At 44.9% G+C, this 121,221-nt stretch overlaps 6 protein-coding genes across 18 annotated transcripts in view; 1 reads left to right on the top strand and 5 right to left on the bottom strand.

Annotated features, from left to right (window-relative positions):
* The first annotated feature begins 17,222 nt into the window (after positions 1-17,222).
* On the top strand, positions 17,223-35,984 carry tmtops2a (teleost multiple tissue opsin 2a). The gene is made up of 4 exons (XM_062446300.1): positions 17,223-17,808; positions 29,338-29,663; positions 30,844-31,077; positions 35,144-35,984. The coding sequence occupies exons 1-4, from the start codon at positions 17,439-17,441 to the stop codon at positions 35,381-35,383; spliced, it is 1,170 nt and encodes a 389-aa protein (XP_062302284.1). The 5' UTR covers positions 17,223-17,438; the 3' UTR covers positions 35,384-35,984.
* Positions 31,169-60,214, bottom strand: st6gal2b (ST6 beta-galactosamide alpha-2,6-sialyltranferase 2b). Of its 2 annotated transcripts, none has more exons than XM_062446299.1 (6): positions 60,081-60,214; positions 42,814-43,767; positions 41,886-41,983; positions 40,897-40,998; positions 39,136-39,310; positions 31,169-33,728 (listed from the first exon to the last, which is right to left on the bottom strand). In XM_062446299.1, the coding sequence occupies exons 2-6, from the start codon at positions 43,694-43,696 to the stop codon at positions 33,481-33,483; spliced, it is 1,506 nt and encodes a 501-aa protein (XP_062302283.1). In that variant the 5' UTR covers positions 43,697-43,767; positions 60,081-60,214; the 3' UTR covers positions 31,169-33,480. The 2 variants fall into 2 exon arrangements, with proteins under 2 accessions (XP_062302283.1, XP_062302282.1); XM_062446298.1 differs by lacking the exon at positions 60,081-60,214 and adding an exon at positions 50,112-50,311.
* Positions 60,215-63,391: 3,177 nt separating this feature from the next.
* lrrfip1b (leucine rich repeat (in FLII) interacting protein 1b) lies at positions 63,392-85,268 on the bottom strand. Of its 10 annotated transcripts, XM_062446566.1 has the most exons (22): positions 84,538-85,268; positions 77,601-77,687; positions 76,564-76,581; positions 76,213-76,260; positions 75,207-75,251; positions 74,971-75,021; positions 73,290-73,373; positions 72,805-72,849; positions 71,566-71,631; positions 70,907-70,984; positions 70,173-70,208; positions 69,791-69,916; positions 69,334-69,504; positions 68,923-69,015; positions 68,578-68,670; positions 68,257-68,349; positions 67,980-68,124; positions 64,987-65,036; positions 64,691-64,799; positions 64,288-64,367; positions 63,988-64,092; positions 63,392-63,717 (listed from the first exon to the last, which is right to left on the bottom strand). In XM_062446566.1, exons 1-22 carry the CDS (start codon positions 84,625-84,627, stop codon positions 63,607-63,609), a joined length of 1,824 nt encoding a protein of 607 aa, XP_062302550.1. In that variant the 5' UTR covers positions 84,628-85,268; the 3' UTR covers positions 63,392-63,606. The 10 variants fall into 10 exon arrangements, with proteins under 10 accessions (XP_062302550.1, XP_062302552.1, XP_062302553.1 ...); XM_062446568.1 differs by lacking the exon at positions 71,566-71,631 and having other exon boundaries at positions 84,538-85,267; XM_062446569.1 differs by lacking the exon at positions 73,290-73,373 and having other exon boundaries at positions 84,538-85,267.
* An 811-nt stretch (positions 85,269-86,079) lies between these two features.
* Positions 86,080-95,409, bottom strand: mlpha (melanophilin a). Of its 3 annotated transcripts, XM_062447513.1 has the most exons (16): positions 95,262-95,409; positions 94,425-94,580; positions 93,256-93,477; positions 93,006-93,118; positions 92,214-92,255; positions 91,914-91,972; positions 90,997-91,092; positions 90,707-90,815; positions 90,236-90,429; positions 89,387-89,470; positions 88,857-89,081; positions 87,921-88,091; positions 87,417-87,578; positions 87,175-87,240; positions 87,000-87,048; positions 86,080-86,774 (listed from the first exon to the last, which is right to left on the bottom strand). In XM_062447513.1, the coding sequence occupies exons 2-16, from the start codon at positions 94,532-94,534 to the stop codon at positions 86,740-86,742; spliced, it is 1,737 nt and encodes a 578-aa protein (XP_062303497.1). In that variant the 5' UTR covers positions 94,535-94,580; positions 95,262-95,409; the 3' UTR covers positions 86,080-86,739. The 3 variants fall into 3 exon arrangements, with proteins under 3 accessions (XP_062303497.1, XP_062303498.1, XP_062303499.1); XM_062447514.1 differs by lacking the exon at positions 87,921-88,091 and having other exon boundaries at positions 95,262-95,408; XM_062447515.1 differs by lacking the exons at positions 86,080-86,774; positions 87,000-87,048; positions 87,175-87,240; positions 87,921-88,091 and having other exon boundaries at positions 87,569-87,676; positions 95,262-95,408.
* A 3,916-nt stretch (positions 95,410-99,325) lies between these two features.
* trim63a (tripartite motif containing 63a) lies at positions 99,326-100,611 on the bottom strand. Its single transcript, XM_062447391.1, has one exon. It carries the CDS (start codon positions 100,428-100,430, stop codon positions 99,399-99,401), a length of 1,032 nt encoding a protein of 343 aa, XP_062303375.1. The 5' UTR covers positions 100,431-100,611; the 3' UTR covers positions 99,326-99,398.
* Positions 100,612-119,458: 18,847 nt separating this feature from the next.
* ackr3b (atypical chemokine receptor 3b) overlaps positions 119,459-121,221 on the bottom strand; it is a 3,787-nt gene continuing 2,024 nt past the window's right edge. The window contains exon 1 of the mRNA XM_062446890.1: positions 119,459-121,221. This exon is cut by the window's right edge and continues 2,024 nt beyond it. Coding sequence (XP_062302874.1) covers positions 120,979-121,221 — 243 coding nt within the window. The 3' untranslated portion in view covers positions 119,459-120,978.

Genomic DNA, 121,221 nt, shown 5'->3' with positions numbered 1-121,221 from the left:
GACTCTTGTGCCGAGAATTCAATAATCTGTTGCAGTATGCTGAAAGATGTGACTATGTTACACAACAAATCCAATTTCAAACATCCGAAATTGTAAACTATAGTAATAGTCAATATCAAATTATATCAAAAGACTGGGACACTTAACACTTAACTGCACTGGCGACATGGCACTACATATCAGTTTATTAAAAAAGGGTATCTCTCATGAGGGTATCATCTATGTTCATTGAATCTGCCTGCCAGTGTAAAACAGATCTGCAGGAATCTGGTGACTGGTGAATATCCCAGTGTTTCTATAATCCAGTGTTATCCCAGTAGAGTTCTTTTGTGCCCGCCGTCCACTAAATACTGTTAAATCTCCCATGTATCATTAATCCACAATGTGCTCAGAGGCCAGTACAGAGTATGGCTAATGGAAGACATGTCATGTACAGAAGACTTGTCCCTACTAATCAAAACATCTCTATAACAAAGCTGCCAAGACAATAGACTGGAAAAGAGAATGTCCAGATGTGCAGCACATTCTCCTGGGAAATCTACACCCCTGCCCTTTAAAGGAGGGCTAATACATTCTGTAAAAAAAACAAATGGACACGGAGGTCCAGTTGATTTACGCTCAGTTCCAACCAGTAGTTCACCCGCCTGCTCTCGTGAAAGGGATAGTTTGACAAACGTGTCAAATGTACTCCCTGGCTGTAATGACTTAAGCCAGGTTTCATCATTGCTGGAGTCATAGTCATAGTTCAGGTTGCATGTTCGGTACTGTACAGCTGATGCCAGAGCAGCTCTCTATTCAGAGCACCTCCTCTCTCCAGACCACCTCCTCTCTCCAGAGCACCTCCTCTCTCCAGAACACCTCCTCTCTCCAGAGCACCTCCTCTCTCCAGAGCACCTCCCTATTCAGAGCACCTCCTCTCTCCAGAGCACCTCCTCTCTCCAGAGCACCTCCTCTCTCCAGAACACCTCCTCTCTCCAGAGCACCTCCTCTCTCCAGAACACCTCCTCTCTCCAGAACACCTCCTCTCTCCAGAGCACCTCCTCTCTCCAGAACACCTCCTCTCTCCAGAGCACCTCCTCTCTCCAGAACACCTCCTCTCTCCAGAACACCTCCTCTCTCCAGAGCACCTCCTCTGTCCAGAACACCTCCTCTCTCCAGAGCACCTCCTCTCTCCAGAACACCTCCTTTCTCCAGAGCACCTCCTTATACAGAGCACCTCCTTATACAGAACTCTTCCTTATACAGCATTCCTCCTGCGCCAATCACAACTATGTGTGCACTGATTACATCGCTCCTCTGGAAATGTGCACACAGTAAGACTGCATTACTGTATGACCCACTGATTTAGAACTATTCAACTAGAGCTGACTTCATTAACATAATCCCATTAATTCATGTGGTGTATTGAGCCAGAAACAGAACTTGTGAATCTCACCATTTTGCCCCTAAATGAATAAAGATTGAATCAGTCATTTTGACAAGAATCATAGTTCCACCTTTTTTTCTGATTGTAGAGAGAAATTAATGCACTTCTTAATGTTAAAATACAATTTATGCAGCTGCTGGAATTTCTGGAAGTGCCTCTCCCTGCATTACGATTGTGGATGTACCTTAGAATTGACTGCTGTGTTAAAAAGAGAGAAACGAGAGAGGGAGAGAGAGAGGAAGAGGGAGATGAAGAAGGAGAAAAAGATCCCTATCACATTCAAAAGCAGCTGTCAAATGTACAAATACCAGTTCATCACTAAGTTTGGCACAAATGTTCTTCAATGTTCTATTCAAAATGTCTCACTTATCCCTTGAAACCCTGATGTAAGTTGAAATTCAATAGGATTGAAGCAGATAATTCACCCACTTGTCATAACATCAGTGGAGTCATTTTGACAAGGAACACGAGTTATTATGCTTTTGATGAGCCAAGCAAGGTCCTTTAGAATAATAATATTTTCTTGTATACTTTCACGAAAACCTTTAATGGTCACTTGCTGTCTACCTCTGCCTCTCGAAACACCTTAGACTGCCGAGCGATCAAAACACATCAAGACAAATTGTAGACACCCTCGGTTCATCTGAGAAACTTTTATCTCAAGATAATTGGCTCCCTCCATGTTCACACATCCTATTGTCACAGATGACACAATGCGCAGCCATTTACTGGCACTGCAGGTGAAACTACAGATCGTTGGGCTTTCCACAGAGAAATGTTTGTCCATGCGAAAGATGGGAAACCTGATCGTGGAAACGGAGGCAGAGGAGTGGTATTGATTTCGTTTTTTTTGTGGAAGCCAGGGCCTCTAACTGTGAAATCCAATGTCACCTAAACACTTACACTGTATATACAGTACATGCGCACAACATTCAAGATATACTGGGCAAGAACATCTTGTGGCCCCCGATTGGTGGCATATCTTGAAAGACGGAATGTCTGGACTCGCACCTGTCCACATTACAGTAACACTGAAGTCAACGCACAACGTAGGAAACGAGGCGAGTTTCACAAGGTGCGACACTTCAACTGCTGTTTGTCATCTGTTGAAGTGTCAATGTCAGATGAGGAACAGACGCTGTTGTCCTGCCTCTGTTCACATCCAGGGTACTTTGGACTCAATGAATGGTCATCTCCTTAGACCACCCATGCAATGACATGATCTTGCATCCTGCCTCTTGCAATTGATCAAGTGGGCCCCAATTAACTAGGGTAGTCAGGTGGCTGAAGCGGTTAGGGAAGCGGGCTAGTAATCTGAAGGTTGGCAGTTCGATTCCCGGCCGTGCCAAATGACGTTGTGTCCTTGGGCAAGGCACTTCACCCTACTTGCCTCGGGGGGAATGTCCCTGTACTTACTGTAAGTCGCTCTGGATAAGAGCGTCTGCTAAATGACTAAATGTAAATGTAATGTAAATGTAACCAGAAGTGTTGCATGAGTGGCATTGTGTGAAGCCACCCATTCTTCTTGTAGTGTTTAATTGACATAGTTCTGATGAACAAAGACTGGAAGAAGTTCCAGGGACACCCCGGTAGCTTATTGGGGAAGTGTGCGCACCATGCAGGCTAAGGCCTCACCACACGGGCCCCTGCTTTTTCTTGCACATTCTCCCCTCTCTCTTTCTCTTCTGTCGCTCTTCACAATCTCTGTCCAAATCAAGCAGAAATGACCTGTGTCCAAAAAAAGAGCAGTTTCAAAAAATATATATCACGTTTCAGCCCGGGGATCTGAATGTTTGAGTGCATAATGTCACTTTTTCTCAAATCGAAGACAACTTCTTTTCAGCATCATGTTGTCTATTATCAAGCTTTTTTCAAAGGAACAATGGACTTTGTTCCTTTCCTCTATGGTGATTTCAGGACTGGTCTTGTTTGTCTGCTGTCTGACAATAGAGTCAGAAAGAAGAAGCTCTTTCTGCTTCAACGTTAGTAAAAAAAAAAATTTTTACTCACATTGTGACATTGCACCGTTATAAATTCAGGGAGGCGTTTTCTTTTCCTCTTATTACGAATGCTGTAAATGGTTTGTGATTATGGTGTTTGCAATTTCTGTCACTTTAATTCCAGAGGAAATGGTTGGACATTTACATTTAGTCATTTAGCAGACGCTCTTATCTAGAGCGACTTACAGTAAGTACAGGGACATTCTCCCCGAGGCAAATAGGGTGATGCGTCTTGCCCAAGGACACAACGTCATTTTGCACGGCCGGGAATCGAACCAACAACCTTCCGATTAATAGCCCGACTCCCTCACCGCTCAGCCACCTGACCCCTAGGACATGACACATTTATACATAGTTTGATAACCCCAATCTGTCTGGGAGTTAGCTAAAGAGATCTTTAAGATGTCACGATGATGGAAGCATCCTCCAGCACTCATCCAATACTTAATACAATGGATAGACACATTTGAAATCCTGTGCCATGTCAACTTAGTTGCTGATTTCCTTTATCTCCTCTACTTTTTGAACGTATTTACCTAAATTCAAACTAAATAAGAGCTTTAAAATTATATCTCACATTTATCCTCTCACAATATCCTTTATATCATATTACATCTGGTTAATCACTGTGGAAGACACACTGAAGCCCACAAGAAAGTCTCCTTAACCAGCTCATGGGATTAAACCAATGTTCTCACAAACTGCCTTTCATCCAGGATTAACAAGTGTTAATTCATAATTTGTGTTTCTGAATCTGAAGCACCTCATTAGAGAATCTCTAATAAAGAGTTTTGTGAATGGGCTTCTTCCGAACAATGAACTTAACCACTGCCATTCGTGTTCTCAAGGGGCCTCTAAGCATGGGCCCTGGGAACTCAGGCCAACAGGGAGACAAGACAGTAAGCACTCAGTAGGTTTCTCTGTTATCCCATTAGTGATTAGCAACTCATTGTAAATGCAGAGAGCCATTCCACTCACGTCCCCAAGGTGCAGGGTGAACCATCATGAGGCCTTACCTTGTTTCACCCTGAACTGTTTTGTCAAACAACTTTTTTCAACCCTAAAAGAACACTTTGAATTCCCCCATATTTTCAATATGTCAAAAGCTTCTTAGTCCATCTAAGTCGTCCTGACTCGACTTGCAAAGCAGTGGTTAACCTTCAAAAACGACCTTGCTTTAATGTCGTCTCCTGCCTGCGTTCTGTGTTTCTTGTCACTTTGACTAATGTTTTCTCATCAACATGTCCTGACAAGCTAAATATTTTTTTGTGTAATGGACCAAAAGACACAAGACAAGGTCAATACATTGCCAGGTGGTGTGTTGCAGCAAACAGAAGTTCCAGATCTGCCAATGTCCAATCGGCTGAAACTCAGTTGGTTGTTGAATGGCCAGCCAATGGGCTCTGAGTCATGATGGTCCCTGAAGACTGAATAACATGTAGCCAGCTAGAAGTAGAATCTGCACCAAAGAAGAGGACTGAGTCACACAACATGCCACAACATTTTTGGCTGTGAACAACAGCTAGGTCGATGGCCCTGCCAGCCATCACAGTTATCACATTTACATTTAGCAGACGCTCTTATCCAGAGCGACTTACAGTAAGTACAGGGACATTCTCCCCAAGGCAAGTAGGGTGAAGTGCCTTGCCCAAGGACACAATGTCATTTGGCACAGTCAGGAATCAAACCTGCAACCTTCTGATTAATAGCCCAACTCCCTAACCGCTCAGCCATCTGACCCATTATTCAGCCATTATTGGACAGCCACTGTGTCACAGTACCATCATCTGTACACTTGACTGTCTCTCTATCTTAAGATGTAAATCAGTGCAAAGTGTGACTGAGATACAATCCACACAGTGGAGATAATACTTCGGCTTCATTTCCGACGCCCTTTGTCATTCAGTTGAAAAGGGATTCTCCCTCCCTTTGTATCGGTGACAACACTGCTTTGCAACAGTAAAATGTCTTTCTCCATGACTCACCCGAACTCTGGCCTGGCTAACACCTTGCTCTATGGTCTGCAAACACTCATCTGAAATGGTTAAGACTTGCACAGAGCAAGTGCTTGTGTTGGAAATGGAACCAAGGATGATTTTCTTGCTGTTATTTGAAAGTAAATGACTGTTGCCACTTGTTGTAGATTAAAGACTAAATCCAATATTTTAGTGAATGAATATAAAATATTGAGTGAATAGGAATGCGTTGTCCACCCAATCCTAGGCAGGAATTGTCGCACCACCCTTGACTAACGCCTTCAAAGAAAGCATCTAGCCCGTATCTCCAATTAATGGAACCCTGATGAAACAACGTCCAAAAATATGCCTGTAAGAGTTGTCAGAAAGTGTCTACCATGAGTCCAGCCTGTGTTGGTTTGACGTACTGACAGACAGGCAGCAGGCTGTCAGTATCAGCTGGACAGAAGGATCTCACGGGGGGGAAGTGTGAAATGTGTCCCCTGTGTCTGCCTGCGGGCATCCCAACGTCACCAATTTCCACAAACTGTGACCCGGCATTGTAGATCTAGAAGAACAGGAGAGTGGACACAGATGACAACAGCAGTACATCTTCACATGGCCTGAGGCAGATTCTTATGGACCGTGACTGCCTGCTGACTCTAACATTGATGTAGGTATTCATTTGGTTTTATTTTAAATGGAATAATTAGATGAAGACGCTATCAGTATGACAGATAAGACAATAACACAATTTCTACTGTAAACCAGGGCCGTAATCATAATATATATTGGGGGGGACACATCCCCCAATATTCAAATCTGGTAAAAATGTCCCCCCCAATATATTGATCTAAAAATATGAAAAATATATAAATGTGCTACGCTACGACAGGCAACCACGCACGCTGTCCGAAATTATCATAAAAATACAAATATATATTATTTTTTTAAGTTTTCAGGGGGGGACCCTCAGACTCCCCAGCAGATTTCGTCCCCCCCAATGTTGACTCCATGGCTACGGCCTTGCTGTAAACTCTTGCTTCTTGGCTCAGGTAGCAGTCCGTCGTGTAGTTAACAATTCCCAGGTGACATTTCACATGCACACTGATGTCAATAATACATTCAGGACAAATGTTGCGAGGGGGGGGGGGGGGGGGGCTCATTCATGTTACTATCATGTTTCTGATGTGCTCTTGTATTTAAATTGAGAAGTGCATTTCTGAATGTTACGTCACTCTTAATTCAATTCTTAATTGGATTCACATTAAAACTGGAATTATACATGTAAAGGGGATTCACTGAACACCATACACAGCCTCTTGAATTTCATTCAACAGCTAATCTGCTGCTGCATTATTTCCCAGATGCATTTTCTGAAAAGAATATTCAAAAAACGGCACAGAATAAAGAATCACCCAAACCAGGTTCAAGTTTATCCCAAATTCAACATCTGAAACGTGTTAACACTTATGATTTATAAGCTCATGGTAATCAATGTGTACCAGACATAGTGAAATACCATTAGCTTTTCAAACCCATGAAACCAACAGTCAATAACACGATAGCTAGTTACAAACCTAGTCCCTACTGTTTGTTATATTCTTAAAATATAGATAGAACTGGATAGAACTGTCCACAGCGTCTGACCCGGGTCTGATTGCCTGGCCTCCAGTCTCTGGCCTCCAGTCTCTGGCCTCCTGTCTCTGGCCTCCTGTCTCTGGCCTCCTGTCTCTGGCCTCCTGTCTCTGGCATCCAGTCTCTGGCCTCCTGTCTCTGGCCTCCTGTCTCTGGCCTCCTGTCTCTGGCCTCCTGTCTCTGGCATCCAGTCTCTGGCCTCCTGTCTCTGGCCTCCTGTCTCTGGCCTCCTGTCTCTGGCCTCATGTCTCTGGCCTCCTGTCTCTGGCCTCCTGTCTCTGGCCTCATGTCTCTGGCCTCCTGTCTCTGGCCTCCTGTCTCTGGCCTCCTGTCTCTGGCCTCATGTCTCTGGCCTCCTGTCTCTGGCCTCATGTCTCTGGCCTCCAGTCTCTGGCCTCCTGTCTCTGGCCTCCTGTCTCTGGCCTCCTGTCTCTGGCCTCAGCTGTGTAGCTGGAGGCTGGGACGTGACTGAACACATATCTGCCTTCAGTGCTGTGAACAGCAGGACGGACTGGAACACAACATACATTAATACATTCATGGATTCCAATCCCAACATGTTATTCAAAATGCCCTACGGACTTCATCAGTTCATTATATATTTATCATTTCAAACATGATTTAGTTGTTTTCTATTACTTATGATTCATTCCTTTGTTTCGTTTTGGATGAAGTGTGAATTTTTAACGAATTACTTATTTATAATCAATACTGTGTTTTTAACATCTGCAGTTTTGTTTAATTTTAGGATCAGCTAGTTATTAATGCAAGTTATCAGTGTCTCTTGATTAATTATTTGTTAATGTAAACCTTTATAATAAAAGCACCAACCAACATTTCGCTCTCGTATTATGTACAGTATTTTCCATCCCCAAACAGCTCTTCAATATCCTGCGTGCTATCACCCATCATTATTAAGTCCACTTATCGAAGAAATGTGAATCTTCTAATACCCCCAAAAATGTTGTATCGAACTGATAAAAGACCAAATCAAGATAGAGGGAATTAAACGGAAGTTGCAGCTGGCGGATTTGAGCTACTTAAACTTAGTGTGCTTTAGTATTGATTGTCAATTTGAAAATGGCTGATATGATTCCCATTTCAAGCAACATGAGCTTTTCAAACCAGAAACACATATTTGGACATTGCCTGTCTCTTCTATTAGAATTAACACATTCATTCCTGAATGATTAATGAATTAACTTATCCTTGATATTCATGAAGTATAAATTCATTTTAAAACAAAGCACAAAACAAGAGAATTGTCCAAAGCAAAAACAAAACATCTTTTGACGTGACATGAGGTATTTATGAATAGGAATGTAATAAGGCACTTGTTTTTTCAATTGATTCTTCTGAGATAATATGCAATAACCAGAGGACTTCTCGACAGATCCAGACCAGGCACATTCACACAGTCATGTGCCTTAACAACACCCAGATGTGGACATGGTGGTCAGGCTCAGCAGGTTTGAATGAGGAGAAGAAAAATCTAGAAGAAGTCGATCAAACAAGAATTTTAATGATGATCGTGGATGAAGGCACAGGTCCATCTGATTTTCAACAGCGATGAAGCCATCCATTTATACAGAGTAATTAAACAAGCAGAGCTACGTGCTCTAAATATTCATACTAGGGGCACTAAACCTAAAACAAATTAATTAAATCTTGATAGGAAATCATTGTTTGCTGCTAGCAGCGACACTCCTATGTTCATGTGTGCATCACATTAGACAAATAATGTACAGTATCTAACACTGTTGCAATTACTCATCAGTCATATTGGCAAATTTGGTCACAAGTGATATAGTGTAGTATCTGTCATAAATGAAACATAGACAGTGACAATTACATGAATTGATTGCATGAAATTCTTCACCAGTTTCAGCCTCATGTTGGGTCAAATCCGTTGTGGGTTTTTTCCATCTTTTGCTGCTTTCACTGTTTGTCTGGACCACTGCAAGGCTCTGACCCGACCAATCTCCATCTTCCGCTGTTGATCATCACGTCATCTCTGGATTTACTGCATGTCCATTCAGTCAGCAGAGGCGTCTGCCCTGTCTCCGTTTCTGTTCCCCAAAGCTGCTGCCTTTGGCTGTCTGAGGGTGGAGTTCCGGCGTGGAATGCAAATGTTTGACTGGTCCTTTTGTGTTCATAAACGATAGATACAGCCTTTTCACTTCTGATGTTGTCAGCACATATATCTGGTATCTGTTGTCAGCACATATCTGGTATTATTTGACCAGAACTGATATTATGCTTAACTTCTGTTTCCTTAAGCTGGACTATATAACAGTGTTTGACAAGACTGGTGCAAGATTGAGAACGGCAGAAAACATCTTGTGATTTTTTGGACATGGCTCAACAGCACGGAATGGGCAAGACCACCACGGATCAAAATGCATAGGAGCCCAGTGACATATTGGACATTGTCAGGGGATATCCAAATTCTTGGCGACCTCTTGCAAGACATGTGCGACACTTGGAGTGCAAGCAATCCAATACAAATTCAGGAGCAGATCGAGCATAGATGCCTAAAAAGCGTTTCATCACCCCCCTTTGCCCTCATCTATACCTTTACTCATTGCCAATGAATGCTGGTTCTGTGCCCCCTTCAAAAGTCCACCACCAAGTTAGAAAAGAGTTGATTAATTTACATAACCAATTAACTTTATTGAAATGTGTTTTTTTTTTTTCAATTCAGCTGCCAATTTATCATTCTTCTCATGTGTAATGATGCTTGGGACAAGAATATTTGGGAAGCCATTTTATAGTTCTATTATTGGATTTCCTGATGCCTCGACGTTTGATGGTATTTTCTCATTGTGTTTCTGCCGATTAGGATGATTCAACAGGAGACTCTCACATGAATGCTATGACAGTAGGGCTTACCATGAAAAATAACCGAGAAGCATAACTACATCAGGACATCTGGTTCCAAGGCTAGCAGGACCTTGAGGGCAGACCATACAAGACCCCTGCTACACAGCTACAGACTTCCACACGGACAGCAGCCACACTGAGGAATCACGGCTCCTCGGTGGGCTGGGTTGAAAATAGAAAGATGTTTTCCTGTGAGCCTTTGACTGTATGTCTGTTGTGGAGTTTATTTACTCAACAGTGGGCACTTTTGTTGTAACCATTTTCATTTCACGTTGTCTGTGTCCAAGTTTACATGGAATTGCAGCAACAATTTCCCAATTTGTTATTCTGTTGTTATGATAACCTTTCTTTACAGTTGTCATTACTAAAACTTTTTTTGTGTTTTATATACTCTAGGATTCAAGCAGATGATATTGCTAATGTAACTGGCTTTTTAATTTAGCAAAATGTTGTCTTGCTCAGGGAACTGTTTAAGGTCCTTTGACTAAATGGGAAAAAGATCTAATCTGACATTTATTTGATGTGTATTGGTGTAAGTGGGTGGGAATCGGTGGGTAGTAGTAGCCTAAATTAGCAACAATAATTATCTTTGACAAACAGACAATAAATCAATTCCTTTACTGGATGACCTTAAATCCTTGAAGCTGTTTATGCTTGAAAGGTATTGATATAAATGCAGAAAGCAGGTGCTTCTGTTAGACAATGTGAACTGTACTGTGGAAAACATCAAGGATGTGCACATGTTAATAACACTCAGTAGACCAGCCATTGCCTTATTATCTTTTCATGTATTCTGTCTTATTATTCAGTCATTTTCTATGTATTCCTACTGCAACCTATTCATGATCTGATGGCAGTCACGGTTCGATGATGTTTTGTACTTTTACTTAATTTAAGATCTGTATATGTTTAGTGTTTTGCACCTCCCTGCCACAGTAAATTCCGTGTTTGTGTAACATACATGGCGAATAAACCGAATTCTGATTCTGAAGTTGCATTCCACCTGATTGAATGACAAACTCCTCTTGGCTCTCCGCTATCTTCGTTTTCCCTTCAATACAAGACCTTCATACCTCACTTTGTGACTGACACTGTGTGTATAGTGTGTTTATGTTTCAAGTCATGAGTTTTTAGATGATGCCTCCAATCTGCATATTGCTCAGTGCTCATAAACCCAGAGCTGAACTGAGATGAGACGGATCTTCCCTTCATTAGTCCTCTAACCCTGATGTATCTCCCTGCCTCTGTTTGTTTGAAACATGTGACTGAACAATTCAGATGAAATATGTTCCTTTTGTCACGGCTGTACTGAGGACCCAAACGCACGACACACAAGGTTTAGGACGTGCGCAGACTTTTATTGAGAGAAGGATGGGGAGGACGGTTGAGGGTAACTGGTGGATGGTGGAGCGGGGTACCGGTAGGACTGGAGGACTGGAAGCGGTGATCTGGTGGTGGAACAAGAAAAAAGGTCAGCACAAAAACAGGCATAGACTGGTCCAAAACACGGAAAGCCAGGAATACAGACGTGGGGGTCGGTGATTCAACAAACGGGCGAGTAGTGGGTGACAATCCGGGGTTTAAGAGCTGTTGTGGTGATGAGGGAATGAGCCGCAGGTGAGGTGAGTATCCGGGAGGGAGTGAAGAAGCGGGATGGATGACTGGACCTGGAAGAAACGGACTAACACCCGGTCTGGCCTAGGCCGGGGACATGACACCTTTTTGTTTGACATTTTGATGACAAAATCAATATGGTAAGCCTATAAGCCTAACTTAGTGCCTATGCAGGATGATAGGAAAACCGACAATTGGAGAAACAAGGTGCATGGCGTAAAGAGGTGTGTGTGTATGGGAAAGGGGGAGGGCTTTTTATGATACAGTTACGGCCCATACTGTATGTGTGAGGCCTTTTCATTGATGTTGACTTCAGTCAACATGTTTTCACTGATTTCCAAACACATTTCTTAAACTCATTTGAAAGCAAGACTTTGTTAAGATTTCAAATGCAGTTCTCTTCACGTGTAGTGACCTAAAAAATTCCTGTCCAGACGTCCTCTCTCCTTCCCCCCACCCTCTCTCCTTCCCTCCTTCCCTCCACCCTCAACCTTGAGAGACTGCCATCCAACACGTGCATCCTAATGGCTGTGGGGCGTTCACTCTGCCCCCCCCCCCCCCTCCCCAAACCCTCCAACCCCCACATTGCCCCTCTCTCTGTACAAGCAGCCATCCTGGAACGACTCCCTGGGGCTCAGCTACATACTCCCCAAACACGCTTCACTTTCTATCAGTGTCCAAGTCCTGCAAAGGTTATTCACTTCTCCACCGTCGTTTAACCCAACAAACGTGTCACCAAATGGGCACTAACAGTCAAAGCAATGTCTGATAATTAAGTGTATATCAGCTATGCTGACATTCGGGTAATGTGCATCTTTTGTCACATCTCAATTTGTCGTAATTGGGAGGAGAGAGAGAAAGTTGTCCACTGCTGTTATTAAAATGTACACTGTCAGGGAACACAACACACACACACACACACACACACACACAAACACACACAATAACACAAACACACAATAACACAAACACACACATGCACAGACAGTTGATGTTTGTATGGACGTGCATGTTCTGAACATCACTGCAGAAACACCTGAAATTGATTCCCTGAGAGGGATATCATTTATTTATGTTACATGATCACTGGACTAAATAAAAGCATACTGTTTTTAGACACCACTGGTATGCCAAATTATAGTTTGAGACCAGACGTTATTCACTCAATTTGAAAGAGTGAGGGGATTCTTATTTCCTCATAAACCTTGTTGATAAGGATCTACGCAGTGGAAAATGTGAGAACTTGGCTTTGAAAATGGCTTGTTATCATAAGTTGAAACATCTGGTTTCCTGAATCACACTGGACTATGTGTGTGTTAATGTGGGGATGATGGTCAATATAGCCTAGCACACCATGCCCTTTGATGTCTGGTTAATAACCGCAAATGAAGTTGTGTCAAAAAGGAAGACAGGACAAGGATGTAACCTCACAGGGTACAGGGTTTTCTTTCACATTTAAAATAGAAGACATACTTGACATGGAAATGGATTTTAATGGCACAGCATTTGCATTTCCAGAACAAAAAAGTTCATCCAACCTTTAAAGCCCAATTTATACTTATGTCGCCGACACTTTTGAAATGGTCGCCGACGAAAAAAAAAAAGTGTCGCTCAGGCTGCTGCATTTATACTTCGGCAAACAGTCGCCTGTGCTCAAGGTTTGCGTGACGTAAACAGAATCATTTTACCGTTACATTCATAGCTATGGTTACAATGTTTACGCTTTGTAGCCTAGGTGATCGATCGAGAAAATGGCTGTAGCTAATTTTGAGAGGCATTATAAAGGTGTGGATATGTTCTAACTTCCTCCGCCAATCTCTCCTTTATTCCTTCCATCTTAAACAGCTGTTGAGCGTTCACTGAAAATTCAAAACAATGAAATCAACGACGCGTGCCGTCTATCTAGCCAATCATACTTGCGCGACACTATGTGACGACATCAGCGCCAGTAGAAATTTCTCCTGGTAGGCGACACTTTCAAGCGACGGTTAAAAGTGTCGACCGTGACGCCATTTCTGTCGGCGACCTTTTCAAAAGTGTCTGCGACCTAAGTATAAATTGGGCTTAAGTGTCTTCCCAAAGCAGTGCCCAGGGGGGCAAGGAGAATTTGTTTCTGTCTTTCAGTGTGTCCTCTCCTCTCCCCACCCCCCTATCCCCCAACCCTTACCCACCCCCCCAGCCCCGACCCCGCACCCTCCACACCCCACAGCAGTCATGGTGGGGTTACCACCAAGAGGGGCAGTCTGGACTTTATCTGCCACAAGCACACGGGTCTGAGAGCCTCTGTCTTGGCTCGACGTACCAGGAGATGTTGTGTTCACCTCAGCAGTCGCCAAGCTGCCTTACACTAGCCACGGGAGCTCTGCAACCCGGCAAATCACAACTCGTTTGAAGTCGTACGAGGATTGCCCTCATCTGACAACCGCCATCCCCGGATTACACCGAAAAGTGACATTTTCTCGGAGATGAACTTTTCAAACTGGCTGAGCTAGCTGGTGTTTGGCTTAGATTGCCCATGCCTTGTGAATACTCTGGTCATTGTGATGTGCATGTTAGCCTGGTTTATTGTTCCTGTTAATACAACATGTCAGCTTAATGGTTCTGGTTGATAATAAATATCTGGTGTAGGGTTATTTAACCAACCAACTGCAAGTTCCTACCATTACTTCTGTCCATGTTTTAACCCTAAATATTTCAGTATTAAGGCAACGTTTCTATTTTCCGCAAGTATTGAACATGGCTATTAGACATAAATGATATAAATTGGGCCTGCCACTACACATGCTAATGGCCCATGGACAATCTGGTTTGATTGATGGCTGGGGTGGGGGACCCTGGGAAAGGGATAAAGTCCACTGATCCAGGCAAAAGTTGAAATGGTTTTGTATTAAATTCTGTAGAACTGTACAAGTTCATGTAGACCTGACAAATTGTAAGATAATTTGTCTTTGCAGCCTATGATTACAAACATCATCATAAATACTTAATAAAAAGTTGCTTGATTATTTCTTTTTTTACACACTGCATTCCAAAATAAAAAGCTGTAGGGGCTGGGTCTACAGAAACCAGACAAACCGAAATGAAGACAAGCCATGAATGGATCAAATTCAGTCTACTATGTCACTGGGTATTTGCCCCCAAGTCCCGATACTGTATGACTTCAGAGTGACGTTCATGGTTGCCTGTGGGAGTGTATGTTTCCTTGCCAATCAATAGCTATGTTGGGTATTAGAACACATGAAGTACACAGAGGTGTTTTTTTAATATTATTATATAACTACAGTAAAATATCTGGGTAGGGGTATGTGTGCACTTGTAGAGAATTCAGTAGTACATCTCTGGGTTAAACAGATATTCTTAGAAATTATATTCGTTCATACATTATATTTGTTTGAGTGCCTAGTATGTCAACTGAGGTCAACTGGACTCAATTTTATTGTCCTTTTCCAAGGAAATCTTGAAGTCTCACATTACATTGGATGTGTGATGTAATTACTAGATGACATGGATACAATATACCCATAACACAACATAACTACTAGCTAACTACTATAACTACACGACACAACTACACATACTGACGTACCTGTTGCACCTTTCCATTTCCTAGCTACCGGGGTGTTTTGGTTAATGATGCTATGGCAGAGAGAACTAAACTCCTCATCTGCAACGGTAAGATTTGGAATACAGGCCCTGCTTTGAATCATGATGATGTTATATCACTGGTTATTGAAGGACATGTCCCGGGGATGACATCACTATCCCCCTCTCTATTTGCCAGACTCCCTCATTCGTTCGGTCCTGGAGATGATGAAAAGTACCTTGACACCTGGGAGGCGTTGATGCTGGCTTCCTTGTAAGTGCCCACCGCCAGGCTCGCTTAACAAGCCCATTGTGTCATGCATGAGCAATAAAATACACAAACCTGTTGACAGGTACACACATAAACACCCCCCCCCCCAAACTGTAAGCCCTTAAAAATTCATATTTTTACGGTTATGTCAAGGTGATGAAACCCTAGTTTGTCTGCACACTCGGACAGCTCGTAGGAGTCTCCCAGAGCATGTTGTTCTTTTCAAAAGCAAAGAACTGTTTAAAGAAATGCTACACAGAGCATAGTCATTGCGGCTATTATTTCAAGGCTGCTACATACATTTGTCTCTAGAATAATGTCAGTACCACAGACACGCACACGACAAACCACAACAAGGTTAATCAATACATTAGGACTGTCTCACAAACCTTCACCAATTGAATGTATCCATAAGTACCAAGATGATTAGGTGGGCATGACTAGACATGAAAATGAGGGACAGGGAGAACATTAATCCATGGATAACAAGATCTGGTTCCTTCAGATGCCCAGACACAAGGACACAAGAGACATCTCACCACCTCTCCTTGAATAGAAACTTCAACTACAGACCATAAAAAGTATCCCAGACAAGACATTACCATGATGCAGAGGAGGAAAAATAGACTTACTCTTTCGTCATCAACTGCTTAAACGTTCAACTTCCCTACACTCACCTTAAAGCTTTGTGCATACAGGGATTGGACGGTTCACATTTTTGTCCCTTTTGACCACGCCCAAACATAATTGTATTTTAGAAAGCAACAACCATACAAAGGATGTGTTCATTATTAGTTGTTGATGTCATAATTAACTAGGTGCTTGTTCACTTATGTGAATTAAGTTATATATTGATACTCCCCTCAAGCTGTTTATCCCCACAGCTATTTTCTAGGGTGGTGTGTTGCAGTAGGCTATTGATCACCATCTCCCAAAACATATCGGTGCTACTAACGACATATCTTTCATTGATGAACACCATCTTTTAAACTTTCTCACGTTTCTTCTGGTTCCCAAGCATGCTTTCGCCTGACATTTAAATATAATTTGTAAATGCAGTCAGATACTTCAGGATTTTCACACCCCGTAAATCTTCCATGAACTCAGTAAAATGGGTTTTCAACTCCCTGATTACTCATCGTTCTCGTTTGACCACAAGTTACCAAATGTAGCCTACTACAGGCTATTGCTACTTGTTAGTGTGATAGCCTACATTTCAGATATTACACGCTTGTCATGCAATGGATGACTAATCTTATCTCACAATGAGGCCAGTTCTTTTTCTTTAGGCTTACAAGTAATATTGCGTCATCTCCTTACGCCTCAGTCGCCCTCCAGGTTGATAAACGCACCCCCAATGGTGCCACTAAAGGATGGTCAGCCAAGGACGCGCGTAAAGTCAAGGCATTTCTAGAACTATGCATGGAGCTGCAAGAAGGCTTCTTCATATGGATTATTCTCAACTATCATATTATTACGAAAGCTTTCGGAATTCCTAAAACAACAACGGCAGAAGTATATATTTTTTATTAACAAACAGTTGTTAAATTTTACGCACGTTTTGTTCTTTCTTCGTTAACCTATTGCTGACTTTTAATGTAATTGCGAATTTATCTGTTTTATAAAGATCATATCATCTTTAAGTGGAGATATATATTTACGAAATTTTGTTTTAGCCTACTATAGGCTATTAACAAAGACCAATATTAAACTTGAGCGCAGTCTGCATGAGGTTGCAAGTCTGAGGAGGTTAGAAACTACTTTGTTTTCCAGTTTTTTGTTGTTGCTGTAACTGCAAAGAACTACAAAACCGTGTCAGTTGCTTAACATATGTCCGTGACAAGGTTGCTTCTGTATTAGACTGATTTTCGTTAACTGATTTTCGTTTTGCAACTATTGATTCCGAGCTTCAGTGCGATTCAGTGTCTTCATGTAAAATCACTGAGGCAAGGAAGGGTCCGACAAAGAGACTAAATTAAACGTATTTCATCCCACTGCGTTACGCGCCGCATTTTTGAGGATGAAAGATGAGTAGTAATGCCTCAATGAGCTCATGACCACTGCATACGATGTTTTCCGAGGTGGCTAATATAAACTTTAGTTCAAACTCAAGCAGCGAGGAACCGCTGTCTTTTCTGGACCAAGAATGGAATGACACCCCAGCAGAGAGACTGTCTCGAACAGGGCACACCGTGGTCTCAGTGTTTCTAGGATCTATAATGATATTTGGTTTCCTTAATAACTTGATAGTATTGATCCTGTTTTGCAAGTTCAAAATTTTGCGGACCCCTGTAAACATGCTGCTTCTCAATATTAGCGTGAGTGACATGCTCGTGTGCGTCTGCGGCACCACTCTCAGCTTTGCATCCAGTATTCGGGCACGCTGGTTGTACGGGAGGCACGGCTGTATGTGGTACGGCTTCGTCAACTCTTGCTTCGGTAAGTTTATTTTAAATACAGTAGGGTACTATACTGTACATGTGGGTTGTCTTGACATTTTAACACGTCCAGAGCATGAAAATGGAACTTGTGAAATGACTGCCCCGCATACAGTAAACTGCATAATGAACTGAGGCCACTGTGTTTGTGTGTGTGTGTGTGCGTGTGCGTGTGCGTGTGTGAGCGTATGTGTGTGTGTGAGCGTATGTGTGTGTGTGTTTGTGTTCTGGCATATCAGCATGGCATCGTTTTGGCATGGCATGGCATGGCATCTACAATTTAGCAGGTGTAAAAACAAATATACTTCAAAATGTACACGTCCACCACTGCATTGTTAGATTCCTTTTAAAACGGATGAGAGTTGTGGCAAGTGTTGATGCACCAATGTGCACAAAGTGATTTTGTGAGGGGAAATTGGAAGCTTTGCTATCATCCGGTGAGGACTTTCCTGTTGAAACCAAGACAGGTATGACAGAGAAGACGAAAAAAAACAAGTATTTGAGGAGGTTCCTTAATATTGACACCAACAAACCAAATGAGCCTGCTGAAAAAAAACTAAAAAAACTAAAAAAAAAAAACTAACAACACCATCAAGTAAAAGTGTTTGGTCGAATTCCTCTGAATTCCTCCTCCTTTCTGGTTCCTATAGACCCTATAGTTTTGTCTCAGTGACATCATCCATGATGTCACACGGGTGTTTGTAATTGATAAGAACATTATGTCAATTTTGGGATAAGAGCACCGATATGGAGTGTGGGTGATATGCTGTTAGCTGAAAAGGCACTCACATGACCGTTGCAAGATAGGCTTTATCATGTCATAACACAGAAAAAACATGTTTAGTTTGTTTGGTTCCAATTTCCCAGACTATATTGTGTCATCCCCTGTGAAAGTGTGGGCACCAAGAGGCCACATAACACATTTAAAACAATTTTGAATTAAATGTAGGAAATCAAACAATGGACAGCTTTGCATAAGGTTCAAATAATTCAATAATTCAACAATTAATGGTTAATCAAATGGTTAGCTTTCACCTGGCCTCTTGGTGGCAACAATACTTTTGCATGAGATGACACAATACAGTCTGTCAAACAGGTGTACAATATATTTTTCCAGTGTTATTATATTACTTTCAGCTGGTACTGCAAAAGTCAAGTTTGTGAGTCATGTAAATCCACCTTACACAAGCTGGGGTCTTAGGTTGCAGTCTGATGTTATCGTGGAAATTGATTTAATTCTTCACATCAAAGAAGCAAAGCCCTGTTTGTTGCCTTGTTTAGTCAATGTTATTTGACACTCTTTAACATAGAAATACTGTTCTCTATTGATTTACATATTCACTGACCCGATTAACTGCCCCTTGGAGACTAATTTAAAAAAAGTTTGAACATAAACAAAGAAGGAATTAAGCGCCATAACTCTAACTGGGATCTGGTCACAGACGTAGCTGTCAAAGTTGTCAAAAGATCACAAAATGTCATGGGAAACGCAATTCTTACAACAAATAATATTATGATCCACACAGGAGAAACATGTTTCATTTCCCTGGCTCCACTATCACTGGGTTTCCAGCCCTGGTAAGAAAGCCCGATCTTTCATTCAGCTCTAACAACTGGTCCATCAAGGTGACCGTAATGGAGAATGCTAAACATTGTGTGAAAAGCATTGAATTTTCTCCCTCTACTCTACACAAACCCCACAGAATGAACTCTTGCCTTCTCTGAGCTGGGTTTAACCCATCGGTAGCTCAGCTGGACTCGGGGAGTTGGCAAACGTATTCATCCCCCCCTCCCCCAAAACACACACTATTCAATCCCTTGCATTAACGTTGGAGGACGTTGCCATCTATGAACGTGATCTACACTAAAGTGAACACACCTTGTGTAGTCGCAGATAGTGAATAATGTAGGCCTCTTATTCCCCATCTGTTGAATAATTAACAGGTGTCCCGGGCTTCTGAAGCTGGCTCGGGTGGCGACTGCGATGCCGTGCAAAGTCATGGTGCCCTTGGCAGACCAGCAGTAATGGTTTCCAGCTGCTACGTGTGGGTGCGGTTCCTCCTCACCCACACCAAAGAGCCAGGGCCAGTGCCCAAACAGGCTCTGAAATGCAGACGCTTGAACTGATCTCCTGTGTGGAAGAGGTTCCACCCGCACAAAGAACCGACCTGGGCTCTGTGTCTACAATGGAGCTTTTTCCTCTGTGCTCTCCGGAGCGTACGGCGAGGGCAAACTCTCTGCTTGTCTGAAGAATAATCTCAAGTGCGCCGATAAATATAATTAAATAGCTTTGAAGATTAGAACATGCTGTCCTGCTTGAGGGAGACCGGCTGGGGAGTAAGAACTCTGAGGGAAAGGGGTGGGCAATAAGATTGCATAACTGATGGAGAAGTAAAGCATTAATTAGTATACTGCAACATGGGGCAACTGGTTAAAAATGAAAGAAGCACAGTTTAGCTTGTACTATGAACGTTTCCACTATTTCCCCTTGGGGATCAATAACGCACAAACTACTACTACTACTTCTATTCTAGCAAATTACTACTACTACTATTACTACTAAATTAATTGTACGTGTCGCCGCTACGTGAAAACTCATTTTGAGAGCAGTTAAGTCAATGTGAATCCTTTCAGATCCATGTATGTCACCTTAAAGGTCAACATTGACAACGTGGCATCCGGTTGGTTCTACAGTGCACTTTCCCTGACCACGGACAATCACACAAGATGATCTTATTAGTGTTGACCGTCATTGTGTCTGTGCTTGTGAGCGTTTCACATGGTTCCGCTTGCCAAGACTCATGTCCTGTCACCTGTCAGATGTCTTCATTTAGGCCCCTGTGAAATCACATTGAAGACCCTGTTTCCAGATCATCCTTCTGTATATGTACCAGATAAATTGTACTGTATAAACAGGGTTCATCTCTCTCTCTCTCTCTCTCTCTCTCTCTCTCTCTCTCTCTCTCTCTCTCTCTCTCTCTCTCCCCCTCTCTCTCCCCCCATCTCTCTCTCTAATTTGATAATAAGAGATAAATTGTCGAAGAAATTAGATTTCTTAGTTTTTTGATATGTATTCCTCCCATAAACACAAATATTTCACATTGTACAGGAGTGTCCGTCACATTCTATTAGGCTCTCTGAAGACAAGCAGGTGGACTGCAGCGACTGCTCTCTACAGGGAGTACCACTTTAGTCCATCTCACAGTCAACATGATTAAATAGCTGGGGTGAATCTGCTCTGACAGGTCGTCATCCCCAAGCATGTCCAGCCAGTCACCCCCCCCCCCCCCCCCACTCCCACCCCAACCACAGCGGGGGGCGCTGTGGTCCCCTCAGCTTCATCCAGCCCTCCATGGACAGTCTGATTGTGTTCTGGCCACTGATTGAGTCAAGTAAATGTACCTGGGCATCGGCGTGGAGCAGATTCAATAAATCCCCTGTCTCAGATGACAGGCTTGCATGCTCTCGCTGTGCTCCATGTCTGCCCAGAGCCAGTTCATTTGCAAATTCCCCCACTGCCTCTTTCCACTGGCAGTTGGGCTGATGTTGAAAGATTGCTTCTACACCTAGATATTCTTTCTCCTGGGCAGGGGGCAAAGGGCCTCTGGCAAATCTGCTAGTGCCAACATTTTCTTTGTCAATCTCAAGCAACACCTGGAGGCTTGTCCCTGCTTCTCACCGCAGATAGAAATGTAGACTTAATGTCACACAGCATCTAAATGTTAATCGGGGGGGAAATGCTTTACAAAACTCATCAAACATCATTTACCGTGCATACTTAATATAGCAATAATGTGTCCAGCACCGTATCGATTTATTTGACTTCTCAATGACACATTTCCAGTGGTGTCTGCACGAGGACATTTTGTGTAGTAATATGAACGGGATTTAGTTTCTGAAAATAAATCGACTCCCCAAGGAATGAGAACGTTCTCCTGGGGGGCGGGGGGGACTGGGGGGGGGACTCTTACCTGTCATTTGTCGTCTCACAAACCACAGGTAGTTCTTCTCTTGCTCTCATAATAGTCTTTATTTGCATTCACACGCTGCGGGAACGTCACCAGTCAAGACTCATCCAGTTCATTGTGATTCGGTTAATTGAGCCTCTATGACCTTTGGTCGCGTTGACAATATGAGATTACAGTCATGAAGGGTGGTAGCCTGGGTTCATCCGCAGACTCTGGTGAACACTGGAGGAGAGAGAGGGTCCGAGAGCAGTACATTTCTTGTCTTTGGAGTCTCTGGAGATGTGGATAATGAAATGGCAAGTCTGTGCTGCTTTTTACGTTAGTTATCTGATCTCTGTTCGCTATGATTTCCTAGTGGTTGGCTTAGTTTCTGGGGGCTGGTGTTACATGCAAAAAAGGTATTTCTCCTGATATATTCACAGCTAAGTGAGAGCCAATTAACAGGTCCAGTCAAAATACTGGCTATCACCCTTTGCACTCGGGAACGCTGGCGTGACGTGGTACTGATGAGGAGATCACAAACTCAGTTATGCTAACCCTAACCCCTTACTCTAGCTGACCCACAAAGGGGATCGCTGAAGCTTGGCATTGGTATTCATACAGGAAACGGATGTTGTGACGTGAAGTACTCATTCTCAGGAAACATATCGTTGTTAAGACCTTTTGGGGCACAGAAGTCACTCTTTATTACATTGTCAGCATGTCAACCAGGCTGGTATAGGAGCACGGTAAAGTAAAGAAATACCCACTGAAACATGCATGACCCAGTGAGTCAGGAAAGCAATTTCATTTCAGACCCAGTTGATATGATTTATGGTTAATGTTAACACTTTTGCCACTTCATTTGCTCAACTATGATATGAACCGTGCTTTGAGAAATGTCAGTGAAGGAAAACATTACATTACATTTACATATTTAGCAGACGCTCTTATCCAGAGCGACTTACAGTAAGTGCAGGGACATTCTCCCCGAGGCAAGTAGGGTGAAGTGCCTTGCCCAAGGACACAACGTCATTTGGCAAGGCCGGGAATCAAACCAACAACCTTCTGATTAATAGCCCGACTCCCTAACCGCTCAGCCATCTGACCCCGTTTGAATTGCCTGTCAATTAATCCAGAGGGCCATATGGCGTGCGGTACCTTGTTGACTCAATGTGCATTCCTGATTTCATTGCAGGCATCATCCAGTCAGCACTCCATGCCCATCACCCCCACACCCACACAACCATGCAAATAGAGACATTAAGGAAAACGGTGGATTCTTTAATAGCACTGTAATTCTTGGAACTATCGCACAATTTTGATTGGGGCTTGCTTATGCATATGCATCAGTACGAGATGTTACAGAGATTATCTTTAACATTTCGTTTGCGGGACATTACAAACTCACCGAGATTGAACCAACCGCGTTGGTTGGGTGTGGTGATGGTGGGGGGTGTGTGGTGGTGTTGGGTGTGGTGGTGGTAGTGGGGGTGGTGGTGGGTGTGGTGGTGGTGGGGGGTGTGGTGGTGGTGGTGGTGGTGGTGGTGGTGGTGGGGGTGGTGGTGGGGGTGGTGGTGGTGGGGGTGGTGGTGGGGAGGATGGGGTGTGGTGGTGGTGGGGAGGATGGCGTGTGGTGGTGTTAGGGAGGATGGGGTGTGGTGGGGGGTGTGGTGTGGCCTCTCTATTCTCCCCTCCAGCCTCAGCCATGTCCAGATTTAATGAAGAGGCTTCGAAGCTGCATGCCTCTTGAGCGTAATTAAACGACATCTTGGACACAGCTGCCAGCACTTCAGCCTTGTTTATTTGTTTTCAGCACGTCTAGAAGAGAATGGCCAGATGTTAGACTTGGCTGTGAACATCACTCTGGGGAAGGAAAACGGAAAAAACAGTTTTTCCCGTAGTTCTCTTTATTCCTCAGTCTGTGTCTTGATTGTGTGTGTTCACATTTCAATTAGATTCATGTAGCATGAGCCAAATTAGTGCCTTCAATGTGAGCTTGTGTGCGTTTGTGTGTGTGTGTGTGTTTTGTGTCATGGACTACAGTGGAGGAGGAATGTGTTGGAACTTGGCCGTTTACATGCCCTTAACCCTTGTGTTATCTTCGGGTCATTCTGACCCATCAGTCATTGTGACCCACCGTCGCATTGCGACAAATTTACCTCATACAAAAACAAAGTGAAGCATTTTCTTTTAACCGTTGGGCTGTCTCAGACCCCCCACATTGCAAAGGTTAAAATAAAATTATTTTTATTTGTTATTGTATTGGGTAAAATTGGGTAAACACAACAATGGTTCGTTATGAACCTTTGGGTCATGTGACCCGAAGGCAGCACAAGGGTTAAAACCTCTTAAGCATCCTGTTAAATGTGCCTAAAAACGCCTAAACAGCATACCCAAAGTAAATTGGAAGCTGTTCTTGAACCATTTGGAGTCTCTTTTGAAAGCTGACACTCTGAAGTTATGTCCCCTGTTGTCAGGACCCCTGTCAGTCCTACTAGTGTTGAGTAATAGAAGCTTGAACACAAGGAAAGTGAACATTTCTATTTCCGCCTAGATTTTGTTTTGAAAACAGAGGCCTGAAGAGGCCTAGAGGTGGTAGGTATTAGCTGGAAGACTAAATTGGACCACAGGTTGAAGCCTTACCCAATTCAAATCAAAAGTCAAACATAATACCACAATATATTCATATTTGACACATGTTTTTATAAGAGTACATCCAGGCATTTTCTAAAAGCGTCCTGCCCCATTGGCATTGGCTTTAGAGGGCTGTCAACGGGGCATGGAAGCTCTCGTTGCTAACCGGAGAAAAGAACACTTTTATGTGAACAAGTTGTTTCTTCCGTCGGCTAACTTGCATAATGAAACAAAGGATAATGGCTATTCATGAACGTAAAACATTGTATTTGGACGAATTACTTTACATGGTTAGATACTTTGAACCCTTGGGACTTACGCAGATCAAGTTTTGATGGCATGATTTGCACACCTGGACCTATTTGAACCACTTAGGGTGAGTACAACTTTTTTCTTTGGCATTGTTGAAGGAATGTTCACCGGAAAAAGACGTTGACTTTGCTTGCTATTGCGACTTGATCTTGAATTGGTTTATTTCAATGGAAGCACAAGAATCGTAGCTTTCCAACGATGTATAACATGTGTAGCTCTAAAAAATATATTTGTTAGAATTTAGTGCGTCGTAACTGAGGGAGGGGGAGGCAACATTTTTGTCACGCGGGCGAAACAGGAGCGTAAACAGGTTTTTAAGTTGGATATATAATAGATCATACAGGACTGGGTTTTCTTGCGTCTTGTGCACCATGTGTACATTTTTTACTGGTTTGCAAGTGACAATAACAAGACAAGACTAATGCTGTTCTGTTATTACACTGTACATGTGAAAGCATCCTATATTAAAGAAAGTTTCAATGAAAAAATCTAATTGCAACCCCCCAGTAATACTTACTGTAACATCATTACTTATTTAACTGTACTTTGAAGCTCACTCCTACATACAGCAAATATGAATTAGATGTAGAGGTGTGATGGGTGATTAGACATCAACTTCAAAGTAAAATCACCCATCATGCACTAATCCACTGTGATGTGTGCCTGCAGTGATACTGTACCGTAAAACCGAATTATTTTTTTCGGCTGATTTGAAGCGTCTCCCAGAAACATGTTTTGTGTCTGAAGGAAAAGGGAGACAAGACTGTTGGATTGAATCAAAGCCTTCCAATTGAAGAAACACAGCCCAAGGCTTAGTCTTACAGTTATGCTCCTAAGCACAAGCCTATTGAAACTATAGTATTAAGGTAATGTTATGGGCTAATTAATTTTGAAAATAAAAATGTTGGGATGTTGAGAAGGAAGTACTTGGTACATAAAAGTCAATTCAGCTAGTGTGCATTCCTTTTGTGTGTGCAATATGCTGCCCCAAGCATTTCCTGTTTCATTTTCAGTGATTGAGTACAATAAAAACATGTACAGTATGTGTCTTAACTAAGTAAACAGATTTAGCTCCCCAAATCTTTTGGCTAATGTACCATAAACTCCATTGTGGTAGAGCAGTAACTTAAGCATGGCTCAGATCTGTTGACACTATCGCTCTTTACAAACGATGTGGCAGTGAAAGTCATGTAAATAACTGCATCCCTAACAGTGCGTTCACACTGCAGCGGAGCGGGCGGCGCGCGGCGTCGGCTTCCAATTCATTTTCAATGAAACCAGGCGTTGACGCTCGCGTAGGGCATTGTGGGAAGGCGAGCGGAGCGGAGCGGAGCGTTGCAAGTTGGATTTTCTCAACTTTATGTAAATGAGGAGCGTGAAAACGCTAGCGTTGGCCAATCGGATTGGTTTCTTGTTTCTTGTAACGTAGCAACTGTTCGTCATGGTAAACATTTCTAGGTTTGACAATTTCAAGATGGAGGAGAAACTTTTCGTATGTGTCTGCACACCCAGTTCTGTTCAGAACAAAGTTACTAATGTGACGAGCCTGAATTTAAAGATTACATTAAACTAATAATGCATGGTGCATGGTTGCCGATGTCGTCATTGTTCCTAGTGTGTTTTTATAGCCTACTTTTAAATGTAGTCGTCACATTACGTGACTGTTCTGTGCCACTGCTAGCTCGCTAGCCCAGCCTACAAACGACTGGTTGAGTGACCGGTGGCGTAACATGTATTCTACTGTAATCTTGCACTAGTAAAATCTTGCACTTACATAAATGTTGTGTAAAAGTGGTATTTTGATCGATATTGTGAGTACATTAACCCAAATCTGCACGCTTGGCCATGACTACAACAGTGACCTTAGAGAACTACAACTCTGTATTAACTTGTCTAACACGCCCCCGAGCGTGGTGTACTGTGGGAAGGCAAGCGGTGCTGAGCTTTAAAAAACGCTGCAGTGTGAACGCACTGTAACAGTGCGTTCACACTGCAGCGGAGCGGGCGGCGCGCGGCGTCGGCTTCCAATTCATTTTCAATGAAACCAGGCGTTGACGCTCGCGTAGGGCATTGTGGGAAGGCGAGCGGAGCGGAGCGGAGCGTTGCAAGTTGGATTTTCTCAACTTTATGTAAATGAGGAGCGTGAAAACGCTAGCGTTGGCCAATCGGATTGGTTTCTTGTTTCTTGTAACGTAGCAACTGTTCGTCATGGTAAACATTTCTAGGTTTGACAATTTCAAGATGGAGGAGAAACTTTTCGTATGTGTCTGCACACCCAGTTCTGTTCAGAACAAAGTTACTAATGTGACGAGCCTGAATTTAAAGATTACATTAAACTAATAATGCATGGTGCATGGTTGCCGATGTCGTCATTGTTCCTAGTGTGTTTTTATAGCCTACTTTTAAATGTAGTTGTCACATTACGTGACTGTTCTGTGCCACTGCTAGCTCGCTAGCCCAGCCTACAAACGACTGGTTGAGTGACCGGTGGCGTAACATGTATTCTACTGTAATCTTGCACTAGTAAAATCTTGCACTTACATAAATGTTGTGTAAAAGTGGTATTTTGATCGATATTGTGAGTACATTAACCCAAATCTGCACGCTTGGCCATGACTACAACAGTGACCTTAGAGAACTACAACTCTGTATTAACTTGTCTAACACGCCCCCGAGCGTGGTGTACTGTGGGAAGGCAAGCGGTGCTGAGCTTTAAAAAACGCTGCAGTGTGAACGCACTGTAACAGTGCGTTCACACTGCAGCGTTTTTTAACGCTCGGGGGCGTGTTAGACAAGTTAATACAGAGTTGTAGTTCTCTAAGGTCACTGTTGTAGTCATGGCCAAGCGTGCAGATTTGGGTTAATGTACTCACAATATCGATCAAAATACCACTTTTACACAACATTTATGTAAGTGCAAGATTTTACTAGTGCAAGATTACAGTAGAATACATGTTACGCCACCGGTCACTCAACCAGTCGTTTGTAGGCTGGGCTAGCAGTGGCACAGAACAGTCACGTAATGTGACGAGACTGAATTTAAAAGTAGGCTATAAAAACACACTAGGAACAATGACGACATCGGCAACCATGCACCATGCATTATTAGTTTAATGTAATCTTTAAATTCAGGCTCGTCACATTAGTAACTTTGTTCTGAACAGAACTGGGTGTGCAGACACATACGAAAAGTTTCTCCTCCATCTTGAAATTGTGAAACCTAGAAATGTTTATCATGACCAAAGGTTGCTACGTTACAAGAAACAAGAAAACAATCCGATTGGCCAACGCTAGCGTTTTCACGCTCCTCATTTACATAAAGTTGAGAAAATCCAACTTGCAACGCTCCGCTCCGCTCCGCTCGCCTTCCCACAATGCCCTACGCGAGCGTCAACGCCTGGTTTCATTGAAAATGAATTGGAAGCCGACGCCACGCGCCGCCCGCTCCGCTGCAGTGTGAACGCACTGTTAGGCTTCAGATGAAATTCCGTTTTCAATAACAACAGGAACATTCCAAGTTATCGGCCTGTGTTGGGTTAGTGGATGAAGCTCATATTTTTCAGCCAGGTTGTTTGGGCAATCGTGTCAGATTTGAAGTCTCCAAGGCAGTCATGATTTCATTCAGAGACGTTTAAAGCCAATTTTAGAAGACGTACGCTTGTAAGAGAATTTCCCCAAATCAGAATCAGAATCAGAAAGGGTTTTAATCGCCATGAAAGTTCGCACAGACAAGGAATTTACTTTGGCAGGAAGGTGCATACATTCAACATATAGGAGTAAATCTTAAATAAGTGGTGTAAGTTTTCTAATGAATCTAATAATAATCGAATAAATAATAAATAATAACTAATAAATTACTTATTAGATTTTGCGTCAGAGACGTATGTAGAGTATCTAAAACGTATGGTCTTGATATGGCCATATCAAGACCATACGTTTTAGATTATTACAATTCCCAGAACGAATCTGCCAAGATTGCTTACATCGGTCTGTTCCCACGGACCACCGAGGAGTGAAGACTGCCTCAGGGAGTTTGTATCCGATCTGAAACCTAACCCTTTTATGCATCCAGAGGACTGGGTTTTATACTTCTGAGTCAATGGCGGAAATCATTTGTTGGCTAAATTGATGCTATTTATTGGGTGTTAGGTTTCTCTCTCAAGGCTTAAAGCTTTGATTATCTGGTGTTTTGTGTGTGAGTCACCCCTCTCTGTGATATTCATATATACTTCCACACCTGTTGTTTGTTGCTGTTGCTCTGAAGAACGTTAAGAGATTAATGACTATTACTGTATATGCACTTTTTTTGTTGGATAAATAAATCCTGTTGTCAAGGATTGTTGTCAGTGATTATTAGTGATAGTTTATAGTATAGATGCCTCTTCGGTTTAGACTAGAGTACTGAAAAAAAATTACAAATTCAAAACACAACTACCTGTTACTGTGACACCCTGGACTACCTATTACCGTGACTGCGAACACCCTGTTACCTTGAACAGTACATACTATTAATAGTATGAATGCAACAGGTGTCACTATGTCGCTTGCTAAAACCATCCAGTTTGGTGACTCTAAATGCATGATCACATGTCCCTCCCTCTCTCTCCTTCTCTCCTCTTCCTCCTGTGTGCCAGGCATCGTGTCGCTCGTCTCCTTAGCCGTGCTTTCCTACGACCGCTACAGCACACTGACCGTGTACAACAAGCGGGCGCCGGACTACCGGAAGCCCCTGCTGGCCGTAGCCGGAGCCTGGCTCTACTCCCTCTTCTGGACAGTGCCCCCCCTGCTGGGCTGGAGTAGTTATGGCCTGGAGGGAGCGGGGACTAGCTGCTCGGTCTCGTGGACAGCGCGGACTCCCCAGTCCCACTCCTACATCATCTGTCTGTTCATCTTCTGCCTGGGCCTGCCTGTCCTGGTCATGGTGTACTGCTATGGGAGGCTACTCTACGCCGTCAAGCAGGTCAGGCAGCCTTTTATGGTACAGAAACACATCATCTGTACCAACACAATATACACTGTATCTCCAGAGGGCCCAGTAGTCGGCAGGGCAGATTATTGCTGACAGTGTGCTTTTAGTTGACTATTTAGGACGGAAGGATAACATGAGGCATTTAGAACGAGCCAATCGTGGTGGACTGAAGAGATTCAGGGTCACTGCTGAAAAATGAATGGAAAAATGCAATGTTTTGAGTGCAGTAGATGGAAAACAGACGTGTCAGAAAGATAAAGAGGTTACTTAACTTGGTCGGTTGCCCAGATTAGAAGAAGTGGGTCAGAGTTTTGCGCCTCCTTTGAATGGACTGATAAGCGGCACAAACACACTGTGTGTACGTGTGCGAAGGCAGTTAGGGGGAGTCGTTGTTTAGGCTGTAAACCTACCTTTTTCTGTCCAAGCAGCCCAACATTAGAGATGTTAGATCAGAGAGAGAGAGACAGAGAGAGAGTACTGTTCCTTGTACTCTTCCCCAAAAAACATAACACTACTGACTTGACACTTTGCTCCCCTTTCTAATTTGCAACGAGGAAAAATTGGCCTTATCCCATTACTTCATTTCTAAATTCCTCACTGAGTAATAACCTGCTGCCAGGAAGGTTCTCGGGGTTCTGTGAAGCTCCTAATGAGATGGCTGTTCCGAAACCCTTCCTGTATAAGGCCTAGATGTGTAGCACTCAACCTAGGTGTCAGGTCTTGCATGTATTGCATGACTTCAGTTGGGCCGTCTTTGAATACTTCCTCCCCGTCTCTACTGTGGCGGGAACCACTAATCTAACAAGACAGGACAGGTGGACGCAGTGTACTGGAATCCATAGTTTCATCCCTTCAGTCACGAGTAACTACCCCCAGGAAGGAGGGGGCGGAAGAGGATGGTCATGTTGAGAAGCTTTTCCAGAACCTATAGCAACCCGCAGGCAATTTTCTTTTAAGATCTTGGGGGCATTTTCGCCTTAATGATTTTTTACAGTGACGGTGGAGAGAGAGAGAGGAAATGGAACCTTTAAACCCTCATTCCTTTTTCAAAGAATGGAACACGTTAATGGCAATTAATCCATTGTATGGTCTGTGAATAGATCCCTTTAGTGACTGGGTCAGGATAAAGTCAAGGACTCTGACAGAAGTTAACACTTGTCTCCTGCTTAAGGTCGGAAGGTTCCGGAAGTCGGCGGCCCGGCGCAGAGAGTACCACATCCTCGTCATGGTGATCACCACCGTGGTGTTCTACCTTCTCTGCTGGATGCCTTATGGCGTGGTGGCCATGATGGCCACGTTTGGCCATCCAGGCATTATCACCCCCGTCGCCAGTGTGGTACCATCTATCCTAGCCAAGAGCAGTACCGTCATCAACCCCCTCATCTACATCCTCATGAACAAACAGGTACGTGGATATCTGACCCACCTCCGCAATTCTGGGATATGTAGTGTAGTGTTGACATGTGATGATGGAAGATTGTAGGCGAGAGACAAAGAACACTGCTGTATAACATCTTTATTCGTAAGTGTTAGTAGAAAAGGATGGGAAAAGTACAAATCTTACTATCAAATCATGTTCAGTGCAAACTGATCTATACAAAATGAGCAGTAAAAACAGAAAAACACTGTACAAATGATATATACTGTACGGTTTTTGTCAAGACCAGCCAATAATATTTAAGGCCTTATGCTGTACATTTTCGATCATAGAACCACCAGATCAAAATGACATTTCAGTCGCTTTCTGCTTTCCTTTTTATAATATCACAACCAAATGACTCCTAATGACGTGGCCCTGTCACTGTGCTCAAAGATTTCAAAACATCTGCTTTTCCCACCTTACGATGTTTAGTAATGTGTTCCCAAGAAACCATTAGCAGCAGCAGTACAGCAGTAACCTCACAAAGAAAGTATTTGGCACAATTTCAAGTCTATTATAATTACTAAAGGCGATACATGTCATTAGAGTACCAAGCAACTATGAATAGCTGCATTGCATTACATTTTTACCAGATTCCCATAATCCAAAACCAACCAAATGCACATTCTATTTACACAGTGTATCTGTACAATTGTGTCAAGGCCAGGAAAACAAACAGCAGTCAAATGGATCTGTCGATTGCTAAAGACCATGGCTGTGTGTTCTGTAGTATAGCTGTAAACAACATGGTAAATCCCCTTCACCATCTTACAGACCGCACTATGGCAGTGAGAAACTGCTCTTACTGTCCAATACCTTTCTGTCTTTCCTGAATAATGTTCTAATGACCCAGATTTTCAGCTTTCATCTGTGCTCTCCGAGTTTCCTGCTTCTGAGCTTTTAAAAAAACATCCGGATAATACACATTCTTGCGTCATTAAAAATCAAGTTAATACAATTACTATACGCATACCCACAGTAAGGATTTCCTAAAAATGTGTTAGGTCTTTGTACACTAAGTACACAAACTTCTACACCAAAGAGTTCTCCCTCATATGTCCACACAAATGTTTTCCCTCAGACCACGACAAGACTATCACAGTTACAGACAAAGTTACAATATTGCTCTTGCTTAGTTCCATAATCAAAGTTCAAAAAGGTACTTTGTTTTTTAAATGTTTTTGACTATTTTTCATTCTACTTGATTTGATTATACTTAATAATACTTAACTCAGTGTGTAAAAATGTGTTGAAATTATGAGGCATGCATGCATGTGGCCTATTTGTAATTTCTTGATTTGGCACCATAAGTTCAAAGTAAGGTCAAACACGAATCGACAATGGATGGTATACATTCACATTCCCCTTTCCTTTAGGTTTCTAGAACGCATCTTTCAAACACAGTGAATTCACATCAATCACCATCAATTTCAGGAAAATACATACAAAACATTGAATTATTTTCTGACTCTAACCCTATTCCACAACAATGATTTCCTACAATCTTAGCTTTAAACAAACATGCATCGATTACACGTCCTCCAAATAAATGTGATTGTTGGAACGACTGAGTAATTCAGAGCAGGGCCAATTTGCAGATTACTGAGTTTTTGCACCGACGGATTATTCTCCTATTAATGTCTACAAGAAATGTACAATCGTTTTTTTCTCTTTCATAGTATTTGTATTGCAACGCACCCACACAGTTGACAGACTCGAATCGTGTTAGGTCTTTCTTTATCCTTCGACAGAAAGGTCATAACACATTTATTTCGAGCAGATCTAAAACAACACAGGCCAGATACCTAGCATTGCTAGATGCTTGGCTAGCTACCCAGCTACCTGTAAATCTATTTGATCTTTTATTGGCATTTCATGAGCTACAGTGTAGCTAGGAAAACAAAGGGGTTGATGGAAAAAAACTAAATGATTCAAAAAGGAAAGTGCAGACCAGCTATAGAGTTCCGTGTTCGTGAGAAGACCCCTTGTGGGAATAAATCAAACACACACCGCAACACAACACCCTCATGTCTTGAACACACCTCCATTAACAGTGTTTACTACAGCTAGCCTAACGGTTTCGTTTTGCTATTTTCTGCCAGCAACCAGGCATTACTTCAGGGCTGAGTAATTCGAAACTCTTTTCTCTCCTTGTCGACCTCTTCGAAAGTCAACTCTACAGCTTTTGATCCCTTTAACAGTCCCTTGCTGAAGTTGCCCGCCCTTGCGGCCACAGCTGCCGACAAAGACAGGCTTGGGGCGAGCGATGCTGTAACTCACGCTCGTGTCTGCCCGTCAGTTAACTCAGGTTCATACTTTGAGCACTGTCATCTTCATTTACACGGAAACCCAGGGGGTTCCCTCGTTCCAAAAGAACGAGGGAAGGGTTCACGGCCCACAGTCCACGGTATTGAAGCCAGGCACAGTGACCCTGCCTTTCTTCTTCAGGTCCTGTTCAGGAGCCACGTTCATCTTGTGGACCAGCGCCTTCTCGTAGAGCAGGGGGTGGTACGCCCCCAGAGTGCAGGCGGCGTCATAGTAGCGCTCGTAGTAGTGGCACAGGTCCGTCTGCCGGAGCGAAGGGATGTATTCATACACGTGGACCTCCTGACACAGCGCCATCATCAGGATTGTACCTGCAACGGCAAACCGAAAGGTTTTCATACGCCATATGAAAAGCAATGACAGATGTCGAGTTCATGAGATGTTCTCTTAACAGCTGGCTGGGGAGGTTACCCTTATTTATGTACCCTACCCTAGACTTGAACTGATTTTCAGGAGATGATTTTCAGGAGATTATATTGACTTTAGATGCATAATATACGCGATCAGGTTCCTAACCAGTTGTCACCTCTGGCATGTTCAATGCTGACTACAGCCCATTCATGTGAACATGCACTGTTCAACAGCGCACACAAAATCACCAGACACGAACCCCCGTTTCGAAATAAGTTCTCTTCCCGCCGTCGTGTCCCATGACCTCCCAATCAACACAATGTCGACGAGAGCAACTCTCGCTGTTTGCGTGACAGAACCAGGCTTCGTGCGAGAGGCTGATCGTGGAGATAAAGAGACTTCTCACACACAGCAGATCCACCGCTATGTTGCCTTATCTCATTGCACACCATCTGCCATCTCGAATTGGGGAGGCTGATCTTGCGGAAACATAACCTCTCTCTTTGCCGTACCTGTAGGATAATCCTCATCTGAAGGGCTAAAACACGGCTTCACTAATCATTCCTTTCAGTACGAACTGCATGGTCATACGGCAAGTGTTGCCCTTACACAGATGAGGGCCCTCTCACCGACCTGTCTAGCAACAGAAGCCTCCAATTTATTATCAAGAAACTGGCACCTCCTAATACACATTAAGCTCTCCAACAATACCAGGTCAGTCGGTCAGTCAATCAGCCAGTCAGCTACAGATACACAGACATACAGAGACAGGCATTAACCGGAATACGGTGTCATAACTCTGGTTTACCTTAACCTTTATGTCATGTTTATTTATGTGTTCATTTCCTGCTCTGGAGATTCTGCCTCTAGTGTGTACATTGGTGCCTCTATGAAAATTATTTATCAGCATGCCCCGTGGCTTCTACTGAAACCAGTCAGTGAAACATCACGCTCAGGAACAGCACAACACCATGTCATTGTTAACCATCGAGTGGAACACCATCACCATTCACTGGCTCTCGTCCCTCTTAAACCCAGCTCCCAGGCATGGGTGAAGTTTTCGGATGAAATGTCGCTGTCAAATGAAGGGGGTCGATTTGAAAAAGGTCTCTTTTGTTGTTCCAGTGGAACTGGTGTTTTTCATTGCTTGAACGTGCAGTCATCTGTGAATGAGTGCGATGGATCTCAAAGTCACATCAAGGAACAAATTAATGAATCGGTCAATCAATATTAGCCACACGCACACACCGTCTACATTTTCTATCTCGCTGGACCCACATTGGGTGGAAAATTGTGTCCACACACACACAATTGCTAACAAACATTGGTTCTCCCCCCTCCCCCCTCCCCTCCCTCTCTCTGTTTCTCTGCCCAGTTTTACAGGTGCTTTTTGATCTTGTTCCACTGCAAGGCCCAGGCTACAGAGAATGGCCAATCATCCATGCCCTCCAAGACCACAGTCATCCAGCTGAACCGCCGTGCGCACAGCAACACGGTGGCAGCGGCCGTGCCGATCTCCCCCTGCGCCAACCACAACGAGCTGAGCACCAACGTCCTCGAATGCACCAGTCCCATCGCCTCAGGAAGGAATGACCCGGGAGAAGCGAGCTCGTAAAAGAAAGCAACGACAACACCAGCGCAGTCATCCTGTCGTCCCTTTGTTTCCAAGATGGCCACGAGCTGTCAGACAGTGTAATTGAAAAACCTCAAAACAACGTGTCAAAGTGTCAACCGACTCATCTAGTAGAAGTATTTTTCATGTAGGGATCTGCCTTAAAGTGTCATCTTCACCCAGGGACTTGTGTTATGTACGTAATGGACAGTGTTCCCAAGAAGTCTACAGCACGGTGTCTGTCACCCAAGAACTTTTCATAATGGTCAGCCATGTGGTGGTGTCTCCTCTCCTGTGTGTTGCCAAGTGTCGCCAACAAAACGTTTTAAGAAGTCAACCAAGAACTGTTAACACGCAATCCCTTCCCAGTTTTTGTCAATAGTTTGATCATTGAGTAGAAGGGTAAATATAGTCTCTGTGTTTAATCTTGCAGTGATACAATGCAGTGAGATGGTCCCTGAACAAAATGTGCTTTTTGCTTTTCACATTTCTTGAGTTCTCATCATTGCCAAAATTGCACAGACAGCTGTCTTATTTGCGTCAAGTCAAATGGTATTCTGTTCAGTACGGTGGCCCAGAAGTGCAAATCACACCCACTAACATGAGTGCATCCCCCAAATGAAAACACTCCCCCCAAATACGAGTCAACTCCCCCCAAATAGGATGACTTTCTCACCTCCCCCCAATACAAGAACACGCTCCCCCAAATGGGAAACGACATTACATTAACTCAAAAACACATTACAATAACTCAAAACGGAAAGGGTAGGTACAACACTTCGTTGCTGAATGGATGCAGTAACTAACAAGAAATTGATCGACAGAAGTACAAAATGCAATAGCCTGACAGAGTTACGTGCACCAGGACATTTGTTTGGCTATCGAAGCATGTAGCAAGTAGTAGGCTACTTATGCAAAAGTATAAATTGCATGTTAAACGTCAAAATCGATAGCGAAACAACCATCCTGGTCCACGTAACTCTGTCATTACCATGAAGTTGATCGTTTTGGTTGGAAGAAAAGAAGAAAAATTTGTGTTAACAATTCAGAGTCATGACTTGCACTACTCTTTATTTTAATCAGGGACATTCCTATGAAATAATCTTAGATATGCTGTTAACGTTTCACAACATTAAAATAAGTAGCCTATGCGCACGCTAAAAACACAGTTGAAGGAAGCAGGACTTTTCAGAAGAAAAAACTAATAGTCCACAACAGAAGAACGAAATGCCACAATGACAGAGTTACGTGGACCAGGACAATTGTTTGGCTATCGATTTTTACGTTTAACACGCAATATATACTTTTGCATAAGTAGCCTACTACTTGCTACATGCTTCGATAGACAAACCAATGTCCTGGTGCACGTAACTCTGTCAGGCTATTGCATTTTGTACTTCTGTCGATCAATTTCTTGTTAGTTACCATTCAGCAACAAAGTGTTGTACCTACCCTTTCCGTTTTGAGTTATTGTAATGTGTTTTTGAGTTAATGTAATGTTGTTTCCCATTTGGGGGAGCGTGTTCTTGTATTGGGGGGAGGTGAGAAAGTCATCCTATTTGGGGGGAGTTGACTCGTATTTGGGGGGAGTGTTTTCATTTGGGGGATGCACTCATGTTAGTGGGTGTGATTTGCACTTCAGGGCCACAGTAGAGTTCAGAGTCTTAACATTGTTGTCATCATAAAAAAATAAAACATACAGAGTGAATTCTCCTAATAAAGTGAAATGAGTGTCAGAATATAATTCTTTTTTTGTACTCGATGTCCTCTATGTACTTAAGGATGTTGATGATAGTTGATGATTGGTGTTTGTGAGATAGGTGTGAGCTTGGTCTCTGACACCAGGCCAAGGCTTCCCTCATCCGTGTGGATGAGGGCACAAGAGCACGCTTCCCTCATCCGTGTGGATGAGGGCACAAGAGCACTCGTAAATAATGCAAGAAGAGGAATCGACCTGAGTGAGTCAGGACAGAGCTAGAACCAAACTAATGGTGAGATACAGGGTTGTGAAAGGTTGTACACTCAGAATATGAGATATTTATGATCCAAAAGACGAAGGTAACATTTTAGATCCAGGTGCTTGTAAAAAGTGTTCATTAATGGGAAATAAGGTCTTAATAAGATCCTTATAAGACTATAGAAGTGTTAATAATATTAGTAAAGGTTAGAACTAAAGGTTAGGGCCAGTGTTAATTGTAAGATGAGATAAGGTTTAGTTAATAGATAATAATGTTCTTATAAGATGCTTCTTAACATTAATATTTTAATTTACATTTATGCATTTAGCAGACGCTTTTATCCAAAGCGACTTCCAAGAGAGAGCTTTACAAAAGAGCATAGGTCACTGATCATAACAACGAGATCGCCCCAAACATTGCGAGCAGCCAAAACATGAAGCATACATTGTGAAAAAACAAATAAGTGCCAAAGGGAAGAACCATAAGAGCATGCAGTTAAACAAGTTACAATTGAACAACATGAAACTCAAAAAGTGCAAGAGTGTACCTGTAGAAAAACAATCAACAGTAAAATAGTTCACAGCGAGTACAAGAATTTAAAACCGTTACAACTAACCAACAAGAGCAACAAGTCTCTCAATAAGAGTCATTGTGATCCTGGAGGAAACTAACATCAGGTCCAGTCAAGCATTCCTAAGTGCCGTTGTACTCCTAATATGTTAATAAGACTTACTAACTTACCAAGGCCTCATTGCTTAATAACTAATACTTATGACAAGCACCTGGATCTTAAGTGTGGGCAAGATAAGTAATCAAGATGGTCAATCAACATCAATCGATCAAACCTGTGGGAGGGAGCGCAATAATCTAACCCGTATTACAGTAAAGTCAAACTAATTAAGATTCAGAAGCACAGATATTAAGTATTCATGTGAAGCCAGAAGGACTGTACATAACAAGTTTTTCAAGTTCCTCTGTTCAAGGTACTCCGGCTGTTTTCACAGACCCACTCGGGCAGATTCACAGTCCTTCCTATTCAGTCCTCACACACAGGTTTCATCTAATCAGCTGAGGTCATTGGTTAGTAAAATGGTGAGAATAAAAATGTCCCTGAATCTCTTCCCTCGGTTTAACGGGGTCTGACTCAACATTCTGATGAGCCAGGCGTACAGTGACTTCACAGCACAGCAAACAACTAAAATAAATAATTCAACTGCACCTCAATAAAAGTCCAACTGTGCGTAATGGAATGCTTGTGGGTGTGTTTCTCTGAGCAATTTACCCATTGTTCATTGTGCATTTATTTACTTCCTGATGAGACGGTCAATATTTCATGCTCTGCTCTTCCTATTGTTATAAAAAATAATTAAGGGTCAGGCTCCGAACAACCGAGAAGCTGTTTAAATGAGGAGAGAGGAATTAGTGAATTAATTCATGATTAATTAACTTGACCATGCAACCTTTCAGAAATCCAGTTGGGAAGGATGCAATGGCAACAACATTGAAGCCCTTGAATGTTATATTTGTGGCATCAACCTCATCGTAATTGATCGTAGAATTTATGCCTGGCCAGTGAAACGTGACTTCCATTTAGAATCTTGGTAAAAATACTAGCCAATAAGGAATGGTGACACTACAACATCATTTGGCTTTTGTAATACTACATGTCCTTCCTGGAGCCCAAACAAAACACTTGCAAATAAACTGTTTGACTGTACAGCGTGTGGGAAGGGTTCAAGGGTTTATACTGCCTTTAAAAGCCTCCGTAAGGCCCAGAGACGATGAGTCGCTGCCCACCTATGAAGCCGCTGGAGGGGGGGTTAGGCTGGATGCTCTCCTGGGTGTTGCTCTGGATCACGTCCCATAGTTGCCAGATGAACCTGGGGTGGAGGATGTAGAAGGGTTGAGCCGGCTGGAGGAGTCGGTGCTGAACGTAGGGGGTGAAGAGGTCATAGTCCGGGCTCTGGAACCACTGTGGGGATGACAGGAAGGCACACAGAGAGGACATCAGGGTCCTACCCTCTTCTGAGACAGAGAAAGCTGCTTATTGGACTGTCATGAGGTCATATTTCCAGTGTTTATCTTTCCACCAAAGAGAGCTTTGCTGTTTTTGAGCTAACGATAAATGATTTAGAAAGCCTTGTAAACACGTCGCACAGCAATACAGACATACAACGAACACAGACACATCAACCCCATACATACACACTCACTCAATCGCACCAGCACACACACACATTGTGTGGGGTGCAAAACTAATTAACCTATTATTCTTGACTGGCCATACAATTACTTTCGCTTCCAATTTCGTGTTAACAAATGTTGTGTCATTATATGAAGCCAATGGACCTGTTGGATGGTTGATTGCATTGACGGTGGATGGCGAAGGTCATGCTTTACCCGATGTACCTCTGTCAATGTGGCTTTTAAAGAATCCTGCAGGTTTTCGACAAGAATTCCGGTTCCAATGCATCATTCTCCAACCATCTATGCAGAGTTATAAACGTTGTTATTATCGAAACGCTAAGGATAAGTGGTTTGTCCTTGTCGGGTGTGTCTCAGTGTGTGGTAGTGCAATAGACATGAATTGTATGGGTCTCTATGGCTGTGTTCTTTGGTTTAGACTTGAATATGTGTGTGTCTTTGTGTGTCTGACACAACACACACTTCCTCTGAATGATATTTTGTACAAATCACATCCAGACAAAGACCTCTCGCACCCCAGTAGATATAAACTCACTCCCCCCCTGCCGTGGCTCTCTCTGTTCTTCAGTTTCCTTCCCCCAGAGGGGCTGCAATCCAGGTAGTATCTTTAAACTCCTCCTCATTAGAACCCAGTGGGCAGTCGTGGAAGCTAAGTACCCCTCCATGGCGTGACCCAGATTAATCAAAGACTTGAGACAACCCTTTCACCAGCTAGCTCACAGGGAGTAAACAACAGCCATGCCGCCGCCAGCCACATCAGGAGTGTGCCTGGGTGCTGCGTGGGGAAGGAAAGCTCCAGAAGGCCTAAATAGCTGCCCCCCCACACACACACACACACACACATTTTCCCTGCTTTGTTTTCTTGTTTGTTTTGGGAATTTCCCCTTACTGGAAACGTTTTACTGATGTCGTCTAATGTTTTTCTATGTTTACGTTCTAGGTTCTCCATTTTCTATGTTCAGTTTGGTTGTTCATTATGCTCGATGATTGTCACCTGACACTTGTTAGAGCACCCTATTTATTCTGTTCCGTTTCTCATGTTCTTTGTGAGGTATTGTTTTGTGTTTTCACAATGTACTAAGCCTTCTGTTCCTTCTGTGATTCCACCTTGTAGCCTGTTTTTGACCTACCGAATATCTTTGACCGAGTCCTTCCCTGTACCTTTGCTTTTTTCCTGCTACAAAAAGGAAAGATGTGCACTGCTCCCACCTACTCGTATTGTGTTTGTCACATCCTGTCTCGGTCTCATTGAGAAATCCATTCAAAATAGACATCTTTTAAAAGGTAGACCCGTGCTTTCTGGGCCACCCTGGTTTGAAAGGAAAAGCCTCCCCAAGGGCGGTGAAGACCTACCCTGGACAGGTCAGCAGAATATGGCGCAGGGTCCCAGGCCACCAGAGCCCCATCCTTGTACAGGGAGCTGGTGTTGAAGTGGTGCTTGGGTCGTGCCAGGATCTAGGATGGGAAGGACGAGAAGGTAAGGGCAGCGCTCTGGCTCCTCGAGGCCTGACGCTAACCTGAACTGGAACCTGAACGGTCAGAGCTGCATCCAGAGATGTCCAAACGGACACGAAGAGAACCAGACCGACACTGCCTCATGCACAGTACAGCATGTTCCCTGCATACGAGTAGTGATAGTCCCAGGACCCAAGGGGTTCATAGGAATGATCTGAGTGTTTAGATCTGACCAGACGTTAGCCTCGGTGATCATCTGTGGTGGGACCACTTAGCAGCAAGTGTCCATTCTGAGGCAGGGAACCGCCTAACGGCAGTCAGCCATGCTGCTGTTCAGATGCAACAGCGGTGGAGCAAAAGAAAAGGTCAACTGTTCAATTCCAGGTGGCCTGTTGCACATGGCCAGCTAAAGAAGGACTGAGGCGAGAGATCAAGCAGTAGCTCTGCATTCTGAACTCAGGACGTACGTGTTCCAAGTATGTGTCAGATGCTATTTGATGTTATCTTTCCGAAATCTGATCAAAGTATGCAGCAGTGAGGTCGTGTACTATCAATAGAGAACAGTGTGCGTAGTGCGTAGTAACAAAAATACAAACAGCAGCATAGAATCTGAAAAAATACTACAGTTACATGAAGTATAGAATAATGTTCCTGACTGATGGTGCAGTAAACCAGAACGCCGACATGGTAAATATTTGTTAAATGAAAATATAATGTCACATCAAAGGGCGCTAGCCACATACACGAATGAATCGTTTAGATTGATAAATATTTAAATAACATGAACATTGACGGGTTATTATTGGAACAGCTGGAGCTGTTGTTATTTCAATCATCCTTCCCAAGAGGACAGGAAGTCTATGATGGACCTCTAGTGTGGAGCTCACCTGGGAGTTGATGATTCGGAGAGTGGTTTTGTTGCCCACGTCAGTCTCATAGCCCTCGGTGGGTGCGGCGTTGAACCGAAGAACAGCATCATGGGAATCTGAAGACAACATCTAGTCAAAAGGATCTTTGTCGTGCTGTGACGACATGACTTACTGCCTCACAATGTCGCGTCACGTTGAAAGTTATCTTCCAGCGTTCAGTTAAAATGCCTGGGTGCTTTAATTAAAAAGTCTCGATTTAAAAAAGGATGTGATTTAGAAACAAAGTGAATACAGTCAAACATGTCATTACCCTCGAGCCAAATTAATGACTTACAGATTCACATCTTGTGAATACCAGGTACTTATGCAAATCGCCACTGTAAAAATAGCAAACGCTTCTGTTGGTAAACAGTGCCCTCTATTGAGCACTGAGCACTCTACAACGTCTGAATCACTTCACAATCATGACTAAAAAGCTTGGACCTTGATATGGCATTCACAACTTTAAACCACAAGGGGGCAGTAAAACCTTTTTAAAAAGCTTTTCACGTCTTCACAAACCTCAGTCCACAGCACTTGCTCCCAAAGCAGTGCAACTTTCCTTGACCTCCATGGAAAATGTATTGTGCTCACCTCATTGGAAAATCTCAAAAGGTGATGGGAAAAGTTAAGTGGAACCAGGGTGAAGCTGTACACGTAAATAACTTTCCTTTCAAATATTTACAGTTTCATTTCGGATCAATTCAGACCGCTTTGAGGCAAGGCTGGTTGTTAAAACCTGGCTATTATGGGCCTCTCGTGTCACTTACACAGACCCTGTACATTGGCAACCCGGTGCCGGCCCCGAGTCCAGATGCCGGATTCAAACGGCACTCAATATAGCTGCCACTGACACTCCTCCACATCATGGAGTCATCAAGGAGGTACAGAGAGACATGGTACTCACCAATCTCTTTCCCTAGGGAGGAGTTGAGGATGGCTCCAGCGGAGGTGACCACAGCACATGTCTGGAAGTTTGAGCCCTCTAGCTTCTCCAGAGGGTGACCTGGCACCAGCTTGGCCCAGCCCAGCACGGCAAAGGGGTCCTCGGTGCCGTCCAGCGCCCTCACCGGAGCTTCTCTCTTCAGCTGGCACAGCACCTCGTGCGCGCTCTGCCGGGCGTGCCGGCGCCCCCTGTAGACCACGTGGTGCTTGTTGGCGCTCAGGTAGTCCTTCATGGCCTTCTGAAGCCGCGGAGTGAGCATGCCCGCTGAGGCGTTCCCCTTCCACAGCCTCTGGACCGCGACCTTGGACCTCGAGAACATGTAGTCCTCGTCGCCGTCGGCGCTCCTCCTCTCCGCTCTGGCCCTGTTCCATCCTCTCCCCCTCGTCCTCTTTCTCCTCCTCCTCCTTTCCTCCCAGTCCTCCTCCTCATTCGGCTCACTCAGGATCACAGGGTTGCTGCTCTGGCTCTGCTCCCTGACCATCTCCCCCTCCCGGTAAACTGACCAGGCTCCCAGAGGCTGCGAGGCCCCCTGGGGACCTGCTTCCTGGGACCCCTCCTGGCTGATTGGAGGGGCTCCTCCCTGGGGCGGCTGTTCCCCCCAGTTGGGCTCCTGGGTGGCTGGGTAGTTGGAGGCCTCCAGGACGGGGGAGGCCATGATGCCTCGGTGGTTGCCCTGGATGGAGGCAAGGCGTCGGGTCTCGGGGTGGATGAGCAACGGGGAGGCAAAGCCGGGGGCCAGCACCCGCAGGTCCAGGAAGTGTGATAGGAGAGCCAGGAAGAAGAAGATCCAGACCAACATCCCCAGCAGGACCAGCCGCCTCCACTGCTTCATGGTCGGGGTCATGGTGCTCAAGCTGCAGCTGGCTGATCGTCAGCGCCCCCTGGGGGCCAGTCTGGCAGCTCTCAGGGTGAGGCCTGGGAAAGGTCAACCAAAACAAGAATATGTTACTGTCGGGTGGACATATTTTCCCAGAGCCGAGCGGCTTTCCTATTTTCATGCTTCTAAATACTGACAAGCTAAACATGAGGCTTCTGTGACATCAGTGGCCTTTTGTTATTCTGGTCTTTCACATTTTCTAGACACGGCATTCCCCTACTGTCCAGTCATTCAGGCATGACTGGACAGTATGGGAATTTTGCTGGTGGTTTCCAATTTAGCAGACCATGAAACAAACACCATGATTAAACAATGGGAGAACATTCTTAGTACAAACAAACATCTGATGTACATTACTTGGAGTATTTCAGCAACTGTCCTTTGTTGACTAATATATTCATGCCATTGATGATCAAGATGATTTTCCTCTGCAATACTTGTAAGTATGTTATACACAGAGAGGAGTGCATTTGAGGCCTTACTGAGCAGGAATATGAGCTGTATCCTTGTAAGAAATTGAATTCTTAGAGTGTGTGCCATTGATGAAACTTATTCGAAACACAAAGGTACTTCCGTTGCTTTGCAAAGGAATTCACCGCAATAGGTTGTTTACAATTTGGAACATACAGCTTTGTTTCAAAATGGTAACAAAACATAAGAGGTAAACATATCCTGCCCCGCCCCGCTGAAGGAATAAGACGGGGGGGGGGCTGTTTCCACACACACAGGCAATTTTCTTCCTGCTCGTCGCCTCAAGAATTTGAGTGTGCTGCCAGGTATCTCACGCTGCTTTGCGGGGCCTGTCACGTGACTTCCATTGAAAATGTATGGGAGGCAAAAATGTTGGTCGACCACCCTCCCCCTGGAAAAGATCCTAGGGGAAACCTTTGTTTTCCTCCGATGGGTGGAGTGCTTCAGGCACCTGCGGTCTGACATGCAGACACATTCTTTCCCTTAATCCCTCCAGTTCCTAGCCAAATCCTTTGATAATTTGGAACTAAACTTTATTGGCAACAAATTAGCCAACAAACAGAAGTGGTGTTTATGGATCCACTTCTTACTGTCGCCTCTAATGACCGTCCTTGTCCTTGCATGCTTTAGCCTAGCAGGAGCTCCACATGGTAGCAGGCACAATGAGCTTACTCGCCATGTCACTCCCATAGAACCTTCCAGAACACACAAGACTTTGCCAAAAGCCTTTTTCAGTTCCACTGTCCAGAACCAAGTCCTGGAGGGCCAATGTTCTCATCCCTGCTTGTCTCTCCGGGCTGCTGGCCTCCACAACAGTCACGTGCATGGCTTATCTTGTCTGGTGGCTGATTGAGTTGTCTGATAAGGTCGGTTGGTCTGGGTCATGAGACATGGGAAGTCCAATGAAGGAAGTTGGAAATGTGGCCTGCTCCCATTGTTGGTGAGAATTCTCTAGTCAAACAGATCCATACAGCGTCTTTGTGTTCAATCTACAATGTATGTAACTCAATACATCTTTATGTCAAACTTTTACATACTTTACGGACATTTCTCCAAGTAGCAGAAAAAGGCCCACTGTTTGCAAGTCGTTGGCGGGTCGTTCACTTGAATACCAACAAGTCAGGGGAGAGGGATGGGACCAAGAGGAGATACAGAACCGAATCGAGAAAGGGCAGTGACACATGGATCCAAAAATGACCGAGGCTTACGTTTTGGCTCGTCTATTGCCTAGGGGAAGTCATTATGAGGTTGAACAACAGGCCTGAGATGCACTGCAGTGAGAACCTGAGCCCTTCTCCCTCACAGCTCTGCTCTGGAGCCCACCAGGGTTCTCTCAGGGCTTTTACCCCACACAAAGCACGGCTTCAAAGAACCTTTCATCTCTTCTAGCGAGCCGGTGCTTTGCGCCAGCGTGAATGACACGGAAGGTTAAACAGAAATAATCATCTGTATCTGCCAGGAAATCGCTGCACACTGTCCTTGGGGCACAAAGGAGGAAGAGGGGAGACAGAGACACTGAAAGGAAGAGGGAGAGAACGAGAAATGAAGCTACGTTACAATGGAATTCCATTGGGTAAAGAGAGATCTGGGGAGAGAGACAAGGCTTTGTTTGACTGTTGGGCTCCAAGTCGTTCAAAAGCATGCGAGCGCATTTGAAAAGCCATTGTTTCTATATTTTATATTCTCAAGGTTGAAACGAAAACGGCTCGTGAGAAGTAAGAGGAAGCTGAAAAGCCCTTGACGTACTGTAGACTTAGGAAATGTGCAGGCTCTGAGTGACTCTTTCCTTCCACGGAAAAACCCCGTGCTCAGGACACCCAGGTCAGGGGTCAAACATCTGTCTCTAATCAGGTGGAGTTGACCTTTCCCCAGAAGCTCTGCACCTCTGGTCTCACTTTGACTGCTTAAATACCTCCCAATATGTGGGTGTCCGGACCGCGTCATTGCTGTGCTAATCGCCGGCCTAAAAGCTGTGGACGCACACACGACCCGTTCAACACAATGCATTCCGTACACATGACACTGCACGAACACTTCAATTTCCCATATTCCGCTCCTTTAAGAATGCTCGAGAAAGAGAGCGAGCGAGAAAAAGAAACACAGAAAGAGAGAACGAGATATACAGAGGACGAAGAGGGGTCGAGGGGAAGGCAAACAAGTGCAATAAGACGAGCCCGTTTCCTCCAGCCCATCCTGCTGAGTCCACAGACAGAGGAGGTATTATTCAGCTGATGGATATCTGCAGCTCCGGTCCGCTGGACTCCACTGCCCCTCTTAATACAACAGCTGGTCTCACAACGGGCCCCATCGGGCTTGGCAAGAGAGACACGGTCGAGGACAGTGGCAAGACACACACACACACACTGGCGCGCGGGCACACACTCCAAAAAGACAGCACGGGGTCGGCCACAGAGGGGGCCGTACCCCCGGTCTTCTTTCTGCTGGCTAAACACTGTCCTCCATCTTCCATGACACATCCTGCCAGGCGCTGTCAGCTCCATTATCCCTCCTCACATGGGTAAATGGCTACTTAGAAACCCGCCCCTGCATGTAATTGCACACACTTATATGCTCCACAGATATGACTAAGCTCTTAGCATGGAAGGCAGGGTGAACTGGAGGTCGGATGGTCAAACGACGTCAGCACTGCCAAACAGCAAACATACAGGACACAGTTAGGTTTTTTTTAAAGGAGGAAGCAAACACTATTGTCTGATGCTGTTTACATTTACATTTACATTTATTTACGTTTAGCAGCACGTTTCCTTGGTTGTGAAACTGGCACACAGAGAAAGGGCAGTATCGTGTATCCTGATAAGCAACTTATAAATGTAATGTAAACATTCAGAATCACATGAGTCCTCCTCATGGGTTAAGGTGAGACTTGCAACAACATGTGCTATATCTAATTGGTAAGACATCTTCACTGAAAGCACAAGTTATTCATTCATGCTGTTTGTTTTTGTTAAATGTAAATTAATAGTGATCAGTCAACCTAACAAACTAAAAGCTTTAAATATTTAGGCTACATATCCAAGGACCAAAACAATCTATTATCAGGTTGTTATCCTTTATAACCTTGACCACTGACCAATCTAACGAGTATTGCAGTAATATGGGCAAGATGATTATCAATGTTTTGCTGCAACAAAAATGTTCAGCTTTGCTAAACTGGATGACATTTAGTCTCTGTTTCCTGATTGCTGTTGATACCACAGACTTCACAGACGTTAGCCAAGATTATGCGTCCAAGTAGCAGAAATAGACAGGACACAAATGGGGTGAAAAGCTTGTCACTTACTGAGTTTTGAAAGCAGGTTTGTAAGTTTTGTGTTGAATACTGGTGGCCAACTTCAGTGAGTGTGTCCTAATTCTTTCCTCAGACAAAGATAGGAATTACAGTGTTTACCTCAAAATAATTTGCTTTATGCCGGTTAGGTTAAAGTTTAATAGGTAGAGCCAACTGGAGGACCAATCCAAAATGTACAGCATTGTCACAAGAACATGATTCATGTACACAGTCCGGGTTACATTACGTTTTACGACCTCTAGCAACACCTGTTTCTTCAAGTTTATGGCTATGTTTTGACTTGAAAATTTAAAATTAAATGATGTAACATTTTAGTAGACTATCCTTCTTTACTAACAAACAACAATGAGTCTCTCACTGTGGTGGCTGTTTGAAGGTATCTAAGCAACAGTCACCAATGGGGCAGACTCATTGCCTGTTCCAAGTTGACATTATCAGACAGCTCTCTCTGCTAACTAACTCTCTGGGGAGGAGAGTAACATTCTGTTCTCCTCTATGCCTGTGATGGAATGTAAGGAGATTGTAACTGAGGTCTCTTGCAAGTTGCAAGTAAAAATGTCTCTCACAGAAAGTGCTGGGTACATAGCTCCTAAATTGGATGAATAGTTAAACTGTACAAATATTTTGAGACTCATTTTTCTAGCAGACTTGGTACGTGCACAATGGGGGTCGAACGTCAGTGAACGCACACTGCCACCGAACGGAAGTGTTCATGTGTGACCGTTTGACAAGGAGGCGCTGAAGAAGGAATGACAAGAGAAGAGGGGGGGGGGGCCCTCACACCTGTCCACCTGTCATCACATGTCTACCAGTCACCAACCTGAGAGAGGGAAACAGACAGATACCGAGACAGTTGTTCCTGGCTGGAGGTAGAGGTCTACCACCAGATACCTAAAACAGTATGTTTTCATTCTGTTTAAAAGGAGAAACAAAACACATTCTCCTTCAGGGTGTCTAGTCTAGAAGACATTTGTGTTCCCAGACCTAAGAACACTGTATGGTAATTAAGTATGCCTTTTGCTTACCAAAACCTTGAGATACATCTAGCTAGCATCCATTCCTGCTAGGTACAGACCAAGAAAGGTCTAGACCATTGGTTGAAGGGAGTAGGAAGTAAGGTTCTCATTAGTACTGCCAGGTCACATTGACTCTCTAGATAAAGGACATTGCTGGACCAAGAGGTATAACGAACAAGCTATGGTTTAGTGCATTGTTAACCTGTATTTAAAGGCCATGAACACTATCATTATTCTTCAATGAAAACCGACTAAGGCCACTGAGAATGAGCTTGACAGCTTACAGTTTGTGCCATCCTGTGCCAGTGGAGCTCTGCACACTCGTAACCTCTTAACATCCGATTGGAGGAGGAACCTCTACAGCTCATTTGAATATGTTTCCAAATCTATGAATACTCATTAAGACCCCATTCAGAGTTACTTGACATTCTAAACTAACCATCTGTGTGAGGCACCTCTGTAATCTTTTCTTCAGTTATGTCTGGTTACTTCCTCTGGCGGATTTGTTTATTTTACACAATGTTCCTTTTGGGGATGTGATCGAGCACTCCACCTGATGAGTAAATACATAAGATCTGTCATGGCAGACAAAAATGACATCTCTTGACATTTAGTCATTTAGCTGACGCTCTTATCCAGAGCGACTTACAGTAAGTACAGGGACATTCCCCCGAAGCAAGTAGGGTGAAGTGCCTTGCCCAAGGACACAACGTCATTTAGCACGGCTGGGAATCGAACTGGCGACCTTCAAATTAATAGCCCGCCTCCCTCACCGCTCAGCCATCTGACTCTCTTGACGTTTGAGTTCATCAACCACATCAACATGAAGTCAACTTTAAAAAATGTCTTGCCTGATTGAAACTGTGCAGGTCAAGGGAACTTACTTTCACTTCGTTTCTTTGCGGGCTTCCTTTGGTACATTTCTCACCAGCACAATACAGCACACCTGTCTCAGGCTACGCTACGGATAAGGATTTTCATTTCTGACGGTGAAAAACTGCTTACAGACAATAGCCTATAGTCATCTTTAATATCGGCCAACTAAGGTATGATAAAATAAACAAATCATTCTGTATAGAATGTGTTGAAAACATTTGAATTTGGACCAGATATTAATCATCTCCAGCGAATAGATTAAGGTACTTGTGTTGTGCGTTCTGTCCCTGGAAAATGTACAGCATGTCAATCCGTATTGATGAGGTGGGACTGTGCCTCACACATGGCAATTATAATAATCCCCCAGAAGGAGCAATTAGACCCATGTAAAACGTGGCATTATGGCAATCTTATTGACATTTTCACATTGATAAACTGACCAATTGTTCTCTTGTCTTCAAGAAAGAATGAACAATGATGATAAAGATGAATAGTCCCGTACTACAGGTTCGATGAACCTTCAAACTGCTGTCAAAGATCATAACAGTCTGCAATGCATTTTCGAATGAATAACACTGTAACAATTATCATTGCCCAGTTATTCACACTTTGAATCCATTTTGCTCATTCTCCTTTATAAATCGCCGTCTTCTGTTTGAAATGATAATTTCAAAAGATCCCAGATCAGCGGGATGCTCAAATATCTTACCTGATCAAATCCCAACTGCGTTCCCAGACAAACAGAATCTGCGCTACATGTCTTAGATTTACAACCGAGGTGTAATTCCGGAGAACACATGCTTTCGCTCCGTCTTCAATGAGGGGTAACACCAGCAGTATCCAGTAATCGCAGTCGGCCAGATACAACGGAATACAGACGACGTCGACTGTACTACTGTTAACTCGGCTCAATGTTCAGAGAACGTGAGGTAGGCGGGGCATAACTAAACGTGTAATTACAAGATTATATTTTTTACAGAGTCAATAGTTAATCCAAAAACATATCGAAAGTAAATATATTCAGTATAGAAAATCCCTATGTAAACCTTTATTTGCACAGACAAAACCATGGCAGTGGTGAGCATCATATAAAAAGCCTATCATAATTTTAAAGTATTGTCTCCTTATTGTATGTTGCATAATCTACATTTCGCAATCGAGTTGTGTGAAACTGTTTGCGGCCCGTTGTTCACAGAACACATCATCGTACTCAGTATTGACAATGAGTCAACAGAAAGCTTTTTACCTGCCAAGTGCGAAGTTGTTGTTTCTGTTTTTATAACACAGAACCATGTACAGACCCTTTGTGTCTATTCTCCATGCACTCAAGGTTCACCTTCCCTTGTCCTTATTCCTGGTTTCACAACAGGGTCAATCATTGGTAAAGTATGCCAGGGCACACAAACAAGAAGTGTTTTGGGTTACCCAAACCCACAAGCTGGTAATCTGATGTTGGGATCAAAGTTATTAATGACCCACACCAAACAGTCCTGGAACCAGCTCAGACCGGTATGCTGCCTACAGTGTCCACCCCTTGTCAACCCACCATCCCCTCTGCCCTGGGGGTGAGCCGTTTATCAAGGAGCAGAGCACTGATGGAAGATGGAACAGGATATGGCTGATTCTATCCATTTTAGCATAGCTTAGCCAGTACAACCGCATAACTGCTGTATCTGTATCTGCATGAGGCACATTACACACTCGTAGTGTACAGTACAGGACGTGTGATCACAGACAATGTTTCAGAAACCGCTAATACAAAGGTAGCGTGTATGACAAGCCTTCTGGTTGATGTCCCGCCCTGCAAAGAGCCGTTTCCTCTGGGGGGACTAAGGGACATTCCATGTGGCGTCATCTTGGGCCCAGCCCCCTAGCTTTGTTTGGTTTAAACCCTGAAAGTGCCAACCCTCAAGCTTGGTGCCAGCCGGAACGAGGTTGTTTCCATGACAACTTTGGGGATGTAGGAAATGTGTGTGTGTGTTTCACAGTGGCCTGAATGTACTGGTTTTTGGTCTGGAATCTGAATGAACTGAGCTGTAATCACCAGCACTCCACACACCCTATAAGTCTGTGTGTACAGTTCTCTGCAATTTCCCATTCTGGTTTATCCAAACACTTTAGAAACTGCACTGAAGCTGCAAATCAACACTTAATAATAATATTACGTATTTTCTCCTTCTCCTCACCATTTGGTACAATGCTCACCATTAATCGATCTGGAAAAGGGGTTTGAATGATAGTTTTTGCTACCTGAAGATCATTTGATTGTGTGTGTGTGTGTGTGTGTGTGATTTTAGCGTGTAATAACAAATACTTATGAATCTGGTCTTTCAAGCTCTCTCTCAGCCATTGGGAAACACCAAAACCTACCTAATGAGTGAACATGTTCAGACAGCTGCGAGGAGAGACAACATTACTTCAATGTGGCAAGGACAAATGGTAAGTTCGCCATTGACATAAATGTTGTCCTTAGAGGAAATGGACCTTTTTGATGGGTTTGAGAATTCAATTAGTTTTTTACTTTGAGGTATAACATCATAGGCTACTGTTGCTACATAGCTACTGTGTCATACGAACATAAATGGTAGAACAAGGTTATGATACGGTATATAAAACGATGAAGCTGATATGTGAGAAAAGAAACTTAGAACAGCGTTGCATGAAATTGTCATTTCGGAGTAGGCCTACTTTCATCTTCAAAAAAGTGTCTCATGAATAACAGAACACTGAAGACAAAAAGAGATTTAATTTCTATTGAATGATGCTCCTGGAGGAGAAAACCCATATCCAGATGGGCTCTGTGTGAAATGAAAGTCTCTCTCCGGCAGCAGTCATGTGACAGGGCTGGGGTGTCCTCTCTCCTCGTTAGAGCAGTCATGAGGATTCAGTATTTCATAGTCCTGGCTGGAGGTGTGATGTTCACAGTCTTTGTCATGGTAGCCAACCATTCTCCCCGCCCGACTGTTTCTTCCTCCATTAAGACATAAATGTTCAGCCTAGAGGAAACCTCTTATACTTCTTTAAGGGCTTTATGAATGGCTAGAGGCTATGAGTGCTTATCATAATGTTTCAAATGTACCTGTCCATCATGATGGATGGATGTGAGGATAATCATAGAATAGAGCACAATAGAATGAGCCCTTTGTTATTTGTACAGGAAGCTTGAAGTACAATGACGCATTATTTCCGCAGGAAACCTGCTATCTGCCATCTGCCACAGGAAGGTATCAAATGGTTCATCAGTGTTAACCATCAAGGTTTACTTTGAGACTATTTGAGACTGGCGCCTGACTGGTGCTAATACGAGATATTTACCTACTGTAGTCAGGAAATCAATATACATACACAATACAAGTTATGTGAGGGAGCACTGTGGTGTCAAACGGAAAAATATGTGAGCCCTTTCTGATCCAACAATAATATTATTAAATACACTATATTATAGCTCTGTAGTTCAGTGGATGCAATATGTAAAGCCTAACAGAATAACAGGGAGAGGAACCGGAATCCTAATATTGTTCAGCTGAACACAGCAGACCTCATTACTATACATCTCCAAGTTTCAGAGAGGAAATTCAAAAGAGGGATTTATAAAGCCGGGGGAGGCTGAGGAGGGGCGAGTGAAGAAGAGAGAGGGAGAGGAAAACATGGCATTAATTTTCCGCCGTGCACACTTGGATTCACCGAGTTCTTCAACACTTCTAATCAAAAATGCACGACGGAAAGCCGTCAACGAGCTTCACACTGTGGAAGTTGCAAATGGGGTTTCTGGCCTGGTTTCAGCTCCAATCCTACTGTCAGCTTGACACAGAATCAAGACACCATCACTGTTTACTAATACGATCCAGACGATTGAGCAGTTTTTATCTGATTGATGTAGCATGGCCTTTCCAGAGGCAAATGTTGAATTAGTGTCAGGTCTACAAACAAGTTGTGTTTTTGCATTTAGGGCCGCATGGGAATGAAAAATCCCCCCCCTCCCTCTCCCCTCCCTCCCCCCTCTCCTCTCCTCACCCACACACACACACCTCCTTCTTGCTCGCACATTTATAGCAATCATGGACGTGAGGGTGAAAAATCTCTCCTGCACAACCTTGAGGCTTCCGATTCAGTCTCGCTTTGCTGTGGGAGGCGGTAAATGACGGTGTTCGACTTAGGCCCACTCAGCCCAATTACCTCAGAGCGCTATTCATCGGTCCCTCCAGGGCGGCTGTCGTCCCCAAAACCGGTCGGAACTGGGTTCGGCGACTAGACACTGCGACTCTGCACAACTCTGTTTTCTCAACCCTAAAAGCTTTCAAGCTCTCCAGGCAACTCTATTATGCTGGCAGGTGGGTGGGAGGTGTGCTGGCCATACTTCCTCCAGATGTATTTTGAGCTCCACTATTATGCTAATGTATCTCTGAGTGGCAGTCGTCGCCGTTTAGCAGCAAGCCGGCTGACATTTCATGTCTCTGGAAGACTTCTGTGAGAGGCTTGAAAAGGATAATGTTCGATGTGTTGTCGCAGGCATTTGTCATATGGCAGCATTGAGGTTGGGATGACTGGTGGGTCACTTCACCAGCACCACTGACGGGCTTCAGTTTAACGGGGGGGGGGGGGGGGGGTCAGACAGTGTAGACTGCCGCGGTGACACACAATCTTGTTCTCTTCTCCCACACGCGCACACACACACACTTTGCACGTGAGCTGGGCTGCACATTCTCCTCTCCTTCGGTCCAGTGTTGTATAATTGATGTTCTAGACATACAGTTAGGTCCATAAGTATTTGGACATTGACACAATTTTCATCATTTTGGCTCTGTATACCACCACAATGGATTTGAAATGAAACAATCAAGATGTGCTTTAAGTGCAGACTTTCAGCTTTAATTTCAGGGTATTTACATCCAAATCAGGTGAACGGTGTAGGAATTACAACACATTTTATATGTGGCCCCCCCCTTTTTAACCCTTGTGCTGCCTTCGGGTCACATGACCCAAAGGTTCATAATGAACCATCATTGTGTTTACCCAATTTTACCCAATACAAAAACAAATTAAAATAATTTTCTTTTAACCTTTGCAATGTGGGGGGTCTGAGACAGCCCAACGGTTAAAAGAAAATGCTTCACTTTGTTTTTGTATGCGGTAAAGTTGTCGCAATACGACGGTGGGTCACAATGACTGATGGGTCAGAATGACCCGAAGATAACACAAGGGTTAAGGGACCAAAAATAATTGGACAAACTAACATAATCATAAATCTAATTGTCACTTTTAATACTTGGTTGCAAATCCTTTGCAGTCAATGACAGCCTGAAGTCTGGAACCCATAGACATCACCAGACGCTGGGTTTCGTCCCTGGTGATGCTCTGCCAGGCCTCTACTGCAACTGTCTTCAGTTCCTGCTTGTTCTTGGGGCATTTTCCCTTCAGTTTTGTCTTTAGCAAGTGAAATGCATGCTCAATTGGATTTAGGTCAGGTGATTGACTTGGCTATTGCAGAACATTCCACTTCTTTGCCTTAAAAAACTCTTTGGTTGCTTTCGCAGTATGCTTCGGGTCATTGTCCATCTGCACTGTGAAGCGCCGTCCTATGAGTTCTGAAGCATTTGGCTGAATCTGAGCAGATAATATTGCCCGAAACACTTCAGAATTCATCCTACTGCTTTTGTCAGCAGTCACATCATCGATAAATACAAGGGAACCAGTTCCATTGGCAGCCATACATGCCCACGCCATAACACTACCTCCACCATGCTTCACTGATGAGGTGGTATGCTTTGGATCATGAGCAGTTCCTTCCCTTCTCCATACTCTTCTCTTCCCATCATTCTGGTACAAGTTTATCTTGGTCTCATCTGTCCATAGGATGTTGTTCCAGAACTGTACAGGCTCTTTTAGATGTTTTTTGGCCAACTCTAATCTGGTCTTCCTGTTTTTGAGACTCACCAATGGTTTACATCTTGTGGTGAACCCTCTGTATTTACTCTGGTGAAGTCTTCTCTTAATTACATTTACATTTTACATTTAGTCATTTAGCAGACGCTCTTATCCAGAGCGACTTACAGTAAGTACAGGGACATTCCCCCGAGTCAAGTAGGGTGAAGTGCCTTGCCCAAGGACACAACGTCAGTTGGCATGACAGGGAATCGAACTGGCAACCTTCGGATTACTAGCCCGATTCCCTCACTGCTCAGCCACCTGACTCCCAGGTTATTGGGAGTCAGCTAATTGTTGACTTTGACACAGATACGCCTACCTCCTGGAGAGTGTTCTTGATCTGGCCAACTGTTGTGAAGGGGTTTTTCTTCACCAGGGAAAGAATTCTTCTGTCATCCACCACAGTTGTTTTCCGTGGTCTTCAGGGTCTTTTGGTGTTGCTGAGCTCACCAGTGCGTTCTTTCTTTTTAAGAATGTACCAAACAGTTGATTTGGCCACACCTAATGTTTTTGCTATCTCTCTGATAGGTTTGTTTTGATTTTTCAGCCTAACGATGGCTTGCTTCACTGATGGTGACAGCTCTTTGGACTTCATATTGAGAGTTGACAGCAACAGATTCCAAACACAAATACCATACTTGAAATGAACTCTAGACCTTTTATCTGCTCCTTGTCAATGAAATAACGAACTCCCTTTATGAGGGAATAACATACACCTGGCCATGGAACAGCTGAGCAGCCAATTGTCCAATTACTTTTGGTCCCTTAACCCTTGTGTTATCTTCGGGTCATTCTGACCCATCAGTCATTGTGACCCACCGTCGTATTGCGACAACTTTACCGCATACAAAAACAAAGTGAAGCATTTTCTTTTAACCGTCGGGTTGTCTCAGACCCCCCACATTGCAAAGGTTAAAAGAAAATTATTTTTATTTGTTTTTGTATTGGGTAAAATTGGGTAAACACAACGATGGTTCGTTATGAACCTTTGGGTCATGTGACCCGAAGGCAGCACAAGGGTTAAAAAGGGGGGGGGCACATATAAAATGTATTGTAATTCCGACACCGTTCACCTGATTTGGATGTAAATACCCTGAAATTAAAGCTGAAAGTCTGCACTTAAAGCACATCTTGATTGTTTCATTTCAAATCCATTGTGGTGGTATACAGAGCCAAAATGATGAAAATTGTGTCAATGTCCAAATACTTATGGACCTATGTTGGCCTCGTTTCACTGTAAAAATGCAATTGGCCTACTATCATAAACCCAGGGAGCCCTTGCTGTCTGGTCTGTGAAAAAGTTTCTGCACACAATTTTCTAAGTGTCTCTCAGTCTCTGCTCTTGATGCATTCTATCCATTATGCCCTGCCTAGACACAGCTGTATCCTTATCTGAAATGAAATCGCTTATGTCTTCCGATCCTTCCTGACTACAGTCTAGCCTAATCTATTTTCCTGGAAGGTAGACACCGGCGTGTCAGACCCGCTCCATTACTCAAGTACTCTGCCCACGTCTCTCACAGGACAAATTATACATCTCTTAACCTGGACCTTTGGAATGCATTCCCAGTGTTATCTGACGTGAGAATATTCAAGTCAAGGCCGTACTCATAATATATATTGGGGGGGATACATCTCCCCCAATATTCAAATCTGGTCAAAATGTCCCCCCCCCCCCAATATATTGATATCAAAATATAAATACAAATATAAATGTGCTACGCTACGACAGGCTACCACGCACGCTGTCCGAAATTATCATAAGAGATTTAATTTGTCCCCCCAATGTTGACTCCATGGCTACGGCCTTGATTCAAGTTCACACACAGTGTTGTCGGACACAGTGATCGCAACCAGAAACCTTTACGTTAACCCATTACTTCATGTAAATACTTCATGTACTGTAAATCCAGTTATTTTTATTACAGGGGAGGATGAGTTGGTTCCAAACTCCAAACATGTCATTGTGACCTACTGCCCCAAAGTTCACATTACAACTGATTCATGACCTTCTTTAGGTTTCAACAGATATGGATTGATCCATTAGAGTGGAACCTCCCGGAAGTCGGAATGGAGATCCCCCAGAAGGCCCTGAAGAGAGAGGGTGTGTGTGTTCGATTTCCTCCCATCACCGTCCTATGGTGTTCTGTGCCATGCATGAGAGCACAATGTTCACCACTCATTACTCATCAGCAGTGCAGATTGGATGGTGACCAAATGACGACTCTGGCACATATCACGGGCACTTCTTGTCTGACAAATGTAGACAGCATGTCAGATCATTGGTATGGAGTCAAAACACCAGACTGACAAATATCATCTGCCAACCACAAATGAAAGTACTGCATTCACCACCACGAGTATCGTGTAGTAAAATGCCCCTCATTGATTTACAGTCTTCGGGCAAAAAACAGTGGTGGGCTGGAGAGAGGGGGAGAGAGAGAGATAGAAAGAAAGAGAGATAGAAAGAGAGAGAGAGAGAGAGAAAGAAAGAGAGATAGAAAGAGAGAGTGAGAGAGCGAGAGATGGAGAGAGACAACTTCCCCCCCATCTCTTCATATTATCGAGTGATACAGAGATCCTCTGCCTCGTCGAGCCAAATGGGTGAAAGTCACCAAGCAGGAACAACAGACGTGTCTTTAATCACCACAAGGAACCTTACTCTTTCTCTCAGTGAAATGGACAAGGGTAATTAATCTTTGGGAAAAAGTACAGTAATTACTTGACCATAATGATATCCATGCTCAGTTGACCTTTTAGATTGAGTTTCAGATACAACAGTAGATAGTAAACATAGAAGATAAAAGACCCTGGATGCTTTCCTTTCCCCCCCCCCCCCAAGACCTTTTACTTTCTTGTCACAAAATGGCACCCACTCCACATACATTGTATACAGCAATAGATGTCAGCCATCCTTTAATCTTGTTTGAAGAATGACATTTGAAAACACTGTGTATCTGCATCGCCTGCATGGATCAGTTGGGTAGATGCGGGATGTTCACAGCAACAAAAAGAAAATATGTCACATCCTGATTTAGCTTCTGAATTCAATATACTGAGCAATTCAACCCCCCCATTTAAAACAAAAGATATACATTTCCAAGGCCAATCCAGCACTCTCCTCTGAAGAGGAGAAAACGTTTGTCCCAGAGGATGGGGCAGACATTGAGGGATCAGGCAATCAGGGGAAGGGTTAGGTGTAGGTAGATTGTCCCCTCAGGTGGTGCTGGGTAATTGTCGAGCGAGAGTGATGGAGGGAGGTCTACTTGGCTGGAGGTGAAACGAGGCAATAAGGAGCAGGAAGGACGGCTGTTTCGACAAAAAGCCTCTAACTACGGAGTGAGAGGGGAAGAGAAGCGGCTCGCGCAGAGCAATAGAGCAGAGAGAATCCTTTAACCCTCGGATGCCTGCCCTGTGCCCAGGCTGAAATTAGCATGAGAGTTGGCGACAGCTGTTCGCCAGGTAGCTAGACGAGAACGTGGGCTGTTTGAAGAGCGATGTCGTGTTTCTGTTTGGTTTGGTGAGGGCTGGAGGAACAGGCTCCAGTGTGACGGCTCCAGGCTCGTGTCAGGGTGTGAGCCATGTGTTCTGGGTCCACTCTGCCTTTAAGGTTCTCTCATCAGGATGTACTTCCTGGTAATGATTGTTGAGTCATCGGGAAACTGTCTGGCCTTGCAGACAATTAGGAAAAGGAAAGACTAGTGCAGTTTTATCTCCATTCCATAGGCGTAAGCTGTGCAGCCAGTCAACTACTACAGACTAAGTGGTCTGCTCCAAGGGGGGACATTGATGGGCACTGCCCTCCAAATGGAATTACGTGCCCCCCCCCCTCGTATTATTTTAGCTATACAAGTTTCCATAAGAGAGCTATATACAAACCAAATGCCCGCCCATCCGATCCGTTGTGCAGCTGAGCCTGAACGGTGCACTATAACAGACACACGTGGTTAAGTTCTGAGTCATACCTAAACTGGGGCTGCAATCCAAACCCTCAAATTCTTTGTTGGACTCAGATCTCAGGGCTTGCCGGTTTTTGTGCTGTGACGAAGTGCTGTGATGAAATCCCCCCCAGCTGATTTTGAAGCCCACGTAGGATTTGGGTCGGAAAAAGTATGTGCTGAAGTCGCACAGTCAATGTTGTCAACTCTTTGTAGAATTCTACATGTAAGCAAAACTAGACCCAACCGTGGACACTCCAGTTAATGAGCCTCCTCTCCCAACTCTAGAAATCTGTCCCTTTAGGCAGTCTTTTTATTCTCTGTAACCCCCCTCTGTTGTTCTACACACACTGAGTGCGTTCCTACAGCACAGTACAGTATGCTGGCTCGATAAGACCATCAATCTCATTAAACATGCGCTGTAAATCAAGATACACTGCTCCAAAAAACAACCTGCCACTCATTTGTCAGCCAATTACCCCCGCCATTCAGAGTACGCTCGTTGTGATGTGTGACATTTTGTGTCAGTGTGTGTGTGTGTGGGGGGGGGGCTGACAAGATTCTGTCTAGCATCTCTGTATGACCCATTGACCCATCGTGAGCCGTCGCAAACTCTCGATGCTGCATCAAAAAACAACCCCATCAGTCCTGTGGTCTGTCTGATCACTGCACAACCCCCCCCCCCCCCTACACACACACACAGTGTGGCTATACAGATCCCTCACCCACACAGCTATGTGAAGAAAATGTTGCCCTGAGGCCACAATAGATTATATTAGATAGTGTATTTTGGTTCTAAGATACTGTTTACTCACCAAGACAGGCTCACGGAGCAATAAAACATTTAGAGACTCTTCATCACATCTCATCTGAACGCTTCATTCCAATAAATAAACCATCTGAAGGACCACAAACAAACGGCAGTGCGCGCGAGGTCTTTTTAATAGCCGCTGACATCAAAATGTCTGGCGGATGAAAACTAACGCGACTGATAAAAGACCTTGCGAGAGCCAATTCAGGCCTGACATGGAGAGATACGTTTTAGGATAACGATAATGTGTGGCATGTTTGGGCACGCTGTGGGGCATGCTGGGTAATTAGGGCTTGGTTAAATTCCCTCGGCTCTGATAGATGGCGGCTCAACTCGTGAGACTTTGCCAGAGGGAAAGATCTAACTTGCTCGGACACGCTTATTGATGACGTCCAAAAATGTTGTTACCAAGGCCGTATATAACGCATGCAAGACATCAACACCAACCGTCTCCCTGGACAAAATAAGATGAATTGACGGTGCTTACCAGACCCAAATGCACAGAGGTTGGATGTTGTGGTCGTGACTGCAAGTGTAACAGACGTGGTCTTGCAAGCTCCGTCAGAGGTATCGGGCAAATCGTCCCGCACTGGGTTCGAACTTACCACCTCTGGCTTCCCAAGCGCCACCACTACCAACTACGCCAACGAAAAGCTAGCTATTCGTTGATGCGGGTGGCCTGTTACATACCTGAGGAGTGAGTTTCACCGATACACATCGGCTACACAAGGTTCATTGGCATTCCACAACAGGTATCTCTCTGCATGAGCGTTGCGAAAGTCTCGGTTTACAGCAACAGATATCCCCTCTTAAGAAGAGAGGACCCACTGCATACATGTAAATCCCACTCTGATTGGCTGCTCAAAAACGTCCATGGCAAAATGTAAGGCCTATATCCCAATTATGGCGCAGGGGCCATCATTATTAATAGTCATGTAAATCCCCTTTAAAAGTTCCCAGCAACTGGGTCACAGGAAATCTCATGAGCCGAGGTAGCTTTCCTGGTTCGAGGGTATCTTTCCAGGGGGAATATTTCACCACGGCTGAAAATGCAGCTTGGAATAAGGACACATCAGAAGGGTCTTTTCTTCCCCATCGAACCCCAGAAATCAATATTCTTTCGCCTCAGGTTCACCAGGAAGAGAGCAGCAAAATATGATAGGGAGCAAATCCAATGGGAATCTGTCCACTCCATATGCTGTAGGTCATGATGGCAACTGTGCACGGAAACCAATGAGGTAGCGCTCTTCTCCACGACGCCGAAATGAAAGTATGGTTTGATCATTTATTTATACTTGACTAAACTGGACTTTCAGTTTAGTCCATTTCATTTCTACACTACACGAGTCATGCCCACAAATGATCTGTTAGATTTGAAGTCAAATAAGAGAAGCCAAATCTTTTGGGGAGATACTTTGCCCAGACATGTCTCTCCGTCAGAGGAACAGAAGTACATTTCGTGCACTACTGGTTCTGGATGTTCTGGTTCCAGGGAGTAATCACTTCCCTGTCCCAAGACATCTACATCAACAACTGGAGGAAAAGTAGCTCCTGACTAGCGACACTTGACTGGCAGCTTCCCTTAGGAGGAACCGTACTTCCTATTGTTACCCCCCCCACCCCGGTTCCATGGCAGATTCTGCGAGGTGGAGGATAGGCGGGAGAGAGAGAGCGCGAGCGAGCGAAAGAATTGACATCAGAGAGAGGAGAGGCCGAAGGATTCCTCAGGGGAGGATTACACAGTGGCTGCAAGTGTGGAACACTCGGGGGAGGACTGGACGAGCTGTCAGAATGTGCTAATGATTCACTCCCTCCTCAGCCTGCGCTGCTCCAGAAGCGGGGAGGGTAGGAGAGCTCTTCCGAAGAAACACCCCAAACTCAGACGAGCCCTCTCAGAAGGCCTCTATGCTAAATATGACTCGCACAAGCCAAGGTCGGCGAAGCAAAAGCTGTGCCGTGATAAGACACCCAATTGGAAACGAGATCATGTTCAGAAAGAAATCAAGATCCATTGCTGGAGCAGAGTTGTTGAATGAGTTTAATCTAGTGCTCGTCAATACCACCCCAAAGACCAAACACCCCTCAACAATTATCAGGCAAGGACATTCCCGCTGTCAGCACCCACTACATTCCTGTCGTTTAAAAGAACACAACTGGAGGAGGAATTTGTTCCATTTAAATGACAGGCATTCAGAAGCCTCAGCTTCTGGGGAGCCGAAGCGATCCCAAAGAGATCAGAGATGGTCAGTTTGACATTAGCATCTTTTACACAAGTCTGGTCGTAAATAGAGCGGGAGCAATTGTCGGATCATATGGAGGTCCTGTGGCATGACGGGTATAGAGGGGAATGGGAGGTTGTGTTCAAACCACTGAGCGTCAATGCTCCTCCTGCTCTCCAGGCCTTCCGAGCAGCTTCCGTCAATGACATGATACCTTGATTTAGGCAATTATTCTCAACAGTCTGTACATTCAAAAACAAAGTGTTATTGCAAAGCATTATTTAAATGATTGTACTCTCCCATAGGTTTCAATGAGCCACCAATTGCCTTTAATTGCTTGAGGCGATACTATTCGTACATTTTAAAGCTGGTGTTTTCCCAAGTGCCGGTACATTTCTTTTTTGTTATCAAGGATATCATATAGTCTGCTTTTATAAGTGGCACAAAGACGATGTTGGGTGCTCTTCATTCGTTTTGTGCCAGGTGACTTTGCACCGATCCCATCTAGATATGTAACACACCCACACACCGACGGTACGAAGACACCGCGTTGAACAACATGGACATACGTACATCACCCTCGAACGAAACAAATGAACATCGAATCAACGGAAGAGTTTGGCTTGGGAGTACGTCAGGGAACAGAGTGCATTTCCACAAAATACATATACAAACGGAAAGACAGAGCTCAAATAAACGGTTAACTCGAGAACCAGCAGAGTCAATGATTCAGCCTTACTGCCGTTCTTCTCCTGGCGATTGAGCTTGCTTGATAGGACAGCGCACTCAGGTGGCAGAGATAGGTAGTGCCACGCATTTCAGAAAATATAGTGTGGGGGGGGGGGGGGGGTACTCAAGAGCCACAGTGAGAGGAGGAGGGGTGGGGGTGGGGTACTTCCATTTTTGTTCAATGTTGTGCATTTTCCTCCTTCACCCACCCTAGAGGGGTCTCTGTGACTGAAGTCATCCTGTCCGTCACAGGGCCTCTCTGTGTCTCTGCGGCACCCCTCACGCGAAGGCTCAGGGTCCTTCCAGTCTTGCATGGAAACAGGGAGACATTCAGACCAGCTACGTGGTCACAGAAACCCTCCCCCCCCCCCCCCCCCCCCCCCCCCAAAAAAAAAAAAAAAACAACCTCTTGATCTGGTCTGTTCTTTGCATGTACAGCTGATGAAAACATGGCCCAGTGTGATAATCTGGGATAACGTTATGCATGATTATGCCACTGCGTATCTTGGTGTTTAGTTTCCACTTGCTCTGAATCCTTTGGCAGCATCTACTGATGGGTCAAAAGGTCAAGTGGAGGTTGCATCACTGCTGGGCCAGTAGAGCAGTTCGATTGGCTTTCATTTTCTCCAGGCGCTTGGATAGATGGCTGTTACTGGCCTCCAGTTCATCTATTCTATCGAGGGCTGACCTCAGCTGTAGTGGTGAGAGACAGAGAGAGACAGAGAGAGAGAGAGAGAGAGAGAGAGAGAGAGAGAGAGAGAGAGAGAGAGAGAGAGAGAGAGAGAGAGAGAGAGAGAGAGAGAGAGAGAGAGAGAGAGAGAGAGAGAGAGAGAGAGAGAGAGAGAGAGAGAGGGCACAAGAAAAAGTGTGAGAAAACAAATCAATCCGTTTTGTAATTGTGCGAATGCAAAGTTCTTGAAAAGGTCGATGTAAACAGCGGAGCCCGCCGCCTGGGCGTCGGACCTCTCGTTGCAGCTTGCGTTTCTCCACTTTGAGCTCGTCCTCCACTTTCTCAGCACTTTCCGAGGCCGACTTGTAGCGAGTCACCTGACCCTCCAGCCGTATGATCTGGAAAGGAGACAAATGAGGTGAAAAGATGGGATTAGGGGAAAAGAATGTGACTTCACTGTATAATCTAACTGGACTGACAGTCGGCGCAGAATTAAGCCCATTTCAACGGTCACATCTGTTGAAGACCGTGTGCATGGAGATCCTTTTACGCGGAGCTCTCTTAAGTTGCAACTAGAAAACACCATAACTTACATTTTGTTCGAGCGCTGTGACTTCCTGCTCCGATTTAACCAGTTTAAATTTGAAGTCGCTAATCTGCCTGTTTGCATCCCCTGTACAGAGGAAGAGAACAACAGACCACATGTTTAGTCATCATAATTGGGGGCTGCTATTGCTGTGGCTAGGAGACATCTGCATCAAGTCACATAATGAGCACCATGTTCAGAGACATCAAAAGGACTCGGCAAAGCAGCATAAAACAATATAAAGTGAATTGGACAAGTCGTTAATCTTTTCGGTGTAACCTGACAAGGACATTTTCCGAGCCATGTTTAGAGTTGCTGAGTCGCCATAGGTCGGGGAAAAAGCTAGTGGTGTGTGGGAGATACCGTGGGGTGAATGGGAGAAGCAGTCTCGACTGGCCGCTCTCACTCACTCTGCAGGTCCATTATGTAGGGGTCCATGCCGTTCTCCACGCCCTCCTCTTCTGGCCCCTCAGTCCCATTCCTCGGTTTCTGCTCCAGCTGAGACTTCAGCCTCCTCACCTACCGCACGTTCACACACGGTCAAACAAGTGGAGAAACCTTTCCTTGAAGATTCTTAAAATGATAACTTTTCAAATGGGTTTGTTTTAGCTTTCAGTCTTAGATTATTTATTTTTTTATTGTTGAACTACACATTTATGCGGTATTATATTTCTCCAAAAATTTGAATTATGAAGTGAAGACTCACCTGATCCACTAAGCTTTCTCTCTCATCGACTAGTTTTCTTAATCGGAGCTCTACAGACAAACACAGACAAACACAGCAGTTAGATGAGTTTCAGGTCAAACTGGGTGGGTGTATAAATGGCATACTCAAACACTGCACTCATCAACAATGTAAAATTGCCCCAAATCACAACTATATTTACATTTAGTCATTTAGCAGACGCTCTTATCCAGAGCGACTTACAGTAAGTACAGGGACATTCCCCCTGAGGCAAGTAGGGTGAAGTGCCTTGCCCAAGGACACAACATCAGTTGGCATGACCGGGAATCAAACTGGCAACCTTCGGATTACTAGCCCGATTCCCTCACCGCTCAGCCACCTGACTCCCAATATTTCATTAGAACTGTCTCAGTTTTCAACTCTCAACCATCTGATGTTGATTAGTAGTAAACTAGAGCCAGTGAACAGTTTCTTTCCATTCTTTGTGAGACAGGCTTAAATGTGCTGTTTTATGTTGAAATCAGTGGGATAGGATTTATTTAGATACAAGACCAAGTCATGTGGCCATGTAAATATAGATAGTTAGCATTTGAATGCACGTGTTTGTATCATTGAGGTATAATACACATTCTGTGTGTCTACAAGTTCTTCTGTGAGAATGTCTGGAGCTATTTTTCCAGAATCCGTTCTAGAGTTCCATAGACAACCCTTTGTTCTATGAAGAATAATATGAAGAAAAATATGAATAATAAAAATAATAAATAAAACACAGCACCTTGGTATTGCACATTTATTCAGTTGGATACTGTACACACAGCACACAGTACGCAAAATGATAACATCATTCCATAAAACAAACAAATTGTTTTGATATTCAAGTCTATTTCGTGTTTATTATTTTCTTTGAGAAAAATTAACATATTTTTATGTTTTTAGACTTTTATATTCACATTCTTTGGTCACTGAGTATATACACAAACAAACAGTTATGTACAAGTAGGTTGTTCAAGTCTACATGAGGCAGCATTTCTCTCTAGATTTGCATTCCCTACGACGCAGAGACATTTTCCTTCTGTGACTCCGAGATGTCTGACCTGCTTGGGGACCATCTCCTTCCACATCCCCAGCATTTGGCTGGCTTTGCCAAACCACTGCCATCTCCTCCTCAAGATGAAGGGCTTCTTCACAACTGTCAAGGATTCCAACTGACGCCTCTTCATTTGTCTCTTCGTGTCGAAGAACGGGTCTATTTCTGAAACCCTCCTGCTCCATTCGTCCCTGCTCCCGAATGCTCCCTTCTTCTCCTTCGGAGAAACTGTGGAGATCCAACACAATCCAGTCCGGACAGGTTTCTAACTCCAATATGGTCACAAGATGCGTCCTTCTTGCATTTTCGTCATCTGGCGAGCTTACATTCACCAAACGGGCACTGCCGGGTTGTATGGCATCAGCCTGATCTGTCACCGAGCCGCCTTGAGCTCCACGTGCAATAGGGGAAATAAGGACCATCATGTCATCTGGGCTGTGATGGCTGGAGAAATCAAAAGAGTTTTCCCTTACTCGATTATTCTTTGCCTGTTGTTTAAAAGCTTTCCTTTTATTGTTCTTGGGGCTGGTGGAAATGTCTAGAATGGCCAGATCTGATATGACTTCCATCTCTGCTGTCAGTGAAAGGGCAGTAAGATCTGAGGACTTTCTAGGACCTACTGTGCCTTGTTTCATCTGAACAGAGCTTGTCCGGACCTCTTCTCTAAACGTGGGTGTCATCCTTAGTTCAGAGTCAAACGCGGTAGATTTGAGGTGTCCCGAGTTTCCTGGCTCCTCTCGCAAATCCTTTGACGGCCCAACCCTAATGCCATTTCCAGCCCTTTCTGAAGCTCTTGTACGTTCTTCAGAAATCCCCAATGCGAGCCCAAAGGCAAACCCAAATGTGAAAACCAACTCGGGCACCACTTGTTGCTTGCCATCCTTTCCGCCGGGATTTGAAACCTCCGGAACAATCCGACGAGCCTTTGTGTCACACTCCAGCACGACCTCGGAATCCTTTTGGCGACCTTGAGACTCCGTTAAGAAGAGGGTCGTCTCCACTTCACCACACAGTAAGAGATCAGATATTCTCCGTTGTCCTGAATCCATCAACTCATCCGTGATATTCTTCGTACTTGTCGGTCTACAATGAACACCTCTGCGTTGACATCCTCCCCAGTCCATTATATCACCATTATCTTTATGACTGCGCAAACATTTTATATCCGCCAAAACGTCCTCTGTGAGTTCGATTCGAGAATCCACCTTGTTCTCTGCGCTGCACTGGGGTCGCTGCCCAGCATAGCGTGTCGGTGGTTGAGGACCATCTCTTATCTCTTGGTCATTCCACTTGAAATAGTCCGGTAAGACTGCAGTGCACTGCTGGGTGGTTTCTGCCCTGGTGTTCTCAGTCCTCTCCTGACGGCTTGTCTTCATCTGCTGACTGGAGGTGTCGTCTGAGTCTCCTTCAGTTGGCCTCTTGCAGAGCTGCTGGGAGGCGTTTTCAGCCTCTGCCTGTCTACTGACAGCAGCTGCCTTGATGGCAATCTGGTCTAGCGGCATCTCCGGCGCTACGCCTGGGAGAAGGTTGGAGGACCAAACACGGGTCATCCTCAAAAGGTTTCATTGGATTCTTTTATTTTGTAATTTATTTTAATTTTTTCATAAGAAATCGACTAAATTAACTGGAAGAGAACAGAATTAGGGGACTCGATCACAGAGAAACAGGCTTGGGGGAAAAAAAGGATTATCGCAGTCCACTACAGGCTGATGCTGCGAAATGTGCTTGAGGATTTCAAAAAAGACTGAACAAAAAGATGATTTGTACCCTTTTGAGTCATACAGTCAGTTAAAAAGAGGACATTCATGAAGAAAAGTAGAGGAGACAGATGAGAAAACATTAACATCATGAAATGGAATGGAATTACCAAAAACGGTTAATTGGCAAAGATCAGACAATGTCCGGTTGCATCCAAAAAGGTGCTTACCCAGCATGCTCTCTCCACCTATATGAGGTGGCTGTGCCTCCTGAGCCAATCGGGAGCCAGACTCTGCACAGAGCGGACCGTCCAGCACCCCATCTCCTGTCGCCCCATTGGTGGTTACCTCAGGCGACAGCGCTATCCCATGTTTCTGACCAGGAAAGAACCCATCTTAGAATGCGACAACGTACGTTGTGTGATACACCACCATACAGTTCTACTGACATCAAACCGAAGACTGTTCTGGACTCAAATCATCGATGCTACAGGACCGACTCAGTACCTTGAGGGCATCTCTGAGATGGACCACCTGATCCCTGAGCAGATCCCGCTCAGTCCTCACGGCCTCCGAGTATTCCCTCTGCCTCTCTAAGGCCTGAGCCGTGCCGGAAGCAGGAAGTCAGTAAAGGAAGGAAGGGAAGAGATTCAGGTGGTGAAGGGAAAGGAAAAGAAATAGCAACAGGGTGAAGAAGTTACGGCGTGTTAGGAAGAGTTAGGCAGGGACAGGAGAATGCCAGGAGGGGGGAGGGGCTTAGGGGGGAGGGGCTTAGGGGGGGAAATCTCTGTTGCGGTGATGCCGACAGGAAGTCCTATGGCGCCCTACCCCGATCTTTTTCTCCTTCCACTCCAGCGCTTCCTGCAGGTCAGAGATCTCCCTAGCGCCGCTGTCCCTTTTGAGACGCAGCTCCCCCACTTCCTGGCTCAGGGGGGGGGGGGGGCAGGACGGAAAGCACGGAGGACCAAGAGACACACAGGAGAGGGAAAGTCAGCGAGCGGAAGAATGCGACGCAGGAGAAGCAAGCGCAGCGAAAGAGACCCGGTCGTGCGAGTAGTACTATAGTATGGAGTACTAGTTTGTCAGTTATGACCTGGGCCAGTGTTAGTGTTAGTGCTGTGGTTGCAGCGCCGGTGGTTTGTTCGTGCCGACGTGAACTTGGTCGGTACTCACGGTTAGAAGTTCCTCGCTCTGTTTCAGAGTCTCTCTCGTCTCGCTGAACTGGAACTGAAGCACGCCGTGGGCATGTCTCTCCCTCTCAAACTCCTAAGAGGGCGAGAGAAAGTTGGTCAAATGCGTGTCCCACTGGAACTGGAAAAAGGTACAGTTTTCCCTGTCCGTGCAGTCGGGGGGGAAAAGTCAGACAACCGTTTTTTTGCAGATCACAGATGTGATCTTTAAGGCTGCAATGAAATGAATAACTAATGTAACCAAACCGATGTACAGAGCAAAAGGGGGGGTGATTTCAACCTGCAACCTCATGATCAGCAGTCCAGTGCTCTAACCGCTGAGCTCTACTGGACCCAGCCCCTAACATATTTCAACGCCCGGTTCCCCGCTCCCCCCCCGTGAGGTGAGCCTGACCTTGGCCTTGTCGCTGAGCTCGCGCTGCGACTCCCAGAGCCTCTCCTCCAGCTCGATGAGGGACTCCTTCAGCGTGTCCACCTGGTACATCAGGTTGGACTTCTCGTTGTGCAGCTGGGCGTTGGACACCATGGCCTTGCGGTACTTCTCCTCCGACTCCACCAGGGAGTCCTGCCGCCGCCACGCACACACACACGCACACGCTTAGTCGGCATCCATCGTTCTGTATTCACATTCCTTTTAATTGGGGGGGGGGGGGGGGGGGGGCGACACTAATGTACTCTGTATACATCTGCCTTCAACATCTGCTCCTGTCTGTGAATTTGTCCTCTGCATGCAGGATTAAATACAAGCATGGGAATGTGTGGAAAGATCTGTTAGGAATGTGTTTTGTGGAGCACTCCGATCACACACACACACACACTTTCATGACCGAACCGACAGGACGAGGTCTCACCTTCATCTCTCGTATGGAAGCCTCCGTCTCCACGGAGAAGGAGGTGTCGCAGCTCCCCCTCCTGGAGGAGGCCCCGCCCAGGGAGGCCAGGGTGGCAGCCGACAGGGTGGAGGCCGTCCTGGAGCCCTGCGAGGACGCCACAGGGTGTCAGTGCTGTCTCACCGAGTCGTCCCTCCCCTCCAAGACGACCCCCATCCCACCCCTCCCCCCCCCCCCCCCCACCTGGCCTTTCTGGATTGAAAAATGGTCGACGTCGATGCTTGCGGGACAGCTGTCGTCTGTGTGGGTGAGTAACGGGGCCCTGCACAATTTTGAGGGGGGGGTTGTCTCGTGCCCACGGATTAACGTCGGCAGAGGGTTCAGGCGAGAGAGACACACTTACCTTTTCTAGAAAGTCCCTGTCTGGCCTTTCCTCCACCTGGTGATGAAAGATAAAGAGACCCGTCAAGTATGTTTCATATCAAGGCTCGAAATTTTCAGTTGAAATTGTCAGTCAGTGTCCTATACGGCTCTATCCACGCTGTCATACGAATGGCTTCACATATTTACACGCACATATTTGAGAGTGCGCACACCCATTCAAAATGCTGTGCACTGTTAAAAGTTAGAGCTCATTCGGAAGCCACTGAAACCGTAAGTCCGTCAAGAACACAATCCTACACAGCGGCGTCGTCTCAAAGGTCATGCTCAGATCCGAAACCCCAGCTTTCTGAACCACTGCACCAATGCTGGTTAGTCGCAATACACTCCAGTCTCCAAGTGAGTGGTCAGCCCCACAACAGTGCATTCAGAGTACCACTCTCACTCACTTTAAACAAGCTCTGTCAGGGAGCGACTCGTCTTGGCTGGAAGAGGAACATGACAAATGCTACAGTCTTCAACACGGCCACCAGGGGGCATGAGGCAACCGAACTGAGCCACAAAGCCTCGTCTACGTGGACATGAACACGGAAGAGTCCATCTCAGTTTACTGGTACCTTTGAGGTGCACAGGGGTATCAATGTCCCTAGACACTGGGGTTGGGGGGGGGGGGGGGGGGGACGACAACAGACGTCAACGAAGAGGCCTAAAGCAGGGGTCTTGGGTTACAGGGAGTGACTGACGAAGAGAGCTCACCACTGGGCTGGCACGGGCCGAGCTGGCCCTGGACGAGGCCCGAGAGCTGGAGCCCAGAAAGCCACTGTAGTCCGAAGGCTGGCAAGTCACAGCGGACGAAGAAAAGAGACAGACGCAAAGAGAGAGAGAGAGGTTAGTGACATCATTGATTGAGAGTTGGGAGAGGGGGAAATGAGCAGGCAGATATAACGGGAGGGGGGAGTTGAGTAACAGGGGTAAGACTGCTAGACAAGTCAACCAGGCCTGGTTAGACCACACGCAACCTCAACACCAAAACCAAACACGCATGCGGACACTTCGCCCAACACTCCCCTGCTCAATACAGCGGCAACCGCAATGACTGATTTCCTACCATTCAACCACCGACACACCCAACATCGGAGTGTGAGCAGTGTGTGTGTTTGTAACCTACTTCGATGCAAGTTTAGTCAAATGCAAGACATGAGGAGGTGGACAACGCCAGTGCTATTTCAACAAGCCAGAGAGGGATGGATTCCGTTCGGTTCGTCTGAAAGGTCAAAAGAGACTGGGTTGACCCCCCTGACTGACGACCTTCATGCAGACAGGCTTGTGCTGTTCCACGTGCCATGTCAGGCATGCTAAGCGACCCCCCCCTCCGACCCCATGGTAGGGGAGAAGGGGGCGTTCCAAGGGCTTACGCCGCGAGCGCTGGAGCCACTAAAGCGCCGGGTGTTGCCGAGTACAGACTCCTCACACACAGAGCCCTGCGGACAGGAGAGAACACACACACACACACACAGTGTCAGTGTTCGTCTCTCACACATCCACAGAGGTGTAGAAGCTGGGTGGTTCCCTCCACCCATGCGTTTGTGCCATGCACTGAACCAGCAGAAAGCCAATCTGCCCGGGAGTATTGTTCTCATAGCAGGGCTGCTAACCGCAGGTCGGCTAACAGCAGGACTGTGCTAACAGCAGATCTAGAGGAAATAATGGTAACCAGCTGGCTATGTGCGTGCAGGGACAAACACATGGTAGAAGTGAACACACACCTCTACTACACCTCGGATACAGTCATACCTTTGTGTCAACACACACAAAACCAACCACCCATGCTCGGTAAACGGCGAAAGTGCACAATGTTGCCCAAAGTCCATCCAAACCTCAGCGACAGCGGATGCAATAACTGGACATTAGACACGGTTCACAAAGACCCAGGATATCCCTGCGGCCATCGATGCAAGCATGCCTGTATCAACATGAGACGGAGCCGCGTCCTCAGCATGGTTGCGGCCGCTGCGCTCACGCCACGTTTCCCCGTGTCGTCCCAACCTCCTTCAGACACTCTTCTCAGACATGGCATCGCGGACGGGGAGGGTTACGCAGACAGCGGCAACGGGACATGCATGAGCAGCAGCCCGCCGCCTACAGACGTACTGCAGCAAGCATCCATCACTTTGAAAACAGGATTTGGCGCGTTCCAAGGTCAACAGTGACAGCTCTGCGAACGAGTGAGAGGGAGAGAGTGGTTGTGACGGGCCCAACCATGCACTAAGCGCTCAGTCAAGCCATGCACAGTGACACGGTTGACATCTTGGGGCAGCGATGCACAAGCACAAGGTGGCTTTTGGCGCCCGAGGGGCGGGCCGTGCATGATGGATGAGTCGGACGCATGAATATATGCAGGCCCTCGCCATCTCCTTTGTCGGATTGACCTTTCTATCTATCCACGGTACAACCTCACTAGCCACCTAACCCACCCAATACACTACACTCAAAGCTCCATCCATCCAGCTGTCCGTTCCTCCACCCCGTCATTCTGTCCGTCTCTCCATCCATCCGTCCATCCATCCTTTCTCCCGGCGTTCATCCATCTACTCTAGGTCACATTCTAGGTGAGGTGAAGGCGGCATGGAGAAGGGTGAGAGAGAGGGACCAACCCTTTGGCTGTGGGAGCGTTGGCCTTCACTATAGAGCATGGAGGGCTTCACGTGTGGAGGGAGAAAAACGACAACAACAACAACAACAACAAAAACAAAAAAACAAGTTCCAAATACTCGCCAACCCACCTCGCTCACCCGGACACATCCTCAGCATGTGTCCGGCTACCGTCTCGTGCCCCAGCAGGCTCACAAACGTTAAAGGTTAGTTTTCAAGAGACTGCCATGGAACACGAGACGGTCACCCACGTCACAGTCTTATCTCAGCTACACAGGGTGAGGTGGAGGAGGAGGGAGCGAGAGAAGGAGAGGGGGGGGGGAGGTGGAGGACGGAGGAGGTGGAGGAAGCACGGTGACTCAGGAGTGAGGTGGTGGTGGGGGGGGGATGTGGAGGACGGAGATACGCAGGGGCGGGTGAGGGTGTGTGGGGGGGGGGTCAGGGAGAGGCGGGTAGGTTTGGGGGGGGTCGAGTGAAGGGGACAGACCCGGCCGTTCTGAGTGGAGTTATTGTGCTGTCTGAGAGAGGGTAGACTGCTGGTGCTGCAGTACTGATCCGAGAAGTGGGTCCCCTGCACAGGAACAGCACACACACACACAGGAGAAATGCAGACAGAGAGACAGAGAAATGACGAGAATGGATTCAAAGAAAATACACACAGGACACAGGATCTGAGAGTACTGTACACAGGATGATGTTATGACAGGTGTCTGTTAGGAGTGTGTGTGGTCAACCAAAGCAGGCAGTATGTTATGTCTACCAGCATGTCAGACATTCTATGGCGCGAGTTAGCCAGAAGGGGTCCAAACGGGTGATAAAACAGTCATCTAGACTTTCCTGTTCCCCGACATTCACTGAAGTTGCTGACATCTTGGCTATATCTGTACATCTTTCCAACAATGGAAACAAAAAACCAACCTAGCAAACACCTCCATCTACTTGAAGGCCTTTCGCTACATAACCTGGTAAATAGTCTAGAATCCTACCCTACCTTAATAAGCGTTTGTTTTTCAATAAAATAATAACGAATGATGTGCTTCAATTTGCTGAAATAAATAAAATAGTACTAATTAGGAGGTGTCTGGTTCTGTAGTTTTGGTCTGCGCAAAATGGGATTAAGAGAAATGGTTGAGTTTTAGAGAACACTAAAGATGGTTCCAACAGCAGGAAGGTGCAGATCAACAAGCAGACGCTCTTAGGCAGCCGTGTGTCCTTACGTCCACGGATATTTCTAGAATGCTGCGTGTGTGTTTTTGGGAACAATATCTTCTGCTGTCATTCAATCTCAGCCCAGTGTTTTTCCCCTGCAGGCAAGGTTCTTGTACATCTTGGGGATAGATTAAGGTTGCTGTATGTGGTTTCAGTCAATCACTTCAGGTATGTTTGATTTAGTCACTACCACTGAGTTAGCCGCACAAGAGTCTGCCAAGCATAACCTATAGCAAACAAAGTACATATAATTGAATGGGGGGGGGGGGATAACTATTTTGACCAAGGTACGAAAAAATTATAAGTTATGTAACAAAGTTTCGGGGGAAAAAAAAATGTAGTGCAGAATGCTATCTCATCTTTCACCCGTGTGAGAAGAAAGCTATAGCTGGGTGTGACCTCACAAACTCATTGCTACTCCCTAACAACCTATTACTGGACGACTGGAGCTATGCTGACTAGCTTGACTGTTGACAGGGGCGTGACAGCAGTTGCCACAGCCCAAGCCCTAATTCTGTAAGATGACTGATCGTTAATGCATAACTAAATGTGCTTCTAAATGCTACTTGGAAAATTCCATCTGCCTCTGAAACGTATATTGATGTGGAACACTCTTCAAGGTCAAATATTCTTATCAGCCCAAAATTAAATGGAGCTGATTTTCACTTCATGCTGGTTGATTCGACGTTTACCATATTGTTAGTGTAAAAGGTGTGAAGAATACCTCTGCCATTCCTTCTCTGCTACTTACAGTACAATACCCATCTGTTCAAGGGGCAGATATTCAACTGTTTTCAAAAAGCCCATTACCGTCTCATTGTTGACAAGCGGGAGTGGAAATGTAAGCTTTGAAAGGTTAGGACCCGTGTGATGTCAGTGTGTGCGTGTCTTGCAGCCAAGGCCACCTGTGTGGAGGTGAGAACAGAGGGGGGGAGAGAAGGAAACTCAGGTGTACTGACCCGAAGACTGCCCCTGCTTCCAACGGACATCCGCTCTTCATCGTCAGAGATCTGTGACAGAGGGCACACACACACACAGTCAAATGCTGCTCACAACACACTGAGAGTCATGTTGGAGGGAGTTTTTCCATCAGGTATTGCCACAGTAAAAAAAAAAAAAAAAACTCATTTGTGAGGGACAACAAGGAAGGAAAACAGAGAGAGAGAGAGAAGAATGCAGGAGAGAGGATACCGACCGAAGTGTGTCTCCGCGAGAGGCGGGAGTACCGCTCACTCTCCTCCTGGAAGGCCACGCGGAAAGAAAAGGAAGGGAGAGAAGAACGTGAAAAGGTCAGAGGTCAAAAGGAGGAGAAACCCTCCTACCAGATGGGGAGGAAATGGCTTTTGCCACCAGGTCGCATCAGGCAGCGCCATATGGGTTGGGCTCAATTCTAGTTCCACTCCAGTGGAGCTGGCCATTTGAGTTGGGGAGTTTGCCCAGCAGTCAGTCAATCCCTTGACTAGGTGGAAACAGGAATTGAACTAACCCCAGTCGGTGCACATCACATTGGCATGCATTTCACATCGGCACGTTCCATTCGCCGCCACTTCTTCCTGCCGTCTTTACACAGAGCACGGATCAACAGCAGGGACTCTGGCTAGAGGCGGGTGGAGGGTGGGGCTAGGGGGGGGGGGGGGGGGGTGCAGTCGGGGAGGGTAAGCTCTTTGTCATGTGACCAGGGCGTAATCCTGACTGTCCCTCATGCTATCAGAGGGTGAGGTTTCCGACCCCTGTCAGATGGCCTCGGGAACCCCTGTGGCTCCACGGGATTTGGTGGAATGTAGATCAGCTTTGCCCTATGTCTGGTGGACGCGCGCACACGCGCACGCACGCACGCACACACACACACACACACACACACACACACACACACACACACAGTGGCCCATCTACTGTACCTAAATGCCTGCAAAAGGCAACTTGTTTACCACATGCCGGTGCACTTGTATAGTAGGAAACGTGTATTTCTGACCGATACATCTACATAGACAACACCAAAGCCTATACTACATGGGGGTGGGGGGAGGAGGGAGGGCAGGAGGGCCCTCTCTTGTTTTTGTGAACCTACTAAAGGCCACGTAGGAACAGCAAGCACTACGGCACCACGGGTTATCTACTACTGCAAGCATGTGTGCAGCAAGCCGTCGCGTCGCGTCATGCAATCGAATGCAGTCCAGAGACCAGTCTCTGCATTGTCCTACCATCCACTGTTCAATGTGCCCCCACTTGTTGTCCAGACCATAGTATCTCTGGGGGGTGGAGAGGAAGGATAGAGGAAAGAAGGAAGGAAGGAAGGAAGGAAAGTCAAGGATTTGGAAAGCGACACAAGAGCAGTAAAACATTTTTGAACCTTTGAACCATGAACCTGTATGAGGAAAGTTTCAAATCTGTTTTTAAAAGAGCAACGAATTCAGTTCCTGAAATCTACATATTGTGGTTTTTCTACATTGTATTGAGTAGATAGGCTTAAGACAAGGGATGAGGAATGTGCTTTGAAATGTAATCAGGAAGAGAGAGACAGAGAGAGAGAGCAAGAAAGAGAGAGTGCCTACCTTTTGGGCCTGATAAATCTAAAACAGGCGGAAAGGGCACAGCACCACGGAGAGAAGACATGAAAACAGAGGGAAAGATGGAGGGATGAGGAGGAGAAAGACATCGGGTTAAAACAAGTTACGAGTGAGACAGGAACAGATAGTGCCAAGGCAGCAGCAGTTAAGTGTCGAAATGAGCATGGAAAATCCTAATAACTAAAACATGTATCCAAGATGCGTCATTTTAGCAGTCCTTCATGCAGACCCAGCTGTGTTTACCTACAAACGGTAGCATGGAGAATGAGGATTGCTTGCTGTCGTTTTACTACCACAACCAGCTCTGTGCTTACCGCAGGTACTGCATGTAGAAATACACCCCAAAACACTTACCTGCTCCAGTCTGGCGTGCCTAACTCACCGCTTAGTCCCTCATAATGACTTCAAACCCTCCAAGCAGCTAGATCAAAACATATTCCTCTAACCTTGGTCAGCCTTTAAACCGATTTGAGTTCTGATTTAGTGTAATTCTGATTGACTGGATTCTGACCGTTTTCAAAGCATGTTTGAGCCTAAGAAGCACTCTTGAGAAAACTCGATGGATCTGTCACACCCACTCTGTTACCGAAACAAAAAGCCAGCAGCAAACCTATAGAACTCCACCATCTCAAACAATAATAGTAAGCAATCCCTTAGCAATCCGATTACACAACAGGGCAAGTCTGCAAATGTCTATTGTCCCATTATTTGGATTGGAACACATCCCAATAATTCCCAGTTTGAGCGTACTCCCATGTGTTTGAGGGTGCATGCACAAGCTATTTTCAGCTGACTCAAACCAGAATCGATTTTGCAACAAGCCATACTGTTACTAACCTAGACAACACAGCGCCACCCCAACCACAAAAGCTCCAAAAATGTATTCCCGTCCATAACTACAATACAAAACGATAGAGGTATACCTGAGGTAGTGTCACACCAAAATATATATATAAAAAAAAACAAGACGTTTCCATGTCACCATTTTGGTCTTGAGGTGCCCCCCCTCCCCAGAACCTCACCTCTTTCTGCTGTCTCTCCAGCTCCTTCATCCGGATCTCCCGGGCCTCCGCCCGGGCTGCCCTCTTCGCCGCCAGCCTCGCCTCGGCCTGAAACACACAGAGAGAGGGAGGAAAAAGTTTTAAAAATCGTCTGTGTTGAATTGTCAGCAGCAGCTTTTTATAAGTGTGGGTGAACTGTTACCATTGGAACCTTCTACAGAGACTGCCAGAGAACTGACTGGAGAGGAGGGCCGACTGCTGCTACTCTGTTATGTATGCAGCAGGCTAATATAGCTTGATAGCAAGGCAGGGGGAGATGAAACGACCCTTTGAAGACAAATTAGATCAGGATAGTGTCGAGGCAGTCCCTCATAAGCCTTTGCACTCGGTAATCAATTCCAACATGATTACGTCACTCACTTCCATTGTTTTAGATGAAGTGGCATGGCAAACACACACCCACCTATATAATCAACGGCAATTAAGTGAGGACAGAAACTTTGTCGTCGCCTTGAAAATGCCAACCGCAAGAGAGGTTTAGTCCAGTGTCCTACTGTCCCCAGAGAGGAGGTTTCACTCAGGAAGGCTGAGCAGGCTCACTGGAGTGTGTGGATTACTGGGCACCATGACGATGGCTCGTCCACTGGGCCGAGACAGGGCTGGTGTATCTCTGCCAGGGAACCAAAACACAGCCCTCTCCCTGGCTGGACGGGTTAGGACCGAACCGTGCCAGGCTCAGGAAGACCACATGATAGACTGTACTGCACTGACAGACTACAAGACATGCAGCAAGAGAACACCTTGCTCGCTTCCACTTTGCTTTCCTGTTTATAAAGGATGCTCTGATCTTAAATGACTGGATAGGTGAATACACACAGGGGAATCCATCTGTAACACCACTTCAGTTGAGTTAGGGCTGACTAACTCAACCGGGGAAGCAAGGGCACATGAAGTAGACAAGAGGGCTGAGTCTGGTTGGATTTGTAGCCACTAGGGGGAAGCATTTCCAATATGATTTTGGGATGACAAGAGAGACAGAGAGACAGAGAGACAGAGAGACAGAGAGACAGAGAGACAGAGAGACAGAGAGACAGAGAGACAGAGAGACAGAGAGAGAGAGAGAGAGAGAGAGAGAGAGAGAGAGAGAGAGAGAGAGAGAGAGACAGACAGACAGACAGAGAGACAGACAGACAGACAGAGAGACAGACAGACAGAGAGAGAAAGAGACAGAGACAGAGATAGAGAGAGAGCATGTGGATGATCTTGCATTTCTGGTGAGACACACCCATACATGGACCACAACAACACTGGTACCAGTATAGTGCAAGCTGGGATATATGCTTTGATTGCACTCTCACCTTGTAAAAGGTTATTATTTGTACATTTGATTCACAGTAAAAACAGCTTGCTAACAGACTGAAGGTAGCAATTAGCACAAAGGAAAAACATCTTTAACTACACCAGCACAAATATATTAAGACCATTTTAAAGAAAATGAACAAAACTCCATTAGACATCTGGAATCAGGAGTTCAATATGCAGAGTTCTGTTCTAAAAATATACTAAAATCGGCCTGGATAAACAAAACTAAACACAAGAAAGAGGGGAAAATGGAACAGCACTGACTGCCAAGCAAGGAGCAACATTAACAAGCCCCTTTCCTTGCTAATTACTGCCACATGTATGCCTGCGACAGCGAGAGACGATAGAGGAACACCTTCCATGCTTCTGGAGACGTCTGGCTGACGGCGGGGTGGAACAGTTTAGGGCCAAGCAATTTTCTGCGAGAGACACACATGGGATTCTCATTAGCAGCTGAGCATTCCTAATTCATTCCAAGCCGTAAGTCCCTGCCAAGCCTCACAGGTACGGTGGCCTCGGAGGATCAGGAGACTTTACACTCCTCAGGAGATTTGACAGGGATTATCTCGGGGCTTCAAGGCAGACATTAGTTAAGGCGTCACTGTGAGACCATCAAGCAGCATGGTGTGACCCTGGACTAGGACACAGCCAGAGGTAGATGTCCTGACACATCAAAGACAACGCCCCTGACTCCCACAACAGAAATTATGAAGCGTATGACTTGGTGCGTATGACTCGTGTCACCGCCAAACCATTTTGGAATGATAGGAGACTGCAAAGCAAAATAGGGCTTTTTTTAAAAGCCGATTGTCCTCTGCAAAGGGTCAACACGCGAAACGGGGGAGAACGGGGGAGGCTTGGGCAGTCAGCCATTCGACACAAGTCAAAATCTCGACCCAACGGGGCTGATTTGCACAGGCACTTATTCAAGGCTTGTCAACTCTAGAGACAGCAGCTGGGAAAAAACACACACTGGGAATGACTAGAGTTGAGATTTGACACTTCCAGGAAAACCGCTGAATCGTGGACACCGCCTGCAGCATGTACCTGTAAGCCTGAAAAAGATCAGCCCTGAACTGATCGCTGAATTAGGTGACACTGATATTTCAATCCTCTGCAATAAGAAAAACTGCATAAGGCAGATCTGCTTCAAATCCACAATTGGAGGCATTTTGATCGAACTCTATCTAAAACTAGGTATTCCTGATTACCAAGTACATTTACATTTAGTCATTTAGCAGACGCTCTTATCCAAAGCGATTTACAGTAAGTACAGGGACATTCTCACTGAGGCAAGTAGGGTGAAGTGCCTTGCCCAACGACACGTCATTTTGCACAGCCAGGAATTAAACCGGCAACCGTCTGATTAATAGGCTGATTCCCTAACCGCTCAGCCATCTGAGCGGTATGATTAAGCACTACAAATCTAGAAAGTTTTTTTCTTATTTTACCAGCTGCCTGCCTTCTCAAACAGCCAAAGTGTTCCCTGTGAATTAAAAAAATAAAAAATATTGCTCTGTAAAACGTAGCCTCTGGTCACTTCCATTAGCCGGTTAGAGCTTCCACAAGTTGGCACAGGGGCCATGCAGCTCTCAGGCAGAGCAGATGTTTTTCACTGCTAAAAGACATCCCTACGGAGCTGTCGGAAGGAGTCTACGTGTGCAGGACAGGCCAGTGAGGCAGTAGTTTAGTACATACTGGTCTATGGCGGTTGATTGAAGCTCTCACCTTCTGTTTTGAACATCATGAACGGGCCTCCGAGGTCCTTTTCTAAAGGTTTGGGGTGTTTGTGACCAGGAGAAAGAAGGGGTAACAGTGTTTGCAGAAATCCTATTTTTTCACAGAAATTGTCAAATGTCAACCCAGCATCAGGAGAAGAACACTGACATTGGGCTCCCACCTGGGGTTGGTTTATTTAGATTTCACTGTTTTCCGGAAAGAACGCCTCATCACCTCTCCCAGCCAATGCCCCTACGTGTCGATGGCGATGTTTGAGAGTGTTTTGATCTTCTTAGAAGGATCCCCACAGATTAAACTGCTTTGATGAGCAGACTTGCATTGTGTGTTGGCGTGTGGGTGTGCATGGTATCAGCTAAATGATAAAATACTTAAATGGACCAAACATATTTCATCCCAATGCCAACCATGGCACACATCAACACTCGTTAGCTGGTCTATTCTTGGCCCTCTAAGTGTTCTCTGACCAGGCTATTATGCTTATAATTGCTCAAAAATAACCTTTCTCTATTGGTAAAACCAATTACAAAACTCAATCCGAAGCCATTAAAACTGGTGTACTTCTTAAAGAGCCCTTTTTTAAATCAAGCCTAGTTTGTTTCAGGACAAACTTTTATAACTAAATCCAACCCTGAGGGATGAATAAAGTCACCCCCACTGTCACCACACTCATCACCTCATTCTGTCCAAACCAGCCAACCGCATTCCAGCTTTCCAGCCGGCCCTGGCCAAAGAGAAACACTGCTTTTAACCATCCAAAGAGAAACACTGCTTTTAACCATCCAAAGAAAACACCACTGCCGTCCTCTCCACCCATGGCCAGTATTTCTATAGGTGGCAGGGGGTCAGAGGGAACACTTCCTGCCTCTGCCCAGAGCTCCAGCCAGTCTAATCCCTTCTTAAAGCACTAGTCCCTGTTACGCATCACTTCCTTCCAGGGCCGGTCACCTTAGCCTGGCCCAAGCCTTAAGAGGAGGCTTAACTCTGCCCTCAAACTGTCCCACAAAGCATTGTTAGCACCATACCCACCAAGCAGAGAGATACTGAAGGCAGAGGTATGACAGAAGTAAATGGGCTCCAAACCATCAAATCCATGACTGAAGCAGCAATATTAGCAAAATGTAATATTCAAAGAGTAATATTCATAATTCTGGCATGATTCTAGTGAGATGATCCCAACCATTTCTTATATGTAATTTCAAGTGGCCAGTCATTTATTGGCATAATTTTTTGTATTACCATTGAATTAATCTCAGTTACTGAATCAAATTTACTGGCACTCCAGCCTGAATTTAGGCTTCCAGGAAAGAGGGAATGACAATGTCCCCCCAATAGTGTAAAAGCTTCATGTTTTGACTATTCAGTCCGCAATTTAAAATCAGGATGTCGATGATACAGTTCAGGCTTAAAAGATGCAGGTCACTGGGATAGAAACAGCCCAATCCCCTAGCTCAGAGTGCTTTCAAAACACACACACACACACAACTGTGCAACCAAAGGAACAGCTGTCATCTTAGCCAGTAGGTCAAGCCTCTCCAGCATGCAGGAACATCAGCCAAGGCCCACCCTGAGCCATCCAGACTCTCTTACCCCCGTCCAACACCCCCGATGCCAAACTCTCAATCTGTCCATTCCTTGGAATTCCCGATCGCACTCCACATTCAACTTGCTCCTTGGAACAGACATTTAACCCTTGTGTTATCTTCGGGTCATTCTGACCCATCAGTCATTGTGACCCACCATCGTATTGCGACAACTTTACCGCATACAAAAACAAAGTGAAGCATTTTCTTTTAACCGTTGGGCTGTCTCAGACCCCCCACATTGCGAAGGTTAAAATAAAATGATTTTTATTTGTTTTTGTATTGGGTAAAAACAACGATGGTTCGTTATGAACCTTTGGGTCATGTGACCCGAAGGCAGCACAAGGGTTAAACAAGCCATGGCAAAACCAGGTGCATCAACCATGCTAAGGATTTGTATTTATTTTGTACCTAGGAAATAAACCAAATATATCTTCCTTAAATCAGGATTATGTGGAGCCTGGAAAATTAATTGTCCTATGATCTCACGGGTCATTGTTATTTAGCCAAAGTTAATTTACCACCAAAGTGCAAAGTGAGCCGTCTGGAACAAACACGCATTTGCTGCTTCAGTAACACTGCCATGACACTGGAATGAGATGGCACGATCAAGCCATGGTGCATCATATTAATGATGTGAATATCGCCCTCTCTGCAAGAACACCTTGTTATTCCTTGACTGGAGGTCTTTTGCTTAGCAGAGCTTTCCTCATTCAAAGACAATATTAAGTATCTTAGTAATCGATGAACGTGACAATAATCCCATACTTGAATAACTAAGAATACTGTGTATGGGCCATCCTTTGAGAACAGATCCTGTATAAGAAACGCCATTGCTCTGTCAACCAAACCCATGTGTGCTGTAAGCGTCACGTCATTGGGTGGCTTACCTCACCAATGAGAGCCAACACACGTGTGGTTCTGCCACTGGGTGTGTGCTGGGTATGTGGTTGATACAGACAGCACATAAGGTCTAACAAGCACATCCATTTCGGAAAGTAACCTTCAGCATCAGTGACTGTTTCATCATCGCATTCGTATTAATGCAATATCGTAGTTTAGACTTGTTATTGGGGCACGTTGTCCGAGTACAACACAGGACTACTTGTCCTTGATTATCTGCATTTAGGCCAACTATACTCACCATTTCCATATAACTTTGGATGAGTGTCAACTAAATGAACACAGGTCAGTTGGTGTGCTTAAAATATTTTTGGTGATTTGGGTTTCCCCCCCTGAAGAGCAAGTTTACATGGTGATAAACCAACGAGATGAAAACGAAGACAGGAAGAACTTGTTTCTAATGACGTTCAGAGCCAGCGAGACATGGGCGCCAGCGGACCAATGCTTTCCAGATGTCTGGTAAACAGAACACAGTCTATAGTTGGTCAGAAGCGTGTCCTTGCAAATATCCACATGTGCTGCCCAGGAGAGCTCAACATCATTGGGCTGGATGAACTGTTTGGACACAGCTATCAGCAAGTGCACTGACCTGGCGTGTTCCCATGAAGTATAGGATTTTGAATACATTCTCTACATCGCAGGTCTCTTACAGCACTCACTGCCTATAAGGAACAGCATTAAGCCAAGTGTATGCAATAAGCTTATACTGTATGGGTGTATACCCCAAGTCATACAGCACGCCAAGAATCAAGATGACATAGACCTTGAGATAAGCCCAGTGTGTGAGGGAGAGGAGAGAAATTGTTTATTGAGGTGCATCTCCGGCAGTGTGAAGTGGTTTGACGTCAGCATTCTCTCCCTTGTAGCCCGCCAGGGAAATAAATAGGTGAAGCTTTCAGCTGGTACCGGTTTCACAACTGATAAGAATGACCACCAGGCTTAAACCAGTCTTCCCCAATAGCCCTGTCATCTTAGCATGCAATTTGCTCACTACAATTTACCCATTCATTTCGCTCTGTTGTTAGCTACACTTCAATCCACATTCTTCACTATGTAGGCCAAACTAACAATGTCAATGGTTCCTCTCACAAATAATGCCTCTTTTGTGTTAGGTCAGCGAATGCATAGGATAGGAAAAGGCTGCACCACAATATGCCAATTGAATGAATGCGCTGCCTTCGTTGAGTTGGGTGGGGGCTGATAACCAATAGTGCATGATTTTAGTTTAGAATAACTGCCGTCAAAAATATCATTTTAGTCGCACGATTGAGTCTATAGGCCTACTGTTACTGAACGTGTCCCTGATTAGTGTAGGTTTGGCGCAGTGTGACGATTTGCCGAAATGAATAAATAACATCTCCAAAAAAACTTACCTCTCGAGCAATCTGATTGAGAGCATCGTCCTCTGCGGTCAATTTTTCTTTATTGGGAATCCTCTTTCTTCCAGTAACCTGAGTTCCCATGTTTGTCGGTGACGATATGGTTGCCTATGTTAGCATACGTGTCAGAATCAAAGAAAATTCAAGAACAAGACCAGTGAATCCGATATCCGCGAGCTGGAAATATCATGTCCACGCAATGGAAAATAGCATTGCCATAAAATGTGTGAAGAGTGAGTATTTTTCAACGAATACGATACAACCCAATATTTTCTCTGTCACCGGAAAAGATGCCATTCTGTTCCATCTGTATTTGATGCAGCAACCGAAGCGTTTACTTTATCATATCATACACTATATTACTGAATGCCTGTTGCTGATAAACATTTTATCACACGCGTCGCTTCCTTTAGTCAAAACATCAGGCTATTAGGGCAGGCTACCTCGATTGTCAGCTATCTAATCCGCCATTGTCATCCTAATACATTTAAGCTTCTGTAAGGGATATAGGCCTGCAAATGTGCTGCCATGGACCCGTCGAATACTCGTTTGATTGTTTTCTCTTCAATTCAATTATGTCCTCGTTATTTGCTTGAAGTCGACCCTCCCAATCGCAAAATGCCAAAACAGATGGAGAAAAGTTTATTGCGGAGCAATCCCGGATGATGACCACACTGTGAAGAATACACGTTCCGGGGCTATGCCTGCAGATCGGACTGCAGATAGTGGTAACATCCCTAACTTGTAGATCACGACTGACCTTTATTCAAATAAATTAACTTTATCTGATCTATCTAATAAATGTAAAGCCTCTTAGTAGCTTTTGATGTCTGATTCCTGCCATTTTCCAAAGATATGATATTCTCCTGCCACACATATCCTATTCAGGTTACACTTCATTTTATGTCTAATCAAATTGTAAGGATTTGATTCATGGGCCTTTATCAATAAACCATAGCCTACTAGTGGATGAGTTCACATTTGATCCTCTTCAACCTGGACTAGTGATAATTATTCAAAATTGATTGGGGACGGGAGTGAGTAATCATATTTAACCATTATCTTAAACCTATGTCTTTGTTTGTATGCTATTTATACTGCTCATAGTCAACACCTGAGTTTCTTGGTGGAAGAGGATGAAGCCAAAATAAGTGGAGCCTCTCACAACTTGTTTTGTTGTGCTCTTACTCCATCTTGTGTTCAACCTGACATGCTGCTAAAGGAGAGACATGCTTTTTGTTATTTATTTCAATTAAATGCAATTGAAAGCATAATTTCTACCATCCAGTCTGACCTAATATCAAACTCACATGGTAGCAAAATGATCATGAAAATGTGTCTGTCGACAGCAACGTTTAGCTAAGTGATCTGAAATGGCACTAGATGGCAGCAGGTCTATTTAGTTGTATACAGTATGGTAAATGATATTGCTTTAATGTAAACTAGCTGAAGTATAACCAGTACTGTGCCTGTCAAGAATAAACACACCCCATATAGTTGAAATAACAGGGTTTAAAATAAAAACACATAAAAAAGTGAATGTTCTATAATTTATGGGATACAAGCACATATATGATAGCCTAAGCTGTACATAAACTCCTTGCAGCTTTTTGCAATATAATTTGCTATAGTATAGACTTTCAAATGAGCATAAACATCATTTATATCTATGTAGATCAATATATATAGATAGAGATAAATATTATCCTTCAACAAGAGCCATTTGGATTGTGATATACACAATCACTGGTGGCACAACCAACAGTGCATTATCTTTACAGGTGATTTGGGATTAACAGTATCATTCCAGACATACAAGAAAACATTTGCCAAGCAACTAGCTGATAAATACACTGATCTTTACCAATACACTTAATCTTTTTTTTCTAGCACTTTGATCCTAGGGCCTTGAGCACAATAAGCTATTCTGAAGCAGAGAGAGGAGCTCAATCAGATCAGATCTCAGTAGTAACAAACCATACCTAACACATAGATATACACACACACATGTACACACACGCTTTGGAAAAGATGTGTTATTCAGGGCAGTAACCCAGGGGAGTAATTACTTGTATGATCATCTATCAAAGTTGGCAAATATGTGAAGAATCAAAGTTAAGGGATGGGAGCTTATTTGCTTAGTTGAACCACATAGTGTCAAGGGACAGACGCCGACACAGTCCTTTACAAGTTTGTTTATTTCCGGAGAGACCCTGAGCCATTGCTGGTTTCTGTGGAAGAGAAGATCAAAGGTTTTTTGCAACCAGTTTCATAAAAAAAAATTGAAGCTTCATGTCGAGGGGATAAGAGCCAAACATAATCTTTCCGTCCCACAGATGAGAAGCTAATGAATGACGACGCAGTAAGTATGTGACGCGCAGTAGCATGCGCAGGGTAGCATGCAGTATTATTTACTGTAGAACGGGGCATGAAGATCGTGCATTTCTAAGCCTTACTTGTGGGAAAGTCCTGGGTGTATCGTTTCCTCTGCTGACTGCCTGTGACCTGCAGGAGCGGATGAGAAGTGTTTAGGAAACACAACACAGTGCACGACACGAATACACGCGGGAATATCAACAGGAATGCTTTTAAAAGGAAACAAACATAGAGGAGTATTTGAATGGCCCTCACCTTTTTCTTAGCCTTATCCCCTCCTGTGGCACTGAGGGCAGCAATCTTATTCTCAATGTCGGACACCTAAAACAAGCATCGAAAAGTGATAGGCCAGAGTTCGGAACGAAAAGAAAGAAGAGAAGGATGATGAAAGACAGTTCCTACAGAACCAAGTCTCCCACTGTTACTTGAGCGGCTTCATCAGTAAGTGATGTCTGTTTACAGAAGCGGTACACAATCTAGGGGCGGAGCTAACCCACCTCGCTCTCTGTGCTCTGAACTCTGGCAGCCGTGATGGCCAGCGCGTCCTCCAGCTCAGACAGCTCTGAGTCCGTGGCCCCCCCGAAGCGGTTGGTAGCGCTGTGTTCCAGTAGCCTCAGCTTCTTCTCCAGGTCGAACGACTTCCCGGCGGTCATGTACACCTGGGGAAGAGAGCGACCACTGGACAATGCACCAACTCAGCTCAGCACCAAAGTCATAGACTTCAGACGAGACAGCTGGGAAACGAAGCAGGTCATGTCTGCATTAAAGAGACATTAGAGAAACAGAGATATTCAAATGTGAGTGGCACTCTCAGTGTGTCAATGAATTCAATTTCCCAGGGCTTGAAATTTGGAGTGGAATGTCCCTTTAAGACAGCAGTATCTCGCATGCTTTTAGAAGGAAAGTGCACGGGCATAGCTCCACAGACCTACACTTAAACAAACAGCTATTTGGACATGATAGCTTAGGGGGGAGAGGGGGGGTGCGAGTTTTAAGCTTACATTTTCCTCAAGTTCCCTGTAAGCCTCATCTGCTTGCTTTACATCAGTCCCAATTAAAAGGGATCTGTCAATAGGCTTTGATGGGCCGTATTCGGTCATTGCACTTTCAGTGGCATTAATGGTTCTTAGAACCTCTGTGGTGATGTCACAGAGGGCCGCCGCAGTGGATCTCTGAAAGCCATGTAAAGGGACAGGAATTAGCAACTACGCTAACGACTAACTTCTCACATTAGAAGCAGATTGATTTCTTTTTAAAGGGAGATTTAGCCAGGAAGGCATGCAGTCATACAGTCAGCACTAATCTCTGCAAAGTCTAAACAACTAAACGTAAAAGTAAACTTAAAGCTAAGCTAAAATGATCCTTGCGCTTTGTGTGTACTGAAATACATTCAACATTGAAATCGAGCAATTGAGCTTTTGCTGCAATTCAACTGGTTTTAAAAACATTCACTTTTGGGCCTTCTTGTAGATAAGAGTTCATCCAAATGTAACTAATTTACATCTTCATAGAAGTGTTATTTTTGTCATTCCTGTAGACACCAACAACGGCACAAACTACCAACAAGACCACAAACATGAACAGAGGACATTACGGCCAACATCACGACTGCCAAAAACTGTTCCTGGAGAGCTACCATCTGTCATCTATTTTTCTAACCCAAATTTAGCACAACTCCTCCAATAACTATGGTTGATTTAGCTGAATCCAGTTAGTTTTACCTGAGGTTGGAGCTACATCCACCAGGTGAGGAGCTCCACAGAAAGAGTGGACACCCCTGCCCTAGCAACCCCTGCCCTAGCAACCATGACCTTAGAGCAGACAATGAAGACCCGAAACATGGACTAGGGCCCTCCAAGCAAACAACAGCCTTCCCCCGCAAAGCGGTCGGCCCACCAACTTCTCCGTTGGTGAGGGGAGACCTTCGGAAGGCCCACCTTCTGAGCCTCGGTGGGCATCTCGTCACTGGAGGAGCTCAGGACCGGGTCCCGTGGAGGGGCCGCCGAGGGGCCACTCCTCACAGGGGTCCCCTTGACCAGGGACAGCTTCTTCCCCGTCTCCTCGTCGGAGGAGAGACCCTTGTCGCTGACGTTGCCCGCCAATTCGCTCAGCTTCCGCCGGAGTTTCTCCTCCTCCAGCTGAGCGGTGGTCTGAGGGGTCGTCTGACAGGAGAGACAGAGCACAGAGGGGGGGACAGGAGGGAGGTCATTGCCCGTAAGTGTCTGTTAAGGGCAATTGGCAAGCCTGTGGGGAAAATACAATTTCCTCTCCAAGCCGCATGAGTTGTTTCACGGACTTGACCCCTAAAGAAATAGTCAAAATAGACATCGACAAAGGTTAACGAAACAATACTAGCGATAAGCTACAGTTGTCCACACGAGGCTCATGTCAAGGATAAACCATATTTTTGTTGGCTACTTGGTGTTGGATTCATTCCATCTTAGCTCTCTGTGAGTAGAGTTCTTACCTCATCAGGGGGCACGGTTATCTTCTCCTCTAGTCGGTTAAGGAGGCTCTCGATGGCGGACATGCGTTTGTTCAACTCATTTATCTACATGATCAAAGATAACAAAGTTAATACTGTCAGATAGCTTTCATTGGCAATGTGGCCATGATCTAGAACTAGTCCGAACTAGCACACAACGTCTTTGTTCACACACACACACACCCAACCCTTCCCCCACACAAACACACCCACACAACCCACCCAACCCTTCCCCCACACAAACACACACAACCCACCCAACCCTTCCCCCACACAAACACACACAACCCACCCAACCCTTCCCCCACACAAACACACACAACCCACCCAACCCTTCCCCCACACAAACACACACACACAAACACACACACACAACCCACCCAACCCTTCCCCCACACAAACACACCCCACCCAACCCTTCCCAAACACACACACCCAACCCTTCCCACACACAAACACACACACACACAACCCAACCCTTCCCCCACACAAACACACACACACAACCCACCCAACCCTTCCCAAACACAAACACACACAACCCAACCCTTCCCACACACAAACACACTCCCCACCCAACCCTTCCCCCACTAAAAAGTACACATACACACACCCCACCCATTCCTTCCTTCACACAAACGCACACAAACACACACACCCAACCCTTCCCCCACACAAACACACCCCACCCAACCCTTCCCAAACACAAACACACACACCCCACCAAACCCTTCCCCCACTAAAAAGTACACACACACCCCACCCAACCCTTCCCACACAAACACAGAAACACCACCCCCCCCACCCCCAGACACACACAAACACACACACCGGCGGTGGTCCCCCCAGGTTCTCCTGGGAGGAGGCTCTGCTGGGTCGGCGGCGGGGCGGGGGCTGGTACATGGGGTAGCGTTGGAGCTCCTCCTCCTCTGACGTGTCCACGTACTGCTGGCGAGCCATGGACGAGCCGATCTTGGACAGGGAGCGGGCGCGCACCATCCTGGGGTCTGCGAATGGACCTTCATCTGCAGAGCAATGCTTCGGCTACGGTCATTTTGATAAAGGTCAGTTTAGGGAAAGAAATCATGACCAGTGGCGGTCCTGTCAGAGTTTCGGATTCTAAGGGCGGCTCCACACGCTAACGTCATCCCATTAGGAGCCGTGGACAGTGTGTACTCTGTTAAAGTGTGGAAGCAAAGTGTAGGTAAGTAGGTGGTGTGGTGCTATACTGATTCAGTATAGGCCTCAGAGTGTATGCGTTTGTGTGTGTGGTCATGTTTGTGTGTGTGGTCAGTTCCTCACCATGCCGCATGTACTTGTCCAGACTCTTCCTGCGGTTCATGCGGTGGTGGTGCATGTCGTTGAGGTACTCCACATCGTTCCTGTACTCGCCTCGCTCCTCCTGGATGAGCTGGACCGCCGATTGAATCTCGTTATCACCGCAACACAAACACCTCTAACACATATTTCCTCTCAGGACCTATCAGGCCACTTGAGTCCCTTAACACGGTTTCCCACTTGTGTGACGAGACAGGTCGTCCTACTCGTTAACTTAACATTGGGGTGTGACTGAGTGGGGGATATTGTGTCACCTGGAAGGACTGTCGTCGGGAGTGGGAGTAGGGTACATACTCCTCCACGTCGAAATCCAGGGGGTGGACAGAGAGCAGCCGCTTGTTCTTGCGCATCTGCAAAAGAATAAGGAGAGAGAGAGAGAGAGAGAGAGAGAGAGAGAGAGAGAGAGAGAGAGAGAGAGAGAGAAAGTGAAGGAACAAGAGAGAGAGAGAGAGAGAGAGAGAGAGAGAGAGACAAGGAACAAGAGAGAGAGAGACAAGGAACAAGAGAGAGAGAGAGAGAGAGAGAGAGAGAGAGAGAGAGAGAGAGAGAGAGAGAGAGAGAGAGAGAGAGAGAGAGAGAGAGAGAGAGAGAGAGAGAGAGAGAGAGAGAGAGAGAGAGAAGGAACAAGAGAGAGAGACAGAGAGAGACAGAGAGAGAGAGATAGAGAGACAGACAAGGAACAAGAGAGAGAGAGAGAGAGAGAAGGAACAAGAGAGAGAGAGAGAGAGAGAGAGAGAGAGAGAGAGGGAACAAGAGAGAGAGACAGAGAGAGACAGATAGAGAGACAGACAAGGAACAAGAGAGAGAGACAGAGAGAGAAGGAACAAGAGAGAGACAGAGAGAGAAGGAACAAGAGAGAGACAGAGAGAGAAGGAACAAGAGAGAGAGAGAGAGAGAGAGAGAGAGAGAGAGAGAGAGAGAGAGAGAAGATACTGAAACATTCTTTGTTCCTGTGCCCTAACAATGTTTAGCTATGGCAATGCAAGCTCAAGGCAATGCTGCTTCACGAACAAGCTTGGGAAGGATCCATGTTTGGGGGGGAAGGAGACATCATTGTTTGTTTGGGCAGCCTGCAAAGCTTGTTGATGACTCGCTGGATTGCTCTGCCTCCATGTTACCATGACATGTCACAGAGAACCAAAAGGATCTGTTTTCCTTCAGTCGTTCCTACCATCTTGTAGCGCTGCGCTTCGGCCTCCGCATGCTCTTCCTCGTGGCCATTGGATGTGTCTAAGAGGTAAAATTCCACTGCTTTATCAAGTGTCCGGAACGTTCCACTCTCTCATATTACATATACAACTAAAGCTACATGCTCTGAATTGTTCATAGATCATAATACTAGTGTAGCCCCAAGAAACCCCATTAAGATACTATGACTGTGACTTTTTGGGGCAGAAAATGAACATGCGTGAGTCTAAATATAAACATTGTATATTGCTTAAGAGATGAATGTGTGGTTTATTCTACTCACGGCGAACATCCGGCATGCTCTGTGTATCATCTTCACGAGTTCCTATGAAAACAACGATGTTCTTCATGAGGACAAGCAAACAACCATGCACTGAAATATGTCACTGACACAATCTAGTCTTCTAAAGGTTCACTCTCCAGACTTCTAATAACACAACAAGTCCCTAAACTCGAATTCACTCAACCGTGGAATACAATCTGACATTGTACATCCTTACAAAATTGCCCCGTTGAACTCCAAACCCCATGATGCCATTGTGAGCTGAGCCGCTATGGTGTTCCATCATGTAACCAGACACAGTTTGGAATGTTTTATCCAAGTCTTCAGGCAAGCATAGCTGACTACAAATCATAGAGTGAACCAGCTGCATTTCGTTACAGACACAGGCAGTTCTAAATGTGACTCCAGCATATGGCATCATTGTTTAGGCATGCCTTAGGTCCACACACACACACACACACACACGCAAGTTTGTATGGTTATCCTCTTGGGGACTCACAATTCAGTCCACACTAACACACATAAACACATACACATAGCAAGCAATATGCTGAACATGTGGGGACTCCTAATAACCTGATGATAGACAACTCCCAGGATTTTGGAGTAGGCCTAAGAGTGTTGCGAGAATGGGACTATGTCTCCCATTCAGAAAAAAAGACTGAATATATAATCATACAAGCACACAGATATTATTTCAACTTCCGATCTGAAACATTGACACCGACTGTTACAGACCAAGTGAAAAAGCGACCATCATGTCAAGTCTCAGAGCTCAAGGATCAAACAGACCCTCTCCGTTCAGACGCTTGTAGAGGGACTTCATCACTTTGGCACTGCCGAATCTCTTGAAGCGGTTGCGTACGTTGTCATGGTACCATCCGGCACTGCCGATTTTCAGGACCCTGCATTAGAGAAGGTACCAGCTTTTAGCACTGACCCTAGCCGTACTATTATGCCGTACTGTCATGTTATAAACAATGCATACACTTGTGACACCGTGTGACACTGTCCTTTGGGGGGGGCGGGGGGGGGGGGTCACCTGGTCATCCGACAGGGGTCACACACCCATCCCATCTCCTTCTTGTTGTAGCGGCTGCAGGCCTTGCAGATGGAGAGCTTGCAGTCCAGACACTCTCGCTTGCTGTTCACCAGGAACTTGAAGGGCTGCAGGCAGCGAATGCAGTGAGAGACCGCAAGAGGGGTCTCCGACCCCAGCAGCTCCAGCTTGGTGTCCTCCTTCTCGATCTTAGTCTTCAGCTCGCTGCCAACACAGGGGGGAGAAGAGAAGACAATTCAGGGGACTCTGAAAAGAAAGCTCGGGTGGAACCATTCGTGGTGTCACTTCATTTTTCGTTTATCAGGTCCTGGATACAGCAAAGTAGGTGGACCTCAGATATACTATTGAGATAACAATAGTTTTAGAGATTAACATTTTATCACCCGTATGTGAAGAGTAACATGCATTCCACGAAAACAAAACTCCTATGTGCAAGCTCATTAACATTAGGAAACCTTGAAAGAAACGTTTGTATGCTGAGTCTCACTGTACTCCGACAGATGGAAGGAAATCTATCTGGGAGGTGTTCTCCAAGAGACATTGAGAGGATGATAGGGATGAGACAGCGCTCAAACATAGGAGTCTTTGTGCCTGTGAGAGAATAGAGCTCACAACATCTTGTTTTGTCTGGGTGCTGGGAACGGCCTTGTGACTCTTCCATGATCATCGTGATGAGCTGACTCACAACAGTAGGCTTTCACACTTACATTCCTGAGTGCAGAGCTCAGAACGCACACTTATACCCCCACGCACACACACACACACACACACACATACTCAACACATCATCAGAACACACACACACACACTGCTGGGGCAACAAACAGCAAATGCATAGCTGTTGAAACTGGGTTCAACTGGGCACAGTCCTCAATTTGTGCAGAATTTCTACGGTTATGTCACTTTATGTGCACATTGCATTGCATATAAAGTCAGAACAATTGGAATATGGACTTGCGAACTATAAAAACATAAATGTACACTTCTCAAACTGGCTAATGTCAGCTCTGTTTAAACAGTCAACATCATTGTTTGTATTGAGTCACTGAAAGGTGATTCACAATCCAATTATTCAAGAAGATCCTTGCTGTGACTAAACGTTCGGATCCTGTCATTTCATGAATCTGAAGTTTATCAGGCAGCTGACCCACCCCAATCTCTCCTCCTCGTTCTTCCTCAGGTTGAAGTCCCTCTGAATGACTTCCCACACATGTTTAGCCTCCTCATCTGTGAGTCTGGAAAGGTCCAGTTTGCAGTCCATGGTGGCTGCAACAGAAGCACCCCTTTTTAAGCAACAAGGATGGTTCCTGTGAAATCAACACAGCCTGTCAGATTGCTGACGAATGATAAAAGTGTGATCTAAGTGTTCAAGGCGATTACAGTAGACTGGATGCTAGGACTTTGAACATCTATTGAATTGTGTTGATTGAATTGAATTTTTTTTTTTTAGGAATTGAAATGAAATAAAAGTATGATCATAAAAAGATACGGTAGTCTATTGTTGCCCTACAATTAAACATCAAAGCAACTGCATGTATTGCTTTAATCAAATGATTTGGAAGATTGCAACATTACAAAACTACTGTTCACCTACATTCGCTACATTAATTGTAAAAAACATAAAAACAAAACAATATCAAGTCACCCTTTCAGAATGAGATGCACGATTCCGATACTAGTTAATTGAGTTATCTATCAGTCAACAATGTCCAAAATAATACATTTTAAGCATACAAGACAGCAATACAAAAAATCCATTACATTAAACAAATCTATTCAACAGGTACCCTGTTAGGCACAAAATTACTTTGTACAGAGATCATGGGTGAGACAATTGTCTCATGTTGTTGTCGTGCATCAACTCGACAAAAGGCCGAAGAGTTACTGTTAAAACGGAAGATAGGTAGCCTATTTCTTGACAAATTATAACTCATAAACCTGTTCAAAATAATACACAAAATTGATTAATAATAATAGCTTAGCTTTACCCGTTTTGCAGACACCAGTAAACTGTTCAGATGCAGCACCAAATGTTCGAATGAACTGAAGTATGGTTAAGTTAATCACATGCCTCCAGGAGAGAAGAATGAACATCCCTTATCCCCTCCTCCAAGTAAGTTTAATCGGCACTCGGTACACTCAGTCACACACTTTAACATGCGACATCACAAGATATAGACCATATCATACACAATGACTTCATACATGGAAAAGGAAATGATTTGTTTAATTAGCCATTTTGTTATTTTTGAACACATTTCCATTCAAAAGATTATGACTGTTACTGACACCATTTTTATAACCTGAGATGGGTTATGTTTGTATTTTAAACGTCATGTTTCTCACTGATCTTTCCCGTTGACAGTAGCTTTAACATACATGTTGTTGTTCTAACCCCGGCTACAAGCCCGAGGCGTAAAAACAAGCTAATGCTATTTTTATCAGCCTAACCCAAGGTAAATCAACAGATGAAAGAGGCCTCTATTGGTGTGAGAGGTGGGCACACAAGGGTGCCCTTAGGAACACAGATAACACTGTATCTGTCAGAGGGAAAACAGCCAATTTGTAACCTAGTATAGTGAGCTAAATAAGACACACACCATCCAACATCAATCCCGATGTACTAGTAAAGCTGTCTTCAAGTGTAGCCGACCTATAGCGAAAACATGATGTTGCGACCAAGCATGGCTATTTTAACAACTATAATTCTTGTAAGAGTATAACGTAAACTCATCCAGAATCGAATTTGGTACCCAACCTTGTAAATTTGAGCTATGATTTTATATGCTGAAAACAGCAACGCTGTTGCTGTTGTCTGTTGCCTTCACTTCACTGTTGACCTCCATAGTGGAAACATTATTTTCTGCTTTGTTCAAGCCAATAATTTCCAACAATCCAGTCTCAAATCTATTTGTGTTCCGCGAAAATGTCATAGGACTGATTTAACAAAGTCTCCATCATACCGATCACCAAATTCTTGCTGAGTTTCCATGTGATGGAGTCAGGGCCAGGATAAGACTGGTGTCAACACTAGTTTTTTCCCAAGCTCTCTGTAGAGCCTTGTGGACAGCCAGCACGGCTCAGGCTTATTCCTACACATTTTGATTAATACATTTAATAATTAATCTCAGACTTGAATCAGTTTAAAACAAGCTGATGCAGACCAGTGTGTCCTCTGGGTTGGTCTGGCTGAATGCACCCCTGTCTTATCATTTTTGGCAAATAGAAACATATGTCATACAGTCATTCTTGGTTAGATGCTTGGGCGATTCCATTTGACCATCTCCTAATACCATGGAATATCTTTTGCTACATGAGAAATGTAACTTGAAATCCCCCCCTAATCCGACTGGTTACAAGACTAATATCACAAAGGATGTAAAAGTGTTACGGTTGATAAAATAATCAGATGAGTGTACTTGGAAATGCACATCATTCCATTGACTGTCGAAGAAAAGAACGGGTACGCCAACTAAAACCCATGCTGAAGAAGGTGATAGCAAGGTAGAAAGTTACTACATGTGGGGTCAGATGGCTGAGCGATTAGGGAATCGGGCTAGTAATCTGAAGGTTGCCAGTTCGATTCCCGGCTGTGCCAAATGACGTTGTGTCCTTGGGCAAGACACTTCACCCAACTTGCCTCGGGGGAATGTCCCTGTACTTACTGTAAGTCGCTCTGGATAAATGACTGCTAAATGACTAAATGTAAAATGTAGATGTACTACATAGTGGTATGGTGGCATGTTGATTACTCATTAGGTGGGTTACTGTAAATACATTCTTCCCTTACATCAGTAACCTGATCAGCTACTACTAAATTGGGTCAGCTTTGGAAGGTCCATGCATAAGCATTTAGTTTCCCTGATGTTAGTCCCTTCCATCTAACTTAAGCTTTGGCCCCATTCCTGGTTCATGGAGGGGGAGAAACCTGGCGAGGAGGGTGCCCTTCACGATGACAAGGCAAAGCTAAGGGCAGGCTGATTCACAGCTCTAAAATTAGAGGCTGGGTGGCAGCAAAAGTTGAGCGAGCTCCAGGGGAAGTCCGAATCTTATTTAGTCAAAGTAATACACCGCATGGCCTCTCAACACTCTACACCTCGACACCCCCGACAAAGAGCGGGTCGCTGCGTGCACATGCTCCCAGCCCAGTAAAGCCACACTCTCTTTTTAGGCAGGAGTAGCGAGGTCGTAGGGGCCCGAATTAGAAAGGAGAGGCGAAGGTGAGCTGTAGACAGTTTGTTGGCCGACAGGAAAAAAAGGTTGACGAGCTATCGTCGTAGCTGTGACAAATTCACCTGACAGGCATGCGTTTGGAAATGAACCCACTTCAGCACTTGAGGCGCATGGGAGCCCAGCTTGCAAAATAGAGGCTCTTAGCTACCAAAACCATGTGCCACTCCACTTTTAAGTATTGTGTGCATTCAGACGGACGGTTATCCAGGCAGTGTCTTGTCCCCCACCCCCTCTGTTACTGTACATTCTCTGCAGCATTGTAACGTGAGACTTGCGGTGTCGTACACAGATAGTCTGACACGAACACTTGAGAAGAGCAGCTATAAGCATTGCGGTCTGGCTGGTAGTGAACAGCTGGTGGTGAGACCTACGAGGTCAAACTCCAGGCTACCTAGCCTATCTCTGTACCTGTCAAATAGCTTCCAAGAGCACTGTCTTCATTTCTAATGACTTTTTCAATGTGTTGGTACTATTGAACACTGTTCTACAATAATGGAGTTTTTGGAGTCTGAATGCTTGCTAAGTCCAAGTGCACACGACAGCATGTACGACTTTAGAGGACTCTTTAGTCATGATACAATATGTTTGATGATTTACTGTTTTAGTTTGTGTGTCTGGGGTCTGTCTGTCTGGTATCATACATTAGCTACTATCTGTGTGTGTGTGTGTGTGTGTGTGAGGAGATAGGGAGTGTGTGTCTTTGTATCTCAGTCATTTCTAAGCTGGTTGAGAGCCTGTTTGGGTTTATCAGCTCCTTCAACACAGACCATGTGACTGGGGAGTGCAGTCAGCTGCTGCCAGAGGGGAACCAGACCATGTCCATAACAGATTGGCAGCACACATCAGTGAATGTATCCTAACTTCAATTCATTTATGTGGAAATGGAAGCATTTGGTTCTTGGATGAACTGTCAGATAATGGCACAGACGTGTACTGGAACACTGAATATATAATCAGTAACATCACAGAGCATCCATCTGTGATGGATTCCTCAAATATCCAAGCACACTGACGTACTGTAACTCTGGTCAAGGCGTTGGTTGGGTTATGCTGGTGAATTGCTGAAGCCACACTATTCTTGCATTCATGCCATAGTTCGATAATGGTATCAGTGTTTGACCCCTGGCCTGCAGCTCTCTCAGGCATGCCAGACAGCAGCTGGAATGGTCAAGTGGAGCTGCTGGGTCAGGGATAGAAACATGAACTCTCCCTCGTCCTTCTCTTTGACTGAGCTATTCCAGTACCCTTCACCACCTCTCCCATTTTGACCAGTAAAAATAGCCACTATATCACCAGCAAGAAGACTAAGTAAGGCTATAGTGTAGTTTCATGACCCATGTAAATATAGGATCAATCGGAGAGAGAAATCCGCTTAGACTTTAGAAGTTATGAGTGAGGAAGGACTGATTCAAAATTGTTTTCTTTAACACTTTATTGAAACTCACAATGACATAACAATGTAACAGCAGTGTCAGATATGATTCAGTGCATTTTGCAGCAATTCAAGTATGACAAAACAATGAGGACATTCCAAACTCAATAAATAAACTTTTTTTGTGTACGTGTAGTTTAGACTTGCATTTAAAAATTTAAGTGTAAACATAAATATGTGTCTTGTGATATCAAGCTCAACAGATATCAAAATAGTACAGTACAGTTAAATAGGCATCAAATACAAAAGTATAAAAAAGAAAAGGAAATGAAATGCAAAAGGTTGCATTTTGTATGTGTAAAAAAACTACTTTTCAAAATGGCACCATTATACATTTTCTGTGAAATCCGCAGACATCTTTTCATTTCTTCCTTGCTAGTTTATCAGAGTCTTTACTTCAACTTTCCCATACTTCTACTAAAAGTCTTTGTCTTGAAAGGGAAAGTCATTATTCCTCCTCCTATTCGTCTTCTTCTGACTCTACATCGTCATCATTGACTCCAAAGTCCATCTGGGCTAGAAGGACCTCCACATCCTCTGTGTTTACGACGAGGTGGTCCATGCTTTCGTAGCCTGGCTCTGGCCTCTGTACCTGGGCTCCCCTGGCTACCTCCTTGGCCTGGGACATCAGCTCCTTGGCGCTCACCAGGAACTCCGCCGCCCCTCCCAGCTCCAAACTCTTCGACGCCCTCTCCTTCAGCTGGTTGCTAGCCTCAAGATGCACCTTGTGCTGTTCCACTAGAGACCTGATCACCTGGACCTTCTCCTCTTCCTCCTGGCTGATCTTCTCCACCAGCTGGCCCTTGCGCTCTTCCAGGATGGCGTAGAGCAGGTCGAAGCTCTCGCTCAGGTGTCTCTTCTGCAGCTCCCCGTTCTCCTGGATGCTCTTGCTCATGTCGTCCAGCTGGGCCATGACCGCCTGGACGCAGCTGTTGCCCGCCGCGAGCATTTCCACGGCGTTGCGCAGCTCGGCCTTCTGGGTCTGGTAGACGCTCTCCAGCGTGGTCACCTCGCAGTCCTTGTGCTGGCCGAACACCTTGCACATGGAGCAGGTGGGGGTCTGGCAGGTGACGCAGTAGATGTTGATCCTCTCGTCCTCGTGCTCCTTGCACTTGGCCTCCTTGGTGTCCTTGTCCTTCATCGGAGGCTCCGGAGACCCTCCGCCCACGCTCTCGCCGCCCTTCTCCTGCTGGGCCTTGTAGAGGTCGATGATGTTCTCCACCAGCAGGTTCCTCTGCAGGCCGTAGACGCCGTGGCGGTCCAGCACCACCTCGAAGCGACAGGTGGGGCAGCGGAAGATGCCCCCGGAGTAGTGGTAGGGGTTGCGGGAGTCGTAGAGGTCGCTGGCGCAGCCGCGACAGAGGTTGTGCTGGCAGGGCAGGATGACCACGGGCTTGGTGAACATGTCCAGGCAGATGGGGCAGCTCAGCTGCCTCTCAAGGCTCTCCATCGGGCTGGGAGGTCGCACCACTTGGCTGGTCTGGATATCCATGGTGTGGGTGTGGGCTCGATTGCTTGGGGATTTGTTCCTTAAAATCCTCTGAGGTCCTTAGGGTCTTCTTTGGGTCTTTGGGTTCAGGATCGGGGTCTGTCCCTTTTGTGCTTCTTGTTTGTTCCTTGGAAGCTACGGTGCTGTGTCTCTCTCGGCTGAGTTTATTTTTGATCTACCCAGGCCAGGCCTCTGTGGCGGCTTTTATACCGCGAGGCGGGACACGACACCTGATCCCGCACACCGTCCATGGCATGATCCCACCCTCCGCTTGTTTGTGAGTCTCATTTCGGAGAAAATAGCCCCCCCCCCTTTCCCTCCAAACATGGCACATGCCCTACTTAGCAACACCTCCCAGTCTCCTTTTCTGTGGAGGGCGACAAATCAAATCGACGGCAGACCTCACCACCTCCCTCCCCCTTGTGACACGGTAAGGCTCTCGGACAGTGTTTTCCTGCTCTTGCCAATAACAACATGCCTTTTCTCCCAACCCACCACAACCATGTAGCTCAGATGTGTTTACATGTGTTGCTACCCTCCCTCAGCAGCGGGCATCAGGGTCGCTGCTTGTTGCATTCCAATGCTTTCCGCCGTTCCATGCAGAAGGGGAGCCACGAGCCTGTGCACATTGAAATCCTTCAAACTGCGCTGTGAATTCATATGGTGCATTATGAGATAAGGCCACACGGTACACTATGAAACAAACCATATCAAGTGGTCGTTTTTGTGGCGGTACATACACATCCTCGACCTTCCTGACACCCCTAAACTCCCTCTCGCAAACCCTCACTCCCGCCAGCAAAGCCAGCTCACGTTGGGTGTCTGCACGTTACACAACTAGGGGACTTCTGGAAGAAGCCGTAAACAATCGGTCATGTGCTCCTCAGAGCCGTTGGCGGGTCATCCAGCCACGGCTGGTTGAGCAACAGTGTCCACAAAACTTGGCGCAGCACGGGTCAGCATAGCACACTTTGTGCCTTCGGAAAACTTCCCGTTAACAAAATAACAGGTGGTTAGAGAGGTGTGTGTGTATTGTAAACATGACCACAGTAGTGGAGTGTTATGTTGAGAGATGTTGTTGCAGCTTGGCCACGTGGGTTTGTTGACTGAACACTCCACTAATTTTCCCATATCTACTAAAAGAAGAATAGTATGTAGTATCAAAGCAGAAAGCGGATTATATCACACACTTCCCTCACTATCACTTTCATAAAATATTTGTATTTTATAGCATTCATGTATTCAGACTCACGATTAAAACACAAAAGAACCTTAGTATACAACCTAGAACAGTTCCGTAATTATACTTTTACAGGCAATATGGAACCATTTAGTGTAACAAACAACACCTTGCAGATCGGAGCCATAATAATACAAATAATACATATATAAACAACCATATTAGGCCATTCAACCTCAAACCATATTGTGCAATTGAACATTAGAAAAGGGACCTTTCAGGAACGACTGTACATAACAGTTTTATGTGCAGTGGACTATATGTGACGGTGGCAGGTAAGTGAAAGAGTGAGGTGTGTTCTGAAAAGTTTGGGATGTTTTCCTAGTGGCCAACAGTGGTGTCAGAGCTTCACAGCATCTTCAAATGTCAGATCACATGGGAGCTGCCATCAGCCATCCCATGGAACTGATACTAATAATAACACTTTGGAGGACCTTATCATCTGGGCCACAGACCCTGAACTCCACTTACGCAAGCTGAAATAGCATTTTAGTTTATGTCATTATAGGATAACACTCAACAAAGCTGGTGTACAAAAGACAGTATATTAATGGCTTTGACTGTGAATAACATTTTCAAATATATTTTTTACACTTCATTTAAACATAAAAAACAAGAGATATTCATTAAAGTGACCAAAAATGATGTAAACAATTTTTTTTTACAGCTCCTCCCACTAGATGGCGTCACATATCTATTTTCCAATCAAGTTACGGCAGAAGTAATGGACATCAGCCATCACAAGAGGACATTATTGACATATTGCAGATGACAAAAAATGTCTTTAAATAAATCTATAGCCTATGGAATGTATTTGTAAATACCAGTGCTATCTGAATAGCTATGGCTGGTACAATAGATGACTAATATATATCTCAGAAATTGCTTCTTAAGATTCCCTGCTTCACATCATCTTAGTGATGTTCTTCTGATAATCTGACTGATTTATTAACTAATCCATTGTCAAATGTAAAATCAAATAAAAACTTGGAATATCCATAACCCCTAACCCTTAAAGAAGTCCTCATATTACTGCAGCCGTTGTGAGCCAGACATGTTTCCCCTCCAACGTCACATCAGCAAACCGCACTTGACTGGAGTGTTTGTGTTCTGCTGACAATCAAAGATAAACGATCGGAACGTCTGTTTCCTCTTCCGTGCCACTCGCGCACATATCAGCCGTGCCATCTCAGAACCAGAGGGCCTGTGGGAAAAATGAGCCATTGTGCTTTTGTGTACGGAAACACAATGATGACCAGTGACGGAGGTGGCCGTCACAGGCCGATGTACGACCAGGCATCGGCCTGTGGCTGAAGCACGACAGGAACTACACCAGGCAGCCGGAGCTGCCGAGCTCCGCCCGTCGCGTACACCCCGGTAACGTAAACACAGTTGGCGTCCGTGGGTTTGATTCATTCACGCGCAGGAAATCAAAACGGGGCCACGTTTGGGACATTGTGCTTTGTGAGGCTCCTTTCTCTGCCCTGGCGTGTGTTTACGGAGGGGTTGGATTTCCCACGCTCACTTTGGAACGAAGGAAGACTCATTTTCCTTCTGATGCAGGTCTATAAGTGGGTATGGGCCGAGGAGAAAGGAATAATATCAACATTCCCAGTAGAATTAAGCTACGCATGCGTATGCCATGTGTAGGGCTGTGTGTGTGTGCCTGTTGTTTTTTGGTGTGTACATTTGTCTGAAGTCCTTTCCACAAGCCCTCCGGTAGACCACTGGTCAGGGAGAGTGGAGGGTTAACTCTTATCTTACTGTGGTCAGGCCAGTCAGGCGAAGGTCAGCTTCCTTCGGTGGGAGGATTCCTTCTTCTGTGCTTAAAGTTGAAAGAAATGTAGGTTGTTTCAATCTGGTCTCAGTGGTTCTTCTACCAATGACCAGTTCATAACTTTGAGTGACATCAGCTATGTACGTTTTTTTGCCAAGCAAACTAAGTACTGTTTCCCTATACTTTATTCACTTATTATTCAGTATATTTCTTGTGCTATATTCAACAGCACTTATTTTGCTCAAAAAGGTCAAAAGATGTCATAAACAATAAACAAAGAATAACCTAACACAGCAGAAGCCCTTAGCCATCTTTGATCCTTTGATAGATTTTCTTGACATCGTGACATTTTGGCAGTCCGAATCTCCCAAATGAGGGTCTTCATTAGAGATGTTGAATTCATAAACAACACACAGCCCAGCCAGAACGAATAAATGAGAGTCCAATTAACACTGCATGCTCCCTGCGTCTCAAAGCATTTTGCCTTTCGACTCCCCTCCCTCATGATATCAAATCCCTTCATCTTCAAAAAAAAATAAAAACAGTTGAAAGCTTTCACGGAAGGTCCGCTACTCTGCCTTCTCCACCTGAAAGAGATTTGCTCATTAGAGGGCTTGCAGAGCAATGAGAAAATGCGTGGGAGGAGAAGATACTGACTACAAGCAAAATCACCGTCATGGGAAAGGATTGCTTTCAGGAGCCATGGGGGTCAAACCCTATATACAGATTTATATCCTATCCAGGTTGCTCCTCAAAATCTACCATATCATATTTATTGATGTACTTCTTGTATGTACTGTATTTTTTCACCTTCAATTTGATCACATTAGACATTTTTATCCTAGCTGTGAATCCATGAGGGAAAATTGGTTTGTCTTCTAGAAGAAAAAGACACATCAACATTGCATCGTGTAATGTATAAATTTAGCAGACTTTAGTACTATATACGCACTATAAAGCAAATAGACAATGGAACATCATCTGAATGATGGGCCAGAAAATGCCTCAAGAGCATGTTTTGCAGACCTCATAATTTCTCTTTTTTTTTCATAAAGCAACCATTAAGTAAAGCACAACAAGATGTCTGCTTTGATCTCAACGAAGATAAAAGGATGGGCTGAATTAAAGGATGCTCTCTAGAATGTGCTCTCTGTGCTCCTGAAATAGACGCCTCCGCACACTGGGGTGCAGTCTGTCACAGTGGCACGCTCATGTTTCCCCGGAAGACTAGGGAGCCCCTTTTGTTTGCTCTGGGGCACATATGTTCATGTGTTCGAACCCCCCCCAATGTGTGCCCATGTCTGTACAATGAGAGATTTGTTGTGTGTTTTTTGTTTTCAGATTTAGCCAGAGGTAGCGCTTTCTAACCACAACCTCCTCTGAAAACATACAATGTGTTTAAGACTGAAAACAGGATGAGGGACACAAGATCGACTACAGATTACTGGAGCCTCACCATCCCCACCCCACCCCCTCCCCTCCATCACCACCACCACTGCCCCCCCACCACCACCACCACACACACACACACACCCAGAGGCACACAGATCCACTTGGGGCAAACAAGAGATTAACCAGGCATGTGGTAACCCTGGCTAATGGTATTAATGCTAAACCATGTTAGACCACCAAATATAAGTAACATTTGCATAATTTGGCTGTGTATGTTCAGTCATTTGTTCTCTGGGCTCTTCTTTTAGCCCAGTGGTGGTGAGAGAGGGCTGGGTGCGGATTTAATATGTAGACAGAGGGTGCACACTGCAAACAGCAGCTTTGACTAGAAATCTGATTGATGGTGAGGCTTTACTGAGGTCACATGGTTCGTTTGCCATGTCAGTAAAAGAGAAAATGGCAGTTGTGGTTGGTCCTGAGTTTTGTTTTTGGGGCCGTAAAAATGTCCCTGAAATAAACTTCTCTCTTTAACATTTATGAAGCCCGCCTGGTCAAACATAATATTTTTTTCTATAGAACTTTGACCAAAAGTTACAGTGTGTCTGTCTCGAAAACACTGTAAAAACAGCATCAAACACAGTTTCAACAGCATCACTACAGTAGATGTTTATGCAGTATTGTATATAGGAATTGTAAATGTCTATATATTTTCCTTGTAATAATATTTGTTCCTATCGCCATAGTAAGTAAACTCATGCTCACATAAAAGCTAATGTGCTCAAATAACCCAAATCCGGCCTGTGTAACTGTGATTATACGAACCCTCTTTTCCCATGAAAGTTTGAAAGCCATGAACAAATTTCCCTCCTTGAGGCAGCCAATGGATCTGATATTTGTTAAACAGCCATGAAATGATCCTGTATGGATTTAGACCTCCATGTTGCTTTACCCTGGTCAAGTCTCTCCCTGATGGTGTTTGAGACGGCGGAAGAAGCTCGAGGGCTGCAGCAGCCTAATTGAACCAGGAACACGTCCAAAATGTTGAAATTCAAGTCAAAACAGGCACCTTGTGTTTGTGTTACTTCTCCTCGCTCCGAAGGTATATTTGCTTTCCTATGTCTTCCACTGTGTTTGTTGTGTTTGCGCTCTCGCCTCCAGCAGCCTTGGCGGCCATTGTGTTGGGAGGGTGATCCCTTGTTACCAAAAATGACCTCACGCTTATAATGAAATGTACGCCATTAATTAACTCCCTCTCAGTTTCAAACTCACAGTCGTTTCTTCTTCGGGAGTTCAAAGAGAGGGACTGTTTGTCTGGGTAGTTCCTGTAGGAGTGAGTAAGTGAGCAAAAATAAATACCTTTGAACTCACCTCGGTGATCTATTGTTTCTATTTTTGAAATGTGTTTAAAAACGGGTCATATATATGTCATGCTTTATGACTCTGTATTTTGGTATTGTACTCTTAACGTTTGTTAAGAATATAGTAGCCAATGAATCACACAACAGACTAACACCATTCTGGAAAACACATTTAGCACATAAATATAAAAATAACTTTATGACACAGACTTTTACCATCACCAGAACCTGGCTGTAATTAGTTGAAAACCTCTGAGTAATTCTCCAGGGGGTTAAAGTTGTCCCGTTTCTTGAAGTAAATCCCCATAAATCTTTGATAAATCCATCTGTGAAACTCCTTTAATTGGAAGGTTTTGCAGCTTCCACAGGTCACTTTAGGGTCAAAAGCCCAGTAATTAAAACTTGTTTTTAATTACTTAAGTATTTAGGAAGAAAACAAAATCAATCCCAGCTTAGGACTTTTGGTGTGACAGGTTTTATGCATTGACTAATTTAGTGTTGCTTTATATTTGCCGGCTTTGGGAGAGAGGCTATTTAAAACATCTAGGGGAACTTCAAAGCTTGAGTTTGACCCTGTGACACCAAACGAGATGGAAAACAACACTATTACTCGCCCCTCTAATCTACTCTCAAGGTGCTGGCTCAGTGTGTGTCTCTTGTTGATTTCGAGACTCGGTGACTGTGAGGTTTCAGGTAGGAGGTGGATGACTGTGGGGTCCTCTGCCTTCCTCTCCTTAGTATCCTGCTGGTCCTATTTTTTCCTCTCACTGATGCTTTAAGCCATGTTTAGCGGATTACGAAGTTTCCTCAGTGCTTACAGCTGTTTAGTGAACAAGGGTGGTCCTAAATCAGACTGATCTTTGTTTTTAGAAAGTTATTATCTGTTGGCAGACACTTGACAGTTACCCTTATACTTACAGTTCTGATGTAATATTATGTTGTATAATGTTTATAATTAAGTATATAAGCACTGGGGCTTGGCTACACAAACTGTCTAATCCCTCAACATAAGAAAAAACTAAACAGTGAAGTAAACATACTGAACTTGTGAGCCAACCAGGTAAAACGCAGTGCCTTGAGCAATACATCATGGGCTAAGATTGCCGACGTAAGTCTGGTTTAATAACCAACAGACAGGGATTGATTGGACCTGAGCGGTCCTCTTGAGAACCGTAGCATGTCGGCCTGCCAGCCTCATTCCTGAATAGAGCTCTGTCTGTGCTCCAGATATCAGCCCACCAAGGACTCAGCGGTCCAGGAAAGAGAGAGACCCCGAACCCCTGGCCTCTTGTTTGTACTTAGTTGTTTGTCCTAAACTTAAACTCTACTAAAATCCAGGTACTGGAAGCAGTTTTAGCTCACTGCAATGAAATATTCAAGACTCATAGCATCACTCTGGAGCCACGAGTGAGCTCACCGAATAGAATGTCATGTTCCCCTCGTTTATTTCCATCCAGTTTTTGAAAATGTGCGTGTTTGCTGAATAACAACCGGGGTCATAGTTTGTGGTTGTTGCGATTTCATGTTAAAATCGTCTGTTAAGAAAACCCTTCTGTGACCCTAGACCCTGTCAAATGACCAAATGATGAGTAAAAAACGTATGTGGCAGAGTTGCTCTGTACAGGATGTTCCCAAACAGCCCGGTCAGCCATATCAAATCTTAACTCTGGAATGCTAAACAAACCAATTAGATTTCAAGCCACTAGTTATATAATAAGACACACCTAACAATTACCCTTCCCTTGATGAGGGGAAGGAAATGGGTGCTGTGGCCCTTCATGAACCTAATCAAGTAGTGGCCACGTGCAGCTGTGTTAGATATCAAGTACTAAACACTACACTGGGGTTTGTGTGTATTTATGGTGACTGTTTAGGGTGGAGGATGTGTTTATGGAACATTTTAATTTAAAGGCTTTACTGTACGAACGTTTCAGTTTGCTGTGTTGAACTTGTGCGTGCAAAAAAGGCATTACAAAACAAATACAAGTTAAAAAAAGGATGTAGGTTAAAAGTAATGCTATTATGCTCGGTATTTTTTTCTTCCAAACCAAACCCCAGTGCTTTCTGTGTAGTAAAACGTTTCAATGTTCTGTTTTATTGTTTGGACACTATTGCTGGCAGTAAAGAAAATCAGGCGGAAGGAGTTTGTTTTGTGAACGTTAGCAGCTTTCATCACTTGTAGGAACACACGACTGGATACACAGAGCTTTGAGATAACAGCTATGCACCAGGCATGGTGACAGAATGTGTCAGGCCAAATGAGGAAATGAAATATTGCTTTTGTAGCAACAATGGTCATATTTCAGCATTCGCTGGAAGACGTGTTGCCAGCATTAGCTCATTTGTTTGGAAACTATTTGGAAACTGGCCCTCATGAGGATGTGTCCAGAAAATTATTTATCTGTATATTTTACCTTGCAATAGCTGTCGTGTGCACTCTTGTACTGTACGTTTGCATTTCTCATATGAATGATTAATGTTTCTTACCACACTTGTTACTGTATAACTGACATGAACTTTTCTTTACTACATTTTACCCATTACACTTCACAGAAAGGCTGGTGTTTCAATAACAACACCGCACAACCCTTTTCCTACCGGCCCATTTCCTCAATGAACTGTCTCGCTCCTATTCATTCTTCATCTGCAGACGCCTGACAGACACATGCGGTGGCCTCTCACCCTGAGCTGAACCTGGGGATTGAAGTGTCATTCCAGTCCTGCCTCTGGTGGCAGCTGAAGGAGCCAGTAGCCGCTCTAAGAGTCTGTAGAGTGACAGGCTGGCTTGTGCTGCATTTACTGAGGAACCCATTGACTTTGACCAGGGCAAACCCTATAGATGTGTTGCTACAGTAACGTGTGCGTGTGTGTGCGAGTGTGTGTCTGTCGTAGATAGAACCAAGAGGACAAGTAGAGGAGAATTTAGCCTGCCCAAGCCTTTTGGCCTACGTTATTCCAAAAGTTTAAGTGTTGAGTTTATAGCGGTCAGTCGCCAATTGGAACTTGAGTAACAAATGGCAATGAGAGGAATGGAGCTTGTGCACAATAGCTACAACAAAGAGCTTTTTTTCAACAACAAAAAAAGGGCCCTTGTACATAATCGAAAACCTAATCTAAGTTGACAAGTCAATTCAGAGCAGAACTGTGTTCTCACTTTCATTCTGGACCGGATATCAAGCAAATGGAAAAGTAATCTGGATGAAAATAAGTGATCGAAAACGATAGATTTTATGCCCCAGTAGCACTAAACACACATGGCTGCACACACGCACACACAGACCCCTCCTCCCCACCAACACACACACGTTTGAAAGTAGTCTGAAACAGTCCTCTTGTACTGCGGCTGGAGAAAGTGCCCCTCTGGCGCGTTAGAGGAGGTGTCATGTGCTAGAGAAGGTGTCCGATGGAGTTCCCTCTGTGTAGGTGCTGGTTCAGATTAGTGTGATGGCCGCCACCACAGGCGGTAGATGTTGTTGTAGTTAATCAGGTCCCCTATCAGGTTTCCTGGCACACACACACTCACACACACGCACACACACACTCAAGACACACAGACCCTTATTCGCCAACCCATATAGCGCAGCATGCACAGTCATGAGAGTGAGATATGTGATGATGAATGAGGGTGGATGTGGCCTGAGGTCCAGGTTTTTTTCTCTGAAAAGGTTTTTTATAGGTATAGAGTCGTGAAAGGCTGGGTTTTCTCTGGAGACAGTTATATATGGGGTCCTGTGAGACCCCATTAGTGCTCTGTTATTAATTATATGCTAAGATAACAGATGAGTGAGAGAGAGCCATTTACCACCGTGCTGGGGAACGAGAGCTACGTTTAATCATAATCACTCCTTCCTTGGTTTGACTTGACTGGTCTGAAAAGCAGCACGTCACGGTGTGATTGATGGCTTGGTTAACATGCTGCAGTGTCGAGGTTTACGGTTTAGGGGTTACAATGTAGCCATGGAGCACATAAATGGAAAATGTGATGCTTCGCGAGTTCAAGTGTTGCAATTGTTTTGATGAATTTCCACCAGAATGGGGGGGGAGTCAGTAGGTTTTGTACGTGTCAGGGGGAGATGGATGGTCCTGTCCTCCAAATGGATCTTCTCCAAAGAGTGTCCCACTCAAAAGAAAACATACTACATATATAAAATGTAGGACTTCAGTCAAACTTTTTTTCTTTCCCGTGAGTTTTTAGGTAATCAACCAGTTTCATGAATCATCAGGTTTGGCTCATGGGTTACAGACATGGATCATGATGGATTTGTGTATTTATCATGCTCATTTTCACAATGACATGAGCTCTGACAGCACTCTAACTCTGACATCTTGAGTGCTGCACACATATCTCACCTTCCATCTTTGTGTCTCCACTACATAGTGAATACATCTCAAACTAAATCTGAAATAAAACCAAGAGATACTGAATAATTCATAATAATTATTAGTATGTACAAATGACTGCAAAAATCCCTCAAGATCATTTCTTTGTTCATTTGATGAACTGCATCCACGGTTTGGTGTTTTTTTTTGCTGGAAGACTACATATGGTACATGTATGTATCATCTATGTAGTCTACATATGAAGACTACTACAAGGTGCATATCTGAGAAGTGGAGCTCCTTGTGAACAGTGCCATACCAGTTGTTAGCTCCGCAATGACATTCTAACAGTGATCTGTATGTGAACTTGTCTTCCATATGAACCTGTACTTTTCTAATCCAAGAGAACTAGGGTGCAGAATTCCATTTTTGATATCCTACCATCTAGGATTTGATTGTCATGGCGATACTGTTACATTCGTTAAATCCACACACATGCGTTGTTGGTCATTCTAATCAGTGTTTCTCTGCAGAACTTGATCCAAACCATGTGTTGTTGACACTTTCCACTCAACAAGAGAAGACAATCAAAAGGATTTCAGTTTCCAGCGTTGTAGCAATGACAAGGACTGTACCACAGTCATGCGAGGTATTCAATGCCATGGAAAAGCCTTCTCACAAGCACTGTCTTAGACATGCCAAATCCAAATGCCAAAGAAAACAATGACTGTAGTTCCCATTAGATGGTAGTGATGTTTGAGATGCCTTTCTTTTTCTAGCCGGGAGGAAGTGCTTATGACCGAAGAATTATCGACGTATCAAACATCAGACGCGTAGCGCAGATTCATTCATATATATACAATGAGAAAACACTTTTAAGCTAATTCAAACACTCCTCCTAACACCACAATTCATATTCATGTGTATTCAGTGAAAGCGGGTAAACGTTGCGCAACCCCGTCTTCTTTGATGTCTATCACACTGTTGATCTGGTTGGCTGGCTCATACCAGCATAAGGCCTGTAGACCTTCATTCAACAATCCTACACCACATTAAATCTAACCAAACAGACATCGTGTTTTGGATCCAATTGTCAGATAAACTTTCAATGACCCCCTGGCAATCTACATGGACAGAGAATGTACAGCCTTCTCTCATTGCACATGAGAACGTGCCAGATAGAGAGGAAGATGGAGAGCATGAGACGTGACGATTGTGGAGACATTGTTTTCGAGCCATGTTTGTTTGTGAAGTCTAGCAGATAGACTCTGGAATGCCACACATCCACGGGTCGACGTGGAGCCTTTTTAGCAAGGTCTGTGTTTCCTCAGGGCATTGTCCGTCAATGCTGGAACTATTCCATGTCATTTGTCAATCTGGGTTACGCAGCATCGCGGAACAGATATCATGTTTGCACATTTGTCTTCTTGTGACAGAATGTCACAATGGTGCAAGACCCCCGGGGTCAATTCCACCCGGCGGTGCCTCGGTCCCTGGGTCTACTCCTGAGCATTCTGAGTGACAGAGTTCAGGACCTCCAACACACACTGTTAGGAGGTCCCTCCAGTATCAGTCTGAATGCTTGAAACACACACATACACTCTCTCACACACACACACACACACATCACCATACAAAAACATCAGTTGTCACAGCAGCTGTCGAAGCAGAATTATACAAGTGGAACAGAAGAGGCTGGCATGGCTATAAAATACCTTATGGAGCACCGTGTAGGGCAGAGGTATTCAAGCTGGTCAAGCAGCTGTGTCTAGAACAGCCTGTAGAACCAAAACAAAAGACTTTTGCTTCAATCTCTGTCAGCAGTTTGGCAATATTTACTTATTTCTTATCATTATCTTTCCTTGTAACCTTACACAGCTTATGACTAGATGATAGCATTAACTTCATGAGTATACAGCGACATGATGCTATAGGATTGAAGATCTAGTATGGACTGCAGTTTGGAGATGTTCGGAGATTTAAAACAGGAGTGTCGTCACAAATCTCCTGCAGGTGCCATGGATCATAAGGCGCCGTTTCAAGGAAGAAGAACTTCTCTGTACGGCCCCTTCATGTGTGCAAGCCATGACGGCTAGGGTTGGTAGACTCAGCCCCTATCCCTTTGTTTACACGATTCCCGAGAGGAACTGCTTTCACCGTCCTTTTAAAGAATCATTCGACACAACATTGTACAATTGCACGGCAGGGCAGGTCCACAAAAGCTTTCTCAGGGATTCTCGACGGAGCGTCTCTGCGTTCAGGTTATCATGCCCCCGCAGCTGTGAGCTTTCTCCCTGCCGCATGCATGTAGAATGATGGATGGGACTCCCTCATGTAATCAAAGTGCTCCATTCATAAAAAAAAAATCAACAACAAAGGTGTGCAGCGAGGCATGTCCAGACCTCTGGTCGGGTCTTTGTGAACACAGCACGTATCCGTGGCCGTGTTTGGGTTGCCAATTTTGGGTCGCCCACATATGAGCTAGCCATCCATCACAGGGTTAACCTCGTCCGTTAAAGCTAACAAGTGCAGGGGGAAAGGAGTGCCTCTCAGAGGACCCATTTTAAAACACAACATGGCACACAACGGATATTCGCGAGGACAGTACAGCGTGTTTGGATAGAGTTTAAGTACTCAAAAGAGTTCTAGGCAAACCGGGCTAGTACGGACCCGGCCAATGAAGGCACCGTTGCCCTGGAGACGTTTAGTCTAGGAGGCGGGGTCAGTGAAGCGTGTCTTCCGGTTGACCCTGACGCCAGCCGCTGGTCCTGGAATGTGCCGAGCCGGGTGCCCTCTTGATTTCACACCTGCTCTCTGTAAACACGACCTCGGGTCAAAGGTCAAATGCCCCAGTCTTAATAGTTTGTGTGGTTTTCTGAGCAAGTGGCTTTGTGTGTTTATTCCTGGCATTCAACCAAGCATTTGTGTGGAACGCACTGTAACTGTGGTAAGAAATTAATAAGGCGTAGAGCACATGGATTTATGCCGTGATAGATACAGTTACTCTTTGTTATGGGTGTTTCTCAGTGGATCACTGGTTGTTGAAAATGGCATAGATCCAGATCCATAGATCCAGTTATACTGTAAATTCGTATTTTTTATAGGCCAAACGATTTAAATCATAAAGAACATAAACAACTCTCAATAATTTACAGTTTACATATAGAATAGTCATACAGAAAGTTTCAAACGCTGATGAAGCTTATCTAAAGCATAACAAAACTGTTAATTATATAGTGTGTGTTTTCATGAGATACCATGTATGACTTCACTTTTGACAAGGATGTTCAGCAGCATACTATATCAAAGTTGTTGCCATGATTTAACATATAATGTTTTTTGTCAGTAGCTTTTTATTATCAAGATAATATTAAATGTAATATTTCATCCAATCAAATCACAGGGATATCTTATACAACCATTACAACTATTTCACATCTCTTTCACCAAGATTTGTAAAAGGCACATTAACAGTGCTGATCTTCCTGTGAATGTGGAGTCTGTCAAGCTGCCAAATGTAAACTATCAAATTCACCTTGGACATAACTCCTAATGCTGAAAGCTTTGGTTGCTAAAGGCACCATATCAGCCCCTCCTGAGGTCTTTGGGGGTCAAAGAATCTCCCCTCCTATGATAATGTTGAATACGCTTTGTCACATATGACATTCCTGCGTGCCATAGCTCGAGGCAGGTCTCTCTGGGAGAGGGTCCTGGCCCGGGGTTGTTGGTTATTGTTGTAGGAAAGATAGGGACTGTCCATGCTGTGTCGTTTTTGTCCAAAGCCCATTCAGTCTCCAGGCTGGTTTCGAAATTCTATCCAGCATTGTGATTCTCCATAGACAGGTGGGTGGGTGGGTGGGTGGGTGGGCGAGGGTCGAGTTAGGTTAGGTGTTGGATGTCTTAATAGCCCAGATGACAGCTATAGTGCCAAACATTGTGAATTTTGACACTTTCAAAGTGTCACCTTCACATGAACCTCCATCCCCATCTCCACCCCCACCCCCCAAGTGATGCTCTGTATGTACATGGCTGGTATGAAACTGTATGTGTGTGTGTGGGGGAGGGGTTAGAGTCCCATTTATAACGCCTATACAAATGTACTGAAATGTTTTTGACATGGTGCCAGTTTCTCTATTAAAGACCCAGACCAGGAGATATAGTAGCTCTCCTTAATGGGAGATTCCTCCACCTGATCCAACCTTTTTAGGCTTTGACTTCAGTCGAGAAAGAGGACTGGCAGAGATGGTGGGTACAGCCGCTCCGGAGACAACCCAAGGACAATGTATGAGTGGGCTCCGGTCCATGACTCTACCCAACACCATGGGAACGCAGGCGTCTGTGGCTGTACAGGGCTGGGCGTGGGCCGGATCCTTCCGGATCCACATTCTCAGCCGACCACCCTATCTTGAAACCAGCCAGTGTCTGACGGGCAAAGAACGAAAATGGAAAGTTCCGGGGGTGTACTTGGGGTTTTAGGGTGAAGTTACAGCTTTGCGCACATTGCATGTATTGTATATAATTGTATATAATGAAAACATTTGGCAGTTATACACTAGCTGTGTTTAAGAACTATTTATTTGTAGCTATTATCCAGCAATCATCATATCCCGTTACTGCCAAAGTTTACTTAAACGCAGCATTTTTCCAGAAACAGCTGCCCAGTCCCACAAGGCACTATTCAATTATGAAAATAACAAACATCTAAATACAAGCAAAGATACATTACTGAAGAGAAATCCCTCACAGCAAACTGTCCAGCAGAACACCACACGCTCTGAGAAGCCCATCTCCTATGCTTCAATCAGTCCCTCAAGCTTGTATCTTCCCCTGCCTCAGTCTTATCTGGGCTGCCTCTTGCCGTGCCGAGGTGTCAGTGGCACATTAGTGACGCCTCGTTCACTAATGACCCTGAATACAATCCCCGGGTAGATAGGCGAGCCTAGTCGTGGACAATGGCCTCACAGTGTGCCACTGAGCTGTAAAACAGTGTGAGCTGTAAAACAGCAGGAGAGACTCCCACTTCCATATGGGGCTTCAGTTTTGTCGTGTGACCAGTTTGGGTTTGTGCGTGCGCTTTAGGGAATGAGTGGGTTTGGAGTGTGTTTGGGGGAGGGTGTGTGTGTGATGGGAGGGGAGGGGAGGGGGGGGGGCACAGGAAGTATGTCAATGAGTTCCAACGCAGTGGATCCTTGAAATTGTCCATCTCGGGGTAATTAGGCGCTCAATGGACCGGAAAAATATGTCGGTTCCCGTTTCTTTTCATTGGGTCTGAAAGCTCTGAATGGCGTGTCCACGGATGATGTGTGTCTTAGACTGAGAATACAGATTTACTGTGCCATTGTGAGGTGCATTATTAGATCATTTAAATATGAATGAGAGAGAGCGGCGTCCAGATCAGGAGGTGAAACTCAGAAGGAGGTTCTCACGCGGCTGTCACTCAGCCCCGCACGGAACGTTCTGGAAAAGCCTGTGTAGGAGCGATGTTCATATGGCACACATTCAGTGTCTTAATGTGTGTGTATGCGTGTCTGCTTGTGTGTTTGTGTACCCGTGTGTGCATGTGTGTGTGTGTGTGTGTGCGTGTGTGTGTGTGTACCCGTGTGTGAGAACCTTTAGTCCAAGCAGAGGACTGCAGGGTTCCTTTGAACTCCTGCTTTCCTTTCATGGGAGGCCTCGCCCCTGCCCTTCACCAGTCCCCACTGCTCCGCCCATGTTTCTGAGGGAGGGAACAGAGCCTTTCTTTAGCATCCGAGAGACACACAGACACAACAGCCCGACTTCTACCTCAGCGCCAGACCCCGGGTCTCATACAGTATGGGGGAGGGGAGGAGGAGGGGGAGGGGAGGAGGAGGGGGAGGGGCCGGTATCTCTCTGGCAGGCTGTCACTTTGCTGAACCAGACTACAGAAAATCCCTCCGTGCAATACATGCACGTGTTTCTGCAACACAAAAAGTGACATTGATTCTTGTGGCCTAAAGGGAAATATAAGTTGTTGTACCAAAATTGAGTCTGTAGTACAAATGCGGTATAAGTCAAAAGCAGTACAAAACAAAAGGCTGCAGCCTGTTGTGTCGGTCTGTGTTATCTCAGCATGATAGAAAATTTAAAAACTCGGCTGAGGTTTTGACAACGAGCCAGTGTGTGTGAATACTAAGTAGACTTCTCCTCCAGCTCTGTTCCAAAGGGAGACAGGCGTTTCCACCGTAGGTATTTTCAATTAGTGCACTCAAAAATCTGGCTTTAGAAGACTTGCACCACTTGTATTGTATTCCTGATCAGCTTAGCAGTCGGGTTATTATTGTATCAAAGGTTAAATCCGACGTACTCCAAGGAGGCTCATTTATTTTCCCTTCCTCCACTTCAATAGCACGTCCTCACACAAAAGGCTCATGTGAGCATAGCTCTGGCTCCCCCCTCCATAGAGCACACACGGAGGCTCCAGAAGACTCCTTTCTAAACATTTCTGTCCAGTCCCTCTGGATTGGACAGACCAGGGAAAATAATCACCAAATGCATCTTTATCCATGTTTTCCCAACATTGTGTTTCTGGCAGTGTGAATACAAGGGTACTGCCTTGGGTGGAACTTCATGGAAAATAATCAAAATGGGTTTATGTGCCCTTTTGAACGGAAGCTGTCCCTTCCCAAGATTATTTGACTTTGGATTCTTGACCCAGTTCACCTCACCTCTCCTATGTTCCCTTATCACACAGCAGTTGGTTCAGAACCACACACACACCTCACAAGCTCCTTGTGAGGTGTGTGTGAGCTCCTATTTACTGTCTAATTACCAAACAATAGAGCCTGGTGAGAGTTAGCTAAAAGTAGTTTCTCTGTTGAATGGGCAATTAACTTAAAGGTGCTGCAACCAAAGGCAACAGGGTCATACTATTTACAACAGGGTCACACTATTTGCATGTCACACTGGGCGCAACCCTGGGTGCGCCCAGTGTGACATACAAATAGTGCGGCCAGTGTGACATGCAAATAGTACGATCCCCGCCCTCCTCCCCAGATCTGCCTCAGTATCACATTGCGGGGTCAGAAACCTCTGTTTTACCATGTCATGATGTCATGCATCATACTGTGTCATCTTTCACAATATGTACCTTTTTTTTGGTCCAACAAAACACGGCACCTTTTAGCATAGCAAATGCCTAAAATAGCTATGTTTACAGTCAGCAAGCACCTCAGAATGTACAGGTCATTATCCCTGCCCAGACCAACGGTACTCCCCAACTTTGCTAATCCCCAGATTGAGATTCCAAACATGGTTCAGACATGGTCTCAGTGCTGCCTGGCCCAGGCCAGTCTGTCAGAGCTTGCTTCATGCTCCCCCCACACCCAGACAAGGAGGCCTAATGAGCCTTCACCTCCAGGCCCTCTCTCATCTGACAGCCCATCAGATCGCTGTCTCGCCGCCACATTCACGGTCGTGAGAACACGGGACCCCGAGGAGAGAGCGGCACACACACACACGTGGACGGTCACACACACACACACGTGGACGGTCACACACACACACACGTGGACGGTCACACACACACACACGTGGACGGTCACACACACGCCCGTGTGTTCTCTATTCGCGGCGCAGGCGGAATGAGGATGCGGTGAAAGGCTATTTGTTCTTCTGTGCGGCTTCACCCGCGCGGAGCCCTTTGGCATTCAGGCGCACACCGCTCCCACGATCCGGCCTTTCAGCGGACCCTCACACAGGAGAGGGCGCCCTGCTCTTAGACCCCACCACCGTTGTTCTGGGAGCCCCCATTGAAGCAGGGGAGGCTGGGGGAGATGGGGTGATTAAACATGGGATTCATATTCTCCACTGTCCTGACAGTTGGCACCCATGTGCGGTTCTCCCTCGGAACAACCTTCTTAGTCGGACAGTGAGGGCTGAGGAGGGCTCTTTAACCAGTGAGGTGGAGCAGCACATATGCTACTGTTGTCTCCTTCTCGCCCATTACGCACTCAATTCAAAATGTTTCTTTTATCTGGTTTTCCTGGATCCAAAAATCCGAAATCAATCCAAACCCGCAATCCACTTCAACCTTGAAAGTACTAAACCTCACTAAGGGAGACGTTATAGATGTTCTTCTCTCGTCAAGTCTCGAACACTTTCCACCTCACGTGGGATCGTCCAGACGGCGTTCTCCCGGCGCAGCTAGTCGCTCGGCTCGTGCACTGGAGCGGTGGACGCGTTCAGACAGAGCTGGTGGAATCCCAGGAGCCGCCGTCTGCCTGCTAGCCCAGGGTTCATCCCTCCACTGGGCTGCAGGAGGCGTTCCGACTCCCCCAGACATGGAGAGCGCTCACAGACGAGAAGCGTATTTTGTCGATGATATGTGTGCCATATGTTGACAAAGGAACATTTATTCAAACCATGAATATGTGTGTGTGTTAAACCATGGGCTCCTTCCAAGAGAGGAGGCCTGCATACATGAATATCTAACATTAAACATTACACTAACTGGTATTGAGATATATCTCACACGGTATTTATACACAACTTCATAGCATGTGTAAATAAATATCTATTGCCATAAACACAGACCTATATGTTTGCAGCAAATCCATTGCTTATGATGGTGTCAGAAGATAGCGGTGTAATTTCTACAGAGTAACTCCAGTCTCTGGACCCAGGTTGGGTGAGACGTATGAGGTCTCTCACTGACACTTTGAACTGACTGTTGCACACCTGGCTTTCCTCTTCATCTACAAAGCCCTAACTACCGGGAAGAGCCCCTGCCACGCAGTTGGTTCTGATTACTCATGCTCTGCCCCTTGTTTTGGTGGAACAAGATGGACAGGGGAATGACTTTGTTCTACAAGAGAACATTGCACGTTCCCACGCACTACGTCTCTCTCGTTGTCAAGAGACGCATGCACACTATGTGCTCACCACTGTCGTCGCACGCACACACACACTTTCAAAACTCTCTTCGTATAGTTTTAGACATTATTGTATTTATTTGAACAACAGCATTGGCAGACATCAACCAACTTACAGAAAAGTCTTTCTTAAGAGTATATAAAGAAATGTGTCTTGGCAGCATTACAAATTTGTACATTTGCGTTGTCTTTTATCTAGCATTTTACAATTGAGCAGCCATTGATTTCTTTTAAGAAAAATATAAATGTTTGCAAAATGTCTAACATACAGAACATTATACAGTCTCACATGTTTATAATAGACTATTATATAATAGAATATTATATATTGAAATATTATAAACATTGTTAACCCCACTCACAAAGCACACTTTCATTGATTCAGTATCTGAATTGTTTGGTATAAAAGTACAGTATTGATAGCAGATGCATTTGTATGCCATATACAAACTTTACAAGTAAATGCACATACAGTACAGTTAAAGAGATATAAATATGATATTTACAAAATATATACAATTTCTGTTTCCAATTGAATTTGAATGTGAACTATGAACCTTCATTATACAGTACAATGCAACATGGGATAGCCTTAACCTATAAAGGAATATTCAGATGGAACATTCAAGAACCACTTTTAGAATGTCCATACTGTGGGGGGTCAAATGTAAAAGGGTGAATTATGACAATTCCAGTTCCAAACAGAAACAACACAACAAAACTCTCTGAAACTGCTCAAAACGGTTTTATCCAAACTTGTCTGTTGCGTCTGAATCCGGCAGAAGCCAGACCGTCAAAACTGAACCCTCCTTTACAAAAGCGTACAGAAGCAGTACAGCTAATAAACATAAAATACACACAGTATTTACTTTCTGTACAACTGAACAAAATTAGGCCGTATAGTCCTGCTAGTAATCTCTCGAGTCTTGTCTCCTTCATTCACTGTTCCCTTTGACATTCCACACTTCCCTGTAAACACAGAGCAGGTCAAACTGCTAAAACCTTCCTCACAGAGTCAAATACTTTGTCAGCTTCCCTCAGGTTAGAATCGAGTGTAAACCCTTTTCTAGACCTGTAAAACCTGGGAGAATGTCTGGCTCTTCTGTCTGTCCTATTAGCTCAAGTGTGATGGAATCTGAGCAACTGACAACAGCAAACTCAGATAAACACAGACTTAGAGAGCTTCTAGTCTTTCCCTCTGGCTCCGTCTGGGGGAAGTGTGTATATGTGTGTATATGTGTGTGTGTGTGTGTGTGTGAGAGTGTTTATGTTGTCATAAACCCATCAGATTAGGTGACACCCAGTCTCTAGTTCAGTTGAAGTGCTTTGAAAAATAAAGTACAAATGAACGGGCTTGTTACTACATCTGACAGGACTCAGATAAGGGGAATACCAGTATAAAATAACAAAGAGAAATGCAGACCTACAGATATTGGTTTGGTCATTGTGTTTTACAGTGCCTCATAAACTGATTCTGCAGTGCAAAGTACGCACGGGAGAAGTGGCGTTTTCAAGCTTGGTGGGGCTTTGGTAGAGTCTCTTCCGTGAGTAAGCCATATCGTGACACCACCCCTCACAACTGGGAGTGGTTCTCCACGGCCACAGCCGAGTACTCGGTCTCAGAGACCCGCGAGGTGTCGATGAGCTTGGCCAGGCCCGTCTTGGTGGAGTACTTGAAGATGAAGGCCTTCATGAGGTCGTAGCGGTAGTTCCTGTTGATGAAGTTGTATATGACCGGGTTGACGCAGCAGTGGAGGAGAGAGAAGCACTGGGTGAAGTGCAGCGCCACAAACAGGAAGTTCTCCAGGCGGCAGCT

Source organism: Osmerus eperlanus, chromosome 21 (genome assembly GCF_963692335.1).
Source record: "Osmerus eperlanus chromosome 21, fOsmEpe2.1, whole genome shotgun sequence".
NCBI lineage: Eukaryota > Metazoa > Chordata > Actinopteri > Osmeriformes > Osmeridae > Osmerus > Osmerus eperlanus.
The sequence above is the reverse complement of the archived record's forward strand: the minus strand, read 5'-3'. Positions and strand labels throughout refer to the sequence as shown.

Bases quoted from the DNA above. Each gene is read 5' to 3' on its own strand.
- tmtops2a (XM_062446300.1), top strand. From the start codon at position 17,439: ATGTTTTCCGAGGTGGCTAATATAAACTTTAGTTCAAACTCAAGCAGC. The intron at 17,809-29,337 runs GTAAGTTTATTT...CCTGTGTGCCAG, and splicing joins CTTCGTCAACTCTTGCTTCG to GCATCGTGTCGCTCGTCTCC. The intron at 31,078-35,143 runs GTACGTGGATAT...TTCTCTGCCCAG, and splicing joins ACATCCTCATGAACAAACAG to TTTTACAGGTGCTTTTTGAT.
- st6gal2b (XM_062446299.1), bottom strand. From the start codon at position 43,696: ATGACCCCGACCATGAAGCAGTGGAGGCGGCTGGTCCTGCTGGGGATG. The intron at 41,984-42,813 runs GTGAGTACCATG...TGTTGTCTTCAG, and splicing joins CTCCCTAGGGAAAGAGATTG to ATTCCCATGATGCTGTTCTT. The intron at 40,999-41,885 runs GTGAGCTCCACA...TTCCCATCCTAG, and splicing joins TCCGAATCATCAACTCCCAG to ATCCTGGCACGACCCAAGCA.
- lrrfip1b (XM_062446566.1), bottom strand. From the start codon at position 84,627: ATGGGAACTCAGGTTACTGGAAGAAAGAGGATTCCCAATAAAGAAAAA. The intron at 69,016-69,333 runs GTCAGGCTCACC...TCGCCCTCTTAG, and splicing joins AGCTCAGCGACAAGGCCAAG to GAGTTTGAGAGGGAGAGACA. The intron at 64,368-64,690 runs GTGAGTGAGAGC...TCCTCTGTACAG, and splicing joins CTACATAATGGACCTGCAGA to GGGATGCAAACAGGCAGATT.
- mlpha (XM_062447513.1), bottom strand. From the start codon at position 94,534: ATGGACTGCAAACTGGACCTTTCCAGACTCACAGATGAGGAGGCTAAA. The intron at 93,478-94,424 runs GTGGGTCAGCTG...CTGTGTTGGCAG, and splicing joins AACGAGGAGGAGAGATTGGG to CGAGCTGAAGACTAAGATCG. The intron at 87,241-87,416 runs GTGGGTTAGCTC...TGCTTGTTTTAG, and splicing joins TTCAGAGCACAGAGAGCGAG to GTGTCCGACATTGAGAATAA.
- trim63a (XM_062447391.1), bottom strand. From the start codon at position 100,430: ATGGATATCCAGACCAGCCAAGTGGTGCGACCTCCCAGCCCGATGGAG.